The following is a 141981-nucleotide window of genomic DNA, read 5'->3' on the forward strand; positions in this document are numbered from 1 at the left end:
AATCTTATAACGAAATGCACAAATTTTCACAAAAAAATGTAAACAATGGAATTGTATAGCTTTTGCTCTACACCTTGAAATGTGAGAAAAGTAGATTTAGTTACATTTGCTTTGGTGAATGTCACTTTACAAGGACAGCTTTGATTGATGTCCTTTCTGATCCTAGGCTTTTGAATCCAAAAAGCCAATATGAATAATAATATCATAGCTTTGGGTTTGAAATAGTTTGTGGATTCTCTGAGAAACACAAAATTGTCTTACTTGCCATATCCCAAGTCAGATCAAATGTGAGATTCAGCATTCCTGAAAAGAAATTAAAATACACACCCGGGCACACAAATACAGACGCATGTACATTACACATACACGCCATGACATCATAAGTCAGCACTATGACATCGCAAACACTGGCTTTGACATCTTCATGCGGCTTGTCTTTTCACTTTGATTGCATCTGCTTTTTTACATTTTTAAATCAAGAATACAAAAAGGTTCAAATCCACTAGAAAGATGAATATTCAAAATCCAGGAAACATTGAGCTTCACAGAGAATAAAAAATAATAACAGGGGAACTAATAATCATGGTGATGATAATAATAATCAAAGAGTAAATCTATAGTAATCATAATCATAATCACAAACACAAACATGTCATAGAGCTTTAAAAACATTGTCTGGCTGAAAGTAATACATTTTTGTCTTTATCCAGTCACAGTTAAAGGGGCGAGCCAAAATACTATACAAAGATTTTGTAAATACTATGGTCTCATTATCCCTTCAGTCAAAGTTGAGAGTTCAACCCTTTCAAAATTGGCCAAAAATGACCACATCTTCCATTTTATAATCTGTCAAACCCACAAAAAAATAAACTTTTGTAAATGTACAAAATACGACATTAGGTCCACCCCCACCCCTGCAATGTAAAAAAGACAATAGTATGATGGCTTTTTGTCACACTCAATGTCAACCTCACGAGGGCACAAAGTAGCTTTGCAGCATTGACTCGGTTTTCTTCACACTTACAAAAATGTGTCAGTCATTTCTGAAGTGTTGCACAAACTTTCTCCAATATTGACACAGAAAAAGCCAACATAGTACAGACCACAGACACACATAAAGAGTTTTCAGAATAGCCCTTGGTGTTGTGTCCATTGTCTTCTGTTCTCCCTTTCCCTCCATTCCTCCAAATATTGTGAACGGCTTGAGTTTCAGAAACAGTCATGTGGAATTCAGCGAAGTCGGAGTAGTGATTGGTATATTAACTACTAACAAATCAATGTTTTACCTCACGATCCTGGTAAACAGCTCAGAAAGGATTATCAATGGAGCAGGAGCTTGACTGGTTTTGGAGATTGTTTTAAGGGACAGACCCATGGGCAGGTATGGCTAAACAAAGCCCTTGCATTAGCCACGAGGTAAATCCTCTGAATGGCAGTGTCCCTCAAAATTAACACATCTTCACTGAGCTTTCATTCTCATGTGGTCAACAATTTTGTTTATTTTTTTTCTCCTTTCAGGTGGTCTTTAACTCCTTAAAAACGTGACTGACATTGTGTATCGAATAACAGTGTCAACACATTTCTGTGTGACTATAAACATAACTGGGATCAGCGCTCCACAGTTTGGAAACTGACCTCATTTGAGACTTGGGTCTCTATGGGAATGACAGCCATCACGTCGACCAGCCAGCCAATCAGGGTGCAAAGGTCATGCAGCAAAGTTATATTTGTGTCAAATCATGCTAATAATAACTGAAGAAATCCAGCCATAATCAAGAGGTTCAACCCTTACATGACCTTATACAAGATGTCTGCAGACTAAGTTATGGCTGTAGTGTGAGATTGTTGTAGCTAGCAACAGTACTCCAAATGTGTCTATTTTCAAGTCGTCCAATCAAAAAATTAGGACAGTGACACTGGGCAACTCAAATGTCCACTCATTGTCAGCCATTAAGTCATCAGGTTATAGCTGTGTGATACCCCCCAGAATACACACACTGTCTAACAGGGCTTTATTCCTTTATGAAAAACAACCATTTACAGTCTTGTATTATTATTATTTTTTTTACAAAAGTTAAACCACCATCACATTGTTCTGCATTCCATCTCAGTGTCTGTTCAGATTCAAAGACAGTTTCATTCTCTCTGTCAGAGCAACAAGAAACCCAATAACCATTTAATCCACTAGTAAAAGTCATCATGTGCTCGGATAATGTTTCAATAGCACGAAAAACTTTGTGAAATTGTTCCTTTTTTGCTCTATACATGGCCCTTTTTCTTTCTCCCTCCTCAACAATATGGTTGAATATTCTCTTTCCCAAAACTCACAATAACATGAATCAAATCAATGGGCTTCATTCAAAATTCCCTCTAATAATTCAATTTTCTCAAAGGTTTCTTTCTATCATTGCCCTTTTCTGTGTTTCCTGGCAACAGGTAACAATGGCATCCACTCTTCTCTCACATCTTTCATTCTTGTTGGGACGTAGTATCCCCGTCATATCCTTCTCTCTCTCTCTCTCTCTCTCATCAGCTTGCCATTGCCTCTCTTGTTTCTTCTTCTATTCATCTATCTTTCCATCATGCCCCAATTGACCTTCTCTTCCTCTCCCTTTCCTTTCTGCGTGAACACGTTCAGCTTGAACATTCTCAACACGACCTTCATCTCTCCTTCACTGTTGGCTTTACTCTCTCACACGGTCACCTCGTTCTTACTAGCCGTCCTCAATGTCTGGCCCCCTCCTCCGCCACCGGGGATATATTGGAGCTGTTCGATGGTGTTCTGCCTCTTGGCGGCGAATGCTATCCTCCGCACGTTGTGGCCCCCGATGGTCCCCGCCCCGCTCCCTTGCCCTACCCCGGCCCCTGGTCCGTGCCCATGAGGGTCCCCCCAGCTTCCTACCGGGTGGCCCGCCACACTCATCTCCAGCTCGTGGCCCGATGTGGGGTGGGAGTTCATCTTGATCATGTGATGGCGGTCTAGCGAGGGTGTGACGCAGATGTTCTGCTGTGATTGGGCCTTGTGGCTGAGGCATCCCATTGTCGGGACCCCCATCCCCCCAAATTCCCCCATCCCGCTCATACCCACCATACCGCCTACCCCTGCCATGCCCATGCCCACCATCCTCTCCTCCAGACGGTCGGGCGAGACTAGGAGTCTCTCGTGGGACTTGCGAAGCGTCTGTGAGGTGGAGCTCTTGCTGGTGGTCATGGCCTTGTAGTACTGGTGCTGCTGGTTCTTGGAGAGTCTGGAGAGGGTGTTGCCCTCGCCAAGCGCTAGGAGCTGGTCCTGGGACATGACCCTCCGCGGGGCCTTGTCGAAGGCAGCCTGGTACCCCGACGACTGGGCTGGCAGAGGGTAGGGGTTGGGGGTGGATGTGGGCACGTGGATATGTGTCCGGGAGGAGTGGAGGGGGAGGGTACCCCTGGCTCCGAGAGTGTAGTCACCGCCCCAGTGGAGGTGGTGCTGGGAGGAGTGGAACGACAGAGGGGCGTTGTTAGGTCGTCGCTTCGATGAGTAGTAGCCAGAGTAGTCCTCCAAATCTTTCTCTGTTTTTTTTTTTTGGGGGGTTGAGTTTTTAAAGAAAGATGATGAAAGAAACAAATGTAGAAATAACAGTTAGTGAAATTCATTCATTATCGGGTGAAACAAAGTGTTCCAACATTTCTCGTCCTAAGAAGTCTTTCATCTTTAAAGACTTTCCCTGGACTGAGCTCCCTGAAAGCAAACTGAAATGTGACCATTAGCCAACCGTTGGTTCCTCTCTCTCTCTCTCTGTGTATTCTACAATCCCCCTATACATCCTCCCTATTACATAGTTTTCTGGGGCACCTACTCTGAACGAACAAGCCTTTATCAACTCCCATTCTATAGACTATAACAGCCTACATTAAAGGCACAACAAAAGGGAATACGTCTGACACACACCGTCGGCCGGCTGCATCTCGCCTGTCATTGCTTCTTCCACACACATATCTCTGGAGCACTCTCTCTAACACCCCCCCCCCCAGCAGCGGCTGCCACCCAGACCTCACTCCAGCCCCTCCCCCACTGCTCCCCTCCTCACCGAGCCTCTTCAGGGAGCTGTAGCGGCTGATCTCAGGTTTCATGGCCGCCTCGTAGGAGGGGGGAAGCTGGGCCAGGTTATGGAAGGAGTGTGAGAAAGGGGGTTGCGGGTGCAGGCCGGAGCTGCTGTGCTTGCCGGTGAGGAGGGTCCCCGTGGAGGCCAGCTGGGCGTTGTTCATGCGGGGCACGCGCTCTGGAGGAGGAAGAGGAAGACATTTTCAAAGACCCGACACACACGGGAGCATTAATCAGGGCCCTAACACACAGGGATACATTTAGAATGACCTAGCATGTTTATTAACATAATATATACCGTATGAGTACGTTTATAAGGACCTAATATACACACATATATATTTATAAGGACCTAACACCTATATGGTGGGTAGCTACATTTAAAACGGGCCAACGTGTATTTAAAATTAACTTAAAGGTACATATACATTCACGAAACGTGCCAATTCCTTACAAATTACTCGTCTTAGAGAATTGCTGCCATTTGTAATTTGTACATTTTCAAGTCATTCTAAGGCGACTAGTATGAGGTAACATATAAAACAAGCCAAGACGATTGTCTGACACTTTGGCCATTGACCATGTACAATAATGGGCAATAACAGCCAAGAATATCTTTATAACCACTGAGGGAGCACACGGGAGACATTGACCACTGTGGAGTAACACGTGCAGGCTTCAGGTCACTGACTTCACTCAAGCCAAGGCCCATAGTGTAAGTAAGCACACTTACACCACAAACGGATACAGTGTGTATACAGCGCATACTGAGACACTTACGAGGGAGACGCACACACAGGGTTAAGGAAACAGCGACTGTGCTGAGGGGAAAAACACCCGATGGGACATGTACAACACCAGACAGACGGGTCACGAGGCCAACTCACACACCCCGCCGCCTGTGTCAGCTAGTTAGGCTTACCCTTAGCAGCCGAGCGTTTGGGACTGGAACCAGACACCTGGATAAAATTGTGGTGCAAGTTGCCAACTGCAAGAGAGCACAGCGAACACTGACGGTACAGCCACTTGTGCGTGTACGCGTGAATCATGAGCATTGTTTGCGTGTGGTGGAGTGTGTGCGGTTGGGTTACGTGAGCGTGTTTAGAGTGCAAGCATTGTTGAGCGCGACTCCATACAGTCAGCGTTACCAGGCTACTGCGTCCACCTCCGCTGTCCGCGATCATCACTGTAAGGGTTCGTGTACATCTGAAAACAGGCTATTACTGTGTTATTACAATGTAATAACAGCGTTAGTGTCATGACACTAACATTGCTATGACAGTGTTGTCCAAATGCGTTCTGTTGCGTCACTCACTGCGGTTGTCTTTGCTCTGGAGCACCGGGGTGTAGAGGCTCTTGGGGGGACGACCGAGGCCATCTCCTACGGTGGCGTTAGTCAGGACACTGCTGTCGTTCCTCTCTCCCTGTTGGACTGGGCTGGCCTGGCTGCGTAGGATGTCCACCAGGGCTCTGGGAGAAGGAGGAGAAAAGAGGAAAAAAATCATGGACAAGGGCGAGAGAGTAGAACAAACTGCTTTCCGTTCAAAAGTAGAGCATTCGACTTAGCTGGCCACCAACGTAAATGTGCTACTTGTTCATTGATCATGGTTCAGTTTCAACACCCCTGTGGCTTGTGGCCTCAATGGATTTTTAAAAAGACTAAAACCCAATGACAGACCCACATACACCCACACGGCCATTTATTCAGACAGTGTTTACTGGTCGTTTGCTCAAAGACAATTCTCCGTTCCTTTCTCACCTGGGCATGTTGAGGTCTCTGTTCCGGGGTCGTCGGGACATCTTGTGGAAGGCCACCTTGATGCCCACGGCCACCACCAGGGTGACGGAGATCACCCCTCCGATCACGTACGCCGTGCTGTTGCTCTGCTGCTGCAGCTGCTCCGAGTCTGGGTCACCCCGGTTCCCCGACAGCGGGGGGTTCGTCTGCGGTGTGTCGAGCCAACCGGGCGAGTTGTAGTTGTTGCACGACTCCTGGTCCAAGCGGCTACGCTGGTGATCACAACAGTAGCGGTAGTGGCAGGTGCCGCAGCAGTAGATGTAGGTGCCCTTGGAGCAGTTGAAAGTGCTGTCTAACTGGCCCATGACGTCGTAGTAGGCCCGACACACGTCCACATCCACCAGGCGCCGGGGGGGTGGAGCCACCTGGGCAGCACCCAGAGGGGGCTTGAGGGCGTCCGCTGCCGTCATGTTCTGAGGGAGCTTGATCTGGGGGAGGGGCTTGGGGAGCGTTTCGGGTTCTTTCGGCTCGCCGTCGTGAGCGTCCTCCATCTCAGCCGCTTTAGGCGCCACCTTCGCCCCCCCTGGGGGCGGCGGCATTGGTTTGTTCCCAAAGCCGGTGAGGAGGAACAGGGTGGTGCCGCTGGGGCCGCCGTTGGATGAGCGGCGCTCTGTGGTGATGGCGACGGCGGAAAGGACGAGGCCGGACACAAGGGAAAATATGAGGGAGTTGCTGAACATCCTTCTGTAGGTTCTTGGCCTCATTTTCAGCGTTTCTAACCCAAAGTTGTATTTTTTAAAGGCCCGCCGCCGGGTGTTCAAATATCGAGGTCGTCTTCCAAGAGGGAAAGTGTCATCTGTGAATTTCACTGGCGTGTAAGTCTAAAAAATATAAAAAGTTTCTACTCAAGGTTTCAATTGGAATACGATGAACTAATCCTTTGTTAGTGCTTCCGTGTACAGAACCACACACTAGGGTGGGTGTTTTTACGTTGTTTAAAAGTGATTTTTGTTTTTGCTTGTTCAAGCAAAGCGTGTGGCGTGTAACTTGTATGTATTTATGTAAACATCTCTCTCAAGCTATATCAATACAAATCTATTCTCGTTCGTAAGCAGCTTATGTAAACGTTGAGGTTTTATATAGTCCTATATTTCTACGTTCTAGACCTTAGCATGTACTGGCCTATATTATGGCTATACTTGTGAAAGGACCATTTGAAGTTTGTCTCGACAACTTTAACTTAGCACACAAAAACAAAATAGATGAGGAGGATGCTGGAAAATGTATATATTGTAAACATCAGTCAATAAAGTGTTATTTAATGGAATGGTAAGAGTAATGATAATGTTTGTGGTCTCTACTGTGCAGACCTCACTAAAATGGCAAGCGTGGGTTGTCTTTCTTTATGAGAGGCAGTATTATCTTGTAAACAAAATCAATGTGTAAACGTTTCGTACCCGTCGGAGTCTTTTGAACTCTCCCACGAAGTTATGAATAAGGTAGCAAGCGAATCCTATTTGAAGGGCAGGTGTAGTCTGTAAACGTTAAGGGTTGCATGTAAACTTCATTTTCTTTATTTGAGTACTTTTCACCTATGCTTAATTATATTATCACTTGGAATTGGCACTTCCGTTTTCTGCATTTGACCCGCAAACCTTAATGTAAAACTTTGTGTGAATTGTAAACAATGGTGTTGGCAGCTTTAGGTGCCTCTAATTCCCCATGTCCATACATGTGCTAGAACAGGTTTATTATCAGTATTAACTTGATAGTGTCATTCTGCACTGAATGTTCTATTTGTTCACAAACTTTGAATATTGAGAGAAAGGAAATAGAGGTGGGGTGGTCAATTGAGGAAATATCATTCAGAGAGACTTGGGATTCTACATTTCGGACTTAAATGCAGTGGTTGGAAAAGCCCCCCCAAAAAAAAAGGTTTGCGCTGAGAAAAGGACCACTCACAAAAGCTTGTCAACAAGGGTCCGGTGAAAATGGGTACTGAAGAAATGTACCAAGCAGCATATATAGTTGAGACAAACTGGGACCACACAATTCACGCTTAACTTAGTGAGAAAGGGAAAACTAAGATATAACACAGCGAGTGATGGACCAAATGAATAAAGGCAGCCAGAGATAGTAATTTCTGTTTGTTGGTGAATTAGGAAAAGGTGAGAGAGGGAAGGAGGGACTGGTGAATGGGAGGTGGAGGGACGAAAGGAGGCTAAGGATCTATGTGCGTTTGATCCCCTTGCGGGAGTGTCTCTGCTCTGAGTTTAACTCGGCCCAACAGAATAGAACGAAGGTGGGCTTGGGCCCGGTTCTGGCAGGACAGCGCGGCTCCGCCCACAGAACAGACATGAAAATGTCTGGATTCATTGGTTCAATGCAGAATATGTGGAGAAAATGTACACTATGATATGGTCCCTTTACAGCCTAACCTAACCTGGGCTGATGACTACAGATACATGGTCATTGTGACCTAAACGAAAAAAGTAGAACAATCTAACATGAATAGCTTTCTAAGCTATTTTCTTCTGAAAATGAATGTGGGAAATGGTATCCTAGTGTCATATAAGCTCTTCACTGTATCCCTGAATGTATGAGCGCGCCTATATTTGAAAGTGACTATACGAGATGTTGTTGATGCAAAGAAGTCTTAAAACAGGGTAAGATGGTAGATCTAAATGTTGGGTCATAGTATGGCTGGTGTGATACGGCTTATGTGTTGAAGTGTTATCTCCTTTGACAGACACCATCAATACACTGAGGGAGGCTGTGTTGCATGTTTCGAGAGGAAGAAAAGAGGAACACCAAGGGTTTGAATATCATCCGGGTTAAAAGGAAACAGGGGATTTTCAGATTGTTAAATGTGGTGTGCCTACATGTGCTGTATGGGAGAATGCTAGAGAGAGATGCTGAGAGAGAGAAGAAGACGACAAATGTGAGGTATATAAATTGGGGGAGATAAGCAAAGTAGCGACAAAATAGCAGCGAGGTCAATGTATCATGTTATATGTGACTTGTCTTGCCCTTCAGTCAGTCAACGCCTAGTTCGATTGGTCGATCTGGGGCTGAGCTTTCAGAGTTATCACTGCTTACCACTCTCCAACTAATGTACTACAAACAAATACAGGTCACCATTAAATATTAGTTGAACGAACCAATAATGCACTATTCATCCAAATCTGAAAGATTTTAGGAGCAGAAAATTATTCGATTTTTTTTTAACTGACGAAGGACAGTAAATGTACATTTAACTACAAGCATTAGGCTAACTCTCCACAATGTGGTTCTAACTACTTTTTGATTGATAGAATGTTATAACTTTATGTACGCTTTGAGCTTCAATGCTATTTTGATGTAATAAGGATATTAAATGTGTATTTTATGTGTTAGGGAGACAAATGAAAAAACGACTATTCTGATATTGAATCTGAACACTGTGTGAACTCAAGATAACACTAAGTGAAACATGAGGTATGAATGGTAAGCGTGACTTTGGTAGTTTCGTTGTTGTCGTTATTTTTCTTTTTCCTTGCACAGTTCGTATGGCACTGGTGTAGGTCTCGCTCGAAACAAAACAGGGAAGAAAGAAAAACAGTCAGTGCAAATTAAGGTCCAAAATCCTCCCCCCACCCTCCCCCCCCACACACAAAAAAAAAATACTGAGAAAAGAAAAAAGGGATGTAGAAAGTCCGTTGTAATTAGCAAACAGCCTCTGGATCTAAAGAGGGGGGTGGGAACGTCCCCTTAGTTGTTCCACCTGGCCAAGACAGTGATGATGACGTAATCCAGGTTTTCTTCAAACTTCTACGTCTTTACTTATTCTAAATTGACACTGCAAAAAGAAGAAGACAGCAAAGTTGATCAATGGATGACCTTTTCTTCGTCCACAGTTTAGCCATCGTGTTTCTATTCTAGGAGAGTTTAGGTACAAGACGTAAACTGAGTGTGCAAAACATTAAGGACACCTGCTTTTTCCCATGACATAGACTGACCAGGTGAATCCAGGTGAAAGCTATGATCCCTTATTGATGTCACTTGTTAAATCCACTTTAAAATCAGCGTAGATGAAGGGGAGGAGACAGGTTAAAGAAGGATTTTTAAGTCTTGAGATAATTGAGACATGGATTGTGTACGTGTGCCATTCAGAGGGTGAATGGGAAAGACAAAAGATTTAAGTGCCTTTGAAAGGGGTATGGTAGGTGCCAGGCGCTGCTGGGTTTTTCATGTTCAACCCTTTCCAGTGTGCATCAAGAATGGTCCACCACCCAAAGGACATCCAGACAATTTGACACAACTGTGGGAAGCATTGGAGTCAGCATGGGCCAGCATCCCTGTGGAACACTTTTGACACCTTGTAGAGTCCATGCCCATACAAAATTAGGCTGTTCTGAGGGCAAAAGTGTGTGGGGGGGGGGTAAAACTCAATATTAGGAAGGTGTCCTTAATGTTTTGCATTGAACAAGCATGCATGATTACTCCTACATTAACAGTTGGCTAATGACTGGTATAAGCAGTAATTAACAAGTGCATACATTCACTCTGTTTGGCTGAATAGATTCATATTTCAGATTGGGTGATATCCACGGTGTAAAAATGACAATGCATGTTGCATTCATTTAAAAGCAACGATTTAATTGAATCTAATCATCATACGGCCAGCAAATCTGTAACATGAAACACAATTCGGAAAAGCTCATCCTTTCACACCAGACCTTGAATGTCACAGTCATAGACTCCCAAGGACTACAGTCTCCTACAGTCCTTCGTTAGGTAAGGACCTGCGAGATCACACTACGTTAACATCAACTTCGAGAGAATAGACATGTTTTGACATCAACAACAAACAAACAGCCTAGATGGGACATGATGATGAGACACGCCATATGGATAGTACTGACACCGAGAGACGAGTGTCAGGGGAGAAGAGTAGGTCTCATAGTGAAGACTGGGCCTCGAGAGGAGAGAAAGGAGGGGAGAAGCCACAGATGTGAGCAGAGTGGGGGGGTTGCCCGGAATGGGAGTATCCTTCCGAAATGGGAGGGGGGGGGAAAAGGAGGCCCGAACAGTGGAGTCTCTTGTGCTGAAAAGTTAAGTGTTAAAATCACTGACTGCCCTGGGGGGGGCCATTTGCATTCCGTTTCCTGGATGCAGCAATTAAGAAGGTATTGACAACAGCTGATCTCCTCCAATGTGATGCTTTCTAGGCAGACCCATCGGTTTCAACAGACACACCACTCGGCCTGGCCACAAATATGGAGATGTTATGAGTCTGTTCGGCTCCATATGGAACAGAGAATTCCGAACATGTACGCTGTCTGAGCATCTGCATATGCCTGGCCCCTACCGCGAGCACACAGGTCTTAAAGAGACAGCGCACATGCTGGCACACAGCGTGTTAGCGCTACACCGACCCCCCCCCCACCTCCCTCCCGCTCTCTCTCTCTCTCTCTGCCAGTGAGTGGGCTGGAGCAGGCTCTCTCAGAATAGCACTGCAGCATCGAACGAGAGGAAGAGTGAGAGAGGGAACGAAAGGGAAGGAGCAACACCGTCCTCCACCTCCCATATCAACACATATCCGTCTATCCATTGTCTTATCGATGTCCTCCGTTGTGCAATGGGCTTTGTGTCACCTCTCCTCCTTTCCCAAGGATCTCTCCATCTCGCCCTCCTCCCATGCGGCTCAGTGTCAGATGTTTGTCCACCCCACCGCTCCTCTTGTTCGTCCACCCTACCCCACCTTTTCTCCCCATCTCTCTCTGGACTGAGGCATGCTGGTTCAAAAGGCAGTGCACTAGGACAGTGAGCAACAGCGCCCTTTGTAATTAGGTGTCAGCGTGCATAGGCCTCCGAAGAAGAGGCATCATGAATTATGGAAGCAACTTAATTACTGTAGACCCATTACCGACTCCCTTGATAAGTTAACGATTAATTACCTTTAATACTGGGAAACGCTGTAGTATTTTTGACCATTATTGAACTATTGTGGCTGTTTCCTAATGTGCCATATCATGTAGCATTCATTGAGCTTAGTCTATAGGCTCTTTGTGGGAGATTATATATCGATAAGCCTCCAGCGGCTGAGGTTTTGGGCAGCAAACAGGTGCCTCTACGTGACAATGTTATCAAAGCAAAACCATATCCATACACATTGAAGTTAGGCAGGCTTGCTGGCCATGAGCATGATGGCACGGTTGGTGTGTCGACATTTGCATTCATGTGGTGTTGCTCATGTCGGGAACAAGTCATACAGTCATTGTGTGCCTAGGCCAACTCACACACTTCCATTTTCTATTGCTGCTAGATGACTTCGTTTGTGGGGTGGAAACGGACAAGATAGACACAAAATGGGAGGGTAGTTATCGTGGTCGAGGCGCAAAGAGCGAGACCTGTTCACGTGCGCGTTTCGTTAGGCAACGTTGCAGCACTAAACAGAAACAAAATGAAGGAACGACTTACCTGCGTGTCGCTGATTGTATTTCAAAGGGCAATAAGATGATGGTCCATTTTTAGATGCGGTCGTCAGGCCCGTCACCATGTTTCCTTGAAATTAAACAAGGAGGGAAAATATTGTAGCACATCAATTGTTGGCAATACAATAATTCCAATATAAATTGAGTAAAAAAATGGCCCTACACTATGCCACATCACAATGAAAGCCCATAGATTGGAGTTCACACGCGGATGCGCTGGTCTCTTCCAAATGTTAAATAACTACACCAAAATTGTGTGTGTGTCATATGGTCAAAAATAATTGTTAGAAAAATAGAAAAATCAGCACTCAATTAATAATTAACTTCCATCCTAAATTGAGAGAGTCGTGTTTATCTATCCACTCGAATGAGGCTGTGGAAATCCGTTTTCAAGCTTTTGAAGTTATGCAAACAGGAGAACATTAATCAGATTTTGTTCATTAAAAAGTGTTCAAAAGGTAGCTTTACCGGATGTATAGTAGTCCATTCACCAACATTGGATCTTAATTGTGATTCCCGGAAAATAACTGATCATGCCTACATTTTCCATTGTAATTCCAGGTGAGGATGAAATGAATTTGTCTCGAAGGACATGCTTCTCTCCGAATAGACATAGAAAATTGCACAATAATAAAACATTTTTTTTAAACGAGGGGGAGGTCGTCTAACTAAATTATATCAGAAAATATATTTTCAATCACATATTGCTATTTCCTTTTAGCGGCGACTATAATCCTCACTGCGCTCCCCCCTTTGCTATAGAGGTTCCACTGCGTTGATGAAATTCATAAAAAGTAATTGCTTTCACAAAGGTCCGCAACACTCGATGCTCACTCATTGATAGGACAATATGGTAGGCCTACTTGTCCACGTTTCCATTTGTTAAGTGAGCAAAAGTATCTACCAATCGGTGACACGCTTTATTCCCAATGAGCTATCTCTTTCGCGGAAACATTGGTTTACAAACGGGGATGGAATGGAATGGTTTAAACGCATGCACCAGGAGCGAACACGCACACGCCTTCAAAAAAGCCAAATGTTTCTGTTCTATGTAAACAACAAAGCTCACTGCAAATAACAGTGGAATGCAAACATCTAAAACACTAGCAAAGTGATGGGGGAAAATTGACACTGCTTTACAGCGTTTCATGGGTAAATAGATAGAGAGAGAAGAGTCTAGGATAATGCAGTGTCATTAGTTGCCTTGACAACCATGTCCATGTATTTCAGCTAATTATGAATTTGATGGAAATTAGTAGATGCTTGTTTCTTTCGTCCCAGTCACTGCCCCATTCACTAAATGACGTCATCACAAGAAAAAAGGAAATATGCAAATATATATATATTTTTAACTTCAATTCGTTGCACAAACTGTTCCCAAATCCTCTCAGGCATACCTTCCCTCAGTGACAGATACATTACAGTACCCTGTAGGCTACATTAAATAGAACCGAACAGAGCAGAATAGAAAATAATATGCATCAAACTCTACCATAAAGTCCACCATTGGCGGAAGCATTATTATGTGACAGGGGCAGCAATATTGATTAGTGTAGCAGAACAGAGGCACACTGAAGGACTGTATGGGGTCTGTGGCCCCACAGATGGTCTTCTATAACATGGTACACAGTGGCTCTTAGAGCCACGGTTAGGCAACTGTCCAAATCATCACTTCTCACCAGTGATTACTCTGAACGTCAGTATATCAATGAATTAACCAAACACATGATCAATATTGTCTCCAGGAGGCTAACAAACATGGCGATAGTCATTTTAACCTCAAAGGTAAGTGCTTCACTCCATAATAGCCATTTGAGGACAGGCTAAAAGAGAACCCTTGTGAACCAGCCACAGGAAATACTCCCCCCTAAACAGGAAATGGAGAATTCTCAGGGGTATCTATAGTCAATGGGTAAGTCCACCCACATGAAGTAGACAGGGTGTCCGGTGTTGCGGGACTGCACCTCACAATGACAATGTGTAGACTTTGGGCAATTTCTTAATTTGTGTTGTCTGGTAGTCTTAGATCCAAAGAAAGAGAAATGTTCGGCAAGTCCATGAGGGCATTACAAGCCTGTTGGTGGCTACGCCAAAACATATGGATATAATGAGTATGTTGGTCAAAAAGGTATTGTAATGGAAGATAGTAATGGCTGACCTATTATTCAAGGGGCTTTGGCCCCATCCCCGTTTATGGCATAACTACAAAGCATATGGATGTATACAGTATATTTTTCGTATCTTTATTTCACTAGGCAAGTCAGTTAAAGAACACATTCTTATTTACAATGACGGCCTAGGAACAGTGGGTTAACTGCCTTGCTCAGGGGCAGAACAACAGATTTTTTTTTACCTTGTCAGCTTGGGGATTCAATCTAGCAACTATTTCGATTACAGGTCCAATGCTCTAAACCACGAGGCTACCTGCAGCCCCAATATGAACCGTTGAACAAATTAGCATTCAAGGATCAAATCTGGGTCACATGACGACAGCGATAACGACAAGCTCCCAGATGTGACGTGCGTGTGTGTGCGCACGTGGGAGAAAGTTAAGGCATGAGGAGCCTTTCCTCGCCATTTGCGTCACTTCCTCCATTCCATGTCTTGAGGGGCAAAAGAGAAGCATTGTCGCCATCGCTATGCAGGCCTCTCAGTAGTAGACCTGCCAGACCTCTACTCAGTCAACAGTGCAGGATGACTCAAAGTGTCCTCTGGCCAGGATGGAGTCGGTGTGCGTCACAAACACACACACAGACTTTGACACACAGCACCTTCAGATACACAGGGCCAAGCACCTCTGGCTCCCAAACATCTCTAGGCGGTAGTCCATGACCAGGTGAAATCGTTTCATCAAGTAGCACATGGAGAGCCAGTCTACCGAGAGAGCCTCAGCAGCCATCTTGTTGTTGAACACATTAGCAACCATGTGTTGTGTTGTGCTTCGTATACCATAAGGTATGTAGAGACAGGGAGAGGAAAATGTAGGCACTCAACGGTGCAACGTAAACACAATGAAAGGGAGGGGACAGACAAAATTGTATGGTCAAAGTGGTAACATTTGACTTAAAACCAGCAGGTATGATGCGTTATGGTGCAGTTATAATGCATTGAAAGACTTATCATAAGCGTGCATAGACCCCCCCCACCGTATGATATAGCAGTACACATTATGTGGTCAACACCTTAAAAAGGACACCTCTACGACCCAATGCAATATTCATGGGTAGTTCTACCATCTGATTGAAGTGACTGGTGCATTTTGCATAACTTTGTTTACTTGAGTAGGGTACTCTATTTGACAGAGTACTAGGTTGCTGCCTGGAATAGGTCTTCTACTGAGGTGACAATAGAAGCAGTTACCTGCTGTTCCAGACGTAGGAACACGACATGCTAACGCTAGGCTCACGCACTTAACTCACACTACCTTGTAAGAACAAGCTCTTTAAACGGGGCAAACTGCAGTTGCTCCATCCGTTTTTGTACTTATCTACCCATTGCATATGAATGTAACTTATGACTCATCGAGTTTAGTTCGGTCCTGTTCCACCAGAATCCAAAATACAAGCTTGTTTTACTCCAATGTTTGTGAACAATGTAATTGTAAACAAACATGGTCATGACTATACGCTTGATCTCATGGCACGTCAGTTCTGGCATCAATTGCTCTAGGAATTTGAGAGTGGCTCAATCTTTACAGCCCCACCCCTCAGCTGTGGGGCAAAAAGTGGCGTGTAAACCGCTTTGTTATTGTTTGCCCCTTAAAATATTTGCATGTGGTAAATGTAAATCCCATGTAGTATTCAGTGTACAGTACACTTAGACTATGTACGGTCCTAAAAAGGAACTGTGTTACTGTAGTAAAACTGTACTGTTATAAACAATAGCACATTATACTTGTCTGCTACCCAAAATTAAGACGCTCAAAAGGTTTATGAACATGATTTAAAAAAAACAATACTTCTGAAAAGTAATTATTTTATTAATATTTTACAATCCTTTATTCATGGTTATGCTTCATATTTACTTAATTTTCTCAGCTCCACTTTGCAAGTGTCATGCTGTCCAGAAGACAACGACAAAACGGAAAGGATGAACGTGACAGTCTATACAACACCCTTTCAGAGGGGGAGAGATTCACATTTCACCTCTGGATGACTTCCCTTCCGCTCACCCAATAGGTAAAGATAACATTAAAAACAGCAGGCTTGTCAGTGAATGGTGCCCCGACAAGTTTTCTTTAAAAAAATAAAAGGGTCTCAACGCCTTAGAATTTAAACGCTTTCCATCTCTGAGATGACACAGGCAAATGAAAATGACAAACTTAAGATTGCACTCCAAACATTGAAGGATACCATTTTTAAAAAGCCTTTTAGAAATGAAACAAATGGCCATTAAATGGGAATAGAAAGCCTTATTGGGGCAGACAAAACAAAATTGCCAGGAGGTGTCAGTCTGATTTGTGTTTGTTTTTTTGTACTGCTATGATGGAGCTTCTGACGCGGTATATTTCCTCACATAATGATCCTTCAACCACTTCCTGAGAAAAGGAAATATCTACCTGGTGGTTGAAGTGAATTTGGAAGTGCAATCACAATTGATTTGTACATTATCATCAAAGTGACGGGAACAAAAATAATGACTTGTTTATTACTAGGGCAGTCTTGCGTTTTATTGTAAAAGCCCGCCTCTGGGGTGAAAAACACCTGTAAACTTTCTCTACAGACGAGACACTTCAGTGCTGGTGTGGTTTGTTGCCCACAGCAATATAAACGTAATGTTGTAACGTGGGACAAGAATGAATTGGTTACCATGTTGTACTACAGCAGTCTTTATGGCAGTGTGGTCAATGCTGGGTGTACCCAAGAGGCAGCTATTAGTCTAATATTAGGGCGGGGCTGGTGACCCTGAAGAGAGTATTCATTAGGGATAAAACATGGAGTCAACCCAATAAGCACTTATTGTAGCATGGAAATGCTACCGTTTCTCCATCTAGTCTTTAGCTTGTGTACAACCCAGCGATGACCTGACTGCTGTGAAACGCTTTGGAACCACCCCGGACCCAACATCCCCCAAGGGCTCATTTGATTGGCCTTTCTCTGTGCCTTGTCACTTTTTTTTAAACATTTTTATTTATTTATTAATTAAATTGGACTGCCATACTGCTGAGAATTAAGACGGATTTGACCAATCATCTTTGGTTGTCAATGAGTGGTAGGTGAGTTTTGAAGAAAAAAACAATACAGAGTGCGTTATCAACCAAACATATGAAATCATGATTTCTTATCTGCCAAAAAAAAGAAAAAAAAGAAAAGGATCCAGTTCAGGTAAGAGATTAAAAGCTTCAATCTAAATCAAAAACAGCCTGATGGGAAAAGAGGGAGGGGTTTATCACTGTAGGGGTGTGGCGTCGCAAGGCAAAGAGGGAGGAGCTCCAAATGCATTATGTTGTTCTCAGACTGGCTCAGTCTCGCGTCTGCATCCGTCCCTCTTCCCAGTGTGTTGAGTTCAATCCAGGAATGTCGACAGTAGTCCACCCTTCTTTTATTCGCCTTCTCTGCCTTATGTCACTGGAGGTCTCGGTCTTCAAGGTACCTGTACTCAAACGTGAATCCTTCCTTCTTCCGTTGTCCCCACTTCTCGTAGTCGAAGTAAATGTACGTCCCCTTTAAAAGACATTGGAAAAAGCACAGCAATGTTGGTGAAAATCCTTAATCTTTAAAATTTGACAAAAATCTTAATCTTTAAATAACGGTTATATTTCGACAGGGCATGCAACAGAAAACACAAGTGTTCATTACTGGACAAGTCAAGGTAGTCTCTTCCTGTTTCAATCAGTTTTCTTCCGTTTGGTGCCCAATGAACACGACAAAGGTTGCAATCCAAGGAGTCTGCAGTGTGTGGAGGAGGGGGGGCACGAGCTCACCTGCTCAAACTCATCTGTGATGGTCTTGGGCTCCTCGTGCCTCTGGAACCACATCATGTACTTGGTGTGGAACCGCCACGACTGCTTCTTCAAGGCCTTGGCTGCCAGATACTGGGCCTTGGTGCCCTGCGGAGAGAACACAGAAGGGAATATGCTACTTTTATGTACACAACCATGTCCAAAACATGACACGGCCTGAAGATTGGCAGTGTGTGTCGTTACATCTTTCTCATCAAAAGTAAAACCATCAAAAATAATCAGCGTCTCAGTCACACAGTAAAGCTTGGTTTTGTCACATGTACACACACACACCTCTAGGTAGTAGAATATGAAGAACAGTGTCTCCGTGGACAGTCTCTGGTAGAACTCCACAGAGTCGGAGTGGGGGGGTGGCACCTGGTGGTGGAAAGGCAGGGTGGGACACGGGTTCCTCATCAGGTACTGCCTGGAGGACCAAAACAATCACAATAGGGGATTAAATACATGCCTTTAGTCTCCAAAGCAACAGTGCAGAGAAGTGATACAGATATCCCCCAAAATGTAAGCCTGGGGTGAATCTCAAAAGTATTTTCCTTGAGTACTCATGTCCTCTCCAAAATGTGAGGGGGAAGCAAGAAGACTTGAGATTCAACCCTGGAGAATCTTTGTGGCTTCAGATTGCCTCCATGTTCGTACCTGATCCGCTCTGAGTCGGAGGGGTGGGGCATGTGCGTCCAGGCCGACTCCTGCATGGCCTGCTGGTACAGCTGGTCTTTGGACAGGGGTACGGGCCCCAGCGGGCACACACCCAGCGATGGGGGGATGCTGACCTCCGAGAGCGAGGGCTGCTGGGGGGCCGAGGGAGGCCCTGGAGGCGCTGTAGTGCTGGGGAAAATGTCTGAAGCCACAGAGTGAGAAAAGAGAATTTGGAAAAAAAAGGAGTCTGGTCTGAAGGCACCCCCCCCAAAAAAGTTGTTTTACTGTTACATAGGTGCAGTGAAATGTGTTGTTTTACAGGGTCAGCCGTAGTAGGAGCCCCTGGAACCAACTTGCTCAAGGGAAGACAGATTTTTCACCTTGTCGGCTCAGGTATTTGAACCAGCGACCTTTCGGTTACTGGCCCAACGCTCTAACCACTAGGCTACCTGCCGCCCAGTAACAATACCATAAATAATTGAAAGGTGTTAAGAAAGTCTCCCAGTCAGCAACACTTGAAACACTACATGATGTCCAGTTGGTTGCTCACCTGTGGTGAGGTGCAGAGGGGGCAACTCTCCCTCCATTGCTGAGCCCAGTGCCGCTTGTTCGGCCATGGACTTCACAGTACTCAGAGGCTCCTGGGGCTGAAAGTGCGAAAGGGGTTAAACCAACTGGGTGAGACATCAGGAAATCTGACATCGGGTGAGTCCCAAGAAGTCCTCCCCGTTATGGCTCAGGTTAGTATTTGGGGTTGATCCTAGATCAATGTCTACGGCCAGGGTCATTTTGTTACACGAAGCTCCTTGTGTTTCTCACCTTCATGCTTTCAGAGGCCTGTGTGTAGGAGAGCGGCCCGTTGAGCATACTGCTGCCTGAAGGTTTACTCTCAATGTAGGATGGCGAGGGAGTGCTGGTGGGTAGGGTCATGGACCCTAAAAGGCTGGGGACACTGTCTTTACTGGGTGGGTAAGAGAGACATTGGTTGATATGCTTTTAAGTGAGTTTGAATAATTATGACCATACAGTGAGATTCACAATACAAGATACCATAGGACTTCAAAAAAGTATAATTTACTCACAGCTGATTGGTGGTGGAGATCAAAGACGAGGGTTGGCTGCTTTGTAATTGGCTGGCAATGTTGAGGGCAGAATCTGGTGTGCTGTCTGCTACTACAGCACTGTAACCTGGGACAGAGGAGATTGTAAACCTCCCTCTCAAACTAAAACAGAACTCTGACAATACTGTACATAGGCGATATTCATTTGGTTTGGTCGACCTTATAATCTGTACAACCCAATTCTGGGTTGAACAACTACTATAAACCAACAATTCACAAAAAAATGCCATGGATGGATATAACCGAGCAACAACAATATAAGCAAATGGTAATTCAAGCTTACTAGTGCTACCATTCTGCTTCTGTCCACTGGGTGGCCTTGCGATCGCCGCGCTTCCTCCTCCGATGCCCAAGCTGTTACTTGGCGCTCCTGATCCAGAGTTCCCTCCAATGCTTCCTATAGCTCCCAGGCTGCTTCCAGGGGTCAGGCCTCCTCCTATGGGACTGGGGGACACCAGTGGAGGGCCCTGGACTGTCGACTGTCCTGAGCCAAGGCCCCCACCACTGACACCAACTGCACCGGGCACAGAGCCCAAAAGGCCCGTGGACCTGTCGCTGAGTCCACTCACCGGTCCCACTGCGCTGGAGTTAGTGCTGCTAGTGCTCAGGCTGCTGATTTTCCCTGCAAGGGGGCTTCCTATGGTCCCGGAGCCTGCTGCTGCCATGGCGTAGGGGGCCGAAGTGGAGCCCGCCAGGAGTCCGGCCATGGTGTTTAAGGACGCCGGCATCCCTGACAGGCCAAGGCCCGACATCTGACTGACAGCCGGTGACCCACTCATGCCGCCTTTACCAAGGCCCAAGCCCAACCCGAGCCCCAAGGTGGAGCCCGGAGAGGGCCTTGACGGAGCCTGCGGCTGGGTGTTGGGTGTGAGGGCTGTGCTAGAGATGGCGGGCGAGGAGGCGGAGGGGCTGGGGAGAAGGATGTTGTTCGAGGGGCTGGAGGAGGCGTTGGAGGAGAGGATTGAGTTTCTGGCCTGCTGCGTTTGGTGATGCTGCTGAAGTTGCTGCTGGGTAGCGTCGCTGTAGCTGCCAGAGTTGGAGAGGAGACCCCCCATGTTGCCCAGAAGGCTGTTGTTGTTGCCCCCAGCGTTGGCCTGGCCGCCTCCGGCGATGGTCACCATAGAGACCAGCGAGGAAGAGGCTGCTCCCGAGGAGGCGCCAGAGGCAGATGATGAAGAGGAGGACGAGGAGGACGAGGACGATGAAGACAACGACGAAGAGGGGTTGCCATTCTTGACAGGTGACTGAAATGGAATAAAATACATACTTCAAAACCACTTCTGGTGCAGCACAGCAACAAAAGAAAAGCGACTCAGACAGCACGGTTTACTTTGCAATGCATCTTACCTGACTGATTTCACTGTCTGTCGAACGTCCCCTTTTCTTGTCATCTTCAGAGTTCTCCTGGAGAAAAAAAAAACCCCAAAAGATCTCCCAATCAGCACCGAGCCATGACCACCGGTTCTAATTCAACGCAAAACATGTTTTGTACCTAAATTAAATCAAGTGCTGTTCATATTGAGGCTCAATACAAACTTCATAATCTGCTCGCTTTCATCCTTGTTTCTCTAAACCCTCTCTGATCTGAGAGCGAGGGACCACGGAGCACCCACTCCAACCCAAGAACAAGTCAACATTCACAACACCTAATTACTATCCTCTAACAGTACAGCATGAGAGTGGGCGGTTCTAAAGAATGGGCGAGCAAGTAGGGGACACAACGGAGACTGAGGTGAGAAGTAGACAGAACCAGGGGTTTCCTCACCGTAGTGTACGTGGCGGGAATGGGCGAGGAGGAAGTGGTGGAGGTAGGCGTGCCGCTGGAGATCTGATGGAAGAGATCGTCGTCCAGGAGCGATTGGCCCGGCGGGGACGTGGCCACCAGCGACCCGGCTAGAGACACAAGAGATGGATGGGGGGAGACAGAGGGAGAGGTAGCTACATAAAAACAAAAACAAAAGTTGTATAAAGAAAAACGTTAAGTGGGCAGTTATACAGAGACAACAGGAACAGAAATGATGGAACGTACAGTATTGCAATATCAAAGCAATCGTAAATTATACACACATGGAGTCTAAGATATGCAGTACACACGCACACTCAGGAATAGTCACATACATGGAATAGTGATGTCTCGACACAGTATCGATACTCTTGCCATGGCTTTTGCCATGGAAATACTCTATGGTCCTTTAACGGCTTTAGGTAAAATAGTGTGTGCTACAGATTTGTATTTTTCTACAAAATGTGACTTTGAGGTGGCCGTTTCAGGACTGTTTCCTCTGGAAATTGTCCGCTTCCTGTTTTGTTTCCTTGCCGTGATTACCGTCCTTTTGTCGTTATCAGTAGCGTGATACTGCGTATCGCGACAACACCACGATGAAGCAGCACTTACGGAGCTCCTCCAGATCCAGGTCGTCGTAGAGGAACTCGTTCTCCTCGAAGTCGGGGTCCTGCGACGAGTCCATGTAGTACTCCACGTCGTCCTTGATCTTGCGGATGGAGTCCACCGGCAAGGTGTCGTTGTCCAGCATCCGCAGGATGGTCTCCAGCATCCGGATGTGGTACCGGTGCTTCTCGATGAAGCGTTTCAGCTCTTCGATGCGGTCCTGTTTCTATAGCAGAGATGCGCGTGTAAGTTGATGCCTCAAACTCAGTTGTACGCATTCAGCGCAGAATGTGCTATATGCATGTGTGGAGGCATGGAAGTGGAAAACAGATGGTACCTACTTTACATTAGGTGCATTGGGTAATGCAGCGTGCCGAGAAAATAAGAGACATATATAGGATGAGAGATGAATTTAGAGTTAGAATGGCATCATCTAACGAGAAATTACTTTCATATGGAAGAAAACAGAGAGAGAGAGGGAGAGATGGAGGGGAAGATATGGAGGAGAAGGTGCACTATAGACATACAAAAGTATGTGGACACCCCTTCAAATGAGTGGAGGGGGCTATTTCAGCCACACCTGTTGCTGACAGGTGTAGAACATTGAGCACAAAGCCATGCAATCTCCATAGACAAACGTTGGCAGTAGAATGGCCTTACCGAAGAACTCTGTGACTTTCAACATGGCACCGTCATGAGACGCCACCTTTCCAACAAGCCAGTACGTCAAATTTCTGCCCTGCTAGAGCTGCCCCGGTCAACTATAAGTGCTGTTATTGTGAAGCGGAAACGCCTAGGAGCAACAACGAGTCAGCCGCTAAGTGGTAGGCTACACAAGCTCACAGAACGGGATTGCCAATGCCAAGCGTCGGCTGGAGTGGTGTAAAACACGCAGCAATTGGACTCTGGAGCAGTAGAAACGTGTTCTCTAGAGTGATACTTCACCATCTGGCAGTCCGACGACAAATCTAGGTTTGCCAGGAGAATACTACCTGCCCCAATGCATAGTGCCAACTGTAAAGTTTGGTGGTGGAGGAACAAGTCTGGGCTGTTTTCGTGGTTCGGGCTAGGCCCTTAGTTCTAGTGTAGTTGAATCTTAACGCTACAGAGTACAATGACATTCTAGCCAATTCTGTGCTTCCAACATTGTGAAAGGCTTTTTCCTGTTTCAGCATGACAATGCCCCTATGCACAAAGCGAGATCCATACAGAAATGGTTTGTCGAGATCGGTGAGGAAGAACTCGACTGGCCTGCACAGAGCCTGGACCTCAACCCCATTGAACACCTTTGGGATGAATTGGAACGCCGACTGCGAGCCAGGCCTAATCGCCCAAAATCAGTTCCTGATCTCACTAATGCTGAAATCCATGATTTTGGAATGAGATGTTTGACGAGCAGGTGTCCACATACTTTTGGTCATGTAGTGTAGATAACATATGCTGCGACTACTGACCTCTTTGTCTCCCTTCTTCTTTCGAGTCTGGACTGAGAGGGACTCCACTTCGCTCTCAAACTGATCCACCTGCATGTTCAGAGTGTCTATCGTATTCTGATGGACGACAGGCGTGACGTCATTCAAATTATTTAAACATGATCACACCAGAACCAGTCGTTATGCAGTGTGGTCTATGCAAACACTTCAAAAAACACCAAAACCTAATTCATAGGTGAAACTATTAGGGCTGGGACGATACCACTACCGTGGCAAGGAAACAAAACACAAAGCGGATTTAAGTTCTTTAGGGAAACAGACATTTCCCAAGCTAAAAGCACACTATTTTACATACAGCAAGTTTTAAAGGACTAAAAGAGTTTGGTGTGCTTGGTGTTTTCATTTTTGCCATGGAAAAAATATTAAGAATACTGGTACCGTCCTGGCCCTAGAAATTACGCAGTAAAGCAAATTCAGACATTTAACAAGTCTTATGTACTTGGAAATCCAAGTGCACTGCAATGAATAGGCATAGATTGCATGATGAAATCCAAGTCATTAATGTCATTTCATCAGACCATATTAATGCCAATAGAATTGAGCTCATGTTTTGTGAAACAAAGATTTTCAATCAAAAGTAGTGCTCACCGTTAGCCAATTGCCGACCTCCTCCTTCTCCCTTTGGGCCGGGTCCACCTTCTGTGCCAGGCCCAGCCCCTCCTTCGAGTAAGCCTTTGTCTTGGTCTCTCGTTCCACGATCTTGAACCGCTCCATTTGCTAAAGGGGGCGATAGCAGGAAATGGTTTCTAAATCACTACAGGTGATAAGTTCTCTTTGAGAATCCATTAGCTGACCACATGCTAGCTATGCCAGAGATTTAAAAAAACAACAACAAAAAACTTTTGGCTTGTGAAAGCAGACGTTTCCAACTGCTCACATCAAAGCATTGGACTAGTTGGCGAGCAAAATAAGGTCATGTTAGGGCATACCGTAGCAAAACTTTTTGAAATGCTATTCAGCGGACACCCAAAGGAGGCATTTTTTTTTTTTTTTTTTTTGGGGGGCAAGTTCAGATAATACCTTGCCGTTTCAGACCTACTGAACATGTGCCTGCTGGGCACTGTGGGTGGAGATTAACACAGAGTCCTCACCAATTAAAGCCATCCTCCAATAGAATGGTTCAGAGTGACTGCAGCAGGTGTACAGATCTCCCAATTAGGCCAGTGATTACTAAGTTTTGACACCTGTGTGCTTCCTTGACCAGTAATGCTGGATATTCTCCACTAGGTGTTCTCAGAAGAGACTCAATCCACAACCTCTGACTTCCACAAGCAGAGTTCGGTGCAGAATTTGTATGACGTTTTGGCTAAGGAGAATGCTTGGAGGCGCGTAAACCCAGCCTAACACGGAAACATTGCTTCAATGCATTTCCCTAGAAGTCAGCAGCCCCAGTAAGTGTAGTAATATGCATCATCCACACAAGAGCATGCCAGCAGCACCTTTGTATATAAGATTGATAGCCCCCCTGTGTTAATCTGTTAACAGTATAACAAGAAGCTAAATTAAAACCCTGGCATGGAGCCTGTGAACGCTTAGCAGAGCGGTGACTATTTGATAAATGTTATTCATGTGGCTAACTGTTCTCCTGAGGGGGGCCTGGCAGTGGATGGAATCTCCGCCTGGTTATTTAATCCACCTCAGCTCTAGAGTGGACTGACGAAGCCTTCATATAGATCAGGGTAGGGCTCTGTGGAACTGGAACCTGACGGGGACATTCTAAATAGTACACCATTGTCATTTGGGACTGAGACAAAGGGGGCAAACTGCCTGCCTTGAACAGGTGTCACCCCATTACAGTAAGTGGGGGGGGGGGAAGCACATTATGCTAAGAGGCATTTCCATCAAAGGACCAATGAGCGCCAACATGTGAAATTCATAGCAGGGTTGGAGTCAATTCCATTTCATTTGCAGTCAATTCAGGAAGTACAATGATTCCAATTCTCTTCAATTAGGAACAGTTCTACCTAGAATTCGAATTAGATTGACCCCAACCCTGCATAACAGCATGTCAAATGAAAGCCAAGAGTCTATATTTTTGTAAGTATCTGTAAGTATCTGTAAGTTTAAGACATGTTACCAAATACTAATTTCTTAAAGATATTTTCACGAGTGAAGATACAGTTCACAGAAGTAACCTTTAATGGTAGACCTACCAATTTTTGTATAGTAATTTTTACTAATATTCCTTTTGTTTATGAATTAAGTGATTAAAACTCAATTCTGTTACCAAATTGGTAACGGAATTAACCCCCAAAAAATCTGTAATGGGATTATGTTCAGCTCATAACTGTTTTCTGTCTCTGTTGGCTGGTGGCTAAAACAGTCTAAGCCTAGACAACCCCTCCCTCTCCAGGTTCATTTCACCTCTCCCAGATCTTACTGACACCTACCGACGAGCCCCCTCTTTCCATTGACTTTAACCAGCAACCTCACCCACTGAGCATCAGCCAATACCGGAACGTCTAAAAAGTAGTTGAAATTTGATCAGTCCACCCTGGCCTTGATGTTAAAGTCTACAGACGGACTGGACCAAATCTGAACCCATCATAGACTTACGTTTAACAAGGTTGGACAGTACAGTAAAATGCAGTAAAGAGAAGTAGCCTGCAGTGTATTGTACTGTACTGAATTCCTCTCTATTGTGCTGTCCAAACTTGTAAAACATGAAGAGAATGACATTCATATCCATAATTATGCATTTCTGTGTAGTACAAGGACCCATGATGTGATTCAGTTACCGGGTGTAAAGCCACTTCACTTACTGTAGTTAAATGGCATAGCTGACACCCCATTCTTTTTGCAGACATCTTTGAATCTTAATTCGGAGCAGGTATTTTAAGAGTTTTTGGAAAATGTGGTCGCATAACCTGAGATTTTTCAGTGGAAATTGTTCAAAGTAGTCCTTGTGCATAGAGGTGTATGGTTTGTTAAATTTGGATGTCAATGGTTTTTGTTTGGCATACATTTTAAGGGGGGGGGGTGTAAATCTGTTACTGTGGAATTGCCCTCGGCTAAACAAAGTGTCACCGGGGCGAAATGCAGATGATTAAAGATCTGCAGTAGACTCAATATAAACCAGGGGACGGCAACAGGCGGCCAGCGGGCCTAGACCGTCCCGCAAGTGATTTTATTTGGCCCTCCAAAGAAAAACATTTGGGGGGGGTATTCACACAAAGACATTTTTTTTTTTATGTGACCGTGCCTCAATGTAATCAAGGTATGAAATTGTTATTTTCAAATCTTTTGGGGCTTAGTTGTGGTCAATTTGCAGTGTACAAATTCTAGTAATTATGTTCCTGACCACCCGCTCTGACATAAATCGCCCCTCGCGCCTAATCTAGTTTCCTTCCTCTGATAAACCTTACTGCTAACAGAGATCTAGTATTCACAATGAACATGGCTTTGAATACATACACAAAGGTAATATTATCAAAAGTCACCATTGTTTGTCAGTTTGTATTGGCTGATCACCACAATACAAAGGTCACATCAAGAGTCCTGATACAAGTGTCCTTTTCAACACCACCGCATGTAGCCTTAGTAGCACCACATTGCAGGTCAACCAAAACCTCACAGATGCTCACACACTTCGATACAAGACCCTAGATCCAGAGGTTAAGATGACACATCTCATTGTGTTAGCAGGTGCGGTCATTGAAGCATGTCTGAATAACCTCATCAATGCATTGTGGTTTGGTAGGCCGTGCTAAGCACAGGTGTTTATACCAAGGGTTTCCACAGTATGCGGCTAATGAACATGTGTTCCACACACTCACCGTCTCAATGAGTTTGCGATTCTCCACTAGCTGCCTTTTGTCTTTGATCTCGTTGGAGGCCACCCACGTCTTGATTTGGTCTCGAAGACGCTGGGGGGGGACAGAGCGGGAGAGAAAGAGACATAAGTTATCTTAGTGAAAGCATGCTGTGGCTTGCCCTGTGAGATCAAGTATGGTTGACACGCACGCACATAAGTTTGGTCCACATGGACACGTTCAGAAACAAAAACACAAAGTGGACACCCAGATGCTTTCGCTTGGTTTTAAGGAGAGCTGACCCTCATCAGATGTAATCAACACATGCATGTCTGCACGCACCCACGTGTGCACACACACACACCTGTGGGCAGACTAAACCATATAACACTAGTAAACATTGTTTTGACATTTGAGGAACATCCCAAAACCCATGTGTCCTCAAGCCACATAACAGTTGAGAACTCTAGCGTTGTCTGTGTCCCACCTGTAGTTTTTTAATCTCTTTCTTGAGGTCGGCTTCATACTTCTCCTTCTGGTTAGCATTGGCTGCATTGTGAAGCTGTGGTTTGGAGGGGCACAGTCACACAGAGTACACTCAGACAAAACAGTATCTCTTCCCAAACATATTTCATATCAAGTCTTTGTAAACAATGTAGCCTATAGCTTCACAATATGTCTCAAACTAGCGTGGCAAATTCAATGTCATGGAGTGTCGGGCCTAGCATCCATAGCTTAGCCCTCTGTCTATACATTTTAGTGACTAGTCTACATTCCCTTCCAGTCCCATCATCCCTCAACTTTACACCAATTCAAGTGGCGGGGTTGCCACTGGGCCGAAACACCTGACTCAGGAGTGTGGCGTTAAAACGTGTTCTTCTTTGCTTTACACAATAACAAACTGTTACTTCTCTGTCCCCGCGGCCCGTGAATAATGTCTACAACCCTACCAAACGAGGTGTGATGCAGTATTTAAGACCCTGAATATACAATGGATGTTAAACGTTGAATAATTTGGTGGACCTTCGTACGGTCAGCGCAAAACATTCCAACAAGCAAAGCGCCTGGGGAGGTAGAGCTCAACTTCCATATCTGTGCCCAAGTTAGCACACATTTTCAGATCAACACACAAACATTCTTTCAAAATTCAAAATGAGATATGGCTGTTACCTTTTGCCAAATGTCTTCAAACTGTTCCACGCCTTCCGTAACTTTTTTCAAACATCGATCTATTTCACCTGGGGAAGGGCATAGAATAACAGGGAGGTTTGGGAAAGAGAGCCACGGCTTCAAAAGAAGAAGAAATCCTTCACGACGCATCACGTCAGGATGAATAATGTAAAGTCCAAAATGCGAAGCTCTCCCATCTCCCCATAAAGCAACACCGCTTTTACAACTGTGGCTGGCGGGCGCATCAATGATAGATGCAGTAAAAGCTACATGTGTCACCCCAAACCTGGTTAAAAATGCAGTGCCACAGGCACTGGCCACGGTAGTCTTCATTTAAAGAAGGTTGTCTTCGCAGAGTAAGTCTGACTTTGGCCTTGCACAGCCTTGCTCCTAAATGTTGCTTCTGGCTTCTTATTTTTGGCGTCACAACCCTTTTCAGTAATCCAGTGCAGCACTTTTCTTACTGCGATCACATCCGCGCAGGACAATTTGATCACAGTAAGCAGAGTGCACTATACTGCGTTGTAGAGTGACAGGTTTAGAATGAAGAGGTAAATCTCTACCTGAATGGATAGAGATTAAAAGTGACATTTCATTTGTTGGCTAGACTTGCTTCATAGAGAGAACATGCATGCAGGGAGGGAATGTAGTGATGGACTGGGTGGTGGGTGATTGGCAGGTGGTACCATTCTGATCGACCATTTGGTAACCTCACCTTGAAGTTTCCTTTTATCAGCCATGACTGTTGACTAGGATGCTTTCTTCATGCCTTACTTCTTTCACTGTAGAGAAAAAGAAGTCTTACGGTGTGATTACAGTCATCTCTGGCAACCCTTTTATACTACATTACTTTTTCATAGCATGTTAACTCGGCAGTGAAGTTAGCAGTGTGAAATCCTGGGTCGTATTCGTTAGGGCACAGGCACACCACAGTGAAACGTTTAGCAACAGAAAATTAAAAAGAGCGTTTGTTATTGGACAAGTTCAGGTAGACCTGCCTGTTTCGATCCACTTTCTACCGTTTGCTGCCTAATGAATACGACCCAGCTTTCCACCTGGGGAGAATGTTTCTCACGTCTCAATGTGATGAAGATGTATAGTGAGAGCATGCACGGCGCAGGTACATGGTTTTCACATTAGGCTACCGCTTCAAAACGGCAAGCATGCAGAACAAAGTTTTGATAACTCAGATTAATTTCTAATGGTACAGTATTCGACTTTCAACTCAAGTTAAATACATTAAAAAGGATTTTGAATGAGACACTCTGATGTACACCCTGGGGGCATCACCATTACATTGTATCAAAGTGTCTAGTTATTAAGGCTTAGTAGATAGACCATAGTTGACAGTCTGACTTGTTGACATCTTACACATTGTCATCTCCTGGTTGAATGGTGAATGTAATTGGGTTTAGACATGGGTCCTTTAACAAGGCATTTCTGACCATTTCAAGAAAGGGAAAATGACTTTGAGGGGGGCCTCACAGAAACATATACTGAACAAAAATATAAAACGCAACATGTGAAGTGTTGGTCCCATGTTTCATGAGCTGAAATAAAAGACCTCAAATGTTCCATACGCACAAAAATATTATTTCTCTCAAATGTTCCATCCCTGTTAGTGAGCATTTCTCATTACCAAGATAATCCATTCACCTGAGAGGTGTGGCATATCAAGAAGCTGATTAAACAGCATGATCATTACACAGGTGCACCTTGTGCTGGGGACAATAAAAGGCCACTCTAAAATGTGCAGTTTTGTCACACAACACAATGCCACTGATGTCACAAGATTTAGGGGAGCACGCAATTGGCCATGCTGACTGCAGGAATGAAAACCAGAGTTGTTGCCAGATAATTTAATGTTAATTTCTCTACCATGAGCCATCTCCGTCATTTTAGAGAATTTGGCAGTACGCTCCAAACGACCTCACAACCGCAGACAACGTGTAACCACACCAGCCCAGGACCTCCACATCCGGCTTCTTCACCTGCGGTACGGTCGGAGACCAGCCAACTGATGAAACTGTGGGTTTGCACAACTGAAGAATTTCTGTACAAACTTTCAGAACCTGTCAGGGAAGTTCATCTGCATGCTCGTCATCCTCACCAGGGTCTTGACCTGACTGCAGTTTGGCGTCGTAACGGACTTCAATGGGCAAATGCTCACCTTCGATGGCCACTGGCACGCTGGAGAAGTGTGCTCTTCACGGATGAATCCCAGTTTCAACTTTACTTGGCAGATGGCAGACAGCGTGTATGGTGTCGTGTGGGCGAGCAGTTTGCTGATGTCAACGTTTTGAACAGAGTGCCCCATGGTGGAGGTGGGGTTATGGTATGGGCAGGCATAAGCTATGGACTATGGGATGGCATAAGCTACAGACAACAAACACGATTGCATTTTATCAATGGCAATTTGAATGCACAGAGATACTGTGAGATCCTGCTGCCCATTGTTGTGCCATTCATCTGCCACCATCACCTCATGTTTCAGCATGATAATGCACAGCCCCATATAGCAAGGATCTGTACACAATTCCTGGAAGCTGAAAATGTCCCAGTACTTCCATGGCCTGCATAATCACCAGCCATGTCACCCATTGAGCATGTTTAGGATGTTCTGGATCAACGTATGACAGCGTGTTCCAGTTCCCCCAATATCCAACAACTTCACACAGCCATTGAAGAGAAGTGGGACAACATTCCACAGGCCACTATCAACAGCCTGATCAACTCTATCCGAAGGAGATGTGTCTCTGCATGAGACATGGTGGTCACACCAGATACTGACTAGTTTTTATGATTGATGCCCCTACCTTTTTCTTTTAAGGTATGTGACCAAAAGATGCATATCTGTATTCCCAGTAATGTGAAATCCATAGAGTAGGGCCTAATGAATTGATTTCAATTGACTGGTTTCCTTGAAATTGTTGCATGTTGCGTTTATATTTTTGTTCAGTGTATGTTTGTTTTATTGTACAGTACAAGACTCGTTTTGAATGTGTCTGTCAATCGATACCATAACACAAGAGTAAATATCACAAGTGGCAGTAGATTGCAGCTAACTGATTTAGCTAGCCTAGCTACATGAATTGTAGCCACAAGTGGCGTCTGGATACTTTGACATTCAGACAGTGCACGTGAGTTCAAAGATGTAATGGGCGAGGGAGGTTACTTTGCTGAGCATCACTTGCTACTTTTTTTGCGACCATGTTAAACGTCCACGCAGCTCGGCGCAACTACGGTTCGATAAGGCAATTTTACCATCACTTCAGCCAGTGAGTTGAGGGGGTATTTGAAGTACATTCGCCAAAATCTTACCCACACTAGACTTTCTTAATTAACAGATCTAGCAAGTGAGCTAGGCTAGTCTCCACATCTGGCTTGGGGGGCAACGATCGCTTATTTAAAAACGTGAGCATTAAAGAAACACATGTTTACAAGCAACATAGATTACTTTATAAGCTGTTTCTATTTGTCAGAGATAAGCAAACAAGTAGACCACTTCAACACATGAGTAACAAGAACTTGTCGGCTACAAAATTGCCGTGCATTATTGCAAAGCTTGATTTTCCTTGGAAAACATATCAGCCGAACCCATGTCAATTTGTCTCTGTAGCGGATATGATAGCCAGCTAATGGAGAACCACCGGCTAAGCTATTAGTGTAAGACAAATTGGAGGGGAGAAAAAAATGGCATATAAACTAGTTATGTTTTAGTGTACGATTCATTTACCTGGATTTTCCGATTAAGCTTTTCTTTTATTAGTTGACCCCACTCTTTTAAATCGTATTTTCCCAAGTCCTCACGCTATTTTTCTAAATTGTATTAATTATTTTCGCCAAACAATCACTCCGCACATCCAAGATGGCTACCAGGAACACCTCCTCCGCTGTTGCCCTGATGGACTGGAGGCCCGCCTCCCTTGCAAGCGATTGGATCTTCATCCTAATTTTTGCCTTCCACTGGCTAGACTGTCTGCCCGTCTAGTAAAGCAGATTTACTACTTCCGCACAGGTCGCACTATGATTGGTTAACTTTGAAAGGTGAAAGGTAAACATGAGTTCTCAAACCTCGCCCCCCTTATGTTTTGATCCATGTCCCTAACGAGTAACACTGATAAACTGAGTCGACAGAAAATCTATTGATAATATGAACTGTAATAGTCCAAGTGTAGACTGCCATGTAGATGATTAATTACAGTGCAATATGAATGCTGTCTTTCATTAATCAAATGGCCTACATGACTGAAATAAAAGATGTTGCCATCAGTCTAAAGCAATATTACAATCTATAGTTTTCAAAACTCACTGAATAGAACTCTGGGCTGGCATTGTCTTTTTTCCCAACCCCACTGGAAGGCATGGGGAAATTAAAGACAGATTAATTCAAGCCTTTGCCCATTTGGGAACACTTGACAGCAATTCAGCAGTAACTTTAGCTTGGAGTTAAACACAACTCTAGATTTTATTTATATATATATTTGTTTACCTTTATTTAACTAGGCAAGTCACTTAAGAACAAATTCTTATTTGCAATGACGGCCTACCCCCGGCCAACGCTAGGCTAATTGTGCTCCACCCTATGTGACTCCCAATCATGGCCAGATGTGATACAGCCTGGATTTGAACCGGATGTGATACAGCCTGGATTTGAACCAGGGACTGTAGTTACGCCTCTTGCACTGAGATGCAGTGCCTTAGACCACTGCGCAACTCTGGAGCCTCATTGATACACATTGGTTTTATATGGAGTCTTTGGACACTGTTCTATCACACCTTTTGATCCCATTTTCCATTCACCATAAAGAATATTCCTCCTTGGAGCAGAACCCGAATAGTTGGCTCCATAAAATACCAGGGACGAGCCACACGCACACTAAAATTCTGATTCAATATCCTGTAAACATTAAACAGATCAGACAGGCATCAGAGTACATTAAATCTGTTTTAATGTGATCACTCTGACCTTCTGTAAATAAAAAAAGACAACCGTACAATGTTGAGGGAAGTGACAGAGTGCAAAAATTCCCACATGCTAACCTGTTGACAGTATAAGGACAGAGACAAATACATTTCCTTACATAATCTTTCAACCTGTTGTAGGAAAACAACAAACAGTCTTAGATGTGGAAATGGTTCAGTAATGCAAATCATCGAAAGATCCTCAGGAGACTACCAGCATTTGGAGCGCAAAACCTGTCAAAAGAAATATCCATTATGTAATTCGAAGCAACGGAAGGTCTTGGGGATGGGAATAGAACGAAAAATAATGTCAGACAGGTTCCTCCAAGTGTGGTGCTTGTAGTATAGACAATGAAAACGATTAAATAGGAAAGAGGAGTGGAAGTGGAAGAAGGGGGTATGTAATTGGTTCATATTGTATCATAGAGCCTACCCACACCTACAAATTATCTACATTATCTTCACTTTGATATTGTCTCGCCTGTCATAAACCTGAATTCATGTCACCCATCAGAAAGCCTCACACGTGCAGATCCACATGCCTCTTTGGGTCCTAAAGAGATCTCACTTTGAGGCAAAGCCATGAGAGCTCTACTGGGGTTAAATAGGAACTTACAATTGAAACATATAAAAGCATAATACAAAAATACAGCAGATATGATTTTACAGTGAAATAATAAATAATATTGCCTAGTGAGTGTAAGTCAATGTCAATAATGTTTTACAAAACCAACCAGGGGTTGAGGCAGGGCAGTGATAACTCTGAAGTCTTTCAGCTGTATAGCAGATTGTCTAAGGAGAGAGAGAGAGGAAAGGTGTGGGCGGGGAGAGTTCAGGGTCGTGTTCATTAGGCACCAAACTGAAGAAAACAGAGAGATCTGAACTTTTCCAATAAGAAATACACATTTGTTTTCTGTTGCAAAACGTTTTGCTACGGTATGCCCTAATGAACACGACCCAGCTGTATCAATTTCAGAGGCAGTCACAGTACCTCTGATTGGGTGAGAGCCTTCTATTATAGAATCTGGACTGGTTCATCAGGTACTTCCTGTTAATATACTATATTGTTTCTTGTGGAATGGGGGTTGCCCACTGAGAATTGGTGCCAGAGCCACAAAGTCAAAACATTACATAATTTTCAGACCTTTTGTTATCAAAAGAGGGTGGTGATGATAAGTTAAATGTAGACACACACACTTACAGTATTTGCGTGTCCCCTCAGACATGAGTCAGAACTCACAATAAGTTGATGTTCTGAAAATTGTGTGTGTATATGTGTATATATATATATATATATATATATACGGTATGTGGACACCCCTTCAAATTAGTGGATTTGGCTATTTAAGCCACACCAGTTGCTGACAAGTGTATACAATCAAGCACACAGCCATGCAATCTCCATAGACAAACATTGGCAGAAGAATGGCCTTACTGAAGAGCTCAGTGACTTTCAATGGGGCACCGTCATAGGATGCCACCTTTCCAACAAGTCAGTTAATCAAATTTCTGCCCTGCTAGAGCTGCCCTGGTCAACTGTAAGTACTGTTATTGTGAAGTGGAAACGTCTAGGAGCAACAACTGCTCACCCGCGAAGTGGTAGGCCACACAAGCTGACAGAATGGTACCGCCGAGTGCTGAATCGCGTAGTGCGTAAAGATCGTCTGTCCTCGGTCGCAACACTCAAATCCGAGTTCCAAACTGCCTCTGGAAGCAACGTCAGAACAAGAACTGTTTGTCGGGAGCTTCATGAAATGGGTTTCCATGGCTGAGCAGTCACACACAAGCCTAAGATCACCATGCACAATGCCAAGCGTCGGCTGGAGTGGTGTAAAGCTTGCCACCATTGGACTCCGGAGAAGTGGAAAGGCGTTCTCTGGAGTAATGAATCACGCTCCACCATCTAGCAGTCTGACGGATGAATCTGGGTTTGGCGGATGCCAGGAGAACGCTACCTGCCCCAATGCATAATGCAAACTGCAAAGTTAGGTGGAGGAGGAATAATGATCTGGGGCTGTTTTTCATGGTTCGGGCTAGGCCCCTTAGTTCCAGTGAAGGTAAATCTTAACGCTACAGCATACAATGACATGCAAAACGATTCCAACTTTGTGGCAACAGTTTGGGAAGGCCTTTTTCTGTTTCAGCATGACAATGCCCCTATGCACAAAGCAAGGTCCATACAGAAATGGTTTGTCGAGATTGGTGTGGAAGAACTTGACTGGCCTACACAGAGCCCTGACATCAACCTCATTAAACACCTTTGAGATTAATTGAAACGCCAAGTGCGAGCCAGGCCTAATCGCCCAACATCAGTGCCTTGACCTCACTAATGCTCTTGGACAAGTCCCCGCAGCAATGTTCCAACAAATAGTGGAAAGCCTTCCCATAATAGTGGTGGTTGTTATTGTAGCAAAGGGGGGAACAACTCCATATTAATGCCCATGATTTTGGAATGAGATGTTCAATGAGCAGGTGTTCACATACTGTTGGTCATTTGGTGTAACAATAAACAACTGGTACCTGAGGTTCAGGCATGGACAAAATAAATGGTTAAAATCATGATTGAACTTGATTCATTGAATGAAATATAATATAATAATAATTAATATAATAATTATAAGCGACGAGGACAAAAGTAATACTTTTTCTGCTGATTTCACAGTGATAAGTGGCCTTAAATGAACTTTCTACGCCTCCTCTTTAAAAAAGTGCAAAAAGTTGAGTTGTTGTGATGCTCATAAATATTCATATCATTACATAAATAACATGAAACTCTGCTTCTCTCCCTCTCTCTGGTTCTCAGGTCTACCAGAAGTCTCGGCGGTGGTAGGCGTCTGGGTCACAGTACTTGGTCACCACCATCCTGTTGGCAAACTTCCTGCCTGTCAGCGCCTGCATGGCCTTCTGGGAGTCAAACAGGGTCATGAACTCCACAAAGATCTGAAGGAGGGAGAGAGAGGGAAAGAAAGGATAGGAAAGTGGGTGTATGGCCATTCTGTATGGAACCAGACAACCATGTTAAATGTAATTCTACAGCAAAAAACTATGATTTATGTTTACACACACAAAGGGATTTATTTATTATTGCATTGGAAACTATTACCAAAAAACCTAGGCAAGAGTGATAAGTTATGAATTGCTATGCTTGTTTGATGGGAGGCGAAAGACACATTTCCCCAAGGAGATTCAATAATTTCACCTGAACTGAACGAATTCACTTTGAAACAACAACCCAAACTCTCCTCAAAACACTGCAACAAACACCCCATGCCCTATCCTATCCCATCCTAATACCCAGGTACCCCTATTCCCCTCCCCGTCCTCACCTTCCCAGTGCCTGGGACCTCCAGGCCATCCACAGGTCGGGGGATCTCGATGCTCTTCACCTGGCCGTACTTGCTGCACTCACCGCGGACGTCCTCCGCGATCTCCTCGTACTCCTCGTCATCCAGCAGCTCCTCCAAAACCACCATGTTCATCAGGCAGAGCACCTCAGTGGGCAGGCCACCCAGCAAGGCCATGGAGGTGGACATCAGGCCTGGCACTTGGAGGATCACCGGGGTCTGGTTCATACCTGTCTGGTGAGGGGAGGGGAGAGGTTTTGGTTATTGGGAAGGTTGAAAGAACATGAGATACTTTTAGAAAACGTTTTAGTATGTTTATGGTGTAAAAACGAAGTAAATTTAAAGAAAAAAACAAAATAAAAAAATATGATACGTTATTATTCATATGCCAACTTGTTTTTGGAATAATACTGTCTACTTTGCAGTGGTGCATAAGGTTAGTTAATTCCTTAATCAGCTCTGGATTGTCCTGATTAAGTTATGAAACTGAGCTTGATGTTTTAGGTCAGTGGAGGTGGATCGAAGAAGGCTTGTGTTCAGTAAGGCACAAAACAGAAGAGAACATCTGAAACAGAGGGGATAGTTAGGTCCTAACTTTATATCACTCCTTTTTTCCCTCATCTCTGTCTTTATATTGAACAGCATCCATTTGTAAAGTGTGCCTCTCTCTGTAGTCTATCATCTCTGGTACTCACCAGAGCTACGTTCTTGGCCCCGACACTGGCTCTCTGGACCAGGAGCTTCTTGTCCCCCAGCTGCATCCCATTCAACCCTGCAATGGCCTGAGACGGCAAACAGAGTTAGAACAGTGATCAAATGTTTTTTTGTTTTTTTTGTAAGAAGGTACACATGGACAGAAAAACAAGTGACAAGACAAACAGTCCCCCCTCCCCCACAGGACTTCCCGAACCCAAAGTTAGATAGCAGTCTTTTTACAGAGTCATACGTTGATGAAAGGGCAAATATGTTTCTTTCACTCGCCCCATGCATGCCTACAGTCCTACAAGTATTTCCATGTCAATAATAGCCATGAATGATAGCAGCCACTGCTGTCTGTTTAAAGAATGAGGAGGCTGCCAACATGAGGCAAATGTTTTGGCCTGCTGTTAATCCAGCCAGCCAAATACATTGCTGTTTGACAGATAGGTCTAGTGTCATCATTTATCAATAAAATAGTGAACATGGTACATTTCTAGTCATTATGTCAGAAAGACAGGATGAAACACAACTCCAGAAATGTAAATCCCCTGGGCACTCCCAAACCATATGAAAATTTGCCAGGAGCCCCCATAGGGCACAAAGAGCAATTTGGGGTTTGTCTAGCTTTCATCTGAAATAGTTTGCATGGTGTACAGTAAGTTCTATGGGCAAAATTGTAATGTATAATTTGATGGTTGGGGTTTCTTGATGAAATTTATATGTTGAACCAAACTCTAGTCCAATTAGTCACAGTACTACATACGGAAAGGTCTTTCTTCCATGATGCTAGGGAAGGTATTGGTTTGTGAGTCATTTTAAGTAGCAGAGAATGTCATTTAGAGACCAGTCCCTGTGTACAAATATGAATAAATAATTTGTGAATAAGGTGGACAGACCATTCTTGCCTCCCAAGGGAACATATGCACGCAAAGCAGAACGGTGTTGCAAGTAAATGAAAAAGGGAGTATCAGGTAAGTTAAATTGCTTCTGGAGGTCTTGAAATGCACACAGATAGTAGCCTTCAGTGATATTTGAGATAGTAGGAATCCCTCTTTCAGACCATAGATGAAAAGACGACCACCCAGGTGGAGAGCATGGTTGTCAAATAAAGGATGGTGAGGATTGTGAGGTTGGTTTTGGTATGTTTAATAAAGGAAGGTGAGGATTGTGAGGTTGGTTTTGGTATGTTTAATAAAGGAAGGTGAGGATTGTGAGGTTGGTTTTGGTATGTTTAATAAAGGAAGGTGAGGATTGTGAGGTTGGTTTTGGTATGTTTAATAAAGGAAGGTGAGGATTGTGAGGTTGGTTTTGGTATGTTTAATAAAGGAAGGTGAGGATTGTGAGGTTGGTTTTGGTATGTTTAATAAAGGAAGGTGAGGATTGTGAGGTTGGTTTTGGTATGTTTACCAACCAGGCGCCAGACTGAAATAAGTTGTGAGATGATAGGGCCAAATTTGAGTTTGCAATGTTTGAGCGGGATATCAGAATTGATTATGTCTTGGAGTCTGTGAGGGGCAACTCGTTTTTCCTCCAGGGGGCGCCAAGATACAGCTGTAGCAGGATTTAACCATGAGTACAGAGGGTGTAAAATCAAAGCCAAAAAATATGATTAGACATTTGGGAGATTTTGGCAACCTGCACATTTTTCACGCTGAAGTGTAGAAAACATAATACGAGGGTATTCAGAGGGGTTAAATGCGGAAGACACATTTCAGTTGAATGCATTCAGGTGTACAACTGACTAGCCTTTACTCTTACAAATGAATTTAGCAAGTAAAGAATGTAGCCTATCCCAGTATCCTGCTAGTGGTGAAAGAGGGATCATGGAAGTATAAAAGTTCATTCTTGGCAATATAGACATTTTAATTATAGAAGGAGTTTGGGATTTGCTGCCATCTTTCCACTCAAAATGTGTTTCCTATTCTCACCTCCTTTCCTACAACAGCACTGATCTGCAAAGGCTGCATAGGAGAAAGAAATATGGCAGAAGACTATTGTGAGATTTGCTTTCACTTGGCCAGGTAGATCAGATCAGTGCAGACGAAAGAAGAAACACAGGGTAGCCACTTTGGACTATTGACATGCAGCCCAAGAGTCTATGACCTTATGTTAACCTCAAGTCTATAACAAGATTGCGTACAGCAATACAGGTACAATATCTGACACTGACTTGGTCATTCAAATTGATGTCCACATATTCACAGAAGGCCTACGTAGAGCCTCCTGGCCTGCAGGGTCATTTGGCTGCCCACCACAGGTACAGAAGTGTGGGTGGAGGCCAGCCCCTCTGGAGTTACCATGGTGGGCAGTAGGGCCGTGGCTGGGACCTGGCCAGCAGCTGAGAAAGGAACATGGACTCAAGTTAGATATGACTCCCAATGGAGAAGAAATACTGAACACCTGCTCTTTCCATACCGTAGACTGATCAGGTGAATCCAGGGTGAAAGCTATGATCCCTTATGGAAGTCACTTGTTAAATCCATTTCAATCAGTGTTAATGAAGGGGAAGAGACAGGTTAAAGAATGATTTTTAAGCCTTGAGGCATGGATTGTATATGTGTGCCATTTAGAGGGTGAATGGGCAAGACAAAAGATTTAAGTGCCTTTGAACGAGGTATGGTAGTAGGTGCCAGGCACACCGGTTTGTGTCAAGAGCTGCAAAGCTGGTGGGTTTTCACGCTCAACAGGTTCCCATGTGTATCAAGAATGGTCCACCATCCAAAGGACATCCAGCCAACTTGACACAACTGCGGGCAAGGGCACAACTTGTGACAAAACTGCACATTATAGAGTGTCTTTTTATTGGCCCCAGTACAAGGTGCAACTGTGTAATGATCATGCTGTTTAATCAACTTCTTGATATGTCACACCTGTCAGGTGGATGGATTATCTTGGAAAAGTTTAAATGCTCACTAACAGGGATGGAAACAAATTTGTGCACATCATTTAAGAGCAATACGCTTTTGGTGCGTATGTGTCAAGTGTCAGTTGTGCAGAGGTGAGGACGGAGTCAGGCGCAGGACACAGAACTGAGTAAAAGAACGGACTTTACTCAAAAAAATAAATCAGCCAAAATAAATCCACGCAGGGAATAACAAACCCTAACACAAAAGACTAACACAAGACCAGGAACAATCACGCACGAAACATAATGAGAACCAGAGGGTTAAATAGGGAAATAATAATAACGTAATGGGAACCAGGTCTGTACAATCAAGACATAACAAATGGAAATAGAAACGTGGATCGTTGGCAGCTAGAAAGCCGGTGACGACGACCGCCGAACGCCGCCCGATCAAGGAGAGGCACCAACTTCGGCGGAAGTCGTGACAGTATGGAACATTTCTGGAATCTTTTATTTCATGGGACCAACACTTCACATGTTGCATTTATATTTTTGTTCAATATAGGTCAATGATAATTCAATAATCAATATTGTGTTGCATCTTTGACCAATAGCCTAACAAATTCTTACAAATAAAGTACAAAATACTTTTTATTAAAATATCCTCTATATCAAATTTCAGCCGGACCACCCAGCCAGCCCGGTCCCCTGCACCCCCACCCCTCACCAGTCTAATCAATAACTCAACTCTCTCCCCAACACAACCTCCTTCCCATCTTTTATGTCTCAAGGGAAAGGTTTGGAAATCAAACATTTAATAAAAACACACATACACCTCCTACACATTCACACAGAAACAGTACATCCTCCATATCATTCATATCATAGGCCTAATAGTACTGCGGAGCTATTTTTACACAATATAGCTGGGTCACCTCGTCCTGCCCCTATGTGTCCACGGCCCTGCAGCACCTCAACCCAACACACCCAACTCAGCTTTAGAATCTTAGTGAAACATTCATTACTGGTTTCTGGTGTGTTAGGCCAAGGCCAGAGTGACAACCAACAGTACGGCAGGGCCAGGACTGAGCAGACCAGCAGCTAGGGATTGCCGAAATAGGTTTTCAATAGACTCCTTTTGTAGTACAGTATTCCATAAGGAATCCAGACCTTATGAAAGTTGCACAGTATACCCTTAATCTTGAAATAAATCACATCTAGTGATGCAGAACTTCCAATGTGACATTATCGAAGGATAACCAACCTTCCAATTAATGGCAATGCATGTCTTAGCCTTTATAAATGGTAGGTTACAGTTTCATCTGATAACAGTCTCCAGTATCAACATTTATAAGCAAACAAATACAGAAAGAATCGGTAGACATGCGGAGATAAAAGAACATACTCTTTGACAGAATTCAGCCAGCCTTCACAAGACCATGAATTATGCAAATATGCCCCCGTTTGTGATTTACACGTCCAGCAGAAGAACAACATTTCTGAGTGCATGATATTCCATTTAACTGGCAAATAATATGTTATATGGATGATCATAAACGGCAATAATTTATGTCTGAGATTATATGAACATGACTGGGCATTCTAACACATCTGTATCCATTCATCATCATCAATAGTGTCTCCCAGGTCTTCCTCGCATTTTTTGTTTGACCTGTTGTTTTGGATCATCGGGAAAAACCATTGATACCGTTTGGAAATGTTTGTCAGACTGCCTTAAAATAGTTTAAATCTTTGAAGCTTCTTACTTGTCCAGTGTTTGCTGCACAGAGAGAATAAAGTGTTGCATCTGCAAAACTTCTCCTCAGCACTGTCACAGACTGGTCTTCCCTGGCTGCCTGACCATGACCCCTGTCACCATCTGATCCTGCTCAGATGAAGCATGACAAAGAATTACCTTGGTGTACATTTATACATTATATTATCCAAGAATAGAATCAATGGTTCAATAATTGAAATGACCACGATTCCCAGATTGTAGCCTACCCATCAACTCAAGATGGAATTTGTATCCATTCACTCACCATTCATTGTATCCATTCACTGATTGCAAAATTCACCTACGCTCCGTAGACTGGTCTTCCCTGGCTGCCTGACCCTGCTGGGATATGATGAGCATAGTGTTGTGTACGGACTGTACACCATGGCAGTGTAGCCTGTAGAGCTGTTTATAATGTGTCACCGTGAAAAGTAGGGAATTAACTAGAGAAACTAACAGTTGAATAACGTTACATTGCTTTACTGACTAATAAAAACTCACATTACACTGAAGAAATGTCAGAATATATTGGCCTTCAATCGTTTGGCTGCTGGTTTAATCATTTGATTCAGGTCTAGTGTGATTGAGGCAAAAATAATAGCAAAGGTTAGTGAGCTAGTTAGCTAACGTTACCCAACTTTTGGCTAGCTCTAGCTAATGATACAATGGTTAAAATTGACTTCTGTTAAAATGGGACAAAACAAAGGCCACAAAACATTTCCATACACACAAAAGCTGTTAGATACTGCTCCCTGGCAGATAGCTAGAGGCTAGCTAGAGCTGAACTGGCTATGGTAGGTACACTAAATGACCAAAAGCATGTGGACACCTGCTCATCGAATATCTCATTCCAAAATCATGGGCATTAATATGGAGTTGGTCTGCCCTTTGCTGCTATAACAGCCTCCACTCTTCTGGGTAGGCTTTCCACTAGGTGTTGGAACATTGCTGCGGGGACTTGCTTCCATTCAGCCACAACAGCATTAGTGAGGTCGATCACTGATGTTGTGCTATCAGGCCAGGCTCGCAGTCCAATTCATCCCAAAGGTGTTCAATGGGGTCGAGGTCAGGGCTCTGCCACATGGTGATCTTAGCGGATCCTCAGCCATTTCGTGAAGGAACAGTTATTGTGCTGCAGAGGCAGTTTGGAATTCGGTAATGAGTGATGCAACCCAGGACAGATGATTATTATGCTTTTCAGCACTCTCGGAGGTCCCGTTCTATGAGCTTGTGTGGCCTACCACTTCGTCAATGAGCTGTTGTTGCTCCTAGACGTTAGTTGACCGAGGCAGCTAGTGCACTGAGCTCTTCAATAAGGCCATTCTACAGTCAGTGTTTGTCTATGGAGATTGCATGGCCATGTGCTCGATTTTATACACCTGTCATCAAAGGATGTGGCTGAAATAGCCGAATCTACTAATTTGAAGGGGTGTCAACATACTTTTTTATATACAGTGCATTCGGAAAGTATTATTCAAACCCCTTGACCTTTTCCACATTTTGTTATGTTACAGCCTAGTTCTAAAATGTATCAAATATTTTGTTTTCCTAATTAATCTACACACAATACCCCATAATGACAAAGTGAAAACAGGTTTTTAGCTATTTCTGCAAATGTATTAATATATATATATATATATATATATATACACCCTATTTACATAAGTATTCAGACCCTTTGCTATGAGTCTCGAATTTGAGCTCAGGTGCATCCTGTTTCCATTGATCATCCTTGAGATGTTTTACAACTTAATTGGAGTCCACCTGTGGTAAATTATATTGATTGGACATGATATGGAAAGGCACACACCTGTCTATATAAGGTCCCACAGTTGACAGTGCATGTCAGAGAAAAAAACAAGCTATGAGGTCGAAGGAATTGTCCGTAGAGCTCCAAGACAGGATTGTGTCGAGGCACAGATCTGGGGAAGGGTACCAAAACATTTCAGCAGCATTGAAGGTCCCCAAGAACACAGTGGCCTCCATCATTCTTAAATGGAAGAAGTTTGGAACCACCAAGACTCTTCCTAGAGCTGGCCGCCCATCCAAACTGAGCAATCGGCGGAGAAGGGCCTTGGTCAGGTAGGTGACCAGGAACCCGATGGTCGCTCTGACAGAGCTCCAGAGATCCTCTGTGGAGATGGGAGGACCTTCCAGAAGGACAACCATCTCTGCAGCACTCCACCAATTAGGCTTTTATGGTAGAGTAGCCAGATGGAAGCCACTCCTGGGTAAAAGGCACATGACAGCCTGTTTGGAATTTGCCAAAAGGCACCTAAAGGACTCTCAGACCATGAGAAACAAGATTGTCTGGTCTGATGAAACTAAGAGTGAACTCATTTACCTGAATGCCAAGCGTCACGTCTTGAGGAGACCAGGCACCGCTTATCGCCTGTCCAATACCATCCCTACGGTGAAGCATGGTGGTGGCAGCATCATGCTCGGGGAGGTTTTTCAGTGGCAGGGACTGGGAGGCTAGTCAGGGCCGAGAACACTATGAACGGAGCAAAGTACAGAGAGATGCTTGATGAAAACCTGCTCCATAGCACTCAAGACCTCAGATTAGGGCGAAGGTTCACTTTCCAACATGACATAGACCCTAAGCACACAGCTAAGACAACACAGGTATGGTTTCAGGACAAGTCTCTTAATGTCCTTGAGTGGCCCAGCCAGAGCCCGGACTTGAACCCGATCGAACATCTCTGGAGAGGCCTGAAAATAGCTGTGCAGCAACACTCCCCATCCAACCTGACAGAGCTTGAGAATATCTAAGGAGAAGAATGGGAGAAACTCCCCAAATACAGGTGTGCCAAGCTTGTAGCATCATACCCAAGAAGACTCAAGGCTGTAATCGCTGACAAAGGTGCTTCAACAAAGTACTGTGTAAAGGGTCTGAATACTTATGTAAATGTGATATATATTATTTTGTGTAAATAAAACATCTACCACATCATTGTGATCTCTACAACAACGTTGGCTGGCCGTCATTGACCTTGCATAGGCTTAAACACTGGTATACACAGATTTATAAGGCCATATTGGGTAAAATGCCATTTTCTCTCTTCTTTTTTAGTCAGGTCGGTAAATAAATATGAATTAATATCAATTACGGTCCCATTTTCATTTTCTTCTAACAGCACCAAAAATTAGAACAGGTCATGGTAGAAATTGTTTCAGTTACTGAGCTCCGTGGTCCTGGAATTCTCTCCTGAACATTTTAAAATTTGATGATCTAGTTTCGTTTAATCAATTTTACAATGAACTCGCTGCTAGAAGTTCATTTATTTCAGTCGAGAGGGGATGAAACATTGGTTAACGTAACATGTCAGTTACACTACTAACTAATTCTGTCAAACAGCAGTTACCTTGCCAGCTAGATTAGCTAGAGTAACCAGTTTATGTTCTGCTTGCTTTTACAACTCTGAGAAAAAGCGCAAAAGCTGCCTCTAATCATCTCTCCCTTGCTGGTCCTATACGCCAGCCTTTCAGAAGCTTTGCCTTCACACAGTCTGTCCGCACATTCTGTGGTGTCCGTGCGATCCTAAATCCAGCTGGCTGAAACCGGAAAACAGCCTATCCGACCGCCCTGAGGCGTCCACATGGTCCTAAAGCACACCGGAGCCACATTTTGTATCACAGTGCAATTATAAAACTGTTATTTCAGAATGTGTGGGGGGGGGGCGGCGGTTCATGTCCCTGACCCCAGTGAAAGTTGCGCCCCTGACTGTGGGAAGCATTGGAGTCAACATGGGTCATTATCCCTGTGGAATGCTTTCGACACCTTGTAGAGTCCATGCCCTGGCAAATTTAGGCTGTTCTGAGGGCATGGGGGGTGCAACTCAACATTAGGAAGCTGTTCTTAATGTTTTGTATGACTATGTATGACTATATATTTATGTACAGCACCAGTCAAAAGTTTGGACACACTTACTCATTGAAGAGTTTTTCTTTATTTTTACTATTTTCTACATTTCTATTTTCTACTACACATCTACAGAATAATTGTGAAGACATCAAAACTATGACATAACACATACGGAATCATGTAGTAACCAAAAAAGGGTTAAACACATCAAAATATATTTATATTTGAGATTCTTCAAAGTAGCCACCCTTAACATTGATGACAGCTTTGCCCACTCTTAGCTTTCTCTCAACCAGCTTCATGAGGTAGTCACCTGGAATGCATTTCAATTAACAGGTGTGCCTTGATCAAAGTTATTTTGGGGCATTTCTTTCCTTCTTAATGCGTTTGAGCCAATCAGTTGTGTTGTGTCAAGAACTTTGAAAGTTTCTTCAAGTGCAGTCGCAAAAAAACATCAAGCGCTATGATCAAACTGGCTCTCATGAGGAACGCCACAGGAAAGGAAGACCCAGAGATACCTCTGCTACAGAGGAGAAGCTTATTAGAGTTACCAGCATCAGAAATTGAAGCCCAAATAAATGCTTCACAGAGTCCAAGTAACAGACACATGTCAACATCAACTGTTCAGAAGAGACTGTGAATCAGGTCTCGTGGTCAAATTGCTACAAAGAAACCACTACTAAAGGACACTAAGAAGAAGAAGAGACCTGTTTGGGCCAAGAAACACAAGCAATGGACATTAGACCGGTGGAAATCTGTCCTTTGGTCTGATGAGTTCAAATTTGGTGACGAACTGTGTCTTTGTGAGATGCAGAGTAGGTGAACGGATGTTCTCCACATGTGTGGTTCCCACCGTGAAGAGGAGGTGTGATGGTGCTTTACTGGTGACACTGTTGGTGATTTATTTAGGATTCAAGGCACACTTAACCAGCATGGCTACCACAGCATTCTGCAGCGATACGCTGTCCCATCTGGTTTGGCATGAGGCAAAGGGTGGCTACTTTGAAGAATATAAAATATATTTTTATTTGTTTAACACTTTTTTGGTTACTACATGATTCCATTAGTGTTGTTTCATAGTTTTGATGTCTTCGCTATTATTCTACAATGTAGAAAATAGTAAAAAATAAAGAAAAACCATTGAATGAGTAGGTGTGTCCAAATGTTTGACTTGTACTGTATATGTATGAAGTGAGAGAGGGACTGAGTTAAATACTTTCATACAATATCACATCCAACAGCCTTTGCTTTTGAGCAGACATAATACGGACTGTGATGTGACACTATTATAGTGAGAGCTGACAAGTATTGCCAAACTGACCCTGCATAGCCTTGTACTGCAGGGGGGTGATATGCTCGAAGCCTGGTGCCGGAACATCCCAATACTTCCTCACTTTCTTCTTCTCTCTGTGCAGAGCTGGAGAGCGACTGCAGGAGAGAAACAGTAGGGGACAGGACAGGAGAGATGGACATATAGCCTTGCAATGCAGAGACTGTGTGGACAGAGGACAACCCCTTACCTTGAAATTGTATTAAGAAGCAATTCTAACGTTAGTACACACAACCACCAAGTGCAGTACTTAACCAACAGATGGACAGCTGACTTATTATTAACAGTTATACTTTGAAGGTGTCATGCAAGTCCCTGTCCGCTGTATTGCTGTACCTCACAACAGTCTCTGGGGATTGTTTTTGAGTCTGTGTGCTGAAATGACAGTTAAAACATGGGTATTCCGTTTACTATTGCATAAAGGTGGGGAAAGAAATAGTTGAAACAAGCCAATGGTCCACAAAGCTGACAACTATTCGCACAAAATGGGAATGGATCTCATCTCAAATACTTGAACAGCGGTATCCACCTGCGCCTGTGTTGATGGTCCTTGCTGTCGCTGCGGCTTGCCCTGCTCTTCCTCCTTTCCCAGCTCCTCTTCTTCCTCTCTCGGCTGCGACTGCGGGACAGTGTGCGCCGATTCTCCTTGTCCCGCTCTAAAAGGGGGAGGGAGGAAGTATAAGCGAGTAGGGCTGAGTCACTGACAAAGACACAGGATCCCTTAGTCGCAGCAGGAGAGAAAAGGCCTTATGCATACTACCGGAGAAAGAAAAAAACTGTCATACGCTGCTACTCCTGTTATAGCTAACGTTAGAGGAGTTAAAAGGCAATTCAAAATTCACTCCATCAACATGCAGAGAAAGCACGATATGTGGGCATATCTGTAACACTACTCCCTCATTCTACATTGCATAAATGTACAGTACCCTTTAGATAAACGATCGGATAGTCCGCGTGCTGCAGTTAATAGCAGCACAAGTCAAAAAGTAATGGACAGGGTCGCAATTAAAAAATGTCACTAGTCAATACTGCAGATGTAGCTAGCTATTCAGGTATAGCTAGCTGTTAAACAGTACCCTTTTTGTTATACATTGCCAGCAGAGGTGCACGCAAGCATGTGAGTCTCTTGTCATAATATTGTTTTGGTAAACACCTTATAGGCCTTGTGCAAGCTAGTTAGCAGCAATGCAGTGACAGGGAGCTACCGGTATGATACCTAGTTTAAATAATCTATTGGAGCTACTGTCGATGGTCAAATTAACCGTTACTGTAGGATGAATGTGCAACAACACTCACCTTTCTTATTTTCAGTCAACAGTCTCTCGAATTCATCAAAATCCGACATTTATGGACCTCGATTTAATGACTTGATCTTGTTAGTTTAGCTACCAAGGCTACAAATAAACATCTGTTTGAATCCGGACTGGACACAAGGAATTAGGATGCCCTCTGTCGGCATGGAATAACGCTAATCTTGTGTGTGTGTTGAGCAGAGGAATTCTGGACAATTGTTCAGAGGCCAGCCAGTTAGTAATAAACACAAACACATTTCTGATCAATTTAATATCTAGGAAGACAGATACCAACTACAAAAACCCATAACTACATTTTGCACAAATTATATTGTTTTATTGTACAGCAGATGGGTTACTGACCTATCAGTAACTGACCTATCAAAACTGAAAATGAAAAAAATAAACATAAAAAAATATTCAGGTATTAACAAATGGTTCAACAATGAAAACAAATAAAACATGTACAGGTGGAGTTTCTTTAAACCCACGGCTCAGAACGGTGTGCCTGTCCATGAACTTTCTCTACCATCAAAACAACAATATGTGCTTAAATTATTCACATTTCCTTCTCAAACGGAGGAATGCGGTGTCGGCAATATGTCAGTGCTTCTACCATCCATGAATCATGCAGCAACACCTCAAATCATCATTCTGCTGCGCCATCTGACTGAATGAAAGATAGATGGTATTTGATTCATGGCTATCAAAACATAATCCAATTACCATAAACAGCATGCCCAACCAGTGGATGACTCAGGATGGAGCCAACACTATTTTTCTATGTAACTGCTGTAATAGGCTACATCACAAAATGTGGCTTTTAGTTAATACTGTGACAGAATACAAACCTTTCTTACACATCTCTTCTCTTCTAAAAATTAGGTTGGGAGAGCAGAAATCTCTCTGTAAACAAAAAAATAACTCCTCTCAGAGCCCCCAATGCAGTAATCCTGCAATTAGCCACTGTTAGAAAATTATTCTACCACAATCTCCACTTTGGACAATGAACAAGATACTTCAAGAGCTAATGTAGGGGGGGAACCATTCTGAAGCTAGAGACAAATGGCTGTGACCAAAGCCTTATAGCTTTTGGTAAGTGAATCCCCATGAAGGTCAATAACTTCTCCTCTACATTCCTATACCTTGATGTCGACACTTATAGGAGGAAAGGAACCCCCATTCGTTTCTAAACCTGTAGGTGATGGGCAGAAGCAGGTGGTGTGCACTGAAAAGTTATTGACCACTTGAACTATGACACCATAATTACATTATTAATTGAGTTGATGAAGGTATCAAGAGGTGATTATGTAGAGCCCTATTCATGAGGGATGATAGTTTAATTACCTCACCCTCCAGGTCTGTGGAACTTCTAGCCAATTAGTGACATGAATCAATAAACTGCAGATCATGTTGCTTGTGTTCGAGTAGCCCGGAACTATCTGACATTTCATGATAAGAGAACATATTTATAAGGGGTTGCTTAACTCACTAGTATTCTGTATGTTCTCCTCAAAGGGGAAGGAGACTTCACATCCATCCACAACATTATACAGACCTTTAGGGACCACAGTCAATGGTCGTTTGATCAACTAGAAAGGGAGGAGTGGGTCTTTAAATATAAGTGCCTATAGAGTAGGCTAACCATGCTTATATACATTTCTATAGTAAATGCAGTAACTTAGTAAAATAACAATTAGACAGGAGGAGGAAGACAAGTTAGTGTCTGTTGCATTCCTCGTACTTGTCCGAGAATCAGTCATCTTTCATGGGCCGAGTGTTGTTTTGCAAATCTGTGATAGGCTACACATGGCAACATTGTAGCATTATAATAAGCACCATCATGGATCATACATTGTACTGAAAGTGTTAAAACAGTCATTAGTCCTTCGACACGGTGATGTCACCAGCTGTAAAACAATTAACTTTAATATTCAAATGAAATTTCGCCATATGAGTTGTATCTAGTAAGTTCACCTGCTCCAAAATCGGTCGCACAAAGCTGAAATGTAGCTAAAGGAAGCCAACTGAAGAAACATGTTTTCGCATGAAAGGTCAACGAATCGTTTGCCTTAGTTGTTACCTCGTTCTGCAGGGAAAAAAAAGAAAGACGCAAGTTAATACCCATCCGCTCCCCATCAGGTACATTCGTCAGCTTTTCTCCTCAAGGACACATGCCTACGACTTGTAACGCTTCGGACTTCCTGATGGCTAATGAAAATGTATAAGAATTACAGGGAAACTAACTTTATGCCTACTTCATCGTGTCTTCACATACATCAACTACTGTATTTGTATCTTCTAGCCTTATTAGCCTACCAATGATAACCATGTCTTATACAATTTTTGCATACCGTTTGTGGGCGGGGCTCAGGTGAAATTGTGGGAGGGATAAAGTGGCCGTTGAGAAAAACGCAAAAAAGTGAAAAGGTGGGATCGAATTCCGGAAGATTACACAACGTGCCCAGGTAGATAACTATTTTTGATAATAATAATAAAAAAAAGACATTAAACAATGTCGGATTCGACTTCAGTTTCACCAGGTCAAAGTAAAAAACATGACACATATTCCAGACAAAGGGCAACTTGTACGCTACCGACTATGGCAAGCCAATGGTTTGAAAACAATGTAGCCTCCCTAGCCTAACTATTTTCTTTGTTCCTTTGGAGTGAACATGTAATTAGTTAGGCTATTTTGATGTTCTAAAATATTGCATTCCCACTGATGCGGTCTCAAGTTCAATGTTCAGTTGATTTAGGCTACATTTGGTTGAGTTGTGAGTTAACGTGAAATCATCCAAAATGTCATCCTGTCAATGGATTTAGGTTAAAAGGTTGGGTGAAAAAGAAACGAGATTATCTTACCTTGATGACTTTTGGAAATCCAATTAGTTTTCCACGTTGATTTAAGTTCATTACATTGATTGTTTTGGTCGAAATGTCGTGGAAACATCGTTGATTTAACCCGTTTTGACCAGTGGGTTCCTGTTTGTCCCACACAAAGTTGTTTAAATCTTTGTAACCTAATACCAACCACTTTTATATCTAGCTCATGTAGATGATAAATTATATGTAGCCTTTCATATTCCCTAGAATTTATTTTATGCACTTAATCTTTACCCAGGTTTTTTTGTGTCAATTTGCAGCACCCCAGGTCAGATTTCTGATTCCCTCGTTCTCAGGTGTGACTATGGGGCTCTGTGATGGCTTGTCCCACTGTAAACTGGCCCTGGCCTTTGCAGTGCTGATGGACTTGCTGGGTGGCACCGCCTTGCTGGTGGGAGTCTTTGTCCCTCTGAATATCAAAGGCAGGGACTTTGGGGACCTCCTGGTGTACACAGGAGCACTGTTCGTGCTCATGTCCCTGGGGGGCTGGGTGCTGTGGTACAGCGGAAACATTGACGGCCTCGTCTCCAGCAAAGAGCTTGGCCACATCGGCACCACCGTGGACCGGCTGGCCCGCACCCTCAGCCGCAAGATGCATATCCATCGCCACAGGGGGCCTTAGGGCTGTGGCAACTGGCCATAAAAGCAGGTAAGTTATGTTACTAGGGACTTGAATAATGGGTTATAGGCCAAAACATTTCCTACATTATACTTACAGGGCTCATCTGTGAAAGAGACCTTGTTCCCAGCATGACTCCCTTACATAAAATAAACACGCCACCAGACATGCTATTTGTGATGCATCTACTCGGCAGGATCTAAAATAATTAATTGATTTGTAACCTCTCGCTCTCTCCACCTCTTCTCTCAATAGGCTTTCCATCTACACATTGGTGGGTGGATGCCAGACATGTATTGGATCAATCACCCCCAATCTCCCCTCACATTGAACAACTTCTATAGTTCTTGTGCTAGTGCAGTATTTTACATTTTATTCTGAGACTTGTGTCCAGCAGTATTAATATGTGATGGGTAATTAGCACTGTTTAATGCCAAGCAGTAGAAATGCACTCACCTAGCATGTTATGTCCCCTGTATATTACAAACTATTCATGTCCAAAGTTTTTAAAACATTTTTTATTAAAAAGAATAATGCATTTGCTCATCTGTTACGTCTGGCGTAGTGGATGTGATTTAACATTTCTTGTGTGGTGTAATTTCATTTAGAAAAATGGCCTTACACTCAATCATTTTCATTTAGTTATTTTGCTAAATAAATGTTTCCTTGTGTGAACTTCTTCAGGCTCTTTGAATTTTGGAAATGTCTATAGGTTTACTAGTAATGTAAATAGTTTAGAATGGTAGCCCTGCAGCGTGAATTTGATCCATTGTATTTTACATTTCTGGGAGGCGTAATTGTAGTATTTTCAGTCTCTCCAACCATTCCCTCTTATCTTGGGACAGTTCCTATTGTGAACTGTAGATGGAGACAAACAGATTTACTCTCAGGTCCCCACAAGGAGTGTACAGTGTGTACATCACAGGAGGCTACAGAGGGGAGGACAGCTCATAATAATGGCTGTAATGGAATGGTATCAAAATGCACAATAAACCATATGTTTGATAAGTTCGATTACCATTCCATTTAGTCCATTCCAGCCATGGCTATGAGCCCATCCTCCCCAGTTAAGGTGTGTGCCACCAACCTCTTGTGATGTACATTATGTACCATTAGACCTGTTTGGACTGACATTCTTATTCAACCAAATCGCACAGCATACATTTTAAGCACACTTCAGAACCTACATGCACACAATGCATATTCCATCGTAGAGACACAGCAACATAAGTATCTATGACGACTACTATTCAATTCAAGGGGCTTTATTGGCATGGGAAACATGTGTTAACCAAAGTGTGTTAACATGTGTTAACCACTTGCTTTGGCAACATGTGTTGCCAAAGCAAGTGAGGTAGATATTATACAAAAGTGAAATAAAACAATACAAATTAACTGTAAACATTACACATACAGAAGTTTCAAAACAATAAAGACATTACAAATGTCATATTATATATACTATCCCTACCACTATGCAGAGGTAGATATTCATAATTGTACTCTAGCTTCTCTACTCTATGTCCTGTGTATGACCACAATTTGGTTTGCCAATAAGAGAAAAAATTGGAGCTTTTGTTTTACTACTTAAACAAAAATGAATTAGCTTTATATTGAGGGGGCTCAAATGAAATGTATTGCTATGTTATTCAGAGGATACTGTCCAACAACTGATATCCTGTAAACCTGGCAAGAAGTATTATATTATATTCAAAACAACAACAGGCTTAACGGAAGGCAGGGGAGAGAAAATTGACTATCCTGGACATAGGAGGCTGGTGGCACTTTATTTGGGGAGGATGGGCTGGTGGTAATGGCTGGAGCAGAATAGGTGGAATGGTATCAAATACATGAAACACAATGGTTTGATGCCATTCCATTAACGCCATTCCAGCCATTATTATGAGCCATTTTCCCGTCAGCACCCTCCACTGCTCCTGGAAGAAGAGAAAATAGTTATGTCCTGCCAAATTTAGAGGGGTCTTTGACTTGTGGTCTACTAGAGGGTGTTTCATCATAAGCTGGGTAATGAGTTGGTGTAGCAGATAATCATCATGTACTCTCAAGCATGTTCTGTACCTCATAGATGTATGCTGGGTGACCTAATTTAAAAAAAATGTAACTAGGCAAGTCAGTTGAGAACAAATTCTTATTTACAATGACAGCCTAGGAACAGTGGGTTAAACGGCCTTGTTCAGGGGCAGAACGACCGATTTTTACCTTGTCAGCTCCGGGGATTTGATCTAGCAAACTTTCGGTTACTGGCCCAGCTGGCCCGACACTCTAACCACTAGGCTACCTATAATAGAAGTGCATATCTGGGCTAGTACATATATGAATGTGAGATCAGTGTTCTGCTTTGTCTGGATCAACACTTAAGTGGATAGTTCACCTAAATGACAAATCTACACAATAGTATGGGTAGATTCTACTGATCCATAAGAGTCAGCAACCAAAAATATACACTCACCGGCCAGTTTATTAGGTACAGGAACCGGGTCGGACCCGCCTTTTGCCTCCAGAACAGCCTGCCTTCTTTGGGGCTTGGACACTACAAGGTGTCATAAACGTTCCAAAGGGATGTGGGTCCATCCTGACGACATGGCAACACGCAGTTCCTGCAGATTGGACGGCGGTACACTCATTCTGCGTACAGCCCGTTCCATCTCATCCTAAAGATGATCTATTGGGTTTGTTCAACAACAATGTTCAGATACCCTGTGGCGTTCAATCGTTGCTCAATTGGGGGACCTAACGTGTGCCCGGAAAACATTCCTCACCAGCCTGTACCTTTGACAGCAGACAGGATGGGTCAGTCCATGGACACATGCTGCTCACGCCAAAGCCTGACTCTGCCATCAGCATGACGCAAAAGGAACTGAGTTTTGTCGGACCAGACACTGTCGTGTGTGAAAAGCCCAGGAGGGTGACCATTTCTGAGATACTAGATCCGGCGCACCTGGCACCTATGATCATACCACGCACAAAGTCGCTTAGGTCACTCGTTTTGCCCTTTTAACATTCAATCGAACAGTAACTGAAGACCTCGATCGCTGTGTGCCTGCCACGGCCACGTTACTCACTGTCTGTAGAAGCGGTTAATTAATGAATTATGGTCTTCAATTTAATGATGGCCTTAAATGAAGATCATGATTAGTCTAATCCGGTATTTAAGAGCTGGGCTGTAACAAAAGGGCTGTACCTAAAGCCTGCCCAGTCTGAGGTCAGGAATGGAGTTGCCTATATAGCCTGTCCTGCCCTGGCTAGTTCGTTCCACGTTCCATTGTTGTGATCCAATTGCCAGCTATTTTTATAACCCTAGCTATATTTACCATAGCATGTACAGTGGGGCAAAAAAGTATTTAGTCAGCCACCAATTGTGCAAGTTCTCCCACTTAAAAAGATGAGAGAGGCCTGTACTTTTCATCATAGGTACACTTCAACTATGACAGATAAACTGAGAAAAAAAATCCAGAAAATCACATTGTAGGATTTTTCATGAATTTATTTGCAAATTATGGTGGAAAATAAGTATTTGGTCACCTACAAACAAGCAAGATTTCTGGCTCTCACAGACCTGTAACTTCTTCTTGAAGAGGCTCTTCTGTCCTCCACTCGTTACCTGTATTAAGGGCACCTGTTTGAACTTGTTATCAGTATAAAAGACACCTGTCCACAACCTCAAACAGTCACACTCCAAACTCCACTATGGCCAAGACCAAAGAGCTGTCAAAGGACACCAGAAACAAAATTGTAGACCTGCACCTTGCTGGGAAGACTGAATCTGCAATAGGTAAGCAGCTTGGTTTGAAGAAATCAACTGTGGGAGCAATTATTAGGAAATGGAAGACATACAAGACCACTGATAATCTCCCTCGATCTGGGGCTCCACGCAAGATCTCACCCCCTGGGGTCAAAATGATCACAAGAACGTTGAGCAAAAATTCCAGAACCACACGGGGGGACCTAGTGAATGACCTGCAGAGAGCTGGGACCAAAGTAACAAAGCCTACCATCAGTAACACACTACGCCGCCAGGGACTCAAATCCTGCAGTGCCAGACGTGTCCCCCTGCTTAAGCCAGTACATGTCCAGGCCCGTCTGAAGTTTGCTAGAGAGCATTTGGATGATCCAGAAGAAGATTGGGAGAATGTCATATGGTCAGATGAAACCAAAATATAACTTTTTGGTAAAAACTCAACTCGTCGTGTTTGGAGGACAAAGAATGCTGAGTTGCATCCAAAGAACACCATACCTACTGTGAAGCATGGGGGTGGAAACATCATGCTTTGGGGCTGTTTTTCTGCAAAGGGACCAGGACGACTGATCCGTGTAAAGGAAAGAATGAATGGGGCCATGTATCGTGAGATTTTGAGTGAAAACCTCCTTCCATCAGCAAGGGCATTGAAGATGAAACGTGGCTGGGTCTTTCAGCATGACAATGATCCCAAACACACCGCCCGGGCAACGAAGGAGTGGCTTCGTAAGAAGCATTTCAAGGTCCTGGAGTGGCCTAGCCAGTCTCCAGATCTGCATGGAGGAATGGGCCAAAATACCAGCAACAGTGTGTGAAAACCTTGTGAAGACTTACAGAAAACATTTGACCTCTTTCATTGCCAACAAAGGATATATAACAAAGTATTGAGATAAACTTTTGTTATTGACCAAATACTTATTTTCCACCATAATTTGCAAATAAATTCATTAAAAACCCTACAATGTGATTTTCTGGATTTTTTGTTCTCATTTTGTCTGTCATAGTTGAAGTGTACCTATGATGAAAATTACAGGCCTCTCTCATCTTTTTAAGTGGGAGAACTTGCACAATTGGTGGCTGACTAAATACTTTTTTGCCCCACTGTATCTTTGACAAACAGACTAATAGGATGGATGGCATGGCCATTCAATCACTTTGGCACCACTCTTTCTTGACATAAACCATCACCTCCTAAACCTCCATAGCCTCTCCTCTGTCTATCTCTCCGTCAATCAAAAGATCCCTTCACTAGCGCGGCCGGCCCGCTATCCACTCAGCCTAAACCTTGATTTAGAGCAAAGGTTAGATTGGTCTCGGGGCAGCAGCTTTACTGGCTCAGAGAGTTGAGGGGGGCGTCAAACACACTTAATCCAATAACCAGGGGCTCTTGGCAAAGTATATTTCTAGCCGAGGGGAAAATCCCCTCTTTAAAATAGATGGATGGACAAAACAAGTGGGGGGAGGGTGTGTGTCAGGCCAGGGGGATCACAATGGATAAAGTGTGTGTGGACAAAGTGGAATGTGAGGACAAGACTGTAGCTGAAGAGTGGTACTATGCCACACTGTTTTAAGGCGATCTGTGCCTCTGTCCATGGGTGTTCTGGCCATCTGAACGTTTAAGTAGTTTGACTTCATTTACAGGTGAATTCGGGGACTGATGGTAACACACACGTCTTGGTCCCAGTCTATCCAGACGTCTCTCTTGATGTGGTTGATCAAATGGAATCCAGGTTATCAGGTTAAAGGTATGGTGTTGCTTCACACATACAACAATCAAGCACACAGACAATAAATAGACAATAAATAGACAAGAAACATAATCAGTATCCTTGATGCTACCTCCTATTGTTGTGCCTTTGAGAAAGGCACCTAACCCCCTAAAACTGCACCAGAGGAACTCACTGAAAATTGGTTACATGTACAGTGGGGCAAAAACGTATTTAGTCAGTCACCAATTGTGCAAGTTCTCCCACTTAAAAAGATGAGAGAGGCCTGTAATTTTCATCATAGGTACACTTCAACTATGACAGACAAAATTAGAAAAAAAATCCAGAAAATCACATTGTAGGATTTTGAATTAATTTATTTGCAGATTATGGTGGAAAATAAGTATTTGGTCACCTACAAACAAGCAAGATTTCTGGCTCTCAAAGAGATGTTAAGAGGCTCCTCTGTCCTCCACTCGTTACCTGTGTAAACACAGCCTTTCTGTATTAGATTCTAAACACAGTGTTGAAATCCAAACTCTCATACTGTATATAGGACCATCTTTTTCAAGATGTTGATAAATTGACCACTTCACAGTGTTGGGTCCCTATGACACACTGTGGGTTTTGAAAATTAACATTGTGTCAGACAATCAACCAATAACACTAAGCATTACAGGTGGAGTATAGAAAAGGCCAGAGAAAACGAGGGAGAAAGAGAAAACTGGTTAACCAAGTCAATAAAAATGTGGCCCCTCCAGAGGGGTATAATACAAAGCAGGAATAATGAGTTAGCCAACTTTGATAAACAACCAGAAATAACTATTGATTTTCTGGTTCATTAAACTTAGGTATATGTTTTTGGTTGTCGACTCAATTAGACTATATGCATTTCAAGCATATATATATAAAAAATAAAAAAGTTAATTCAGAATGTTTATGCAAAGTTCGATGGCTAACACATTGATCCTGCTTTGTTGTAACCCCTCTGGTCCTAGTGATAAACAGAGGTAGACAGAGGTGGCGAAACCTCCAGCTATTAAGGCCCATCCTTCTTTTATGTATGGCTGTCATGGTTGTCAACCAGTGTCAACCAGTGGCGGTCACACATTATACTTATACCCAGTCATTATACTTATACCCAGTGACGGCCAAACCTGTTTAGCTATATAAAAAAAATAAATATATATATATATATACAAAAAGTATTTAGTCAGCCACCAATTGTGCAAGTTCTCCCACTTAAAAAGATGAGAGAGGCCTGTAATTTTCATCATAGGTACACTTCAACTATGACAGACAAAATGAGAAGAAAAGAAATCCAGAAAATCACATTGTAGGATTTTTAATGAATTTATTTGCAAATGATGGTGAAAAATAAGTATTTGGTTAATAACAAAAGTTTCTCAATACTTTGTTATATACCCTTTGTTGGCAATGACAGAGGTCAAACGTTTTCTGTAAGTCTTCACAAGGTTTTCACACACTGTTGCTGGTATTTTGGCCCATTCCTCCATGCAGATCTCCTCTAGAGCAGTGATGTTTTGGGGCTGTTGCTGGGCAACACGGACTTTCAACTCCCTCCAAAGATTTTCTATGGGGTTGAGATCTGGAGACTGGCTAGGCCACTCCAGGACCGTGAAATGCTTCTTACGAAGCCACTCCTTCGGTGCCCGGGCGGTGTGTTTGCGATCAGTGTCATGCTGAAAGACCCAGCCACGTTTCATCTTCAATGCCCTTGCTGATGGAAGGAGGTTTTCACTCAAAATCTCACAATACATGGCCCCATTCATTCTTTCCTTTACACGGATCAGTCGTCCTGGTCCCTTTGCAGAAAAACAGCCCCAAAGCATGATGTTTCCACCCCCATGCTTCACAGTAGGTATGGTGTTCTTTGGATACAACTCAGCATTCTTTGTCCTGAGTTTTTACCAAAAAGTTATATTTTGGTTTCATCTGACCATATGACATTCTCCCAATCTTCTTCTGGATCATCCAAATGCTCTCTAGCAAACTTCAGACGGGCCTGGACATGTACTGGCTTAAGCAGGGGGACACGTCTGGCACTGCAGGATTTGAGTCCCTGGCGGCGTAGTGTGTTACTGATGGTAGGCTTTGTTACTTTGGTCCCAGCTCTCTGCAGGTCATTCACTAGGTCCCCCCGTGTGGTTCTGGGATTTTTGCTCACCATTCTTGTGATCATTTTGACCCCACGGGGTGAGATCTTGCATGGAGCCCCAGATCGAGGGAGATTATCAGTGGTCTTGTACGTCTTCCATTTCCTAATAATTGCTCCCACAGTCGATTTCTTCAAACCAAGCTGCTTACTTATTGCAGATTCAGTCTTCCCAGCCTGGTGCAGGTCTACAATTTTGTTTCTGGTGTCCTTTGACAGCTCTTTGGTCTTGGCCATAGTGGAGTTTGGAGTGTGACTGTTTGAGGTTGTGGACAGGTGTCTTTTATACTGATAACAAGTTAAAACAGGTGCCATTAATACAGGTAACGAGTGGAGGACAGAGGAGCCTCTTAAAGAAGAAGTTACAGGTCTGTGAGAGACAGAAATCTTCCTTGTTTGTAGGTGACCAAATACTTATTTTCCACCATAATTTGCAAATAAATTCATTAATAATCCTACAATGTGATTTTCTGGATTTTCTTTTCTCATTTTGTCTGTCATAGTTGAAGTGTACCTATGATGAAAATTACAGGCCTCTCTCATCTTTTTAAGTGGGAGAATTTGCACAATTGGTGGCTGACTAAATACTTTTTTTGCCCCATATATATATATATATATATATATATATATATATATATATATATATATATATATATATATATATATATATATATACGGTACCAGTACACAGTCAAATGTTTAGACACACCTACTCATTCAAGGGGTTTTCTTTATTTTTACTATTTTTTACATTGTAGAATAATAGTGAAGACATCACAACCAGGAAATAACACATATGGAATCATGTAGTAACCAAAAAAGTGTTATAATAAATAAAAATATATTTATATTTGAGATACTTCAAAGTAGCCACCATTTGCCTTAATGACAGCTTTGCACACTCTTGGGATTCTCTCAACCAGCTTCACATGGAATGCTTTTCCAACAATCTTGAAGGAGTTCCCACATAAGCTGAGGAGTTGTTGGCTGCTTTTCCTTCACTCTGCAGTCCAACTCATCCCAAACCATCTCAATTGGGTTGAGGTCGGGTGATTGTGGAGGGCAGGGTATCTGAAGCAGCACTCCATCACTCTCCTTGTTGGTATACATTTTCATCATTGAATATTGTAAGAGCTTTCATTGTCTGCTTATATGCTACCTTTATTTATCCTACGCTTCTGACTTGGTGTACAGGGAGAATACTGTAAGAACGGCCCATGTTCTGAATTCTGTTGCTGTACATTTCAAAAGTGCTGAACAAATAGTTATATTGACTACGTCCGCCCTAGCTCGCTCATTAAAGTTTTAATCGAAATTACAGATATTTTCTTATCCGCTTGTCGTCCACTTATTCCATAGTTTGCACATCTCAATTGTCAGTAGAAACCACATTTGTTTAAGCAAGTCAGCCATATCAGCTATGTTTTTTTAAAGGAGGTAAATGAGGCTGAATTAACTGTTTCGCTGCCAGACAAGGCTCCGCTGATAGCCAGGTGTAGCAGTGGCAAGGTGTTGGGACTGCTGTTGAGACTCTGCTTTTGGGACAGTTTTATGTAGGCCCTAACATTTTGTGGACAACCGCTTGTCATCGTTATAGTGCAATTAATGTATTGTTTAGTGTTGTGTTGTGTAATGGCTTTGCTGGCATGCATACAAAAACAAATTGGAGAGTTTGCCCCACCAACATTTACATGCTAAAATCGCCACTGGTTATACCAACTCCAACTAAATCGGGGAAGTTATGAGGATTCTACCAAAAATATAATGCACATTTTCTTTCAGGCAGTTTCACCTCAGCAGGTGGTGGACTACGGCTTATGGGTCATTGGTCAGGTAAGTGCACTTAAGTCCCCTGGATCAAAGACAGGGGGGTCAATTATCACTAACTCGTCTTATGTCTGTAAGACCCAAGAACCTGAAGGTTTAGCCCTTTCTAATTACGGGGGAAGAATAGGTTACCTGTGTGTTATTGACACACTGAATCTCTTTGTTTATGAGACCACCCTTTACTATTTTGTCGGTTTCTGTCTCAAAAGTGGTGTACATGATGGAAAGAGGGGGTTTATGCACATCTTAAATAGTAACAGGAGCTCGACAAAAATATCTACATCTTATTATTTTTCCTATTGTGGGTTTTATGGCGGAATACAACCCAAAAAGGTGTATTGCCGCCACCAACTGGACGGGTTGAAAAACCAAAACAAGGTCAAAAGAAAATCCATGGGTGATAGGGAAACTAACTTAATCCACCCAAATAGAAATAGTACATTGACAAAACCAAATCAGAACTACCACTTCTTCCTTCTTTCAAATCTCCATATCTCCCTTCTCAGGCTCTAGGGCCTCAGAGGGTGGTACGGCTTGTGACAATATTTCATGTAACTCCTCCGCCAAGAAATCTTTCAGTCCCAGGAACCACTCCACCGCATCCACAATGATATCCATCTTCCTGGACCTCCTCTCCACCTTGGCAGTGCCATTAATCACTATAGCTATAAAGGCCACAAAGTCCGCCGTCTTAACCTTTAAAATGTCTGGGTCCTGCTGTTGAAAGGCAACCCCTGCAGCCTGCAGTGAAGGCCTATCAACCGCCATGGACTCTTCAGGAGCACCATTCAAACCCTCAAACCTTTTAACAGCTGCTGCATATGAAATGCTCTGGACAGCCCTGACTTTGGCCACCTCATTCTCTTTCACCCTTGTCGGGGATTCCAAAGACGTTGCGTTGCTTCATGGTTCCCACCACGATTGCAGCATGTCACATTTTCCTCACTTTTATAAGACATGATATGATCTTTTCTACAACTTGGACATCTCTGCTTCTCCCTCCTGCAAACACTTGAAAAATGACCAAAAGCTTTACAATGGTGATCACACTGCATTGGTCTTGGGATAAATGCTCTGACTCTGTAGTGTATATGTCCCAACTGCGCATGAGTAGGGAGAGACTAGAACAGATACTCTTCTTCTTCATTCACCACACGATTCATCCGACGTGCATCAATCACTCCAGGAACATTTTTCATCTCTTCAAAATCGACTTCAAACGAGACGCCAGATATAACCCCCTTGAGGTGTGCCCTGTTACGAAGAGACAGACATGACACTTCAAACTTATCAAATTTGGGGAGACGCACATTTCTTCCGATCCGCAGAAGCACAAAAAAATCGAAACAAGGCCGCCTCTCGTGACCCTCACAGCCTTCACTTTACCCAACACTCTCTCCGCCAGTTTGGATATCTCAAATGGTTTCTTCAAGATTGGTAATCTGCTCAGCTGCTCCTCATTAAGAAACGGTACTTCTACTAGATACGAAGGGACACTCTCATCACTGTACACTACTTTTGCTACACTAATTCTCCTCGGGTCTACCGCCATTCGATTCAGAATCCACTTCATCGTCCGCTTCCGCCTTCTTTTCCTCACCAAGTCTCTCCCAGACCATGCTCAAAGTCGAAGATCTACATCAAAAAAGGAATCTTTGCTCACTGTTATGCTGCTCCCAAACATGATGATTTAATAAAGCTATCATGGTGATTTAATAATGCTAATGTGGTAATTTACCTTGAAGGCGATTTGAATAAAGCTTGAAGCTTTATTAAATCACCTCATCTGGGAACAACGAAACAGCGAGCAGACATTAATTTGTTTCTATGTTGGTGTACATAGTTGAACATGTTTGACCAAACCCTCTACTTACTTAAGTGGGATCCTAACTGACTAAAGCACCTAAACCATAAAAACAGACCTACGGTTGGCTATCTAGGAACTGCTAACAATGTGTTGAGAAATGGTTGCATGGCCCCTATACACTAACCTCTGACATCTATAAAAACAGCTCATGCCTATAAGACAGTTGTTGTTTTGTTCTTATTCAACTCAAGTGTTGATAACGGACAACACGTCTTAGTGAAGAAGGTAAAAGCTAGAGTCAATAACTACACAGCAACCTATGTGGATAAAACGCTCTTGGCAAAATATTTTGAAATAATTGAATTGTTTAAAGTTGTTTGAACTTTGCTTGTTAAGACAGGGCAATAGAAAAATAAGGACATATTATGACGTTACACGGACATTACATAAAATATGTTTTATTGTGTGCTAACGTGTAGGCATGGAAGGATCGAGAAACAATAAGAAGCAGATAAGAAGTTCATTTGGGTGTGTTTATAGCTTAGCGCCTTAACGATCCTGTATAATTGACTTAGCCCAACCGGCAGGTGTAGCAGGATCCCACTTTGCTCTCCGCTGACCATGAATATTACTTTCATCTTGACTTGTCTCCACTGAATCACTCACACAGGTAAGCGTTTGAATTCATCTTTATTTATGTCTATTTATGTCTTTCCTTATTTGTTTCTGTCTATAGTTCTAGCTGTACTCCAAGGAAATTCCTTTTTTGGAGCCAGGGATGGGTTAAATCCCCTTCAAATTTATGTGGAAGATTGGAATTGATTTTGAGATTTCAGTTTTCTTTCTAAATTGAAGGATTGGAACTCCTTTCTGAAAGCATTAGGTTAATATGGACTTTCTCGTTTTTTGGTATCTACTCAACATACTGTACTCATTTCAGCCATAGTTTTATCTTCTGTTTTAGTACTTTTGAAGCTTCTAATGGTCTCATGTACACCTTTTCTGTACTACACATTACAGCCGTTTTAAAGTTGTATTATCATGAAAGTATGCTAGTCCATATTTGAGTCATAGATCAAAGGAATAACCACAGGTTTTCAGTATGATGTTTTTAGTCGCCTATGTGTGTTAGCACAGTGATCTGTGGAGGCTGGTGGGAGGAGCTATAGGAGGACGGGCCCATTGTAACGGCTGGAATGGAATTCATGGATTCATGAATTCATTCAAACGTATGGAAACCATTATTTGACTCCGTTTCATTTATTCCATTCCAATAAAAAAGCATGAGCTGGCACACACCCAGAGAAAATTATTTAGTGTAGAGGTGCTGACCAACGGTGAATAAGCTATAAAAAAAAACAAAGAGAGTCACACACTCCATATATATAACTTCCCAGTAATTTATTGAATAATTGTTATGGCATAATATATTCAATATGCTGTGGGCTATTGTCTTTAAATAGTTTAGCTCAATTCAATATGATCAACCTAGCAATTTCGACACAACCCTCACTATTGTCATTGGTTGCATTAATTGCACTGTTTGTCTACATAACCTGGCCCAAGCATTCATGACATTACCCCGAAGAAGGCAAATGAATTCTGAAACATTTTTTTACCCAATAAATTACTGGGAGGTTTTATATATATATATATGTACAGTGGTGAGAACAAGTATGTGATACACTGCCGATTTTGCAGGTTTTCCTACTTACAAAGCATGTAGAGGTCTGTCTTTTTTTTAAAATCATAGGTACACTTCAACTGTGAGAGATGGAATCTAAAATAAAAATCCAGAAAATCACATTGTATGATTTTTAAGTAATTAATTTGCATTTCATTGCATGACATAAGTATTTGATCACCTACCAACCAGTAAGAATTCCGGCTCTCACAGACCTGTTAGTTTTTCTTTAAGAAACCTGGATGTTGTTCAGGTGTGTGTGTGTGCGCGTGTAAACTCTTTTTTTTTTTTTTTTGACCTTTATTTAACTAGGCAAGTCAGTTAAGAACAAATTCTTATTTTCAATGACGGCCTAGGAACAGTGGGTTAACTGCCTGTTCAGGGGCAGAACAACAGATTTGTACCTTGTCAGCTCGGGAATTTGAACTTGCAACCTTCCGGTTACTAGTCCAACGCTCTAACTACTAGGCTACTCTGCCGCCCCATTAGCTGACTGTAGCCTTTATCCTAGACCCGATGATTAGGAATGGGTATTTTATGCCTACTAGACGGAGATCACAGAGCACAGATTATGGTTATCATGTCTACGATAACTGTCATCCCGTCACATGCTGGATACACTACTGCAATTAGTTATGGATGGCCCGTTGTGCCCAGATACTTCTCTTGATGAAAAATGTAAATATTAAAGACATTGGACTCCACTCTGCGATTTGTTAGACTGGAATAACCTTATTAAATGACTTCATTCCTATTTTCATTTAGAGTTGCTTTTCAAGGGGTCAAGCGAAAAGCCTGCTTTACAGAGAGAAGGACCCAGCCTCCCAGCTTCTGGATATCGTACATTGTCAGGACGTACAAAAAAACACACACACATCACAGTCCGTGTTGATATACATTTGCCTTTTAAAAGACACAACGGGGCTATTTCTTTCACCTGAAAACACAACATGGGGAACGCCAAGAGCAGCGCCATTTCCAAGGAGATCCTGGAAGACCTGAAGCTCAGCACCAGGTTCACTGAGACGGAGATCACCCAGTGGTACGAGAGCTTCCAGAAGTCGTGTCCCTCTGGACGTATCACGCCCAAGGAGTTCGAGGTCATCTACAGCCGCTTCTTCCCCGAGAGCAACGCCCAGACGTACGCGCAGCACGTCTTCCGTTCCTTCGACACCAACGACGACGGCACTCTGGACTTCAAGGAGTACATAATTGCGCTGCACCTGACGTCCACGGGCAAGACCGCCAGGAAGCTGGAGTGGGCCTTCTCGCTGTTCGACGTGGACAAGAACGGATACATCACCAAGTCGGAAGTGACCGAGATCTGCAGCGTAAGTAGTGGGGGAGGAGAAGCGGGGAGTGGATGGGTGGGTGGATAGACAGATCAAGAGAGGTGACATGCATGTTAGAAACGAATCCCGTTGACTGACGCTTGTCATCTAAATTCAAACCAGCCTAAATCTAGGCCTCTGTATTGGCATTGAGGGGGTTAAGGTTTAAAGCCGTGTGAGGTTGATTCTGGTCATCAAGTGTCACATGGTTGTGCTACTTGGTGATTGACAGAGATGGGGGAGGGGCTGTGGTTAGGGTCTCAGGCAGTATGGAGGAGGGATAAGCCTCAAGCTCTGTTTGATCTTCTAAGATGTAATACTTGACCCCTGATACTTCTACATACTTCTCCCCACAAACCTTTTACCCAGAAATGGGCGAGGCTTACATCAATGGCGCTCAACCATAGGATAATTTAACACTTTGCAACATGAGCAAACTAAGCCACAAAATAGAATGCTCAATCAAACAAATCTTGACTTTCCATTTGGTAAATAAAGTGGTGACCCCAATATCTTACATTTCATTGTTTTGGCGCCTCACTTCTCCTGTGGAGTCTCAGGAAGCACTATAGTGACCTGGAGGCAGGGATAAATTGTTTTGCCTCTGTGTCAATGTCCCTGCGGTGCAGATGAATTCAAGCACTGATACCACTCCACTACAATGTCTGACCGTATTCCCCAGGCCCTGAGGTGTAGGAGGGAGTGAGGGAATTAGGGAAGGAAGGATAAATGTAGGTTAGGAGAGAATGGGGACTGAGATTAAACAGTGTTTGAGATTTAAAGACACATCTCGCTGTGTCCTGGTGTAACAGAATTGCTTCCGTCCCTCTCCTCATCCCAACCTGGGCTTGAACCAGTGACCCTCTGCACACATCGACAACAATCACCGTCGAAGCATCATTAACCATCATTCCACAAAAGCCGCAGTCCTTGCTGAGCAAGGGAAACAACTACTTCAAGGTCTCAGAGCGAGTGACGTCACCGATTGAAACGCTACTAGCGCGCACCGCTAACTAGCTAGCCATTTAACACCGGTTACACTGGGCTGCAGGTGAAGATGTGACACTCACTGTGTGATTATCTCCCATGGCTGTCTGAAAGTAAATGTATGATTTGTTCAAACATGCAAAGGAGGTTGAATACTAAAATTGTGAATAACGTTTTAGTCCAAATTAAAATGTTTTTTTAAACCTATCATTTCTTATTTGGCCCTTCGAGCCGGAAAAATGCTAAAGAATGACGGTGAGTGCCCCACCCTATAGCGATCATGATGAAGCATACAATATTACCAACCAATAACTGAACAGTCAGTGCTTTGCCATGTAAAAGTGACCAATGGCAAACACCATATACTGTATTTTGCTTGGGGTAGTAGAGGTTTATATATATATATATATATATATATATACACAAACAAAAATAATTAACACAACATGCAACAATTTAATTGATTTTACTGAGTAACAGTTCCTATGAGGAAATCAGTCATTTGAAATAAATTCATTAGGCCTTAATCTATGGATTTCACATGACTTTGAATACAGATATTCATCTGTTGGTCACAGATGCCTTTAAAAAACAAATGGGCCTCCCAATGGGCATTCAAATTGACATCGATAAAATGCAATTGTGTTTGTTTCAACACCATGCATACATGGAACGAACAATAATTTAATCTTATTCAACGTTCTGACTCCAAAGCGTGGAGCACAGGCCACGAAGCATAGGCCGATTTCGATGCACACTGGTGGACTTTCCTGCAGTCAGCATGCCAATTGCACGCCATATCAAAAAATATGGCATTGTGTTGTGTGACAAAAATGCACATTTTAGAGTGGCCTTTTATTGTCCACAGCACAAGGTGCACCTGTGCAATGATCATGCTGTTCAATAAGCTACTTGATATTCCACACCTGTCAGGTGGATGGATTATCTTGGCAAAGGGGAAATGCTTACCAACAGGGATGTAAACACATTTGTGCACAGAATTTGAGAGAAATAAGCTTATTGTGGATATGGAACATTTCTGGGATCTTTTATTTCAGCTCATGAAACATGGGACCAACATTTTACATTTTGCATTTATATTTTTGTTTGAGTGTATATATAGACAGAAAAAATCCTTCTAAACAAACTGAGTCTATGTGAACTGTAAATGAGAACAAGCTGCTGCTGATTTGTCAGTTCACACCAGTCCTTAGGCTCTAATCTTATTTAAGCTCCCTGTTTACAGTTGAAACACTAAAATGTGATTTAGAGTTTTTTGTACCACCGTTTTTCTCTCCAATGTTATTTAGATTTTCTTACAAGCCATGGGAACACAATGCGATTTAATCAAAACTAAGGTTCAGATGGGAAGAATATTTATAAATGGTGGATGCTAAACATTTGAAATCCCTCAAAACCAATCTACTCAGGGATGTTCAGAGACTTGTCTCAAAGCCACTCCTGCATTGTCTTGGCCGTGTGCTTAGGGTTGTTTTCCTGTTTTGAAGGTGAACCCTCACCCCATTCTGAGGTCCTGAGTGCTCTGGAGCAGGTTTTCATTGAGGATCTCTGTACTTTTCTCCCTTCATCTTTGCTTCGATCCTGACTATTTCCTAGTCCCTGCTGCTGAAAACCATCCCCACAGCATGATGCTGCCACCACCATGTTTCACCGTAGGGATAGTGGCAGGTTTCTTCCAGACGAGAGGCTTGGCATTCAGGCCAAAGAGTTCAATCTTGGTTCCATCAGACCAGCGAATCTTGTTTCTCATAGTCTGAGGAACTCTAGAGCTGTGTCAGAGTGACCATCGGGTTCTTGGTCACCTCCCTGACCAACGCCCTTCTACCCCGATTGCTCAGTGTGGCCGGGCGGCCAAGTGTGGCCGGGCGGCCAAGGAAGAGTCTTGGTGGTTCCAAACTTCTTCCATTTAAGAATGATGGAGGCCACTGTGTTCTTCGGGACCTTCAATGCTGCAGACTTTTGTGCCTCAACACAACCCTGTCTCGGAACTCTACGGACAATTTGTTCGACCTCATGGCTTGGTTTCTGCTCTGACATGCACTGTCAACTGTGGGACCTTATATAGACAGGTGTGTGCCTTTCCAAATCATATCCAATCAATTGAATTTGAATTTGTGGAGTCAAGTTGTAGAAACATCTCAAGGATGATCAATGGAAACAGGATGCATCTGAGCTCAATTTCGAGTCTTATAGCAAAGGGTCTGAATACATATGTAAATAAGGTATTTCTGTTTTTATTATGGGTTGATGTGGGTAGATTACTGAGGAAATGGTTTTATTTAATCAATTTTAGAACTAGGCTGTAACATAACAAAATGTGGAAAAGTCAACCGGTCTGAATACTTTCCGAAGGCACTGTATATTCACAGAACGCAAATACATTTTTATTTCTATGTGAATGGTACCTGAGTATTTCATACATTTTACATTGTTCAGGAAAGAATACAGTCTGTGTTTTTGACTGCTTCGGAGCGATACATTTTCTTTAGCCTTACATTACAGATTATCATTGGATCATTTTCGTAGTACAAACATCAATGTTCCACAGTAATCGCCCGTTTAAAATAATCAGCCCTGGAATATGATTTTATGAGAAGATTAAAAAGAACAGGATTGGGGTGTTCTAAGGATATATTCTCACTGTAGTGATCTGGTGTTTGTAATTTATATAGGGTGAGAGAATATCCATCACATCCTTTCACAAACATTTCACTCCAACACGCCGCTTGTATTAGTTCCTAAAGGGAATGTGGATAAAAATGGTTCCATAATAATAGTTATTTGTGTTGGACAACATGATTGAACTTGACATTTTGGCGTAGTCGGCAGGATTTGCTTTACATATTTGTCAGCAAATCTCCCGTGTTACAGAATAGCCGATGAAAGTGACATACTATAAAACTTCAATTAAACGTTGAATCTCAAATAGCCGTCTGTCCCTTTTTTTAAATAGCCGGGCATCGAAAACACATTTCAGCAAATGAACACCTGCTTCAAATAAACACCAGGTTGAAATGAATTGTTTACGAGATTAGCATGGACACCGCTCCGATATTCCCATGGTCATTAAAAAAATGTGTACAAAATTCTGTCATTGTTGCTAGCCATTGCACCACCAAAAAGAAAATGCAATATCACCGGTACCGTTCTCCATGGGGTTGAAGCGCGAAATGGGGTGCGTATGATAGGCAGTCTAGTCGTTGCAAGTCTGATCTGCGGCGGATTTGTTATTACAATGTTTATACGGGTCCTACTTGTCACAATAAACAGTGTGGTAGTCTTTTCAACATTTTATTGAGTATAAAGGAAATAAACACCTGGCTCAAATAGAAGCCTGTCTCTAATAAAACACTGTTTGTGTTCAGGGATTGAAGGTATACCATTTTTATGTACCCAACAGGCTATTTTCAAGCTAATTCCCAAGGATGAACAAGCTGAGCTGCCCAATGACGAGAACACACCGGAGAAGAGGGCCAACAAACTCTGGACATTCTTTGAGAAAGAAGACAATGGTGAGGAGAAGAACGTCTTGTTTAATGTGATTTGACATTTTAACTGTAATATAAACCTGATGATGAGGATGATTCCTATCTGTTTCTTCCTCTTGCTCTCTCTCTCCACCTCAGAGCGAGTTGCAGAAGGAGAGTTCATCAAGGGTGTGATGGACAATGAGGATGCGCTTCGCCTCATTCAATATGAACCTGCCAACAAGTAACCCTCTGCTAATAAAGTCCTATGGTCATAGGACATGACCGTAAGAGTTGACCATAGGAGTTGACAAGACAGCACGAACAGATCTGGGATCAGGCTCCTACATTCCACATTCCCCACCCCTATCCTCAATTTACCCATCATAATGCAGAAATTATTTCTTTTTAATCCCAGTCTAACTTCAATGTTTATCGGACTTCGGTTCAAATAGTATATGTTTTCCTCCAAATACTTTAGCTGCGCGTGATTGTAAAAAGATACCATGAACCCGCAACCCTGGCGTTGCAAGCGCTATGCTCTACCAACTGAGCTACACGGGACATTACTTTTTACTATATACTGGTATTGTTCTTACAGTATACTGTATGCTGGTTCTGTTTTTAATATATACTGTATACTGGTATTGTTCTTACAATATACTGGTACTGTTTTTACTATATACTGGTACTGAATTTACTATATACTGTATGCTGGTTCTGTTTTTACTATATACTGTATACTGGTATTGTTCTTACAATATACTGTATGCTGGTACTGTTTTTACTATATACTGTATACTGGTACTGTTTTTACTATATACTGTATTCTGGTACTGTTTTTACTATATACTGGTATTGTTTTTACTATATACTGTATATTTTTGGGACTTGATATTTAGCTTTGGAATGTTTTGAGAAAGGGTAAAGAGTATTAAGAGCTGGTAAGAGGGGTTTAGAAAATGAAAGCAAGCAATGAGTAATCTGTTGATAATACTTCATACCAGTGTGTTACTCATTAGCTAATCATTTGTTAAATATTTTGATATGCGTACCAATAAAGCAATAATAGCAAAGGTAGTGCAAACTTAGGATAATGTTTTAGGACCTTTTAGAGATCTTTTAGAGATCTTTTAGAGATTGTGTTTAAAACTTGGTCCGTGTTGACATAAGACCTTGATCTTGATACCGACAGACACAATCTAATATAAAGGTCAAGGGCTAAATACTGTAGACTCACACAATGCCAACTACGATACAATTCTTTATGGCATTTACCTCATGAAATCTCCTCTTTTCACTCAGAGTTTGCCCCTGTTATTGAAGGTTAAGGATTGTGAGTTTCAATTCATTTCTTTGTCTTAATATTATCCTCTGAAAATGACAGACACAAACGTTATCAAAGTGCTAATGCACTGAAATTATTGCTGAACTATCAATCAATCAATCATAAAGCCCTTCTTACATCAGCTGATGTTACAAAGTGCTGTACCGAAACCCAGCCTAAAACCCCAAACATCAAGCAATGCAGATGTAGAAGCACGGTGGCTAAGGAAAAACTCCCTAGAATGGCCAGAACCTAGGAAGAAACCTAGAGAGGAACCAGGCTATGAGGGGTGGCCAGTCCTCTTCTGGCTGTGCCGGTTGGAGATTATAACAGAACATGGCCAAGATGTTCAAATGTTCATAGATGACCAGCAGGGTCAAATAATAATAAACACAGTGGTTGTAGAGGGTGCAACAGGTCAGCACCTCAGGAGTAAATGTCAGTTGGCTTTACATAGCCGAACATTCAGAGTATCTCTACAGCTCCTGCTGTCTCTAGAGAGTTAGAGAGCAGGTCTGGGACATGTAGCACGTCCGGTGAACAGGTAAGGGTTCCATAGCCGCAGGCAGAACAGTTGAAACTGGAGCACCAGCACGACCAGGTGGACTGGGGACAGCAAGGAGTCATCAGGCCAGGTAGTCCTGAGGCATGGTCCTAGGGCCCAGGTCCTCTGAGAGAAAGAAAGAGAAAGAAAAAGAGGGAGACAATTAGAGAGAGCATACCTAAATTCACACAGGACACAGGATAAGACAGGAAAAATACTCCAGAAATAACAGACTGACACTAGCCCCCCGACACATAAACTATTGCAGCATAAATACTGAAGGCTGACATAGGAGGAGTCGGGAGACACTGTGACCCTGTCTGATGATAGCCCCAGACAGGGCCAAACAGGCAGGATATAACCCCCCACACACACACACACACACACACCACTAGAGGGATACTTCAACCACCAACTTACCATCCTGAGACAAGGCCGAGTATAGCCCACGAAGATCTCCCCCACGGCACAAACCCAAGGGGGGGCGCCAACCCGGACAGGAAGATCACTAGTGTTTACTCTGTCTTTTGAGAACGGTTCTAGCAGCATTTGAAGTCTCACTCATTTAATACACATACCTTTTATTTTGATAAGATACTGACTTTATTAAAGAGTTGTCATAAACTTTAGATTCCATTACCTTCAAGTTTCATTAGATAAAAATGGCCCTTTTAATAGTTCTTAGAAAGATAGGTTGTGTAGCAAGACAACATCAAATCTGTCTATCAGATGATTATTTGTGTTCTTTGTTTTTGATTATTTGTGTTCTTTGTTTTTGATTATTTGTGTTCTTTGTTTTTGATTATTTGTGTGATTATTTTTGTTTTTGATTATTTGTGTTCTTTGTTTTTGATTATTTGTGTGATTTGTGCTTCCCCCCTCTGTTTTTGTACACAATTTGTTTTGCTGTTTTGATTTTAAAGTATTATTGTGAAATAAAGCATTCCACTTCAAGAAAATGTTTTTTTTAAATATTTGATACATTATTCATAGAAATGTCTATTTTCTGGTTGGAAATGTCAACATTACATTTAAAATCGATCCATACAAAATGTAAACTCTTGCCAAAGACATTCCACACATTATTGTCACGATCTTATAGGCTACCATTTTGTTTTAATTTAAATGCTCTATCATTTACCACATACATCTGAATAATCCTAAATGCTTGAAGAGATGGCTGTCACATTCATCAATCCATCCTTCCCTAGTTCCAACCGCTCTTTCTTTCTTTCTCACAATTCAATTCAAGGGCTTTATTGTCATGGGAAACATAACATTACCAAAGCAAGTGAAGTAGATAATAAACAAAAGTTCAAATGTCATATGTCTACAGTGTTGTAACGATGTGCAAATAGTTAAAGTACAAAAGGGAAAATAAAGCCTGTCTTCTCTTGAGAGCCAGGTCTGCCTACGGTGGCCTTTCTCAATAGCAAGGCTATGCTCACTGAGTCTGTACATAGTCAATGTTTTCCTTAAGTTTGGGTCAGTCATGGTGGTCAGGTATTCTGCCACTGTGTACTCTCTGTTTAGGGCCAAATAGCATTCTAGCATGCTCTGTTTTGTAAATTCTTTCCAATGTGTCAAATAATTATATTTTTGCTTTCTCATGATTTGGTTGGGTTAATTGTGTTGCTGTCGTGGGGCTCTGTGGGGTCTATTTGTGTTTGTGAACAGAGTCACATTGTATGTTTCATTTGATGGCATAGAAGGCCCTTCTTACCTTGTCTCTCAGCTCGTTCACAGCTTTGTGGAAGTCACCTGTGGCGCTGATGTTTAGGCCGAGGTACGTATAGTTTTTTGTGTGCTCTAGGGCAACGGCGTCTAGATGGAATTTGTATTTGTGGTCCTGGCGACTGGACCTTTTTTTGGAACAGCATTATTTTTGTCTTACTGAGATTTACTGTCAGGGCCCAGGTCTGACAGAATCTGTGCAGTAGGTCTAGGTGCTGCTGTAGGCCCTCCTCTGTTAATGATAATGGAAAGGATCTTCCCAAGGTTGCTATTGGTGCATATCCCACGGCAGTTATTGGGTTCAAATTTGTCTCCACTTTTGTGGATTGGGGTGATCAGTCATTGGTTCCAAATATTGGGGAAGACGCCAGAGCTAAGGATGATGTTAAAGAGTTTAAGTATAGTCAATTGGAATTTGTTCTGTATATTCTTTCATTTCATTTAGGATACCATCAACACCACAGGCCTTTTTGAGTTGGAGGGTTTGTATTTTGTAGTTCATTGTAGTTCCTTCAATGTAATTGGAGAATCCAGTGGGTTCTGGTAGTCTTTAATAGTTGATTCTAAGATTTGTATTTGATCATGTATATGTTTTTGCTGTTTGTTCTTTGTTATAGGGCCAAGATAATAATTTTAGATAACAATTTTCCCAGAAGTGGTTAGAGTCTATGGATTCTTCAATTACATTCTGTTTTCTGACACGCTACTACTTATTTTCCGTAGTGTATTTCTTTATTGTTTTAGTGATTCACCATAGCGAAGGCATAGACTCTATCTCTCTTGCACCTGTGACTGGGGAGATTATTGACATAATCTTCTGCATTTGAAAGCATCTGTCTTAACCTCCAAAGCTCCCTGTGTTTTTTAATGTAATCTTTGAATCACTCTTCATTTAACTACTACAAGATAAAATCCTCTATTTTTGGACATCAACTGGAGATATCGAGACAGTTGTCCTAACAGCCAATTCCCAGGATCTGTCCGGTTTATGTAGAAGAACTGACATGACATGAAAACTGACATGATTTTTATTTATTTTATTTTACCTTTATTTAACTAGGCAAGTCAGTTAATAACCAATTCTAATTTTCAATGACGGCCTAGAAACAGTGGGTTAACTGCCTTGTTCAGGGGCAGAACGACAGATTTTGTACCTTGTCAGCTCTGGGATTCAATCTTGCAACCTTTCGGTTACTAGTCCAACACTCTAACCACTAGGCTACGCTGCCGCCAATGATGAACAGTTAATATCAATATCAGGATAGTAATAACAGGGTTAACATAAAGACATGAGCTATATTATACATGTTAAATGTGGCCAATGACAGGCATTTCTTAGTGATTGTCTATATTGACCTCTACCTGGACAATACATATCACTCTCTGTGTTTGGTTTTACAGAGCTTTAGCTACTCAGATTTAATGCATGGATGGAGGTACTGAAATAGTTATCACTGAAATGACTGAAATCGAGAACAGTCCATTTCACAGTTAAAAAAAAGAAAAAAAAGTTTCAGATGGCCAGCACCTCTTTTTAACGCCTCCTCCTCCCTTCCCTCAGCACCTCTCACAGTCCTCTCTCTCCATCTCCTCCCTCTCTTCCCTGTCTAGTGCGTCCTCAATCTCGTCCATCTCCCTCTCGCAGTCCTCGCACCCCTCTGTCCCACAGCCACCAGCCATCACCACCAGCCCTCTGGGGTCTGGAACCCCCGGGCCCACCAGCGGCCCCCTTCCCCCACACATGGGGTCGTTCAACGCCCCCTGATGGCAGTGCTGGAACAGGCTGCTGACTGAGTAGATGCCCCCGTCCGCCTGCAGCACCTCGTCATAGGAGGGTGCCTGGATGGCCGCCCGGGCCTCCTCCAGACGAACACGGGCACGGTGCTTCATCTCTATCAGCGTCTTGGTGTAGGAGTTGAGGGTGAAGACAGCCGCCGCCATGCAGCAGCTGAAGGAGATCCAGGCCAGACTGGAGGTAAAAGAGAGAAAGGATGGTAGGGCCGTAGTGGTCATTGGTTATAGATAGGCTGTAAATATGGCCTAGGAAGTTGAAAAGATGCTAATATCGGATACATACAGTGAGGTCCGGAATTAAATTATTTTGTACAAACACAATTATTTTATACTAATACAATTGAGCAGAGAAAAATATTTTGTTTAACAAGTAATGAAACAAATATATTGTTTTCAATACTCCAGCACCCTCCCCTTTTTCTAAAATGTTTTTTTTTTAGATTGGAGAAGACCCTTCCTCCGTACAGAATATTTTCAGATCCTTGATATCCTTTGTCTGTACAGTACAATTAGACTTCCCTCTTCAATTCAAACCACACATTTTCAATGCAGTTCATGTCCAGAAACTGAGATAGCCATTGCAAAATGTTGATTTTGTGGCCAATTAGCCATTTCTTTGTGGATTTCGATGTGTGCTTGGGGTGTGACGAGGGTGGTATGTGTGTTTTTGTCTCATCTAGGGTGTTTGTACTGTCTAGGGGTTTTGTTGATTTATGGGGTTGTTTCCATCTAGGTGTTTATGTAGGTCTATGGTTGCCTAGATTGGTTCTCAATTAGAGGCAGGTGTTTATCGTTGTCTCTGATTGGGAACCATATTTAGGCAGCCATCTTCTTTGGGTATTTTGTGGGTTATTGTCTATGTTATGTTGCATGTTAGCACAGTGTTTATATAGCGGTCGTCTTAATCGTTTTTTTTGTTTAAGTGTTCTTCATTAAATAAAGAAGAATGTATTCTAACCACGCTGCGCTTTGGTCTACTCCATATGACGATTGTGACAGTGTCCATGGCCAAAGAGCTCTATTTTAATGTCATCTGACCACAGCACCTACTGGAGTTTGCTAAATGCTATTGGCACTTAGATTGGAACCGGTGCTATGGTCAAATGACACGAAAATAAAGGTATTTGGCCACGCACACCAGCACACATCAAAATCCACAAAGAAAAGGTTCATTGACCACAAAATCATAATTTCGCAATGGCCATCTCGGTCTCCGGATTTAAAACCCATTGAAAACCTGCCGTTTTAATTGGTGAGGGTAGTGCATAAGTGTAGACAAAGGATATCAAGGATCTGGGAAGATTGTGCATGGAGGAATGGTCTAAGATCCCTCCCGATGTGTTCTCCAATCTCATAAAAACATCTCAGTGTCATTATCTTCAGTATCCTTAGTTTCAGTGTCATCTTTGCAAGGTGTAGGATGCTGGAGTATTGAAAACAGTGGATCCAATCATTTTGACTCCTATGTTTTTGAGATATTTTACTAGTTAAACAACATCTCTTTCTCTGAGAAATTGTGTTAGTATAAAATATAAATGATTTAAAAAATAAAAATAGCATAAAATATAGCTCAGTATTTGTATTTATTTTATACAGGCTTTTTTTTGCTCCTCTTTATTTTTAAGTGATCCAATCCTTCTGGACCCACTGTTTTCCATTGATTGGTGGTTAGAAAATGGAGACAGTGCCTAGACAAACAAACCAAACCATGGATTGCAGTCCAAAGACTGCTTTCATGGTTAAGGGAACAAATAAGCAATTTTGTAATTTGGGTGAACGATGCCTAAGGAGATACTTACGCAAATGACCAGCCGTAGTCCCAGGTTTGTGGTCTCCAATCTTTTGGCCCAATGCTCACAGTCAACTGGAACACTGTGGTGTACATCATATGAGCCACCATTCCCATCAGACCTAAGAGAGAAAAAGTATTTGCTGACAATCCCCGATTTTATTCGACTAACATCGAATAATCAATGCTTTACCTTTTGGGTATGTTTACAGAGTATTCATAGCCTTGGCATGTATCATTTTGGTGATAAGAGAAAGTTCTGCCAGTGGTGGCAGTCTCACCTGAAAGGACCGTGCATATAGCGGCAAATGCGTTGATCTTGAGAGCATACATCTCCTTACGGGCACAGAGACACAGCACCTCCACCCACATGAGGAGAAAGCCCATGGCCAACAGGCCTATGTACGCAAACTCTGATACTACTGACAGCCACAGCACCCCTGTCAGAGAGAGAGCGAAAGAGAGAGAATTAAGATTGGACAGAGGTAGAGAGATAAAAAGTTGGCGTTACAGTCCTTATTTGAAATTGAATGTTGGCGTATTAGCAGCACCTACAGTATATGTACTTTCAATGAGCACAAACCTTGCGTCTCTCCTGGAGTCAATTCAATGAAGCTTCGGCACTTCTCCTCTATAAGACAAATAGAATGTGATTAGTTACAAATCCAATTTAAGTCAGTATATTCACATGTATCTTTTAGGGCCTTGTCAAGAAAATGGACATACTGATTTAACAAGAGATCCCTTGAGTGGCTGTTCTGAGATCTTAAGACAGTGCTCCAATTGGCATGGGCATTCGGGAAGGGGACACTTTCTGTCGTAAAATAAGCCACATTGAGAAGAGAGAGAGAAATCCACCAGATGTTTTCTATCTTAGGGTCAAGACCAAAGCTCTTAATTCTTCTCTCTCTACAGTGATCTAGCAAATGATTCCTGAGGTGATATGGGAAGATATTCCTTTTAAGTTAGCCTTCACTGACACTTGACTTCACATGGCTGACATTAAAGACTATTCATTTATTAACAAAACACCCGCTCGTGATTATTTACTTCTACATAGCCTCGGCTGATGAGGGACAATCCCAGATCAGTGGATGAGTATGGTCTTAAAGCAACCAGACTTGCAGAGATTGATAGTGGAACAGCAAAACAGCCATATTCAAAGGCACAATGGCAATTGCTGATAGATATATCGACGTTATAGTGCATTCTAATCACTAGTGTCCGGTCATTATTAGGGTTCCACAAGGCTCAGTCCTAGGTCCGACCCTAAGACTGGACTCGAATGAAGGTTCTGTAGATCAACAGCCTAAAACAAGAGCTATCTCGTGTTTTATTCACTGTTCCAATCAAGTTCTCTGTGTCAAACAATTACTGGCTAAGGCTAGGGATTCATTTACATTTACATTTGACATTTTAGTCCTTTAGAAGATGCTCTTATCCAGAGAGACTTACAATTAGTGCATGCATTCCTTATAGCAAGGTGAGACAACCACATATCACATATTGTATTACAGTCGTAGCAAGTGCATTCATTGAGGAGATTGGATCTTACAGAACAAGGACCAGGCATCATTAGGTTATTGGGATGAAGCCTACTTAACCCCTCTTTCTATAAGTGTAAAGCATATTCAAACAACGGTCTGGATAAAGACCTCAATGTCTAGCCCAATGCTCACCCTCATTGTGTGCCTCGCAGGACAACCAGAAACCTGTGTGGAAGTAGCGCAGCATGTACTTGTCCTCGCCCGTCTCCCAGATGTAGTGCACCGCGTTGGCGAGGGCCTTTTTCCGACGCCTCGCCTGCTCTTCCTTTTCCTGGGGCGACAAGGTGACGTTGTTTGCCGGTTTCTTGGGGTCCAGAGTGGGACTCTCTGAGGACAACAGAGGGTAAGGGGACAGTTGGGACAGGAATATTTGGACAGTTTTAGGTGAGATATAGAGTACCTGTTGGAGAAGCCTTCCAGGTGCCGCTGTATCTTAAGAGAATGCCAAGAATCTCAAATATAACACATATTTAGATTTGTTTAACTCTTTATCGGTTACTACATGATTCCATATGTGTTATTTCATAGTTGTGAAAAGTAAAAATGAAAAAAAAAAAAACATTGAATGAGTAGGTATGTCCAATCTTTTGACTGGTACTGTATGTCTCTAGTCTACACGCCGTATGAATGTTTTTCAACAATAAACTCCAGAAACACACATCTTCCAGCCATGTTCCTCAAAGGCATAGCAAGACCACCATTTAATATTCTGCAGGGACAGAGGTCAAAAGTGCTCCCTAGTGTCAATGGAATGAAGGGGCAACAATCTACATCAAAATCCGTCAGAAATCACTGCTCTCGACGTAATCTCCCTTATGTAGAAAAATTGCACATTTACATGGCAATAGGCTTAGACAACGATGTAATCCAGGCAGTCAACAAAGTTTGAGATTACATAGATACATTGGACTATGTGGACTATGTCAACAGACCTCTGGTTGCTTTCTGTTGATATACAGTAGATTGCTCAGAGAGCGATGGCGAAAAAGGGATAGGTGGACTTTTTCTTTTGCTAAGGGTTCCCCTGACAAATCTAAAAAAAAGTCATAATTGTCAGTTTCAGGATTCATGTTCAACAGGGGTGGTTCAACAGGGGTGAGTCCACAAGTATAGAGTGAGGGAAACAAATCATTAATCACTGGGCTCCAGATTCGTTCTGGCACAGGGCGAAGAGGTGAATTAGTTCCCCACCTGTGGTGTAGGGCTGGCTGTTGTTCTGCCCACAGTTCTTCAACTTGACCGGGGAGAGGCAGAGGGGCTTGACAACCTTGTGGGTCCCCTCGCACCAGTACGAGGTGCAGAAGGCCAGGATGGACAGTGCCAGGGCCAGTGACGTCAGGGACAGGGAGAGCAGGGAGCGGTTGCATCGTGACATGCTCTCCAGCATGGTGGCTTATGGGAGTGGGGCGAGGGCCACTGCGAGAAGAAATGATGCCCCTCCTATAGACAGAGAGGTGGGAGACAGGCTGGAAAGAGAAGCGAGAGACGGGGAGAGACGGGGTGTCTCAAGAGGAGCTTGAGACGAAGGATGGTGAAACAGGGTGAGGGTGCTGGTTGGAGGACGGACGCAGGGATGATTGCGGACTGAGGAGAGACCAGCTAGAGTGAGGGCATTGACAATGAGGTGAGGTGGGAACTGTGGGGGGACTCAATGACACGCAGAATGCAGAATGTAAAGATTATGGTCTTGTTCTCCTTCTCACTCATGATCTCCTCAAGTAGGCGGAGGAGCTTGTCTTCCTTCTCGCCATCATTGCAAACATCCACAATCTGCAAGATGTTGTGGTTGGCACTGGAGAGATATAGAGTGGAGAAATGGGAGTGGGGAGGGGGATTGACAGAGGGATGGTTTTGGGGAGTGGGATTACGGAACTGTGAGCAAATGATGGGATGGAGGGATGAGAGGAGAAGAGGAGATTAGGCAGAGGCAGGATAAAGGGAGGGAATGAAGAAGAAGAAGAAGAAGAAATAGATAAAACACAGGATCAGGGGACAATGAAATTTAGAAGATTTACTTGCGGTTGAGCGAGACAGATGGATTGGATGCGGATGAGGGCTAGCTAGCCTCTAGCCTCTGTCATGCTCTACTCCAACGAGTCCTCTCGATATTCCCCCATTACACGCCGATCCAGCTGTGGTCCCTCGATAACGACTTGTGATGATTAACGAGGTAAATCAAAGCAGTCATTGAACTGAGGCAATCAGGCAGAGAGCTTTTCATCTTTGGATTTAGGAAGAAAAAAATTGAATGAATACATTTTTCTTACATTTTCTTATTTTTCGTCTGAATGCTACATCCCATGTTTCCTGTTTCATGACGTGGAATTGGCATGTGTTCGCTGTTATACAGTTGTGTCCTGGAAGATAAACGCTTTAATTTCACCACGTTTTATACAACCCCCAATCCTTCTCTCCTGTCTCCTCTTTCTCAGGACATATTCTATTCTTCCCGAACATCTCAACTTTCTTAGGAGGATTGTGATTCAATGTAAGGATTAGTCCAATCTCTCAATCTACCTCTCTATTAGCCTGTAATCCTCATTCATCTGTGTTAATCTCCCTGTACTAGGTGAATCTGGGTAATCCCACTTGATATCACGATCGTAACGTCTGTCCAACCATCTATAAAGCAAGACAAATCATTTGGATTAGTACTGGGAGGAGTAATTAATGGACAACAATCTACAGCAAAATCCATCAGAAATCACTGTTCATGATGTAGTCTCCCTCATGTAGAAACATTTCATATTACATGGCAATAGGCTTAGACAACGATGTAATCCATATAGTCAGCAAAGTTTGAGATTTACATACCTAATTTGGACTATGTGGACTATGACAACAGACCATGATAATCATCGTCATCATCGTCATATCATTGTCACCGCAATCGTTATCATCTTCATTATCATCACAATCACAATCATTCCACACAATTGTCATCGTTGTCATCATCATATCATGTCACGTGGATGAGGGCTAGCTAGCCTCTAGCCTCTGACAATGCTCTACTCCAACGAGTCCCCTCGATATTCCCACTTTACATGCTGATCCAGCTGTGGTCCCTCGCTAACGACCTGTGATAATTAATTAATGAGCCAATCAAAGCAGACTTTGAACTGAGGCAATCAAGCAGAGAGCTTTTCATCTTTAGATTTGGGAAGAAAAAATTGAATGAATACATTTTTCTTACATTTTACATTTTTCATCTGAATGCTACATCCCATGTTTCCAGTTTCATGACGTGGAATTGGCATGTGTTCGCTGTTATACAGTTGTGTCCTGGAAGATAAACGCTTTAATTTCACCACGTTTTATACAACCCCCAATCCTTCTCTCCTGTCTCCTCTTTCTCAGGACATATTCTATTCTTCCCGTGCATCTCGGCTTTCTTAGGAAGATTGTGATTTGATGTAATGATTAGTCCAATCTCTCAATCTACCTCTCTGTTGGCCCATAATCTGTGTTAATCTCCCTGTAAATCTGGGTAATCCCATTTGACCTCACGATCATAACGTCTGTCCAACCATCTATAGAGCAAGACAAATAATTTCGATTAGTATTGGGAGGAGTAATTAAGGGGCAACAAACTACAGCAGAATCTGTCAGGAATCACTGTTCACTGTAATCTCCTTTATGTAGAAACATTTCACATTACATGGCAATAGGTTTAGACAACGATGTAATCCATATAGTCAGAAAAGTTTGAGATTACACACATACTTTGGACTATGTGGACTTTGTCAACAGTCCATGATCAACATCGTTGACGATCATCATCGTCATCATCGCCACAGCAATCTTTGTCATTTCTCTTCATTGTCACAATCTTTTGCATCATCACAATCGCCCACAGAATCATCGTCCTATCATCGTCATCGTGGTCATCCTCGTAGCAATCTCGATAATCACAATCTTCTGCATCATCACAATCATCATCATCATACTATAGGGATGGTTTAATGTACTGGTCTGATGCCTGTCTCATTACCATGAATCATTATTGGTCACCTCAGAGAATAGTAATCGAAAGATCCATCCATCTGTGTTGATATGGTCTTTATGTAGAATAGCAATCTGACAAAGATAGCAGAATCACAGATGTGATGCTTGTATGTTTTTTTATTTCATCTGACAACATCTGCATCAGTCCATCTGCACACATTACCACTATACACTCTTAGGGGGGAAAAAGTGCTATCTAGAAGCTCAAATGCTTCTTCAGTTGTCCCCATAGGAGAACCCTTTGAAGATGCCTTTTTGGTTCAATGGAGGACACTTTCCACAAAGAACCAAAAAAGGTTTCTCCCTGGGTGACTCAGTTGGTAGAGCATGGCGCTTGCAATGCTAGGGTTGTGGGTTTGATTCCCACAGGGGACCAGTACAATTTTTTAAAATCAAAATGTATGCAGTCACTACTGTAAATCGCTCTCTATAAGAGCGTATGCTATATTACAAGAATGTAACCAGAAAGGGTTCTCCTATTAGGACAGCCAGAAGAACCTGTTTGGAATCCTTTTTTGTCTAAGAGTGTATAGCTGTGTTGTTGCCAGATTGGTTTGTCAGTTGCAGCACAAAATAATGGCAGAGACGATTCCTCGTGACAGTAAGACCAGGAGTTTGTCAGACTGCTCCCTCGTGACACCCATATTAGGCATTTGGAAGTTCATCCAGAAAAGTAATGCATTTCATTTATCCCATCGTGATACCAAAATATTCCAACATTTGGAATATCCTACAAACTTGGTCAATTTACCCCCGAAATATCAAATTACAAGCCCTTCAATTTTCCAATGATTTAAATCTGTAAGCATTTCAACAAGTTATTTTTTCAAACTGTCAATCAATCGGTCCTTTCGAAGAGTCTCATACATATAAACTCCAGATACTCTGACACTAGTGTATTGCTTCGCTCGAAACTGTAAAAGATTTGGGGCAGTCCAGGGACTGCATAAATTTAACGGGTAAACCAAAGAAAATCTCCTATCCCCATTGTCCAACAATATGATTAAATATGACACAGCCGGCACACAATCACACACGCAGTATCACTTTTCCTTCCCATGTAATTCAGATGGTGCTACAGTACATATGAAGCTGTAGAAAACTAGCTCCCCAAGATAAAATCTACTTTCCACACTTCCTCTGGGCTACTTGTCGGCTATCATAGGTAGATCGGTTTAATTTCTTGTAATACCTGTGCCTAGATATGATTTCCAATTGCCGTACCCATTGTATTTTCCCTATGTACTGCATAATAGCGGGCTTTCCATTGAGTCCTTGTCCACCCATTACGGTTGTACAATGCATGCATGAAAGTTACCGAACAGATGTTTGTGAATGAACGAATTAAAGAAAACAACTTACCATATAAGGCCTTCAAAGACATCGACCCTCTACACTCCTTCGTCCTCTCTACCATATTCACTTTCTTCACCTTTTCTCCCTCACTCTCACGCTCGTCTTTCTTGGGTGAGTTTCTAACAGAAATACACCCAGATTTGACTTAATCCTCACGCGCCCATCTGTTACTTTCTCTCTCTTTGCTCCCTATATCTATCCATCCATCCCTCACATTCTCTCTCTCCCTCCCTCTCCGTCCCCTTCTTCCACTCCACTTTAGGCAAATCCATTATCATACTTAGCAGTTCACTACATAATGATTAACGTTATGGCTTTAGACGTGAACCCACTGTGTCACTTGTTGTACTGTACTGATGTGCTGTACTGCTCTGACCCCTCTGATTACACGAGATTTCACACAATCTGTTCCCCTCGGGGGAATCCCCATCGTGACCCGGATGATGAGTCAACACCCAAACTTTCCTTTGGGACATGCCCATATTCTGAATGAGGAGCAGAATTAGAGAATTTACAGTATGCACTCACCACTCAGCCCCTCGCTTTCATCCCGTCATCAACTCTGATCCACCCAATGTCCCTTCAACCCAGCAATCTCCACTCCGTTTAGCTCACTCCCCATCAAACAGCAGTTCCGCAAATGATGTCCACCAATTAGTTTGAATCATCCCGATTTCGGAGAGGGGCTGGAAGAGTGAAGTGGGCGAATGAAAAATAATTTAAATGGGGTTTTAGTCTAGTGGCGCACATTGCATGTATGTGCAAACTAAAAATATATATGCGGTAAATAACAGACTCACTGTACTGGAGGAACAGATGTGTCGCCAGCCCTCTTGTGGCCATTTGTAATAACTACCATCACTATGATGCGGATTGAGACAAGTGTTGATTGCGCATAGACCATACGCCTCATTCAAAGAGATAACAGGCATTGATGGAGACGCCTTAAAACATAAGAAATGCCAACAGAGAGAGAATTTGCAGATACTGTAGTCAGAGCTGAGCTCTCAGGAATTGAATCATTTTATTTCTCAAATGTGTACTGTCACAGTTTACATCACAGCCTTGACATACACAATAAAATAAAGATTGATCATACAAAATGTAATTATAATAGTAGCTATGATAACATTTATCGTAGCTATACTAATACACTTGCACTACGATTTAGATCAATTCATTTGTTGACTTCCAGTCCCACTTTCATTTCGCTTCACGTTTTGTGCGCCGTCTTGTTGACCTTCGACCGTTTCGTTTGAGGCCAAAGAAGGAATGCAAAAATACAGAATGACAAGCATCCAATAGGCCTCACGATGAAAACTCACTGAATAGATATACATTAACAGTACTGTATGCATGGAATGTTGTCTTTCAATACAAATATTTGACAAAAAAACAACTACTTTCAACTGACAGATAGCTTCGCAGGACAGAAAAAAAGGATGACAAATCCAGCTTTCATTTGTATACAATGTGTTTATTCCCGAACACAAGAAAATAAGTAGACACATACATGTGTATAAAATGATAAAAGGGAAATAAAGCCACTATTGGATGATCATGTGGATGATTAGGGTTCTATCCAATTGGATATGACCTTTTCCAACCAAAGTCACTGTTCAACTCAAGAAACCCAGGGGAAAATGACAACTTTGATGTTTGCAGTCAGTAATGTCATATGAATGAATTTGAATATGGCTCTAGTTTGTTTTTCGAAAGTGTCTGTTGGAGGCCAAGTGTTCAAGAAACAAACAAATCATTTAATAAATAAATAAATACAATAAATAGGATAATAAATTAATTTAAAAAATACAATAGAACTTTAAATAAGACTTTAAAAAGTGACTGTTGTTATGGTTACTTTTGCTGAAGGACCTCACCTCATCTTCACACAAAACATGCCCGCTCACACACACACACACACACACTTCCTGAAAGCATCTCTACAAGCATCCTGTTCTTTATGGGTACGTGTCCCACTGTAGGCTTTTGTAATGATTGTACAAATATTGCTATCAGGTCTTCTTAACCCTCCGTCCATCCCTCTCAGAGCCTTTTGAGTCAAGCATAAGGAACGCGAGCATTGATAATAACCTGGTCAGCGTAACTGAAAACGGACAGCACAAGAGCAAAATCACACAAGACCTAAATGGATCTAACTCCTACGATCCCCGCTAAGTTCCCCACTCTTGAAAGGACCTAAATGAAAATCGAATCAACCAAAATGGAATGTTTTTCCATGAAAAATTATTTCAAAATACTTATATTTTGCCTTGCTTAATTTCTTACATATCGTTCCATACACCTAAATTGGACATGTACATTATATTAACCATTGTAGATATTGGGGTTGAGGAAGGTGAGCTGGGCAGGTTGTAGCTTTTCAAAAAAGGAAAGGATTGTTGTTCTGTTGAAGAGGCTCTCCCATCCCGGTGTCCAAAACCATGTGTGGCTGCAAAGGGACCCCGCGTCCCATTGGAGGAGTGGAAGCTCCCAAGTGGGCCACTGCAGAGTGACCTGCCTGAGGAATCACCCCCGGACAATTGGGTTGTACCATCACAGCTCCAAAACAGGGGGGTGCCATCTGAGGACCCATTGCAGGCATAGCCAGGCCAGGACGAGGCATGCCCAGGGAATGGGATGATAGCTGGGATAAAGGAGTCCCCAGCATGGTGTTGGGGGACCGAAAGCTGGGGTGGGTAACACCGTAGGACATAGCGGTGGAACCAAAAAGGCTGGAGTTTGGGGGGATTGTAGTACGAGACACGCCAGCAATGGACGTGACTCTGCCCATAGGGCCTGGGCCTTGTAAAACGCCTGGGAAATTAGGAAAGGCAAAAGAAATGTGGCAAGAGAGGGAGGAGGAGGGATACACAGTACAAAACATTCCAAGAGAGTGTAGAACAGAGGGAGGAGTGAAAAGGTTACATATTTAAAATATATACAGTACCAGTCAAGCTTGGACACACCTAATCATTCCAGGATTTTTCTTTATGTGACTATTTTCTACATTGTAGAATAACAGTGAAGACATCAAAACGATGAAATAACACATATAGAATCATGTAGTAACCAAAAACAAGTGTTAAACAAATCTAAATATATTTCATATTTGAGATTCTTCAAAGTAGCCACACTTTGCCTTGATGACAGCTTTGCATACTCTTGGCATTCTCTCAACCAGCTTCATGAGGTAGTCACCTGGAATGCATTTAAATTAACAGGTGTGCCTTGATCAAAGTTATATTGTGGCATTTCTTTTCTTCTTAATGTGTTTGAGCCAATCAGTTGTGTTGTGTCAAGAACTTTGAAAGTTTCTTCAAGTGCAGTCGCAAAAAACCATCAAGCGCAATGATGAAACTGGCTCTCATGAGGACCGCCACAGGTGTGGGGGTGCTTTGCTGGTGACACTGTCAGTGATTTATTTAGAATTCAAGGCACACTTTACCAGCATGGCTACCACAGCATTCTGCTGTGATACGCCATCCCATCTGGTTTGCACTTAGGGGTACTATCATTTGCTTTTCAATAGGACAATGAACCAACACACCTCAGGCGGTGTAAGGGCTATTTGACCAAGAAGAAGGGTGATGGAGTGCTGCATCAGATGACCTGGCCTCAACAAATCACACAACCTCAACCCAATTGAGATGGTTTGGGATGAGTTGGACCACAGAGTGAAGGAAAAGCAGCCAACAAGTGCTCAACATGTGGGAACTCCTTCAAGACTGTTAGAAAAGCATTCCAGGTGAAGCTGGTTGAGAGAATGCCAAGAGAGTGCAAAGCTGTCATCAAGGCAAAGGGTGGCTACTTTGAAAAATCTAAAATCTATCATATATTTTGATTTGTCGATCACTTTTTTGGGTTACTACATGATTCTATATGTGTTATTTCATAGTTTTGATGTCTACACTATTATTCTACAATGTAGAAAATAGTAAAAATAAAGAAAAACCCTTGAATGAGTAGGTGTCCAAACTTTTGACTGGTACTGTAAGTGACTACAACTACCGATGCTGACCCACACAACAGTTATCCACTATAGGGGTAGGAAGACCTAGTCAAAACACTGAATCACAAGCACTGCTTTAAATGAATGGATAAATATATATTCCCTCTCTCTCTCCCCTGGTCTCTCTTTCATTTACCCGTCCTTACTTTGTTGCTTGGCAAGGACGTTGAGGGGGGGTTGTTTGGGTTCGGAGGAGAGGAGTGAGTCCATGTTCACGAGTGAAGCTCCTGCGCCAAGGAACGAAGCTGGCGATTTGTTGTTTTCGTCTGCGGCGGCTCCATTGTCTGTAGAGAGAGAGCAAATATTATTGTGATATACAATAAGAGATCTTGAAGATTTCGCCAAACACTAGAGGAATCATTGCCTATGGGTGGGAAGTATAAATATGAGCAAGGATGGGTTTCACCAGACAAGGATGTGTTAAGTATAGTTGTTGGAGACAGACAGAGGGAAGACAGATGGAGTGCTAGCACACAAAGAAAAACAATGAATGGATTCTGTGAGCGTAACCGAACATGCTTGACTGAAAAAGGGAATACAGCGTTTAACTAAGGGACTTAGGAATCCAAAAAAACCATCTTACCCCAGGACACATCAATTGCCGACTAGCCCAGAGAAAGAAAAAGGAGCACTCAGATATCTGCATGCAAGGATGTTTGAGGCTTATTGCCAGGACAAAAAGACAGGCTTACATTGCGGCGTGTGTCAGACGCCTTCCTCAGAGCTTGGAGCTTTTTAGCCTTTAGGAAGCATACATTACTACAGTACATTACCTGTGCCATTACTTGGAGCTCCCCATGGGTCAGAGTTCATAGTGTCTGTAGTGGTGGAAGCTCCTCCATCTCCCCAGGGGTCACTTGTCGATGCTGTGTCTGTGGGAGCAGCAGTTGCACCCCAAGGGTCACTGGCGGTGGGCGGAGTCGATGCTGGAGGAAAGGGGAAGGGGTTAACTTTAGGATTGAGCCAAAATCTGTATTAAGAGCATGTGTGATGATGTCACAAGGTTATAACCATTACCAGTAGTTCACCAACTACTACTCAGACAGAGTTCAATGTGTAAAATTGGAGGGCCTGTTGTCCTGACAGTCTCTATGGGGGTCCCACAGGGTTCAATTCTCGGACCGACTCTTTTCTCTGTATATATCAACGATGTCGCTCTTGCTGCGGGTGATTCCCTGATCCACCTCTATGCAGACGACACCATTCTGTATACATCTGGCCCTTCTTTGGACACTGTGTTAACTAACCTCCAACCGAGCTTCAATGCCATACAACACTCCTTCCGTGGCCTCCAACTGCTCTTAAATGCTAGCAAAACCAAATGCATGCTTTTCAACCATTCACTGCCCGCACCCGCCTGTCCGACTAGCATCACTACTCTGGACGGTTCTGACCTAGAATACGTGGACAACTACAAATACCTAGGTGTCTGGATAGACTGTAAACTCTCCTTCCAGACTCATATCAAACATCTCCGATCCAAAATCAAATCTAGAATCGGCTTTGCAACAAAGCCTCCTTCACTCACGCCGTCAAACTTACCCTAGTAAAACTGACTATCCTACCGAACCTCGACTTCGAGCGATGTCATCTACAAAATAGCTTCCAATACTCTACTCAGCAAATTGGATGCAGTCTATCACAGTGCCATCTGTTTTGTTACCAAAGCGCCTTATACCACACACCATTGCGACCTGTATGCTCTAGTCGGCTGGCCCTCGCTACATATTTGTCGCCAGACCCACTGGCTCCAGGTCATCTACAAGTCTATGCTAGGTAAAGCTCCGCCTTATCTCAGCTCACGGGTCATGATAACAACACCCAGCCGTAGCACGCACTCCAGCAGGTATATCTCACTGGTCATCCCCAAAGTCAACACCACATTTGGCCGCCTTTCCTTCCAGTTCTCTGCTGCCAGTGACTGGAACGAATTGCAAAAATCGCTGAAGCTGGAGACTTACATTTCCCTCACTAACTTTAAACATCAGCTATCTGAGCAGCTAACCGATCGCTGCAGCTGTACATAGTCCATCTGTAAATAGCCCACCAAAATCTACCTACCTCATCCCCATATTGTTTTTATTTACTTTGTTGCACTTTTGCACACCAGTATCACTACTTACACACCATCATCTGCTCATCTATCACTCCAGTGTTAATCTGCTAAATTGTAATTACTTTGCTACTATGGCCTATTTATTGCCTTACCTCCTCATGCCATTTGCACACGCTGTATATAGACTTTCTTTTTTCCTATTGTGTTGACTGTACGCTTGTTTATTCCATGTAACTCTGTGTTGTCAGTGTTGTTGTTTCTGTCTCACTGCTTTGCTTCATCTTGGTCAGGACGCAGTTGTAAATGAGAACTTGTTCTCAACTAGCTTACCTGGTTAAATAAAGGTGAAATAAAAAACATAAAAAAATAACCATTACTCCTTACCTGGTGGTCCCCATGCGTCATCATCAGCCTTCGAGCCATCGCCAAATGGATCTGCGGGGGGAGAGGCAGCTGTGGTTCCCTCGTCTCCCCAGGGATCAGCCTTCTTTTCAGACGGTGGATTGGATGGAGCACCCCACGCATCTGAAGCCTCGGTTGGTGGACTGGATGGTGCCCTAAAAGGATCAGCACCTTTCGTTGGGTTATTCAATGGGGCCCCAAAAGGATCGGAATTGTCTTTTGGCATATTGGATGGTGCCGAAAATGGATCCTCTGTTGGTGCCCCAAACAGATCGGCTCCATCTTTAGACATATTAGATGGTCCTGAAAAGGGATCCTCTTTTGGTGCCCCAAACGGATCAGAACCACCTTTTGGTGTATTGGATGGTGCTGAAAAGGGATCATCTTTTGGTCCCCCAAACGGATCAGATCCACCTTTTGGTGTATTGGATGGTGCTGAAAAGGGATCATCTTTTGGTGCCCCAAACAGATCGGAACCACCTTTTGGTGTATTGGATGGTGCTGAAAAGGGATCATCTTTTGGTGCCCCAAACAGATCGGAACCATCTTTTGATGTATTGGATGGTGCTGAAAAGGGATCATCTTTTGGTGCCCCAAACGGATCAGCTTCAACTTTAGATGATGCATTGGATGGTGCAGAAAATGGATCAGAACCATCTATTGTAGCCGCAAAAGGATCTGAACCATCTGTTGGGGCACTGGCTGGTGCCGCAAAAGGATCTGCTTCTTCTGTTGTAGCATTAGATGGTGCACCCCATGCATCCTCGGATGGAGCTTTGGATGATCCGCCCCATGCATCCTCGGATGGAGCTTTGGACGCAACCCCCCAAGGATCAGGAGCGGGTGTCTTGGCTGCTGCACCCCATGCATCCTCCTCTGATGGCGCATCTGCCCCGCAAAAGGCGTCAGCAACTTTTCCTGCTTTGGCGGCATCCTCCCACTCAAGCTCTTCCTTGGTCATCTTCGACTGCAATTACATAAGTGATTGGACAATCATGATGTCAAACACACATTTATTTGGTCGATGATCCAAAATTGTCCTAAGTGTACAATAATTTACTGAAGGCGTCTTTGAGTCCAAATAAAGGGAGAAATCAGACTATTGAAGTGTAAAACTAACCCTTCGTTCCTCCTCTTTTTTCTGGGCCTCTAGTCTCAGTTTTTCTTGCTTCTTGGCCTCAAAGCTGGCGGCGAGATCAGCCACAGACGGGATGTTGGCCAGGGAGGGGAGCCCGGTGGCTCCTGGGACATACACTGGCTTGTAGTTGGGGTCCTTGGGGTCGTTGGGGTCGTCCGAGGAGGCTGTGGGAAGAGCACAATAAGATATAGCATGATAAGATACATTATTATGTCAAGCAGGGTTGGGGGTCAATTCAGGTTTCAACTGAAGAAATTGCTTTCTGTGAGATTCTCCAGGAATGTTTTTAAGAGAAATGGGTCAAATGAAGTCTCTCAAAATGTTGAGTCTGTGCTCTAATGCTCACCAGTGGCGTTCTTTGAGATCTTGTCTCTGGTCTTGAGCGCAGACTCTCGCTCTTCCTTTAGTTTCTCGTCGTCCTCCATAAGAACCAGTACTACCTTGGCCTTCTCCCTCACGTTCACCCCCTGTGAAGGATAGCATGAGCAGACATTAGTACGTACCACTAGACAGCTCTCTTTCCGGAGCACGGGGCTCCCTAAGTGTAACTGTGCCAAATTTGTATGGGAAAGCTCAATATCAGAAAAGAAGTGGTCAGTGTATGAATGACAAAGCACTGTGTTAGCTTAGATGTTAGTAGAGCCAGATACTTCCAAGCCTCACTCACTTATTGGACTGGTTTCCCCCGGACCAGTTTACACCTATTCCTGTTCGACAAAGCACTTTCGCTGGAGATTTTCTGAATGTACTAATCATAAAAGTTATGCTCGTTTTGTCATTTTTATTAGGATCCCCATTAGCTAAAGCCACAACGCTAGCTAATCTTCCTGGGGTCCAACACCAATTAACAAGACATTACAAACAACCACAAATCAAGACTTCAAACATTCAACAAGTAGACAATACAGATAATTAAAATACCTGACAGGAAACACATTTAACATTCAGTTGATACTTTCTACTTCCTGTCCAGTGATATGGTCTACCACATTCGATGTTCTTTTATTTTTTTCTTGAAGGTGGATTTACTTTTTGCCTGAGAAATATGGATTGGTAAAAAGTTCCATTTAGCTATAGCGCGTAGATTTAAATAAAACTGATAAAACTGTAGATTTAAGGCGATTTGTCCTTGGCTTGAGTTGTTTTAGCTGCCCTGAATTTGCCTGTCTGGTTTGGTGGTTATGCGTGTGGCTAGTATGTACTAATTGGACTGAGAAATACTGTGTTTTTAAAAATTTTAAATATAGCATTCCTTAAGAAAATCAGAAGACTAGATAGTAATTTGTTTTTAACGTGAAGCCACGAGAGATTCTGATGCATTTTAATATTATTCGTTCAGTTAGAGCAATGAAGAGATAACCTGGAGATAAAAGGTATGCCAATGGTAATTTTGAATACGTAAATTCACTCACTGTTCATTTCTCAAGTGGGGAGGCTTCAAAAGTAATACCTTGGAGATGGAACCTGCATATCAGAGGAGTTGGTGGGACAAACATGCATTTAGCTTTAGTACCTGATCTTTTCCATCCTTGTCCTGGAAACGGAACTCTGTTAGCGCTTTCACAATGTAGATGTTGTCCTTCATCGTATTCAGAACACGGTCTGAGCCTGTCTTCAACAGGTTCTCCAGCAGGGTCAACGACTGCAGTTGGGGGATGGGAGTAAAAAAATTAAATAGGGAATCAAGACGACCATCCCCTACTCCTTTAAAATACTCTCTGAAACTTGATCCCTGCATGGAGCAATCGTCAGAAGGAAAATAAATACAATCATTCATAAAAATGTAAGATGGCACCATAGTGAAAGCCAAGATGTGCCAGAGAAATATGGCGAAGAGGGGAGCGTTTGTATGAAATTACAAGCGGATTGTAAAAGTTGAGAAAGATGACAAAACATACAGTATCAGTCAAAAGTTTGGACACACCCACTCATTGCAGGGTTTTTCTTTATTTTTTACATTGTAGAATAATAGTGAAGACATCAAAACTATGAAATAAAACATGAAATCATGTAGTAACCAAAAAAAGTGTAATTTGTGTAATTTCTTTCCTTTTTAATGCGTTTGAGGCAATCAGTTGTGTTGTGACAAGGTAGGGGTGGCATACAGAAGATAGCCCTATTTGGCAAAAGACCAAGTCCATACTATTGCAAGAACAGCTCAAATAAGAAGAGAGAAACAACAGCCCATCATTGTTTTAAGACATGAAGGTTAGTCAATCTGGGAAATTTCAAGAACTTCGAAAGTGCAGTCACAAAAATCATCAAGACGGAACTGGCTCTCATGAGGACAGCCACAGGAAAGGAAGACCCAGAGTTACCTCTGCTGCATGGGATAAGTTCATTAGTGTTACCAGCTTTAGAAATTGCAGCCCAAATAAATGCTTCACAGAGTTCAAGTAACAGACACATCTCAACATCCACTGTTCAGAGGAGACTGCGTGTATCTGGCCTTCATGGTCTATTTGCTGCAAAGAAACCACTACTAAAGGACACCAATAAGAAGAAGAGACCTGCATGGGCCAAGAAACACGAGCAATGGACATTAGACTGGTGGAAATCTGTCCTTTGGTCTGATGAGTCCAAAGTTAAGAATTCTGGTTCCAACCGTTGTGTCTTTGTGAGAAGCGGAGTTGCTTGACCTGCAACACGTACCAGTATTGTGGAAAAACTCAATAAATATAACAATTCCTAAAGCATCTAATCCCTCTGTGCTGAATGACTACCGTCTTGTCGCCTTGACATCCTTAGCAATGAAATGCGTTAAGAAAATTGTGAAAAAGTAATATTCTCAGCGTCACCCAGAAGCTCCTCGACCCATTTCAGTTTGCCTGTCAGCCCAGCAGAGGAGTTGATGATGCCATTCTTACACTCCTCAACATGGTCTATAGACATCGACAGGGTGCCAAATCACATGTCAGGGTTTTGTTTTTTGGCTTTTCTTCTGCCTCCAGCTTTACATTCTGGCAGAGACACATTTGGGACTTCTCCTTAGACGGGGGGCTGGTTTTGTGGCTGTTGGACTTCCTGAGCCAACGGTCACAGCGGTTCAAGGTGGATCCCCACGTGTGGGACATGCGCACCACCAACACAGGCTCTCCTCAGGGATGTGTTTTGTCCCCATTCCTGTACACTAATAGTTGTACTAGTTCCCATCCTGACAGACACCTCGTTAAGTTTGCTGATGATACTGCCTTGATCAGCCTGTTGCATGATGACGAGGAACATCATGGCCCGGTCCTAGATGACTTTGTAGAGTGGTGTGACCAATCACACATGGTCCTTAATACCAATAAGACCAAAGAGATGTACATAGACTTCAGGAAGCGTACAACACCTACCTCTGCAACATCTATCAGAGGTCAGAACATAGAGATTGTAGAGGAATATAAATATCTGTGTGTCCTCTTGGACAATAAGCTTCAGTGGAGTAAATGTACAGACCTGATCTACAAAAAGAGTCAACAGAGACTGTACTTTCTCAAAAAGCTTGGATCTTTTAATGTTAATTGTACTGACTCTGTTTTACAAATCTTTCATTGAGAGTATTTTACTTTTTGTATTGTTTGTTGGTTTGGCAATGCCACTGTCAGCAAGAGAAATATGGTACTTGGAGTCAAACAGACAGGCCTGGATGAGATCTTTAAGGTCAGGGCCCTCCACAAGGCTCACAAAATAATGTTAGACTCAAGCGACCCCCTGTACCCGGACTTTAAACTACTCCCCTCTGGGCGCAGGTATAAAGCACCCCTAGGCAGGAAAAACAGAACTAGACAATCATTTGTGCCAGGTGTGATATCCCTTCTAAATAACTCAGGCTAATGTTCCTATCGACCCAGTAAGGCCAGCAAGCTAGTCTATTTTTATTGGTATGCAACCGATACGAAAGTTGTGTTGTCAATTTGTTTTGTTATTTAAACGCCACTTTAAACGTGTACATGACACTGCAACAACATGTCCCCATGGGGACAATAAAGTCAGTAAAGTAGGTGAACGGATGATCTACACATGTGTGGTTCCCACCGTGAAGCATGGAGGACGAGGTGTGATGGTGCTTTGCTGGTGACACTGTCAGTGATTTATTTAGAAATCAAGGCACACTTAACCAGCATGGCTACCACAGCATTTGCAGCGATACACCATCCCATCTGGTGTGTGCTTATTGGGATTATCATTTACTTCCGGCGCCGACAGAGATGGCCGCCTTTCGCGTTCTAGGAAACTATGCAGTTTTTTGTTTTTTTTACGTGTTATTTCTTACAATAGTACCCCAGGTCATCTTAGGTTTCTTTACATACAGCCGACAAGAACTACTGAATATAAGATCAGCGTCAACTCACCATCAGTACGACCAAGAATATGTTTTTCGCGACGCGGATCCTGTGTTCTGCCTTACAACCAGTGTAACCGAGTGGATCACATGCAGCGACCAAAAAAAAAAACGACTCAGAAAAAGAGGGAAACGAAGCGGTCTTCTGGTCAGACTCCGGAGACGGGCACATCGTGCACCACTCCCTAGCATTCTTCTTGCCAATGTCCAGTCTCTTGACAACAAGGTTGATGAAATCCGAGCAAGGGTAGCATTCCAGAGGGACATCAGAGACTGTAACGTTCTCTGCTTCACGGAAACATGGCTAACTGGAGAGACGCAATCCGAAGCGGTGCAGCCAGCGGGTTTCTCCACGCATCGCGCCGACAGAAACAAACATCTTTCTGGTAAGAAGAGGGGCGGGGGCGTATGTCTTATGGCCAACGTGACATGGTGTGATGAAAGAAACATACAGCTCAAATCCTTCTGTTCACCTGATTTAGAATTCCTCACAATCAAATGTAGACCGCATTATCTACCAAGAGAATTCTCTTCGATTATAATCACAGCCGTATATATCCCCCAAGCAGACACATCGATGGCTCTGAACGAACTTTATTTAACTCTCTGCAAACTGGAAACGATTTATCCGGGAGGCTGCATTCATTGTAGCTGGGGATTTTAACAAGGCTAATCTGAAAACAAGACTCCCTAAATTTTATCAGCATATCGATTGCGCAACCAGGGGTGGAAAGACCCTGGATCATTGTTACTCTAACTTCCGCGACGCATATAAGGCCCTGCTCCGCCCCCTTTCGGAAAAGCTGACCACGACTCCATTTTGTTGATCCCTGCCTACAGACAGAAACTAAAACAAGAAGCTCCCACGCTGAGGTCTGTCCAACGCTGGTCCGACCAAGCTGACTCCACACTCCAAGACTGCTTCCATCACGTGGACTGGGGAGATGTTTCAGTATTGCGTCAGACAACAACATTGACGAATACGCTGATACGGTGTGCAGTTCATTAGAACGTGCGTTGAAGATGTCGTTCCCATAGCAACGATTAAAACATTCCCTAACCAGAAACCGTGGATTGATGGCAGCATTCGTGTGAAACTGAAGGCACGAACCACTGCTTTTAATCAGGGCAAGGTGTCTGGTAACATGGCTGAATACAAACAGTGCAGCTATTCCCTCCGCAAGGCTATCAAACAAGCTAAGCGCCAGTACAGAGACAAAGTAGAATCTCAATTCAACGGCTCAGACACAAGAGGTATGTGGCAGGGTCTACAGTCAATCACGGACTACAGGAAGAAACCCAGCCCAGTCACGGACCAGGATGTCTTGCTCCCAGGCAGACTAAATAACTTTTTGCCCGCTTTGAGGACAATACAGTGCCACTGACACGGCCTGCAACGGAAACATGCGGTCTCTCCTTCACTGCAGCCGAAGTGAGTAAGACATTTAAACGTGTTAACCCTCGCAAGGCTGCAGGCCCAGACGGCATCCCCAGCCGCGCCCTCAGAGCATGCGCAGACCAGCTGGCCGGTGTGTTTACGGTCATATTCAATCAATCCCTATACCAGTCTGCTGTTCCCACATGCTTCAAGAGGGCCACCATTGTTCCTGTTCCCAAGAAAGCTAAGGTAACTGAGCTAAACGACTACCGCCCGTAGCACTCACATCCGTCATCATGAAGTGCTTTGAGAGACTAGTCAAGGACCATATCACCTCCACCCTACCTGACACCCTTGACCCACTCCAATTTGCTTACCGCCCAAATAGGTCCACAGACGATGCAATCTCAACCACACTGCACACTGCCCTAACCCATCTGGACAAGAGGAATACCTATGTGAGAATGCTGTTCATCGACTACAGCTCGGCATTCAACACCATAGTACCCTCCAAGCTCGTCATCAAGCTCGAGACCCTGGGTCTCGACCCCGCCCTGTGCAACTGGGTACTGGACTTCCTGACGGGCCGCCCCCAGGTGGTGAGGGTAGGCAACAACATCTCCTCCCCGCTGATCCTCAACACTGGGGCCCCACAAGGGTGCGTTCTGAGCCCTCTCCTGTACTCCCTGTTCACCCACGACTGCGTGGCCATGCACGCCTCCAACTCAATCATCAAGTTTGCGGACGACACAACAGTGGTAGGCTTGATTACCAACAACGACGAGACGGCCTACAGGGAGGAGGTGAGGGCCCTCGGAGTGTGGTGTCAGGAAAATAACCTCACACTCAACGTCAACAAAACTAAGGAGATGATTGTGGACTTCAGGAAACAGCAGAGGGAACACCCCCATCCACATCGATGGAACAGTAGTGGAGAGGGTAGCAAGTTTTAAGTTCCTCGGCATACACATCACAGACAAACTGAATTGGTCCACTCACACAGACAGCATCGTGAGGAAGGCGCAGCAGCGCCTCTTCAACCTCAGGAGGCTGAAGAAATTCGGCTTGTCACCAAAAGCACTCACAAACTTCTACAGATGCACAATCGAGAGCATCCTGGCGGGCTGTATCACCGCCTGGTATGGCAACTGCACCGCCCTCAACCGTAAGGCTCTCCAGAGGGTAGTGAGGTCTGCACAACGCATCACCGGGGGCAAACTACCTGCCCTCCAGGACACCTACACCACCCGATGCTACAGGAAGGCCATAAAGATCATCAAGGACATCAACCACCCGAGCCACTGCCTGTTCACCCCGCTGCCATCCAGAAGGCGAGGTCAGTACAGGTGCATCAAAGCTGGGACCGAGAGACTGAAAAACAGCTTCTATCTCAAGGCCATCAGACTGTTAAACAGCCACCACTAACATTGAGTGGCTACTGCCAACACACTGTCAATGACACTGACTCTACTCCAGCCACTTCAATCATGGGAATCGATGGGAAATGATGTAAATATATCACTAGCCACTTTAAACAATGCTACCTTATATAATGTTACTTACCCTACATTGTTCATCTCATATGCATACGTTGATACTGTACTCTATATCATCGACTGCATCCTTATGTAATACATGTATCACTAGCCACTTTAACTATGCCACTTGGTTTACATACTTATCTCATATGTATATACTGTACTCGATATCATCTACTGTATCTTGCCTATGCTGCTCTGTACCATCACTCATTCATATATCCTTATGTACATATTCTTTATCCCCTTACACTGTGTATGACAGTAGTTTTTTTGGAATTGTTAGTTAGATTACTTGCTCGTTATTACTGCATTGTCGGAACTAGAAGCACAAGCATTTCGCTACACTCGCATTAACATCTGCTAACCATGTGTATGTGACAAATAAAATGTGATTTGATTTGATTTGATTTGTTTTTCAACAGGACAATGACCCTAAACACACCACCAGGCTGTGTAAAGGCTGTTTTACCAAGGAGAGTGCTGCATCAGATGACCTGGCCTCCAAAATCATCCGACCTCAACCCAATTGAGATGGTTTGGGATAAGTTGGACCACAGAGTGAAGGAAAAGCATCCATCAAGTGCTCAGCATATGTGGGAACTGCTTCAAGACTGTTGGAAAAGCATTCCTCATAAAGCTGGTTGAGAGAATGCCAAGAGTGTGCAAAGCTGTCATCAAGGCAAAGGCTGGCTACTTTGAAGAATCAAAATATATTTTAGATTTGTTTAACACTTCTTTTTGTTACTATATGATTCATTATGTGTTATTTCATAGTTTATATGTCTTCCGTAATATTCTACAATGTAGAAAATAGTCAAAATAAAGAAAAACCCTTGACTGGTACCGTTTATGTCCGATGCCAATATAAATACTGTAGACTAAATGTATTTGTATCTGATTTGTGGCAAAAGAAACAAAATGAAAAAGAAAGTGTCAAATAATATAAAATAATATTTTCACAGTAAGAGGAATAATGTTTTTTTTTTATATTATATATATAATATATAATATATATATATATAATATATATATATATATATATATATATAATATATGTATATAATATATATATATAATATATATATAAATATATATATATATATATACTACATTTTTACAAAGCTCTCAACAACAAAAACCACCAACCTACTTGAATAAGAGAACATAATATTACAGAAAACATGGACTGAACAGAAATATAAACGCACCATTCATATACAAAGGCTTGATATCGACATTGTCATCTCTGAAAGGTACCCACACTGAAGTGATTGATACCAGTAACTCAAACTCAATGCGTCATAGCAATCCACCCCACCAAAGACAAGATAAATAAATAATTTGATGTGACGGAAAAAGAGAGAGGTGGGGTTCTATCCAGCACTGGTTGATGAACTGAGCTGTTCAGCAGGATAGCTCATCAATTATTCAGAATAAAGTTTCAGAATAAAGAGTAAAGTATGCATACAGCCAGTGAGCCATACAGTACGAACAACTTTGACGTTATGATGAGTAGATGTACTAATCTGTAGATTAAATTCTTGTATACACAATCTAAATCTTTCGAACTATAAATATGTGTGATTATACCCCTTTTGGCCTCACCTTGTAGATGTGCCTCCAGTTCTTGTCGTCTTTGAGGCGTTTCCACAGCATGGTCATGATCTCGTTGCAGGCCACCACATTGTAGGTGAGGTCCGAGATGTCGGCCATCTGCGAGCTGGAGGGGCCCCAGGGGTCATTGGAGGTGGCCTCCCTCACCTGACAGGCATACAGCAGTGTTAACACAGATTATTTTCCAGACGGAGAACAAAGGCTCACCTACTTGACCTAGATAGTTTGTGTGTATGCATTGATATGTAGGCTGCGTGTGCCTTTAAAAAAAAATGTATATAGTTCTGTCCTTGTCTAATGATGTTCTGTATAATGTCATTCTGTAATATGTTTCATATTTTGTGTGGACCCCAGGAAGAGTAGCTGCTGCTTTTGCAACAGCTAATGGGGATCCTTATAAAATACCAAATACCATCCAGGCCTTCTGGCACCAAACTTGTACTATATAATTGTAGGAAAAGACTGGTTTTAGAGTCACTGGTGTTATAGACAGGGGTAGCAGATGGAGGACCCATGCTCTGCTACAGAGGGTGTGTCTTATTTCAGAACGATGCTGCAAAGGCACTTCAGAATGCTGACAGTGTCAACTGAACAGCAGGGGTGGCCATTCTTACCCTACAAGGGCCAGTGTGGATGCAGGCTTTTGCCCGAGCCAAGCAGTACTAGCTCGATTCTGCTCAATTAAAGCCTTGATCCAGGATTGCATGTGTGCTACTAATTGGCTGGCACAAAAGCCTGAACCCACACTGGCCCTTGCAAGGTAAAACGACCCACCCGTGGTACTGCATTTAGAGTCGAGAAAGAGAGGGATAGAGTGAAGATGAAGGGAAGTATGCAAGGTAGTAGTGTGAGAGGAAGATGAGACAAATCAAGAGGAAGTCAGAGAACAAAAGGACAGAGAGCAAGAAAAGAGAGAGTGAAGGGTAAAGGAAAAGGGGGAAAGACGAGATGGAAAGTAAATCATATCCTTTACCTTGACCTCAGCCTCAGAGAAGTTCTGAACGAGGTTCTTCAATTGTCGGCGTAGCATAGAGGACGTCATGGTGCCTGATGGGGTGTCTCAAACCACAAGGACCTAGTCAGCATAAAGACTAGTAAGAGCATGTACACACACCTTTCACTCATATATTCACCATGACGCTTCTGTCTTGCCTCGCGTAACACCAGACATGTACGCGTCTGTAACACAGGAGAAGCTGCTTGGCACTTAACCCAAATCATGCTGCTTATACCTCTGTTTACCTATTGAAATACAACTGACTGGGGGTGATGTCAAAGAAGTGGGTCTCTCTTTCGATCTGCTCTCACTGGATGCTCATTCTGTTCGTCTCTCTCCACGACAACATTGGGTCCCAGCACACACAGATCTGGGGGAAAAAATGATCCTAAAAAGGGAGCAAAGCAATGACACAGCTATAGGCTATTGAAGAAGCAACTTCACATTGGCATGCCACTGGGCAACATATTGTACCACCCAGTTATGCAATGGTTAGCTTTGTGTTTTTAAATGTAAATACCAAACAGAAAAATGCCAAAGGTAGCCTAGTAACTAGACATCGTCATGATTGTAACCAAATCAACACCATTCACGTTAGCAAAAAGGCTAAACTAGCTTAGTGGCTAGCTAGCTTCATGCAACGCCAATGTAATGCCGACAAAATCCAGGATCTACAGTGCCACAGATTAGCTATGCACCCGAGTAGGCTACTGTCGATTTAGCATGCTACTTGGCAATATTCTTATTGAAGAACAGTAATTGCGATAGATCAACCAAGCTAGTGTCTGCATCACGATTCAGAACCATGGACAGCTACCGTAGCTAGCCAACGTCAGTGCATCTTCATGGCTGTCGAATGTTGTTTTCCTCCAAGCTTTAGCGTAGCAAGCAATCTAACCAGTTAGCTATAAATGACAGCCGTCCAATAACAACGACAGCTTGGAAAATATAGCTTTGATAAACTTCTAAGGACAACGGACACTTTTAAGATAACATGCTTCCATTGGGTATCCATTTTTCATATGATTTTGCGTGTATTTGAAAGGAATACGAACCTTCGGGATGCTTTCAGGGATCTGCAAAGAACTACAATTTCCGCTTCCGTCTGCAATCCGCACCTGACCTGTCTAAAAGAGCACTCCCCCTACTTAATAATCACGAGAACGTTACATTGTTGTCAATAAAATTAAACAACGTGGCAATGATGTAACATTGTCTCTATTGAGACTGAAACAAATACTATGTTTGCTTCTTTGTTTTGTCCACAAATGAACTGATTATTCTTGGGAGCCGTCTTGCCTGTTTCTCATAAAGTACGTGTTTATTGAGCATTTTCTGGGTCTCAAAAGTATACATGAACAGATGTTTGCCATATTTACCAATGCCATCTATTGGGTGCTTACACATCTAGCCTATTATACATATTATTGGAAGAGGGATGCTGCCTTAAAACATTGGGGGATGTGCGCAGGGTCAATGCACCCATTGATGGAGCACAAACTCCGCTCTGGAATCCCCATCACGTCATCGCCGTATTGTGAGTATATAGGCCACTCGCAAAAAACGAAAGGAACTATAAATAAGCCACACATCAATTTAATTTACATCAAGATGTCGACCGAGGGCGAATACGAGTCGATCCTTTGCGTTAAACCCGACGTCAACGTTTATCGAATACCACCGAGGGCTACAAATCGTGGATACAGGTAAAATATAAAGGGTTGGCCCATATTTGGGGTGATGGACAAAAAACCGCGGTGCCGGTGGTTCTATCTGTGGTCATAGGCGCACACACACGATGCAGCACTATCTGTCTGAGCGCTAAGTGGATGTTAACAGGAGTCGACGTGTGTTTAATATTTGTTTTGCGTAGGCCTACGACTCTCTAATTATTCCGCTCCATTGGTAATATTGATGTTACTCTCGCAAGGCTGGCACTATCAGTGCGGATGAATCGACAGTGAATGGGCCTGATATGTGTATTTGCGTGTGCTGTTTATCAGCATAGTTTAACCATAACATGTATTGACAGCAAATGTTATATGGATGTATATTAGGTGATAAATAGCCTGATATCATTGGGCCTATAATACAAGGCTCCCGATCATTCTACACCAGTCCTATTATGATAGTAAAATTGATTACAGAATAGCTCAAATAATGAAACCAATGTATATTAAAGGCATCTAAAGCGAACAGTGCCAGCTGCGAGAGAGAAAGTAGAGTAGTTTCAGCAGACTACTGTTTTCAGTCTGGTTATATGTGTGTGGTCCAGTTAACTGTAGGCTAAATGGTTTTAATTGAAATTCTCTAAAACCGTACATTATCTGGTATGCTATTAATTGGGGTTTGTGATCTTCATAATAGTCTTGCTTCCACCTTCAGGAACTATAAGAACAAGACAATTGGGTCAATTCAGAATTCTCTCCATATTGTACAGTACTATTTGTTACAAAAGCTGGTCTGAGAACAGTTGGAATAGGCACTGTTTACTGACCTTCTGACCTACTCCCTGTTTTGCCTTGTTATTGGCTACCTCTGACCTGGGTATTTCCTGTAGGGCAGCAGACTGGAAGCTGGACGTGCCCGATTGGTCAGGGCGCATGCGGATAACTGCGAAGGGGAAAGTGGCCTACATCAAACTGGAAGACAAAGTCTCAGGTGTGAGAGTCATGAAACCGTGTGTGTGTGTGTGTGTGTGTGTGTGTGTGTGTGTGTGTGTGTGTGTGTGTGTGTGTGTCTGTGTGTGTGTGTGTGTGTGTGTGTGTGTGTGTGTGTGTGTGTGTGTGTGTGGCACAGGTGCCCCTTTGTCCCAACAAGTATTTGATACACTGCCGATTTTGCAGGTTTTCCAACTTACAAAGCATGTAGAGGTCTGTAATTTTTATCATAGGTACACTTCTTCAACTGTGAAGTTGAAAAAAAAAAATCACATAAGTATTTGATCACCTACCAACCAAAAAGAAATCTGTCACTCACAGACCTGTTAGTTTTTCTTTAAGAATCCCTCCTGTTCTCCACTCATTACCTATATTAACTGCACCTGTTTGAACTTGTTACCTGTATAAAAGACACCTGTCCACACACTCAATCAAACAGACTCCAACCTCTCCACAATGGTCCAGACCAGAGAGCTGTGTAAGGACATCAGGGATAAAACTGTAGACCTGCACAAGGCTGGGATGGGCTACAGGACAATAGGCAAGCAGCTTGGTGAGAAGGCAACAACTGTTGGCGCAATTATTAGAAAATGGAATAAGTTCAAGATGACGGTCAATCACCCTCGGTCTGGGGCTTCATGCAAGATCTCACCTGGTGGGGCATCAATGATCATGAGGAAGGTGAGGGATCAGCCTAGAACTACACAGCAGGACCTGGTCAATGACCTGAAGAGAGTTGGGACCACAGTCTCATAGAAAACCATTAGTAACACACTACTCCGTCATGGATTAAAATACTGCAGCACACGCAAGGTCCCCCTGCTCAAGCCAGCGCATGTCCAGGCCCGTCTGAAGTTTGCCAATGACCATCTGGATGATTCAGAGGAGGAATGGGAGGTCATGTGGCTGATGAGACAAAAATAGAGCTTTTTGGTCTAAACTCCACTCGACGTGTTTGGAGGAAGAAGAAGGATGAGTACAACCCCAAGAACACCATCCCAACCGTGAAGCATGGAGGTGGAAACATCATTCTTTGGGGATGCTTTTCTGCAAAGGGGACAGGACGACTGCACGGTATTGAGGGGAGAATGGATGGGGCCATGTATTGCGAGATCTTGGCCAACAACCTCCTTCAATCAGAAAGAGCCCTGAAGATGGATCGTGGCTGGGTCTTCCAGCATGACAACGACCCAAAACACACAGCCAGGGCAACTAAGGAGTGGCTCCATAAGAAGCATCTCAAGGTCCTGGAGTGAAACCTGAAACCTGAAGGATCTGGAGGTCTGTATGGAGGAGTGGGCCAAAATCCCTGCTGCAGTGTGTGCAAACCTGGTCAAGAACTACAGGAAACATATGATCTCTGTAATTGCAAACAAAGGTTTCTGTACCAAATATTAAGTTCTGCTTTTCTGATGTATCAAATACTTATGTCATGCAATAAAATGCAAATTAATTACTTAAAAATCATACAATGTGTTTTTCTGGATTTTTGTATTCCGTCTCTCACAGTTGAAGTGTACCTATGATAAAAAATTACAGACCTCTACATGCTTTGTAAGTAGGAAAACCTGCAAAATCGGCAGTGTATCAAATACTTGTTCTCCCCAGTGTAGCTAGTAAAATTAACTTCATACAGCATATCTGTGTGGTTTATTATTATGATTGTGTTTCTCCTGCCATCCTGCAGGGGAGCTGTTTGCTCAGGCCCCTGTCACAGAGTATCCCGGCATCGCAGTTGAAACCGTAAGCGACTCCAGTCGCTACTTTGTCCTGCGAATACAGGATGATAATGGTGTGTGTATGAGTGAAAAACTCCTCACTGTGCCTTCATAGCTATGTCAGCCTTTTACACAAGTCATATAGTGTTATGTCAGCCTCCTTTAGCAGGTTTTAGTACTCTCATCAGTCTATGTCAACACATTCTTTCTGATCACAGTGCGCTCATAGAGTTTTTCAGCTCTCCTCAAATGTAAATTTACTCTACACTTACAGTACCAGTCAAAAGTCTGCACACGCCGACACATTCAAGGGTTTTTCTTTATTTTGACCATTTCTATCATGTAGAATAATAGTGAAGTCTTCAAAAACTATGACATAACACATATGGAATCATGTAGTAACCAAAAAAGTGTTAAACAAATCAAAAGATATTTTTATATTTGAGATTCTTCAAAGTAGTCAGCCTTTGCCTTGGTGACAGCTTTGCACACTCTTGGCTTTCAACCACCTTCACCTGGAATGCTTTTCTTTTATTCTTGAAGGAGTTACCACATATGCTGAGCACTTGTTGGCTGCTTTTCCTGCTGTGGTAGCCATGCTGGTTAGTGTGCCTTGAATTCTAAATAAATCACTAACAGTGTCACCAGCAAAGCACCATCACACCTCCTCCATGCTTCACGGTGGGAACAACACATGCAGAGATCATCCGTTCACCTACTCTGCGTCTCACAGAGACACAGCAGTTGGAACAGAAATTCTCAAATTCGGATTCATTAGACTCAAGGACAGATTTCCACCAGTCTAATGTCCATTGCTTGTGTTTCTTGACCCAAGCAAGTCTCTTCTTATTATTGGTGTCCTTTTAGTAGTGGTTTCTTTGCAGCAATTCGACCATGAAGGCCTGATTCACGCAGTCTCCTCTGGACAGTTGATGTTGAGATGTGTCTGTTACTTGAACTCTGTGAAACATTTAGTTGGGCTGCAATTTCTGAGGCTGGTAACTCTAATGAACTTATCCTCTGCAGCAAAGATAACTTTGGATCTTCCTTTCCTGTGGCGGTCCTCATGAGATCCAGTTTCATCACAGCGCTTGATGTTTTTTTGCGACTGCCCTTGAAGAAACTTTCGAAGTTCTTGAAATGTTCCAGATTGACTGACCATGTCTTAAAGTAATGATGGACTGTCATTTCTATTAGAACTGTATGGACTTGGTCTTTTACCAACTAGGGATATCTTCTGTATACCAAATAGGGCTATCTTCTCAAACGCATTAAGAAGGAAAGAAATTCCACAAATTAACTTTTTACAAGGCACACCTGTTAATTGAAAAGCGTGAGAGAATGCCAATAGTGTGCAAAGCTGTCATCAAGGTAAAGGGTGGCTACTTTGAAGAATCTCAAATATAAAATATATTATGATTTGTTTAAACACTTTTCTTGGTTACTACATGATTCCATATGTGTTATTTCATAGTTTTGATGTCTTCACTATTATTCTACAATGTAGAAAATAGTCCAAATTAAAGGAAACCCTGGAATGAGAAGGTGTGTCTAAACTTTTGACTGGTCCTGCATGTCATCTCGATGTCAGTGAACTCATACAGCTATGTCAACCTACTCTCCCAGGCCGCAGTGCGTTTATTGGCGTTGGATTCGCAGACAGAGGGGACTCTTTTGACTTCAACGTGTCTTTGCAGGACCACTTTAAGTAAGTGATGGAAGGGGCCACTCCAGGGACAGTGTGACTATCAAGGCACTCACACATTGCTGCTTCACCATCTCCCACTGATAACAAACACACGTACTGTGGTCTGTCTGCAGCAGAAGTTGCCAGCCAAAACAACGTGTCATTGAGTTTGCTTGTTCCAGATGCTGCAGTTTTCAAAACAGCTGATGTTACAGTGCTTTTTCCTGTGTCAGTGCAGTCAATATTGTGTGTGTTACAGGTGGGTGAAACAAGAGAATGAGATCAGCAAAAACCCTCAGGGGGCAGCTTTGGGACCAAAGCTGGACTTGGGATTTAAAGACGGACAAACCATCACCCTTAATATTGGGGTAAAGACCTAGCACAATTGAACTAGATCATTCTTGTAGAAATTGTATAACAAAATCCTAGCCTTTGCCGCTGGGGTCTGTTTGGGATTGGCCATTTGGCTTTTCCCCAACACCAATATTCCTTCAGAATTCCAATCTTTTTTTCTCTCTCATCCTTTCTCTCTTCAAGCAAGGCAAAAAGAGGGATAAGCCACGCCCACAGGGGGCAGGTGGGCTCGGTCTCCTACCGCCGCCACCAAAAGGAAAGATGGCTCCTCCTCCTTCCTCTGCCTTCTCCAATCACAACACTGTGCCTCAAACAGGAGGCTCAGATACAGGTACACCAGTTAAAACTCTCAATAAAGCCTTGATAAACTTCTCTATAGCTAAATAAAGCTTTGATTGGTAAACTACATGGCCACATTAGTGGATTCGGCTATTTCAGCCACTCCCATTGCTGACAGGTGTATAAAATCGATCACACAGCCATACAATCTCCATAGACAAACATTGGCAGTAGATTGGCCCGCAGTATGACTTTCAACGTAGCACCTTCAAAGGATGCCACCTTACCAACAAGTCAGTTGGCACAAATATCTGCCCTGCTAGAGCTGCCCCGGTCAACTATAAGTGCTGTTATTGTGAAGTGGAAACGTCTAGGAGCAACACCGGCTCATCCGCGAGGTGGTAAACCACACAAGCTCTCAGAACGGGACCGCCGAGTGCTGAACCACCTAGCACATAAAAATTGTCTGTCCTCGGTTGCAACACTCGCTTCCAAACCGCCTCCTGGAAGCAACGTTAGCACAAGAACTGTTCATGGGGAGCTTCATGAAATGGCTTTCCATGGCCGAGCTGCCTCACAAAAGCCTAATATCACCATGCGCAATGCCCAGTGTCAGCTGCAGTGGTTTAAAACTGGACAGAATTGAAGCAGTGGAAAGGCGTTCTCTGGGGTGATGAATCACGCTTCACCATCTGGCAGTCCGACGGACAAATCGGAGTTATAGCGGATGCCAGGAGAACACTACCTGCCCCAATGCATAGTGGAGGAGTAATAATGATCTGGGGCTGCTTTTCACGGTCCGGGCTGGGCCCATTCTTCCCAGTGAAGGGAAATCTTAACGCTACAGCATACAATGGTATTCTAGACGATTCTGTGCTTCCTACTTTGTGGCCACAGGTTGGGGAAGGCCCTTTTCTGTTTCAGCATGACAATGCCCCTGTGCACAAAGTGAGATCCATACGGAAATGGTTTGTTGAAATCGGTGTGGAAGAACTTGACTGGCCTGACCTCAACTCCATTGAACACCTTTTGGGATGAATTGGAACACCGACTGTGAACCAGGCATAATCACCCAACATCAGTGCCCGACCTCACTAATGCTATCGTTGCTCAATGGAAGCAAGTCTCCACAGCAATGTTCCAACATCTAGTGGGAAGCCTTCCCAGAAGAGTGGAGGCTGTTATAGCAGACAAACTCCATATTAATGCCCATGATTTTGAAATGAGATGTCTGACGAACATGTAGTGTCCCTGTAGTATAGCTTTTGGCCATGTAGTGTAGCTTTGATTGTTCATTTTCTCTCTCTGTCTCTCTCTCTGTCGTGTGTCTCTCTCTCAATTCAAAGGGGCTTTATTGGCATGGAAACATGTTACCATTGTTTATTTCACTTGCTTTGGCAATCACAAATTAACATAAACACAAACATTTCAGAAGTTTTTCTCTCTCTCTCTCTCTTTCTCTAGGCTGTTTGCTAGATCTGGACAGTAGTAACTCCAACACTGTGGTCCAATCATCCAACCCCAGCAGTGATCTTTGGGGAGACTTCTCCTCTCCTGCAAGGTAACTTGTTAGAACTGTCTGTGACGGAGCTTATTTGAGCTTTTTTGTCTTGTTATGCTATGACATACTGATATACTGTCATACCAGCATTGCTATGAATCAATCAGACTGTAAAAATAGTCTCTTTATCTTCAGTTCGCTCCCTCCAACATCGCGACAAGAGCACACGCCGAATTGGGGCCAGTTTTGAGTCCACATCATCGCCTTTCTCATTGGTCTCCACCGCTGAACGCAACGCCTCCCTCCGTCGCTACAAACACAGTCAAAGCAAACTTTCCAAGAGACGAAGAACACCATGTACGTCTAGAAAGTCTTCATCAAATCTAAGAATGGACGTACACTACAATCTCCTCCCAAAGTAACAAAAAAAAGAATAATAAAGTAATATTCGGGATAATAATGCAAATATTCAATATTTGGTCATATGAGCTTTATGGAAGGTCTGCAATATATCCTAAGGGCTATGATGATAGGATCTTCAGTAGCAGCAATTTTACAGTACTGTTTTTTACCCGGCAACCTCTTGTTAGTGTTTACCTAAACATCCCTACATACTTGATTTTTAGAGAGGGGAACCCATAGGGAATGACAATCTTTCCCATAGGGTTTGCCTCTGATCATAATAGGGAACAGCATTCGTAGCAAATAATTGTGAAAAGGAATGGCTCAGACACTCGCCCAATTTTTTCCCCTCCCCCGTTCTCCTCAGTGTGCAATCGTTCACTCCCCCTCAATGATTTTAAAGCATTGGATGAGCGTATGCATTGGCTGGAGGGAATCGATCATATTCCTTATGATTGCATGCAAACTATAGGCTTTTTTTGGGTGAAGGGGGAGAACCGGAATAGGGCTCATATTGATGACCTTATCTGTTTCCATTGTACTGACTGCCTCACACTTGGCCTGTTTTAAAGAGGGAAGAGCATGTATTCTTGTTAACTTTGCTGCAGAGGACTTGACACAGCCCTCTACAGTCCATTTGTAAGTAGGTAGTTGTGATGTAGTGTACATTGGATGAAAATGGGTAAAAATCCCTACTTGTAATGAAAAGAACATACAGTTGAAGTCGGATGTTTACATACACCTTTTTTTACATACACAAGTTTTTCACAATTCCTGACATTTACTCCTAGTAAAGATTCCCTGTCTTAGGTCAGTTAGGATCACCACTTTATTTGAAGAATGTGAAATGTCAGTATAATAGTAGAGAATTATTTCTTTCAGCTTTTATTTCTTTCATCACATTCCCAGTGGGTCAGAAGTTTACATACACTCAATTAGTATTTGGTTTTGTTGCCTTTAAAGATTTTTACTTGGGTCAAACGTTTCGGGTAGCTTTCCACAAGCTTCCCACAATAAGTTGGATGAATTTTGGCCCATTCTTCTTGACAGAGCTACTGTAACTGAGTCAGGTTTGTAGGCCTCCTTGCTTGCACATGCTTTTTCAGTTCTGCCCACATATTTTCTATAGGATTGAGGTCAGGGCTTTGTGATGGCCACTACAATACCTTGACTTTGTTGTCCTTAAGCCATTTTGCCACAACTTTGGAAGTATGCTTGGGGTCATTGTCCATTTGGAAGAACCATTTGCAACCAAGCTTTAACTTCCTGACTGATATCTTGAGGTGTTGCTTCAATATATCCACATAATTTTCTTTCATCATGATGCCATCTATTTTGTGAAGTGCACCAGTCCCTTCTGCAGCAAAGCACCCACACAACATGATGCTGCCACCACCATGCTTCACGGTTGGGATGGTGTTCTTTGGCTTGCAAGCCTCCCCCTTTTTCCTCCAAACATAACAATGGTCATTATGGCCAAACAGATCTATTTTTGTTTCATCAGAGCAGAGGACATTTCTCCAAAGAATACGAGCTTTGTCCCCATGTGCAGTTGCAAACAGTAGTCTGGCTTTTTTATGGTGGTTTTGGAGCAGTGGCTTCTTCTTTGCTGATCGGCCTTTCAGGTTATGTCGATATAGTACTTGTTTTACTGTGGATATAGACACTTTTGTACCTGTTTCCTCCAGCATCTTCACAAGGTCCTTTGCTGTTGTTCTGGGATTGATTTGCACTTTTCGCGCCAAAGTACGTTCATTTCTAGGAGACAGAATGTGTCTCCTTCCTGAGCGGTATAACAGTTGCGTGACTCCATGGTGTTTATACTTGCGTACTATTGTTGGTACAGATGAACGTGGTACTTTCAGGCATTTGGAAATTGTTCCCAAGGATGAACCAGACTTGTGGAGGTCTACAATTCTTTTTCTGAGGTCTTGGCTGATTTCTTTTGATTTTCCCATGATGTCAAGCAAAGAAGCACTTGAAATGTCAAGGTAGGCGTTGAAATCCATCCACAGGTTCACCTCAAATTGACTCAAATGATGTCAATTAGCCTATCAGAAGCTTCTAAAGCCATGACATAATTTTCAGGAATTTTCCAAGCTGTTTAAAGGCACAGTCAAATTAGTGAATGTAAACGTCTGACCCACTGGGAGTGTGATACAGTGAATTATAAGTGAAATAATCTGTCTGTAAACAATTGTTGGAAAAATGACTTGTGTCATGCACAAAGTAGATGTCCTAACCGACTTGCCAAAACTATAGTTTGTTAACAAGAAATTTGTGGAGTTGAAAAACAAGTTTTAATGACTCCAACCTAAGTGTATGTGAACTTCCGACTTCAACTGTAGGTGTAAAACTAATGATATTCGCAAAAGTGCTTTTCAATGTTTCATTTGTATGAGTTTTAAAGAAGTAGCCTGGGATGCCAGATCTGTGTCCGCCTACTCCTCCAATCTGGCAACCAGGCTGGGAAGTGATGATTGTCTAACACAGAGTAATATGAATGTGTAACAACTGCAACTATTGTTGTCGAGGATGTGCTGTTGTACATCGATGAACGCTGTTGTGATTGAATAAGTTGCCTCATGTCAAAAGTGTTTGTTTACCTTCCCCAGAACACGGTTTCAGATGGCTCACCAGCAGCCAGTCATTCCATAGCTACTGTAATTTCCCCAGACGCGTACTCACGATTTATTGCCTCAGTCGTCATTACTCGTGACGTCTGAAAGTGGCAATAAAAACCTTCAACGGGAGTCGTGCGTCTTTGCGCCTTCATATGGACGATGCATGGTAGACAAGGTTAGACTTTGATGAAGAGGGTCAAAAAACTAAAGTAATTGCATTTGTCATTTTTTTCAATCTCAAAATACGACTTTTGTATTTTGTTGTTTCCGCTCTTCATGAGAGTGTAGACAGTGTTTTGCCTTTTATGTATGTCAACGGTGTTCGAAAAACATGTCTTCCAAAAATACAAAAGACATTCCAAAAATTAGGACATTAAAATGTGGAAGTTGTACATTTACATGAAGTGTAAATAGTTAGTGTAACTCTCAACTTCTACCACCAGGGGGACAGCCCAACGCTGACCACCGCGGAGCCTCTTTCAACTGCTTTGTACATGCTCTGCTTTTTAACCTGCCACCCCAGCCTCAGTACATCTACTCACACCTACATACTGTACCAGGGACTTGAAGGCAAACACAGGCAGACGCCGACCCCCACGTAAAACTACCTGACATTATCTGAAGCACGAGGTTGATAAGTTAACAGACCCGACACATTCGTCACAAATACCAAGTTGACACAACCGGGTCAGGGGGACATGGGCAAAGGGGACATAACGTGAAGAACACCGTGGACAGACAGATAAGACTGACACGAGCCAGGCAGAGGCAGGAAGTAAATTAAGAGAGCGAGTGTGAGAGCGAGAGAGAGAGAAGTGGTAGAGAGAAAGGGGGTCAGCGTGACTCCATGACTGGCTGCTGGTGATATACATTTTTTACATTACATTTGAGTCATTTAGCAGATGCTCTTATCCAGAGAAACTTTAAGGAGCAATTAGGGTTAAGTGCCTTGCTCAAGGGCACAGCGACAGATTTTTCACCTAGATGGCTCCGGGATTATGTTTATAGTTTGACCATTTTTAAATCTGAAAATATGATGTTTGAAAGTTAGATTTGTATTTTGTTGTTTCGCCTGTTCATTCAAATGAAGACAATGTTTTACCTTCAAGGTGTGGGCTGTATGTCAAAGGTGTTAGTAAACATGGCTTCCCAAAATAAAGGACAAAAATTAGGACATTTCATATTTAAAGTTGTACATTTACGTATGTCAAAAGTATGTCAAACCAGTGACCATTCGGTTACTGGCCCAATGCTCTTAACCGCTCGGCTACCTGCCGCCTTGATGTGACCCAGGCAGAGGGGTGGGCATCATCTCTCCATGGCTGGTCGCTTTTAGCTGACAGAGCAAACGATAGACGGATATGGATGGATAACACGACTAATGAGAGATGGAAAAAGGAGAACAGGTACAGTCTTCCACTGACCCTCATCCATCTGTCTCCATTCCCCCACCCTTCCCTGGAGATTGTTCCCACGGATCAATTGGCAACACGTGGCTCATACACATGTGCTCCTAGTTCTGAGGAATGGGGCTTGCTATGCTATTAGTCTGTCAATGCTTTGAAGATGACATATTCAGTGTCAATGCTCAGTGTCAAATATCTGTACATTTTTCACATTTCAAGGGATAATTCAGCCAAATTGGAAATGTAGCATAATTGTTAACTTTGTCCACTGTCTGCATGCACAAGAAATGACTGCAATCCATACTTTGGTTTTGTTCAACTAGCCACTGCCACCAATGGCTGATATTAGCGTTTTCTAACCAAAAGCCATGTAAGTCCATGTTCCCCAGTTAGCATGCTTTACAGTTCATGCACAAATCATCAAAAAGTCACTTAATTTGAATTGAACTTCAGCGATTTATTTGGACATCAAATTTGAAGCATGCTAACTGGGGACTTACGCCGACCTACATTATAAAGTTGTAATGTTAGTGGTTGGTGGCGGTGGTTAGTTGTGACAGAGGATATTGCCCTCTTAAAACACAATTCCACTTACCTAGGTCGTAGTCTATTTCGCAAAACAGTTTTGGGATAAATGTGCGGTATTTCGCTTTAGGCGTTTGATGTAGGTGTTTTCAGAGCCCCATTTATTCTGAGAATATCTTTGAAACACATTTGACACACATTATAAAAGTCTCTTTCAGGAGGATGTGACTGCGTAGCATTTTTTGAAAAGTAGCTTTATTACGTCAGCCTTTTATTTCAAATTATATTTGAGAGTTTTTGCATTTTTATACAAGTGTAAAGGACATCACGTTACTTGCCTAGCGAGTACCACTTCCTCCCTATTTGGCCCATACCTGGCACGAACTCGGGACTTCTGCCTTGCTAGCACACGTGACCACCCTCTTGAAGTATCTTAGCAATCGGCACCACTCGAATAGCTAGCTATTCCCGAGTGCAAGTGGGGCCACTTCAGGCTGAGGACTACGTTTCACGCTTCCCTATGTGCCACACAAGCACATGAGATTCTAGTTCTGATCCCAATTCTCTCTTCTCCTCCATCCATCATTTTTGAAGTTGGCTCACAAACACAGGTCTGGTCGAAGGCAGTCGGTGGTTCAGGTATCAGGCCACAGAGTGCCAGGCTGCACTAGTCTTGTGCTAGGCCCATTAACAGGCTTGTAGTTACTGGATGCTAATATTAACTTGCCCATGAGAGGCTGACGCCTTATGTGTCTTGTAAAATTGTATGTCAACATTTAATACATGTCTATTAATGAAACTCTGAGACAAAAAACGAGTCCGATCGGTTTTAATTTAGTTAGCATGGGATCTGATGTTGTGGCCACGAGAAAATACATTTTCAATGTACCTAAAAATGCATTTCTTTCTCGCACCTCCCCCCTCTCACTCTGACACACACATAATTCAGCATACTTTTACAAGCACACACCATTAATGACTCCGTATCAGGTGAAATGTCAGGAGTGCGCCGCGGTTGGAATAGTGTATTGGAGCTGTGCAGCGATCCTTCTCGCCCCCCCTTCTGACCCAGCCCCCTCTCCTTCTCACATGTAATACCCTAATTAAACTGCCGAGCCGTTAACGAGACATTATTAACGAGTTTAACGAGTTTTGGCCAAGTGGGTTATAACCTGGTGCTGTTAGCCTGCCAGATGATGACTATTTTATCCGTCCATATATATTGGTTACTGGCTGGTGCCCCTTTTCTGACGCCATTTTTGGCCCCTTGTTTTGCTCCTAAAGCCGGGGTTTTTACTCTTGGATTCACGCAAAGGACAACCCATGTAGGGTGACCTACATAGCGTTCATTTTACACATAAGTTTACCCATCTGGGCTGCACTGTGGTGATTTTAGGACTTTCGGGCATTGGGGGCTTCAACCTCAGTGTTTTACAAGGGGATCGGGTGTTGTGGCCCAGAACTTAACACTTGCATTTACATTGATCTTTTTGTCATTTAGCAGACATTTTTATCCAAAGCAACTTACAGTAAGTGCATTCATCTGAAGATAGCTAGGGGATACAAACCACATACTCACCGCTGTAGTAAGTACATTTTTCCTCCAATACGGAAGTAATCCGCAAAGTCAGTGCTCGTAGGAAATTGACAACTGCATAAAAAAAGACTTATTTGAGATACTCTTTGAAGAGGTAGGGTTTCAGTTGTATTCAGAAGACGGGCATGGACTCTGCTGTCCTAGTTTCAGGGAGAAGCTCGCTCCACCATTGAAGAGATTTGACTGGTCTGAGTGGGAGCTGACCCCCGTAGGGGTGGGACGACCAAGAGACTAGAGGTGGCAGAACGGAGTGCTCAGGCTGGGGTGTTGGGTTTGAGCATAGCCTGAAGGTAGGGAGGGGAGGTTCTTGCTGCTCCGTAGGCAAGTATCATGGTCTTGCAGTGCAGTGGTTCCCAAACTTTTTATAGTCCCGTACCGCTTTAAACATTCAACCTCCAGCTGTGTACCGCCTCTAGCACCAGGGTCAGCGCACTCTCATGTGTTGTTTTTTGCCATCATTGTAAGTCTGCCACACACACACTATACGATACATTTATTAAACGTAAGAATGAGTGTGCGTTTTTGTCACAATCCGGCTCGTGGGAAGTGACAAAGAGCTCTTATAGGACCATGGCACAAATAATAATGTAAAAATAATCTTTATTTAACCATTTTACGTATAAAACCTTATTTGTTTGTAAATTGTGAATAACCACAGGTTAATGAGAAGGGTGTGCTTGAAAGGGTGCACATAACTCTGCAATGTTGGGTTGTATTGGAGAGAGTCTCTGTCTTAAATCATTTTCCACACACAGTATTTATTTTTAATGCTAGAGAGGGCTGAGAATCCACTCTCACATAGGTACGGTGTTGCTAAGGGCAACAGCGTGATTTGCCGAGGCAGGATAATCTGAGCGCAGCCCAATCCAGAAATCTGGCAGTGGCTTCTGATTAAATTCAATTTTCACAGAACCGCTTGTTGCAATTTCGATGAGGCTCTCTTGTTCAGATATCGATAAGTGGACTGGAGGCAGGGCATGAAAGGGGTAATGAATCAAGTTGTTTGTGTCATCCGTTTTGGGAAAGTACCTGTGCAATCGCGCACCCAACTCACTCAGGTGCTTCGCTATTTCACATTTGACATTGTCTGTAAGCTTGAGTTCATTTGCACATAAAAATCATACGATGATGGAAAGACCTGTGTTTTGTCCTTGTTAATGCAGACAGAGAAGAGCTCCAACTTCTTAATCATAGCCTCAATTTTGTCCCGCACATTGAATATAGTTGCGGAGAGTCCCTGTAATCCTAGATTCAGAACATTCAGGCGAGAAGAAACATTACCCAGATAGGCCAGTCGTGTGAGAAACTCGTCATCATGGAAGAGTTCAGACAAGGGAAAATTATGGTCAGTAAAGAAAACTTTAAGCTCTTCTCTCAATTCAAAACAACGTGTCAATACTTTGCCCCTTGATAACCAGCGTACTTCTGTATGTTGTAAAAGCGTTACATGGTCGCTTCCCATATCATTGCATTGTGCAGAAAATACACAAGAGTTCAGGGGCCTTGCTGTAACAAAGTTAACCATTTTCACTGTAGTATCCAAAACGTCTTTCAAGCTGTAGTGTCCAAAACGTCTTTCAAGCTGTCAGGCATTCCCTTGGCAGCAAGGGCCTCTCAGTGGATGCTGCAGTGTACCCAAGTGGTGTCGGGAGCAACTGCTTGCACGCGCGTTACCACTCCACTATGTCTCCCTGTCATGGCTTTTGTGCCATCAGTACAGATACCAACATGAGCAGCAGCTACGTTTGGCTACATACGGACCGTTAGTGGAATTCCCGTGTGAGAGTAACTGTTAATGTGATTGGATGTTAATTATTTGACTAGGCTACCTGTATTTGACAAAGTGGTTTAATTGTATTTTTGGCAGTGAAACGAGGCTACTCAGGCGAGAAAAAAAACCTACCCAAATGTATAGCCCCGTTGGAAAATATAAATGGTCTGTTTGAAAATTTGAAGAAGAAAAAAAAAAGTAAAAATAAAAAATACATTCTTCAGTTTGTTGTGGCTGTGTTCTTCGACTGGATGCCAATGGAGTGTGCTGAGGAGCAGGGTGACATGGGAGGACTTGGGAAGGTTGATCATGAAATCAGTTGTTTGTAAGGACCAGCTGGTGGTCTTTGGGATGTACTGTACTTGCTCTGATTCAAGATCACTTAAACCCATAGCTGTTGAATTTCTGTACTGTTTTCTAATTTGAGAAAGTGGTAAAAATTGCACAATGATTTTGCCCCAATCATTTGGAATAATAAAAAGAAGTTCAACCAATCCGAGTGCATAACACACATAGTAACCTACACGGTGATATTATCCCACCAGTAATATGGTCAAGTGCAACAAAGAAAGACCTAGCAAAGCTGCAGCTGGCTCAAAACAGAGCAGCACGCCTTTCCCTTAACTGCACATACAGAACTAACATCAACATGCAGTCTTTCCTGGTTGAGGGTTGAGGAGAAATTAACTTGCTTCTCTTCTAGTTTTTATGAAATTACTGGAATGAAAACTCCAGGTTGTCTGCATAATCAAATAACATTCAGCTCAGACACTGATACATACCCCACAAGACATGCCACCAGGAGTCTCTTCACAGTCCTTAAGTCCAAAACGAGCAATGATTGCATGGAACTCCCTACCATCTCCGATTACTCAAGCTAACTAAATTGATGAGTGGACACACACACAGACACACTCTAGCACACAGACACACAGACACACTCGCACAGACAGATTTTTACACTCTAACACACTGACCCACTCAACACACAGACACACACACACACGGACACACTAACACACACATTATATTTGTTGTTGTATTATTTGCACTGTTATTTTAATTAAACGTTTTGGTATCGTTTGTATATCCTTGTATTTTAAATGTGTGTGACTGTCCTTGTCTATCAATGTATAAATGTTTAGTTACTTCTCATGTGTTGTATTTTTTGTGGACCCCGGGAAGAGTAGCTGCTGCTTCGGCAAAAGGTCAACACAATTTGTTATAATAGTTGATCAAGTTGTCATAAACCATCTATACATTAATACTTAACTTGTTTTATAAGCAGCTTTACAAGCCCTTTATAAAGCCTTTATTAACTATACCATCATGTAAAGGATTACCAAATAGATCAAAGAAAATGGCTGAAATCATATAACTTGAGAAGTTTTCCAGTTGTCGTGTCGGTTGATGCTTCTAGATATATATCCTTCCCGTCCTAGATTCTAGGCGCTGACCTCGTCGTTTCCAAGAAGCTGCGAGTGTCAGAGAGCAAATGTGTTCAAGAAAATAAATTGTCTAGCCGACCATAGTCTGCCGAACTATCGCACGTAGGGTCGTAGTAAACAGAGACGTGTTGCAAGTAGTTTGAAAGAAGGACTATTTTATTGACAGACTTACTGTACATGGAGTCAGAGGGATATGTGGACATGGAGTGTTTATTGTTCATGTGTGCGCATTGACGGTAGGAGAAAGAGACTTGACAGCACTATGTGGACATGTGTGGTCTGTTCAAGGAATTCACCCCGTGTTTTTGATCATGTTGACTGAAAGTGTGTGTGACTTTTTAAGTGAATGCTGTGTGTGAACTGTTTGACTTTGTAGAGCCACAAGCGAGAAATTGGCAGAAAACGGGGTTGGGGTAGATAGATAGGGGATGATGACGGGTAATAAACTGTGGCCGGTCAATTTTAAATAGGTTTGTGGTGGCACCCTGGGAAGATCTCTGTGTGTGTGTTTGTTACGGTTTGTCGAAGGAGAGTCGGACCAAAATGCAGGGTGGTAATTTTCATACATGTTTAATAAACACGAACAATACAAAAACAAGACACGTGATGTGAAAACCTAAACAGCCTATCTTGTACAAACAAACACAGAGACAGGAACAATCACCCATGTAACACTCAAAGAATATGGCTGCCTAAATATGGTTCCCAATCCGAGACAACGAAAATCACCTGCCTCTGATTGAGAACCGCTTCAGGCAACCATAGACTTTTCTAGACAACCCTACTAAGCCACAATCCCAATACCTACTAAAACCCCAAGACAAAACACACCACATAATAACCCCATGTCACACCCTGGCCTGACCAAAATAATAAAGAAAACACAAAATACTAAGACCAGGGCGTGACAGAACCCCCCCCCAAGGTGGGGGTCCGGGTGGGCGTCTGTCCACGGTGGTGGCTCCGGCGCGGGACGTGGACCCCACTCAAACAAAGTCTTAGTCCCCTTGCATCGCGTCCTAAGATTGGCGACCCTCGCCGCCGACCTTGGCCTAATAACCCTCACCAAGGACCACACTGGACTGAGGGGCAGCTCGGGACTGAGGGGAAGCTCGGGACTGAGGGGAAGCTCGGGACTGAGGGGTAGCTCGGGACTGAGGGGTAGCTCGGGACTGAGGGGTAGCTCGGGACTGAGGGGTAGCTCGGGACTGAGGGGAAGCCCGGTACTGAGAGGAAGCCCAGTACTGAGAGGAAGCCCAGTACTGAGAGGAAGCTCAGGCAGGTAGTTGGATCTGGCAGATCCTGGCTGACTGGCGGTTCCGGCAGATCCTGGCTGACTGGCGGATCCTGGCTGACTGGCGGATCCTGGCTGACTGGCGGATCTGGAAGATTCTGGCTGACTGGCGGATCCTGGCTGAATGGCGGATCTGGAAGATTCTGGCTGACTGGCGGATCTGGCTGCTCCCTGCAGACTGGCGGCTCTTGCTGCTCCCTGCAGACTGGCAGCTCTGGCTGCTCCATGCAGACTGGCTGCTCCATGCAGACTGGCAGCTCTGGCTGCTCCATGCAGACTGGCAGCTCTGAACAGGCAGGAGACTCCAGCAGCGCTGTAGAGGAGAAAGGCTCTGGCAGCGCTAAACAGGCGGGAGACTCCGGAAGCGCTGGAGAGGAAGGCTCTGGCAGCGCTGAACAGGCGGGAGACTCCGGCAGCGCTGGAGAGGAGGAAGGCTCTGACAGCACTAAACAGGCGAGGCGCACTGTAGGCCTGATGCATGGTGCTGGCACTGGTGGTACTGGGCCGAGAACACGCACAGGAAGCCTGGTGCGGGGAGCTGCCACCGGAGGACTGGTGTGTGGAGCTGGCACAGGATGGACCGGACCATGAAGGCGTACTGGAGAGCTTGAGAGCAGGGCTGGCACAGGACGTGCAAGGCTAGGGAGGTGCACAGGAGGCCTGGTGCGTGAGGCTGGCACAATCTTCACCAGCCGACTAACACGCACCTCAAGACGAGTATGGAGCGCTGACCCAGGTGCCATCAAATCCCCGACACGCTCCGTCGGGCGAAAATCGTACCTAAAACACCAAACTAGCAACTCCCTCATAACTCTCTCCTCCAATTTCCCCATTAACTCCTTCACAGTCTCTGCTTCACTCACCTCCAACACCGGCTCTGGTTCTGGTCTCCTCCTTGGCTCCTCACGATAAACAGGGGGAGTTGGCTCAGGTCTGAACCCTGACTCTGCCACACTCTCCCTGAGCCCCCTCCCCCCAATACATTTTTGGGGCTGACTCTCGGGCTTCCTTCCGCGCCGCCGTGCTTGTCTCTTCAACTCCATTCTCCTATAACCCTCTTCGCACTGCTCCAGCGAATCCCAGGCGGGCTCCGGCACTTTCCCTGGGTCGACCGCCCACCTGTCTATTTCCTCCCAAGTCGTATATTCCAAACTTTGTTGCTCCTGCTGCCTGTCACCACGCCGCTTGGTCCTGTTGTGGTGGATGATTCTGTTATGGTTTTCTTCCGTCGAAGGAGAGTCGGACCAAAATGCAGCGTGGTAATTTTCATACATGTTTAATAAACGAATAAACACGAACAATACAAAAACAAGAAACGTGACGTGAAAACCTAAACAGCCTTATCTGGTGCAAACAAACACAGAGACAGGAACAATCACCCACGAAACACTCAAAGAATATGGCTGCCTAAATATGGTTCCCAATCAGAGACAACGAAAATCACCTGCCTCTGATTGAGAACCGCTTCAGGCAACCATAGACTTTTCTAGACAACCCTACTAAGTTGCTCGCACAACATAATGCAAATGTATCATAACAAGCAGCCATTTTGTTCCAATCTACCCTGAATCTCAGTCACTATGTCCTCTTGTGGAGTGGAAATGGTCCAAATACATAAAATGGCCTCCATATTGCCGTCCATTTGTAATGGAGACGATGACAGATTCTGCTGACATCGTGCATTATTATGTTTGTTTTTTTGGAGCACCCTGCAGGGCAGACGAGCAGATGTATGATGTACCAGTTCCTTCTATGGCGAGGAGTATGGCTACTTGTTGAAGGCCCACTGCCTGGTGCAGGCAGTTCACATTATGGCGTGATAGTCATGATCCACTGGGCATAAACGTCAGTTCAACGTCTAGTTTTGATTTACATTTGGTTGAGTTGAAATCAACAAAACATGTAGATGGTGACATTGGATTTAGGTTCAAAGTTGGGTGGAAAATTACAAAATTCTCTTACTTTTTACAAAGCCAGTCAGTTTTCCATGTTGATTCAAAGTCATCACATCACATCCAAGATGACGTAGCAGTCGGACGTGTGTTTTGTCTTGTCCCGTTCCTGTCCTGTGTAAATATCTTTCCTCGTTTTGTTCAGTATATATTTCGTATATATTTTAATCTCACTTTCCATCTACGGACTGTATATACTCTCCTGCAACCCGCCTCACCCAATGTGGTACGGCTCTACTATTTTTATACTTTTTAACCGGAACCCCCATCAGAAGCTAGCCAGCTAACTAGCTACTAAGTAGTAGTCAGTTAGCCACTGCTAGCTGTCTTCACCGTTAACTTGGACACCAGCCAGCCTCAGCTCGGTCAATACCTGACAGTCTGCACAGCGCGATATCAACCCAGAGCATATCGGACTGCTTTTTCTCAACCACACCTACGTATTCCTACCGCAAGCTCTGAACCTTTACACCAGATCATTGCAGCTAGCTTTCTGCAATCCGTGCGCCAACTCCGAGCTATCGTCTTTGTCCCAAAGCAAGCACCAGTTAGCCTTAAGCTAGCCTCGAGCTAGGCCCATCTCCCAGCCAGCTGAAGAGGTCCACCAGCTAATTCTTGGGCTACAATACTTATTTTGCCGATTGGCCTGTTTCCTTTACTGCCGACACGCAGCCCCGCTGATTCATCATGACTGGTCTGCCGACGCAATCGCCGAGGTGGTTTCAACAGGCTCTTCCATTGCGACTCCACCGAAGGCCCATCTGCTATCCCCGGCCCGCTAGCTGTCTGAATCGCGTGTCTCCAGCTCGCCTAGTGTAGTAGCGACTACTGAATGGCTCCCTGACTCACCTATTGCTACTCATTTAGCCCTATGATCACTCAGCTACATGCCTCTCCCTAATGTCAATATGCCTTGTCTATTGCTGATTTGGTTAGTTATTATTGTATTATTTCACTGTAGAGCCCCCAGCCCTGCCCAATATGCCTTAGATAGCTCTTTACGTCCCACCCCCCACACATGTGGTGACGTCACCTGGCTTAACTGGTGCCTCTAGAGACAAAACCTCTCTCATCATCACTCAATACCTAGATTTACCTCCACTGTACTCACATCCTACCATACCCTTGTCTGTACATTATGCCTTGAATCTATTCTTCCACGCCCCAAAATCTGCTCCTTTTACTCTCTGTTCCGAACGCACTAGACGACCAGTTCTTATAGCCTTTAGCCGTACCCTTCTCTGTTCCCCTGGTGATGTAGAGGTTAACACAGGCCCTGCAGCCCCCAGCACCACTCCTATTCCCCAGGCGCTCTCATTTCTTGACTTCTGTAAGCTTAAAAGCCTTGGTTTCATGCATGTTAACATCATAAGTTTTTTTTCTTCCACTGCTTTAGCACACCACCAACCCTGATGTCCTAGCCGTGTCTGAATCCAGGCTTAGGAAGGCAACCAAAAATCCTAAAATTCCCATTCCCAACTACAACATTTTCTGACAAGATAGAACTGCCAAAGGGGCGGAGTTGCAATCTACTGCAGAGATAGCCTGAACACGTACCATGCTGCACCTTGGTCCACTTCTTTCGACGAGCGTTACAGCTGGTGATTCTCTGATCCACCTCTACGCAGACGACACCATTCTGTATACATCTGGCCCTTCTTTGGAGACTATGTTAACTAACCTCCAAATGAGCTTCAATGCCATACAACACTCCTTCCGTGGCATCCAGCTGCTTTTAAGTGCTAGTAAAACTAAATGCATGCTCTTCAACCGATTGCTGCCCGCACCTGCACCCGCTTGCCCGACTAGCATCACTACTCTGGACGGTTCTGACTTAGAATATGTGGACAACTACAAATACCTAGGTGTCTGGTTAGACTGTAAACTCTCCTTCCAGACTCACATTAAGCATCTCCAATCCAAAATCAAATCTAGAATCGACTTCCTTTTTCGCAACAAAGTCTCCTTCACTCATGCTGCCAAACATACCCTCGTAAAAATGACTATCCTACCGATCCTTGACTTTGGCGATGTCATTTACAAAATAGCCTCCGACACTCTACTCAACAAATTGGATGCAGTCTATCAAAGTGCCATCTGTTTTGTCACCAAAGCCCCATATACTACCCACCACTGAGACCTGTATGCTCTTGTTGGCTGACCCTCGCTTCATATTCGTCGCCAAACCTACTTGATCCAGGCCATCTATAAGTATTTGCTAGTTAAAGGCCTGCCTTATCTCAGCTCACTGGTCACCACAGAAACACCTACCCGTAGCACGTGCTCCAGGAGGTATATTTAACTCTTCAACCCCAAAGCCAACACCTCCTTTGGCCGCCTTTCCTTCCAGTTCTCTGCTGCCAATGACTGGAACGAATTGCAAAAATCACTGAAGCTGGAGACTTATATCTCCCTCTCTAACTTTAAGCAGAGAGCAGCTTACCGATCACTGTACCTGTACACAGCCAATCTGTAAATAGCACACCCAACTACCTCATCCCCATATTGTTATTTATCTTTTTGTTCTTTTGCACCCCAATATCTCTACTTGCACATCATCATCTGCACATCTATCACTCCAGTGTTAATGCTAAATTGTTATTATTTCACCTCTATTGCCTATTTCTTGCCTTACCTCCCTAATCTTCTACATTTGCACACGCTGTACATACATTTTTCTATTGTGTTATTGTCTGTACGTTTGTTTATGTGTAATTCTTTGTCATTGTTTTTGTCGCACTGCTTTGCGTTATCTTGGCCAGGTCACAGTTGCAAATGAGAACTTGTTCTCAACTGGCCTACCTGGTTAAATAAAGGTGAAATTAAAACATTTAAACATTTAAAAAAACAGAACGTTTTTGTTGAAATTACATGGAAACCACGATGATACAACCAGTTTTTGCCTAGCGGAGCGCTTGCAGTCACAGTTGTTATTCTACCCTCCGAGTCCAATCATTTTGAAAAATCTGAAATCATGTCAATTGTCTTGGTTAATGTAATACAGTAGAGCAGCTAGACAACTTTCTATAGAATCAACACAAAGTGCAGAAGACTGTGTAAATATCACAGCAATCTAGAGAGGGAAACTTTGAATTTATGAGTTTAATCCAACTGTTAACTCATAATAAACATTTTATTAGACTCAATTCTAACCACAGGAAATGATGACGTACAGATGATATTTACATATTATAAAAAAACATTAGAATACAGAAACAACATCATCAAGTCACACTTACTGTAGAATTTACTAGATTGAACACATCAACATGCTAATTTATAAAGTGCTTATAAAGTCCCTATAGTAACCAAATGCAACTGTGTCTATCCCCAAAGGCTATCCGGTATCAACAATGACTTCGTGGCTATTTATCTTACAAAAAGTGCAACTGTAGTGGTATTATATACTGTACAAGGTCTTTTTAAGCACCAATGTGACACATCAGAGGATATGTATTGTTTTCTGGGGGTCAAAAATATTGTCTCTTTCACCTCGGAGTGTCGCCACTCCCTTATCTCTCCACCCTTCCCTGCCTCTCTTTCTCGTTTCTGATGACCTCTCTCCCTTTAATTCTCTTCCTCTCCTCCTCCAACCGTAACTTCTCCTTCTTCCGCAACCAGTCTCCCCCGAGGTAGCCCAGTACATCGTCGGGCCTACCGCGAAGCCCAGGCTGTGGGTGGAGAAGTGCCTGGAAAAGGGAGCAGGCCAGTGGGGTGAAATAGGCAAACTGGGGGGCGACCAGATTGGATTTTTTCTCGTTCAGATTCCGCGTGCCTTCATCCAAACTCATCATGATGTCCTCGTCTTTTCCTTCCCCCCATAGGTCTAGTTCGTCATCCTGACCATCTTGATCTTTCTCCTGGTCAAACCACTCTTTGTACTTGATGTACGAGCGGTCGTTGGATGCGGTCTCCGTCCAGGGTAGACTGCCAGTCAGCATGGCGTAGATGAGGATCCCCAAGGCCCAGCAGTCTGTACTGACCTCAACCGACACCCACACCCTCTTGATCTTGTTGTCCAACCCATTTCCCCCATCAGGTTTTGAAGCAGTATTATGTCTACTATCCTCCGACTCCTTTGCTATCTCTGCCTCGGGCGTACAGTAAGCAGAACTGTACCACACACCGGGTACCTTGGTTCCCGTGGCCTTGGCCATGCCGAAGTCGCCTAGTTTGACCCAGCGGCAGGCAGCGTCAACCAGGAAGATGTTCTCGGGCTTGACGTCGCGGTGGACGAAACCCAGGGAGTGGAGGTGGGTTAGGGCACTGCTCAGCTGGGACACGACCCTCTGGACACAATCCTCCTCCACACCCACCTGGGAAAAAGACAGAGGCACAGTCGAACTACATTTCACACTCTTACGGCTCTGTTCAATCAGATCCACTTTAGTTGACACACACAGTTTTGACAGTGTCGGGAGGTGGAACTGCATTATAGGTCTCAAATCCACAAGTGGTTCCCGGCATTATACCTGAAGCGGGCATTGCTATTGGCTGCAGGGAGTCACATGAACAGAAATCCCATGCAGCCCTGTTTACAAGTTGGAACACTAGAATGTGAGATGTAATCTACACCTCCATTACGATGACAGAAACCCTTATTATTTTATTTCAGGATTTTTCAGTTTGAGCGTCATTATTTCTATATAGCCTGCACTTTGTAGTTTTGAATTTCTAATGTGTGGATCGCAAGAGCTGCTGCTCACCAATTTGACATCTCCAACGCAGTTACACCTCCAAAACAGGCTCTATGCAAGCGTCTGCCATTGCCGGTTAACTCTTGATCTGATTGGATCTAGACCTTAGTTAACAAAAATGCATCCGAGAATAATGACACATTTCCCACATATACTATACCTCAGGGACAATGACGTTGTACAGATCACCGAAGAGGCTAGCTTGCTGGGCGAAAACGTAATGTGTGGGGGTGGAGAAGGCAATGCCCAGGGCCTTGGTCAGGGACGGGTGGGTGCAGAAGGAGAGGGAGAGGTTATACTCTCGTAAAAAGGAGAAGAGATTTGTGGAATCACGAGGAAAGAACTTCAGAGCCATTGGAGTTCCTTGAGGGAAGGAAGAGAGAGAGAGAAAAGTGATCAGAACAAAAGAAAGAAATTCTGTAGATATGAGGCCAGACAAACTGGGTTTAGGGTTAAAACAAACACGTAGTTTACCTCTTTTCCTATGTACAGCCAACATGACCTTCCCATACGACCCCTCCCCTAACATCTTGACCACCTGGAAGTGGTCCAAGGTCTCCAGTGATGTAAACGACTGGACGGTGAGATGGCACATCTCGTCCAATAACCTTGTGGCCGCCTTTGGAGATGGGAACATAACAGACATCTGTTATGATGCTTGTCGTCATGACGATTTTGGCAGCACTAAACCAGGTATAAACACATCCCTTTATAGCCCTATGAACAGCTCAAAGGCTCTCATTGGACAGTTTTTGGACACCCCCCTATTCAACAAGCCTTTGATTTATCCGTTCAACTGTTTACCTTTTCATTCGCACCAGGCAGGCGATTGTGGGATTTTTTTTTTTATGACCCCAAGACATCCCATGAATACATAGAGAGCCATGGATATATGCATCTCTGAGTGGCATAGCTAGCTCCACAGGGGTAAGCCCCACCCGGACCCCTGCCAGAGCGGCATAACCTGAACAGCCTGTAGGGACATGGGCTTAGCACCTTGGTTATGTAACTTTGTGTTGGGGGAAACGGAGGTGTGTGGTTTGGGATTAAAGTTATACTCCACTGTACCCAACTTCTGACTACTGCTCAATATGCTAATGAATTACAATAGACAATGCTTAGGAACATTTGGTATCAATAGTGTAAGCATAAAAAGTACAGCGATTGATTAGATATGAATATCAATAAATGTAGCGGGTAAACATTTTATAATACAGATCATGAACAAGCATTAGTAAACTGTTAATAGGTATTTCATTATCAAAAAAACATATTTGTAAGCGTTACAAAGATTCCAATTCATAAGCTTCTATAACGTTTCTAGTAATGAATACAGCATTTTTTTTAAATGTATAAGCATTTCAAATTGGCTTAAGCATGAACGTTATTATAAAGTGTTAACAAATAGTACATACTACATAACCAATTTTCCTTATCTAATAACCTGCTGTCTAATATCAATAACACGTTTGATTGCATTTTGTCACATAATGGGGACATCTCACGTCGGTATAAGGCACTGCACACAATAATTTAATACAATAAAATGTTATTTTGAAATAATACATTTAGAAAAAAAATAAAGGAAAACTATATTAAGTCAATTTCATAAGAAGTCAGCATCTTAGAAAACTACTACAAATGTCTACCTAAACATTGAAGAATGTTGGCTGAATGAAACACATTGTTCATATTTCTTTCTTGGTTGCAGAGGAAAATGGGGTGAACGGATGGCTTACTTACTGTCATTTTGTCTCTGTGGTTGACTTCAGTCTCTTTCACAGTGATATTGTGATGTTCCTCACAGACAAGTTGCAGTGAATCTGTATCCCTGCCCACATCGACCAAGTAGTGTACCTTTCAATACCGCTTCTACAACACATAGGCTGCACATCAGCTCCTCCAACTATAAGGTAAAAGAGTTGCACTAGAGATCTTGTAGAGTAGTTGTCCGTGTTTGTCTTTCTCAGCAGAGGCCGCTCTATCTCTCCTGTTTGTGCCTTTTGATATCTCCAACCCCTACTTTGATCCCTACATTATCTCGCTCCCCTTTTCCTCTCCTCCTGCACTCCTCCCACGTTCTCTCCCTCCCACCGGATTCTCTGGTGAGCTGTCTGTCCCACCAGTCGGCCAGCCCCTCCCACTGGTGCCTTTCCCTCCCTGTTGTGGAGCCCAAGGCCAGTCAAAATGTTGAGTTTGTTCTGTCAATCAACAAATTAAATGCCTGTGTCTATCCACACACTCTAGAATCTCTCCCTTTTTCCAACGGCACCTCTCTCTCTCGCTCGCTCTCTCACTCACAAACACATAGACAGTGGACACACATTCTCTCTCGCTTTGTCTCTCTCTCTCTTGCTCTCTGTCTCTCTTTCTCTCTCTCTCTCTCTCTCTCTCTCTCCACGCTTGCTGCATTCCACCTTTGAAGAGGAGCGAGAGAGGACATGCCACTCTGACAAACCTGTGCTTGGATAACCACTTGTGCCCTGTGCTTAACAAGCGGCACACACTCCATCACAGGCTTTCAAGTGATTGCCTCTTTTCCTGAGCTTTTCCACCTGTTTTGTGCCTCTTTCTTTCTCTCTCTCCAACTCCCTCAATCCCCTCGGTTTGACAAACCGAACAGCTGAAGGAGGTTGCATACCAAAACAGCTTTATAGCGCGATCCTCTCGTACCTTGAGTGCCTGTCAACTCTATTTCCTCCAGCTTGCCAACTATCCAACTATCTCCCCCACCTCCACCCATCCAACCAGCTATTCTGGCCAACATCTTTTCCAACTCCTCCAGCCCCAAGGAGGATCCCTTTCTCTGTGACTAGAATTACCACGCAACTTACACTTGTACTGTCACTTTAGCTGTGTTAGCAATATTTCATGTGTAGCAGTGTTCTGGGTGACACTTCCTTTAAAAGGTACCTTCATAAATACTTATTAACACAATCTTAACCTGTACGTAACGAATTCATAAGCAGTTCATAAGCACTAAATAGAACAGTCTGTGACTCAGGTGGCTGGGGTCCCTGTTGATCTTCTTAGCCTTCCTGCGACACATGCTGCTGTGGGTGTCCTTAGAGGGCAGTCAGTATGCACTCAATGGTGCGTTCGGCTGAGCTTACCACCCTCTGTAGCGCCTTGCTGTGAGCAGTGGAGTTGCCAAACCAGGCTGTGATGCAGCTCGACAGTGTGCTCTCGATGGTGCTCCTGTAGAACACTATGAGGGCCATCGGGGACAGGCAAAATTTCTTCAGCCTCCTGAGGTTGAAGAGTTGCTGTCGTGCTTTCTTCACCACACCTCTTCATCACCGTCCTTGTGGTTTGACCATTTCAGATCCTCTGAGAAGAGTACGCCAAGGAACTTGAAGTTTTTGACCGTATCCACAGCGGCCCCATTGATGGGGATGGGGGCGTGCCCTGCCTGGTTCCTCCTGAAGTCCACAATCAGCTCCTTTGTTTTGCTGACGTTGAGGGAGAGGTTGCTACCTGGCACCAGGCCGTCAGAGTGTCTACCTGTAGGCCGTTGTTGGTAATCAGGCATACTACTGTCGTGCCATCAGCTAACTTGATGATGGTGTTGGACCTATGTGAGGCCACGCAGTCGTGGGTATACAGGGCATACAGGAGGGGACTGAGGACGAACCCTTGTGGGGCCCCCATGTTGAGGATACGTGTTGAGGAGGAAATGTTCACCACTTGGGGGCAGCCCATCAGGAAGTCCAGGACCCAGTTGCATAGGGAGGAGTTCAGTCCCAGGGCCATGAGCTTTGCGGTGAGCAAGGGCACTATGGTATTGAAGGCCGATCTGTAGTCTATGATCAGCGGGTAGCCTGACGGGTAGGAGCATTGGGCCAGTAACCCGAAAAGTTACTGGCCCAATGGATCTGTCAGGGCGGTAGGCGAATTGGAGAGAGTCGAGTGTGCCAGGGAGGGAGGGAGGAGGTGATGTGGTCTTTGACTAGCCTCTCGAAGCACTTCATGATGACAGAAGTGAGTGCTACGGGTCGGTAGTACTGCTATGATAGCATGATGAATGTGTTATGAAGTCATATGTACCATTAAAGGAAGTTACCCAAACAGTATGTCAGTTTACATTGAACGATGTAAAGAAATGCAGGACAACATGTTAATATATCACTGTCTTTAATTTTAGATGGGTAAATCCCATGGATATCATAATGTATTTGCATAAAAAAATATGTGATGCCAGCATCACAAATATAATAGGCTCAGATATGACACACTTGGGTCATAAATAACTATACATTCAGTAAACACAAAACAAAACAGGGTCATAGGCTCAGTCAGATTTAGGGTTAGGATCAGGGTTAACCCTAATTCAAGCACATTCTTCAGTAACAGCACTGTAATAAGGATATAATAAATGACTGTATATTAAAGAAGAGATCTAACATGCTGACTAGACCTGACACGCACGTGCGTCCGTATGCCCCATCGCGTACATGTTGATTTTGTCCATCCACAACAGATGGGATCAGGACGTGCAGGTTTAAATATCAAAACGAACTCTGAACCACCTATTTTAATTTGGGGACAGGTCGAAACGCATGAAACTTTCATGACCATTTAGCTAGCTAGCTTGCTGTTGCCAGCTAATTTGTCCTGGGATATAAACATTGGGTTGTTATTTTACATGAACTTCTGAAAAGGTCCTCTACTCCGACAATTAATCCACAGATAAAAGAGTAAACCGAATTCGTTTCTAGTAATCTCTCCTCCTCCTCCTCCAGTCTTCTTCTTCTTCTTCTTTGGACTTTATATGGCGGTTGGCAACCAACTTTAAGGTGCATTACCACCACCAACTGGACTGGAATGTGGACCTTTCAATCACCCATGTGGGTATATGCTCCCTAAAAACCAATGAGGAGATGGGAGAGACGGGACTTGCAGTGCGTTCACGAGCGTTGCAAAATAAATGTACACACACATGTTATTCAATCATTTCATCCAAACTGCTCATGCGTGTCAACGAGCGTCTGCATAGCCAGGTGCTAAAATAGAACTTGGTTTTATTTTTTACGATTGATGCGCTCCAGTCCAGTTGGTGGTGGTAATGCACCTTAAAGTTGGTTGCCAACCGCCATATCAAGTCCAAAGAAGAAGAAGAAGAAGAAGACTGAAGGAGGAGAGATGTTGCTGTTGCTAGTTAATTTGTCCTGTGATATAAACATTGGGTTGTTATTTTACCTGAAATGCACAAGGTCCTCTAATGAATTAATTCACAGATAAAAGGGTAAACCTAGTTAGTTTCTGGTTTCATGCGTTTCAACCTGTGCCCAAATTAATATACGTAGTTGGTTCAGAGTTCATTTTGATATTTCAACCTGCATGTCCTGATGGCGTCTGTTGTAAGTGCGTGCCCGGTCTAGTCAGCATGTAAAAGTTGAGGACCCCTGATTTACGACCACAGGGGGAGGTAAACAGCAATTGAGCTTATAGAGTGCATTATGTTTGAAAGAATGACAACATGTACAGTAAGCTGAATCTTAGATACTCAAGTCGAACACTTCTCAGTCACAGTAAGTAAGCTTCCCTTGAAAAGTGGCAAAAATCTTTAGTTAAATCCAAAAAGTCAACAGCGCTTTGGAGGAAGGCATTTGTTGTCGCAAAGAGTGGGAACCTAGGTGGCGGGAACCTTGATGTCAAAGGCCCTGAACCCGTGACTTAAGGAGGACCAGCACTCTGGTAGACCATTGACAGTAGAATCCTAACCGTTCAGGAATCTCGTAGGAGAGGAGGACCACGTCCCAGGTTGTGAGTTGAGTTGGGAAAGAAGGAATTGAAATCTGGGGTAATGGGCACGCGATCTATAATGGAGGGAGAAAGGGGGTGGGAAAAGTTAGCATGGTGCCAACTAAGAATGTAATGTTACTGTCAAATATTACATCTTAGCATACCACAGTCAATTATCAAAATCCAAACAGCGTTTCCATATTTGTTATATTATATAGGTTGTTTTTTTCCCACACAGTGACTAAGCTAAAATGCTTCGGTACATTAAGGTTTCTACCACTGACATTAGTCAGCTCTTTTCGTGCCACTTCAGCTGTGTGTCATATTGATCTGAGCGGAGTAGGATGACATTGCCCCTATATACTTCTAAGGTCAGTTATATTTTCTCTCACTTATGGATAAGGTTAGGAACTTGAGAGTGTAAGTGGGTCCTAGATCTGTACCCAGTCTAACTGTCATGGTGGCAAGGCATGTGAAAACACATAGGTTGTAATATGGATTTATTTTTCTGGCCTGGCTTCCCCAGTTATTTTCCACACACACCGCTACTGTACCCAGAGTAAATTGAACTACCTACCTGCTGTAGTGCAGTAGAGCAGAGGCTTGAGATATGCTGTAGGACTCTAGTGACCTCTACTGTCGTGAGAGAGACTGGCAGGCTCATACTGACTCGGACATCAATCAGCCAATCAAGGTGCAGCTTAAAGGAGCGGAAATCCGTGTAAAGTTGTGAGAGAGAGTCGTTTAGCTGGCAGAAAGGAGAGAGGGCGACAAGGTGTGAGTTCTAAAGACTCGGGACTTGACACTGTGTTATAAACACATTATTTAGTACAACATCGAAAAGCTTCTGAAAAGTGTTCCGGGTGAATTGATTAAAGCATCCCCTGATGTATTCCTCACAATATAGTAAATAAACTGAGCAGTGGTGAATTATGGAATACATTTATGCCGCTTTAAGTCACAACATGTATATAACTTTTTCACTTTCACTCAATGTAGCACTGTAGACGGTGCCTTGGAAAAGTATTCAGGCCACATTTTATTGTGTTACGAAGTAATTGTCATTGTGTTACTTAATTGTCAGTTTTGGTCAACAATCTACACAAAATACTCTGCAATGTCATATTGGAAGAAAAATTCATTTTTTAAAAAGAGGAATAAAAATGAAATAACTCAAATATAGTAGTTGCATAAGTATTCAGCTCCCTGAGTCAATACATGTTAGAAACTGTCACGATCGTCGTAGTGAGGAGACCAAAGGGCAGCGTGGTGTGAATACATTCTTTTAATGGAGATGAAAGAACACGACGAACACTAAACAAACAAACAAACAAACAAACAAACTAACTAACTAACAAACTAACAAACTAACTAACTAACAAACTAACAAACTAACTAACTAACTAACTAACTAACTAACTAACTAACTAATCAGACGACCGTGACCGCTATCAATACTGTGTGCAAACATGCAACATCACATAGACAATAACCCATAAACCACAATACAAAACCGTCTACCTAAATATGGTTCCCAATCAGAGACAACGACAAACACCTGCCACTGATTGAGAACCATATCAGGCCAACACACATAGAAACAGACAAACTAGACATGCGACATAGAATGCCCACTCATATCACACCCTGACCAATCAAAACTTAAAAACAAACAATGCAAATAATGGTCAGAGTGTGACAGAAACACTATTGGCATCGATTATAGCTTGCTGGGTAAGTCTCATAAGAGCTTTGCACACCTGAATAATTCAGATGAAAAGAATAATGGGGAAATATAGTGCAATATTTGCCCATTATTCTTTTCAAAATTCTTCGAGCTCTACAAAGGTTTTGGGGATCATGACGAGACAGCAATTGTCAAGTCTTTCCATAGATGATCAAGCAGATTTAGGTCAAAACTGTAACTTGGCCACTCAGGAATATTCACTGACTTCTTGGTAAGCAACTCCAGTAAAGATTTGTGAAACAGATTGGAGCAGGTTTTCCTCTAGGATTTTGCCTGTGCTTAGCTCCATCCTGTTTCTTTTCATCCTGAAAAACTCCCCAGTCTTTGTTGATGTCAAGCATACCCGTACCATGATGCAGCCAACAGTATGCTTGAAAATAATTAAACATAAGGCCTTGCATTTATGCCAAAAAAGTGTATTCCTTTGTCGTGTTTTTTTGCAGTATTACTTTCGTGCCTTGTTTACTTTGATGTTTTGGAATATTTTTATTCCGTATATTTGTATTCTTCTTTTCACTCTGTCATTTAGGTCATTATTGTAGAGACACGAACATGTTGTTGATCCATCCTCCGTTTTCTACTATCACAGCCATTGACCTCTGTGGCTGTTTTAAAATCACCAATGGCCTCATGGTGACATTCCTACGCAATTTCCTTCCTGTCCTGCAGCTCAGTTCAGAAGAACGACTGCATCTTTGATGTTCTGGGTGGTTTAGTACATCATCCACAGCATAATTATTAACTTGACCATAATTAAAGAGATATATAATGTCTGATTTGTTATTTTTAACCATCTACCAATCACTGCCATTATGAGGCTTTTCCTATGGTCTTTGTAGTTGAATCTGTGCTTAAAATTCAATACTTGACAGATGTTGTATGTATGGGGGACAGTGGAAGGGTTAGTCATAAAAAAATTATGTCAACCTCAATTATTTCACACAGAGTGAGTCCATATAACGTATTATGTGATTTGTTAAGCATTTTACTTCAAAACGAATTTAGTCTTGCCTTAAAAAATAAATCACTAGTCACTTTAAACAATGCCACTTTAAATAATACAACTTTAATCATGTTTACACGTCTTCCATTACTCATATCACATGTATATACTGTATTTTATACTATCTATTGCACTTTGCCTATGCTGCATGGCCATCGCTTATCCATACATTTACATGTACATATTCTCATTCACCCCTTTAGATTTAGGTGTATTAGGCAGTTGTTGGGGGGATTGTTAGATTACTTGTTAGATATCACTGCACTGTCAGAACCAGAAGCACAAGCATTTAGTTACAGTCGCATCAACATCTGCTAACCATGTGTGTGACCAACAAAATGTGATTTGATTTGATTTTGACCTTACAGATAATTGTATGTGTGATGTAGAGAAGAGATAGGGTAGTCGTTAAAAGTCCACGCAACTTATTATCTGACTTGTACAAGTTATTTAGGCTTGCCATAACAGCGGGGTTGAATACTTATTGTCTCAAGACATTTCGGCTTTGAATTTTCTATTCATTTGCAAAAATGTCTAAAAACATAATTCCACTTTGACATTATGGGGTATTGTGTGTAGATCAGCGACACAAAATCTAAATGTAATACATTTTAAATTCAGGCTGTAACACAACAAAATGTGGAAAAAGTTAAGGGGTGTGAACACTTTCAGAAGACACCGTACATACAGTGCCTATAGAAAGTCTACATCCCCTTGAACTTTTTTCACATATTGTTGTGTTACAAAGTGGGATTGAAATAGATTTAATTGCAACTCTTTATCATTGATCTACACAAAATACTCCATAATGCCAAAGTGAAGAGACAATTGTACAAATTAAATAACAAGAATATAGTCGTTGCGTAAGTATTCACCCCTCTTGTTAAAGTGGCCAGTGATTTTGTCTCAGTGTAAGGCAGCCGCCTCTCTGAGTTAATGATTGCTGTTTAGCAGTCTGATGGCCTTGAGATAGAAGCTGTTTTTCAGTATCTCAGTCCCAGCTTTGATGCACCTGTTCTGATCTCGCCTTCTGGATGGTAGCGGTTATATACAGGCAGTGGCTCGGGCGGTTGTTGACCTTGATGATCTTTTTGGCCTTCCTGTGACATTGGTTGCTGTAGGTGTCATGAGGGTTAGGTAGTTTGGCCTCAGTTATGCGTTGTGCAGACCGCACCACCCTCTAGAGAGCCTTGCGGTTGTGGGCGGTGCAGTTGCAGTACCAGTGTGATGCAGCCTGACAGGATGCTCTCGATTGTCCATCTGTAAAAGTTTGTCAGGGTTTTGGGTGACAAGCAAAATTTCTTCAGCCTCCTGCGCTTTTGTGCCTTCTATACCACACTGTCTGTGTGTGTGGACCATTTCAGTTTGTCTATGATGTGTACGCAGAGGAACTTAAAAACTTTCCACCTTCTCCACTGCTGTTCCTTCGATGTGGATAGGGGGGTGCTGCCACTGCTGTTTCCTGAAGTCCACAATCATCTCCTTTGTTTTGTTGACGTTGAGTGAAAGGTTGTTTTCCTGACACCACACTCGGAGTGCCCTCACCTCCTCCCTGTAGGCTGTCTCGTCGTTGTTGATGATCAAGCCCACTACTGTTGTGTCGTCTGCAAACTTGATGATTGAGTTTGAGGCGTGCATGGCCACGCAGTCGTGGGTGAACAGAGAGTATAGGAGGGTGCTAAGCACACACCCTTGTGGGGCCCCAGTGTTGAGGGTAAGCAAAGTGGAGATGTTATTTCCTACCTTCACCACCTGGGGGCTTCCAGCTTGATGATGAGCTTGGAGGATACTATGGTGTTGAATGCTGAGCTGTAGTCAACGAACAGCATTCTTACATAGGTATTCCTCTTGTCCAGTTGGGATAGGGCAGTGTGGTGTGTGATGGCAGTTGCGTCATTTGTGGACCTGTTGGGGCGGTATGCAAACAGAAGTGGGTCTAGGGTGGCTGGTAAGGTGGAGGTGATATGATCCTTGACTAGTCTCCTTAAGCACTTCATGATGACAGAAGTGAGTGCTACGAGGCGGTAGTCATTTAGCTCAGTTATCTTTGCCTTCTTGGGTACAGGAACAATGGTGGCAATCTTGAAGTATGTGGGGACAACAGACTGGGATAGGTAGCGATTGAATATGTCCGTAAACACACTGCGCATGCTCTGAGGACGCGGCTTGGTATGCCATCTGGGCCAGCAACCTTGCGAGGGTTATCACGTTAAAATGTTTTACTCACATCTGCCACGGAGAAGGGGGGGGGTGCAGTCCATGTTAGCAGGCTGCGACGGTGGCACTGTATTATCCTCAAAGCGGGCAAAGAAGGTGTTCAGTTTGTCTGGAAGCATGACATCGGTGTCCGTGATGTGGCTGGTTTTATTTTTGTAGTCCGTGATTTCCTGTAGACCCTGCCACATACGTCTCGTGTCTGAGCCGTTGAATTGTGACTCCACTTTGTCCCTGTATCGGCATTTCACTTGTTTGATTGCCTTGTGGAGGGAATAACTACACTGTTTATATTCAGCCATAGACTTCTTTACAAATTCGATGGTTAGCGCTTTCAGTTTCCAGCCCGCGTGATCAAAACAAACTTGAAGCTTGGATTCCGATTGGTCAGATCAGCGTTGAATAGTTCTAGTCCCTGGTACATCTTGTTTGAGTTTCTGCCTATAAGACGGTAGGAGCAAGAGGGCGTTGTGGTCGGATTTGCCGAAGGGTGGGCGGGGGAGGGCTTTGTATGCATTGCGGAAGTTAGAGTAGCGGTGATCGAGTGTATTACCACTGCGCATAGTGCAATCAATATGCTGATAGAATTTAGGTAGCCTTGTTCTCAAATTTACTTTGTTAAAATCCCCAGCTACAATAAATGCATCCTCAGGATATATGGTTTCCAGTTTACATAGAGTCCAGTGAAGTTCCTTGAGTGCCATCTTGGTGTCTGCTTGAGGGAGAATGTACAAAACTGCGACTGTAACTGATGAGAATTCTCTTGGGATGTAAAATGGTAGGCCGTTTGATTGTAAGGAATTCTAGTTCTGGTGAGCAGAAGGACCTGTATGTTATTATGATTCCACCATGAGTCGTTAGTCATGAAGCATACTTTAGATGGTGTATCAATACACCCAGTCCCTACAAAGATAGATACTCCTTCCTAACTCAGTTGACGGAGAGGAAGGACACCGCTTAGTGATTTCACCATGAGGCCAATGGTGATTTTTAAACCAGTTCCAGAGTTAAATGGTTGTGATAGGAGAAAACTGAGGATGGATCAACAACATTTTAGTTACTCCACAATACTAACCTAAATTATGGAGTGAAAAGAAGGAAACCTGTACAATTAAAAAAAAAATCCAAAACATGCATCCTGTTTGCAATAAGGCACTAAAGTAATACTGCAAAAAACTAACTTTTTGTACTGAATACAAAGCATTATGTTTGGGGCAAATCCAACACAACACATCACTGAGTACCACTCTTCATATTTTCAAGCATGGTGGTGGCTGCATCATGTTATGTGCATGCTTGTCATCGGCAAGGACTAGGGAGTGTTTTAGGATAAAAAGAGAAGGAATGGAGCTAAGCACAAAAAAAACCTGGTTCGGTCTGCTTTCCATCAGACACTGGGAGACAAATCCACCTTTCAGCAGGACAATAACCTAAAACACAAGGCCAAATATACACTAGAGTAGCTTACCAAGACGACATTGAATGTTCCTTAGTGGCCTAGATAGAGTTTTGACTTAAATCGGCTTGATCATCTATGGTAAGACTTGAAAATGGTGTCTAGCAATGATCAACAACCAACTTGACAGAGATTTCTTAATAATTCTTAATAATGGGAAAATATTGTACAACACAGCTTTGCAATGCTCTTTGAGACTTACCCAGAAAGACTCACAGCTGTATTCGCTGCCTAGGGTGATTCTAACATGTATTGACTCAGCAGGTTGAATACTTATCTAATCAAAATATATGAGTGTTTTATTTTCCATTAATTGTTATTATTATTTGTATTTTTTTATATTTACATTACGTACATAGTATTTTGTGTAGATGTTTTAACACAACAAAATGTTGTCCAAAGGTGTGAATACTTTCCGAAGGCTGAAAGCATGCAATACGGACTGGACTCGAGAAGATAGATACATACCTTTAGTGAACTGAGGTGATTTGCCGTGTGTTCCATCTCTGGAAGAGTGTCTAGGTTGTATTTCAGAAGCTCAATACCGCTGAACTCACTTTCACCCTAAAGGAAGAGGACGTGAGCGTCTGTTGACTAGCATTGACTAGCATTGACTGTGCTGTGCCTAGCAAAATGTGGTCAACTCACTCACCTGGAGATTCCTTGTCAGCATCTGCAGCTTTCTCATTTGCTGGACCATCATTGTCAGATGGGCACAGAGGGGGCACTTGTGGGTGGGGCGTGGCCACGAAAGGACAAGCCGCTGCGCCAGTACCAGCAACAGGAGGAGAGACTGTGGTGAGTTAAGCCACGCTGCAGAGATAAGAAATAAATCCTCATTTTAGAGAGGTACATTGTATGAGGCATTGGATCAGGGTTACATTCAAGATCGCAGCATTCATCCATGTTTCAAAATCGGTTTGTTTTGAACAATTGCCACTGTTTACAATGCTATGAAACATTATTCAACAATTACTAAGCAGTGATTTAATAGCCTGGCACCAGACCAAATGGTAGGTCTACATTAGAGTGAGTGGAAACGCTGATTGGTTGGCACGTAACAGGTTTTTGTTTTCCCAGAGAGCAAGAAGCCATCATGGAACCAGATCTTTGTTTTTACAATGCTACTCCCCTCTT

At 43.2% G+C, this 141981-nt stretch overlaps 8 protein-coding genes and 1 long non-coding RNA gene across 16 annotated transcripts; 2 read left to right on the top strand and 7 right to left on the bottom strand.

Annotated features, from left to right (window-relative positions):
* Positions 1 to 1997: 1997 nt before the first annotated feature.
* LOC112266031 (protein shisa-7) lies at positions 1998 to 7727 on the bottom strand. Its single transcript, XM_042295639.1, has 4 exons — positions 5841 to 7727; positions 5397 to 5551; positions 4068 to 4259; positions 1998 to 3549 (listed from the first exon to the last, which is right to left on the bottom strand). The coding sequence occupies exons 1-4, from the start codon at positions 6581 to 6583 to the stop codon at positions 2693 to 2695; spliced, it is 1947 nt and encodes a 648-aa protein (XP_042151573.1). The 5' UTR covers positions 6584 to 7727; the 3' UTR covers positions 1998 to 2692.
* A 33-nt stretch (positions 7728 to 7760) lies between these two features.
* Positions 7761 to 13150, bottom strand: LOC112265916. The gene is made up of 3 exons (XR_002955840.2): positions 12764 to 13150; positions 12282 to 12365; positions 7761 to 9657 (listed from the first exon to the last, which is right to left on the bottom strand). It is a non-coding gene; the product is annotated as an uncharacterized LOC112265916 (long non-coding RNA).
* A 3103-nt stretch (positions 13151 to 16253) lies between these two features.
* LOC112264840 (CCR4-NOT transcription complex subunit 3-like) lies at positions 16254 to 32714 on the bottom strand. Of its 6 annotated transcripts, none has more exons than XM_042295641.1 (18): positions 32555 to 32714; positions 29534 to 29600; positions 28819 to 28886; positions 28136 to 28210; positions 27673 to 27762; positions 24485 to 24613; positions 23858 to 23953; positions 22410 to 22623; positions 21780 to 21952; positions 21362 to 21418; positions 20298 to 21258; positions 19976 to 20081; positions 19713 to 19854; positions 19444 to 19540; positions 18894 to 19095; positions 18531 to 18663; positions 18219 to 18344; positions 16254 to 17958 (listed from the first exon to the last, which is right to left on the bottom strand). In XM_042295641.1, exons 2-18 carry the CDS (start codon positions 29556 to 29558, stop codon positions 17860 to 17862), a joined length of 2793 nt encoding a protein of 930 aa, XP_042151575.1. In that variant the 5' UTR covers positions 29559 to 29600; positions 32555 to 32714; the 3' UTR covers positions 16254 to 17859. The 6 variants fall into 6 exon arrangements, with proteins under 6 accessions (XP_042151575.1, XP_024297478.2, XP_042151574.1 ...); XM_024441710.2 differs by having other exon boundaries at positions 21780 to 21907; positions 22410 to 22629; XM_042295640.1 differs by having other exon boundaries at positions 22410 to 22629.
* Positions 32715 to 36200: 3486 nt separating this feature from the next.
* Positions 36201 to 49095, bottom strand: LOC112264842 (splicing factor U2AF 65 kDa subunit). Its single transcript, XM_042294922.1, has 11 exons — positions 48940 to 49095; positions 48173 to 48299; positions 47980 to 48018; positions 47635 to 47741; positions 42754 to 42790; positions 42438 to 42451; positions 40040 to 40164; positions 39755 to 39787; positions 37823 to 37909; positions 37110 to 37361; positions 36201 to 36723 (listed from the first exon to the last, which is right to left on the bottom strand). The coding sequence occupies exons 1-11, from the start codon at positions 48986 to 48988 to the stop codon at positions 36589 to 36591; spliced, it is 1005 nt and encodes a 334-aa protein (XP_042150856.1). The 5' UTR covers positions 48989 to 49095; the 3' UTR covers positions 36201 to 36588.
* A 14002-nt stretch (positions 49096 to 63097) lies between these two features.
* Positions 63098 to 72707, top strand: LOC112265917 (visinin-like). The gene is made up of 4 exons (XM_024443445.2): positions 63098 to 64383; positions 66163 to 66728; positions 71137 to 71248; positions 71363 to 72707. Exons 2-4 carry the CDS (start codon positions 66348 to 66350, stop codon positions 71449 to 71451), a joined length of 582 nt encoding a protein of 193 aa, XP_024299213.1. The 5' UTR covers positions 63098 to 64383; positions 66163 to 66347; the 3' UTR covers positions 71452 to 72707.
* A 3255-nt stretch (positions 72708 to 75962) lies between these two features.
* On the bottom strand, positions 75963 to 85950 carry LOC112264843 (germ cell-specific gene 1-like protein). The gene is made up of 8 exons (XM_024441712.2): positions 85828 to 85950; positions 85306 to 85418; positions 81130 to 81810; positions 80071 to 80265; positions 78975 to 79022; positions 78673 to 78831; positions 78402 to 78513; positions 75963 to 76777 (listed from the first exon to the last, which is right to left on the bottom strand). Exons 3-8 carry the CDS (start codon positions 81323 to 81325, stop codon positions 76366 to 76368), a joined length of 1122 nt encoding a protein of 373 aa, XP_024297480.1. The 5' UTR covers positions 81326 to 81810; positions 85306 to 85418; positions 85828 to 85950; the 3' UTR covers positions 75963 to 76365.
* Positions 85951 to 86304: 354 nt separating this feature from the next.
* LOC112264844 (epsin-1) lies at positions 86305 to 103882 on the bottom strand. 3 transcript variants are annotated; one of them, XM_024441713.2, is made up of 11 exons: positions 103820 to 103882; positions 103010 to 103152; positions 102741 to 102842; positions 101759 to 101914; positions 94421 to 94549; positions 93254 to 93374; positions 92890 to 93071; positions 91752 to 92736; positions 90085 to 90237; positions 89458 to 89595; positions 86305 to 88116 (listed from the first exon to the last, which is right to left on the bottom strand). In XM_024441713.2, the coding sequence occupies exons 3-11, from the start codon at positions 102807 to 102809 to the stop codon at positions 87683 to 87685; spliced, it is 2367 nt and encodes a 788-aa protein (XP_024297481.1). In that variant the 5' UTR covers positions 102810 to 102842; positions 103010 to 103152; positions 103820 to 103882; the 3' UTR covers positions 86305 to 87682. The 3 variants fall into 3 exon arrangements, with proteins under 3 accessions (XP_024297481.1, XP_024297482.1, XP_024297485.1); XM_024441714.2 differs by having other exon boundaries at positions 103010 to 103134; positions 103820 to 103880; XM_024441717.2 differs by lacking the exon at positions 86305 to 88116 and adding an exon at positions 89895 to 89916 and having other exon boundaries at positions 89505 to 89595.
* A 350-nt stretch (positions 103883 to 104232) lies between these two features.
* On the top strand, positions 104233 to 112146 carry LOC112265918 (adaptin ear-binding coat-associated protein 1-like). The gene is made up of 8 exons (XM_042294997.1): positions 104233 to 104470; positions 105325 to 105425; positions 107112 to 107216; positions 108769 to 108850; positions 109089 to 109197; positions 109367 to 109514; positions 110927 to 111023; positions 111159 to 112146. The coding sequence occupies exons 1-8, from the start codon at positions 104241 to 104243 to the stop codon at positions 111211 to 111213; spliced, it is 927 nt and encodes a 308-aa protein (XP_042150931.1). The 5' UTR covers positions 104233 to 104240; the 3' UTR covers positions 111214 to 112146.
* Positions 112147 to 127066: 14920 nt separating this feature from the next.
* Positions 127067 to 130761, bottom strand: LOC112264845 (serine/threonine-protein kinase SBK1). The gene is made up of 4 exons (XM_024441718.2): positions 130423 to 130761; positions 129154 to 129298; positions 128840 to 129042; positions 127067 to 128298 (listed from the first exon to the last, which is right to left on the bottom strand). The coding sequence occupies exons 1-4, from the start codon at positions 130426 to 130428 to the stop codon at positions 127495 to 127497; spliced, it is 1158 nt and encodes a 385-aa protein (XP_024297486.1). The 5' UTR covers positions 130429 to 130761; the 3' UTR covers positions 127067 to 127494.
* Between the last annotated feature and the right edge of the window lie 11220 nt (positions 130762 to 141981).

This window comes from Oncorhynchus tshawytscha, linkage group LG13 (genome assembly GCF_018296145.1).
Source record: "Oncorhynchus tshawytscha isolate Ot180627B linkage group LG13, Otsh_v2.0, whole genome shotgun sequence".
Classification (NCBI taxonomy): domain Eukaryota; kingdom Metazoa; phylum Chordata; class Actinopteri; order Salmoniformes; family Salmonidae; genus Oncorhynchus; species Oncorhynchus tshawytscha.

Excerpts from the sequence above, each read along its gene's own strand:
- LOC112266031 (XM_042295639.1), bottom strand. The coding sequence starts at position 6,583 with ATGAGGCCAAGAACCTACAGAAGGATGTTCAGCAACTCCCTCATATTT. Across the intron at positions 5,552-5,840 it reads AGAGACCTCAACATGCCCAG|AGCCCTGGTGGACATCCTAC; the intron begins GTGAGAAAGGAA and ends TCCTTCTCCCAG. Across the intron at positions 4,260-5,396 it reads CCAGAGCAAAGACAACCGCA|AGCGCGTGCCCCGCATGAAC; the intron begins GTGAGTGACGCA and ends TTCCTCCTCCAG.
- LOC112264840 (XM_042295640.1), bottom strand. The coding sequence starts at position 29,558 with ATGGCTGATAAAAGGAAACTTCAAG. Across the intron at positions 19,541-19,712 it reads AGGCCTCTGAAAGCATGAAG|CCCCAGGAGCCTCTGAGTAC; the intron begins GTGAGAAACACA and ends TCGCACTTTCAG. Across the intron at positions 18,664-18,893 it reads TCCGACTCAGAGCGGATCAG|GCAGTACCTGATGAGGAACC; the intron begins GTACGAACATGG and ends TTGGTCCTCCAG.
- LOC112264842 (XM_042294922.1), bottom strand. The coding sequence starts at position 48,988 with ATGTCGGATTTTGATGAATTCGAGAGACTGTTGACTGAAAATAAGAAA. Across the intron at positions 48,300-48,939 it reads GTTGACTGAAAATAAGAAAG|AGCGGGACAAGGAGAATCGG; the intron begins GTGAGTGTTGTT and ends TCCCCCTTTTAG. Across the intron at positions 39,788-40,039 it reads TGCAGGCCAGGAGGCTCTAC|CCTTTGCAGATCAGTGCTGT; the intron begins GTAGGCCTTCTG and ends TCTCCTATGCAG.
- LOC112265917 (XM_024443445.2), top strand. The coding sequence starts at position 66,348 with ATGGGGAACGCCAAGAGCAGCGCCATTTCCAAGGAGATCCTGGAAGAC. Across the intron at positions 66,729-71,136 it reads AAGTGACCGAGATCTGCAGC|GCTATTTTCAAGCTAATTCC; the intron begins GTAAGTAGTGGG and ends TGTACCCAACAG. Across the intron at positions 71,249-71,362 it reads CTTTGAGAAAGAAGACAATG|AGCGAGTTGCAGAAGGAGAG; the intron begins GTGAGGAGAAGA and ends TCTCCACCTCAG.
- LOC112264843 (XM_024441712.2), bottom strand. The coding sequence starts at position 81,325 with ATGCTGGAGAGCATGTCACGATGCAACCGCTCCCTGCTCTCCCTGTCC. Across the intron at positions 78,832-78,974 it reads GACTCCAGGAGAGACGCAAG|GGGTGCTGTGGCTGTCAGTA; the intron begins GTTTGTGCTCAT and ends TCTCTCTGACAG. Across the intron at positions 78,514-78,672 it reads TATATGCACGGTCCTTTCAG|GTCTGATGGGAATGGTGGCT; the intron begins GTGAGACTGCCA and ends TTTCTCTCTTAG.
- LOC112264844 (XM_024441713.2), bottom strand. The coding sequence starts at position 102,809 with ATGACGTCCTCTATGCTACGCCGACAATTGAAGAACCTCGTTCAGAAC. Across the intron at positions 92,737-92,889 it reads AAAAAGAGGAGGAACGAAGG|TCGAAGATGACCAAGGAAGA; the intron begins GTTAGTTTTACA and ends ATGTAATTGCAG. Across the intron at positions 90,238-91,751 it reads TGACGCATGGGGACCACCAG|CATCGACTCCGCCCACCGCC; the intron begins GTAAGGAGTAAT and ends CCTTTCCTCCAG.
- LOC112265918 (XM_042294997.1), top strand. The coding sequence starts at position 104,241 with ATGCACCCATTGATGGAGCACAAACTCCGCTCTGGAATCCCCATCACG. Across the intron at positions 108,851-109,088 it reads TCTTTGCAGGACCACTTTAA|GTGGGTGAAACAAGAGAATG; the intron begins GTAAGTGATGGA and ends TGTGTGTTACAG. Across the intron at positions 109,515-110,926 it reads AACAGGAGGCTCAGATACAG|GCTGTTTGCTAGATCTGGAC; the intron begins GTACACCAGTTA and ends CTCTTTCTCTAG.
- LOC112264845 (XM_024441718.2), bottom strand. Across the intron at positions 129,043-129,153 it reads GGCTGTACATAGGAAAAGAG|GAACTCCAATGGCTCTGAAG; the intron begins GTAAACTACGTG and ends CCTTCCCTCAAG. Across the intron at positions 128,299-128,839 it reads ACAACGTCATTGTCCCTGAG|GTGGGTGTGGAGGAGGATTG; the intron begins GTATAGTATATG and ends TCTTTTTCCCAG.